Here is a 104948-nt window from a genome sequence, read left to right as displayed (position 1 = left end):
GTGGTGAACTGCCCTTATTTGGGCAGTGTTGGAGCGGGTTGTGGCCAGGCAACTCCAGGTGCTGCTGGATGAAATAGATTCTATGGATCCATTTCAATCATGGGGTTCCTCAGGGTCAATACTGTCCCCCATACTGTTTAACATCTACATGAAACTGCTGGGAGAGGTCATCAGGAGGTTTGGGCTGAGGAGTCAGCAATATGCTGACAACACTCAGCTCTACCCCTCATTTTCCACCAATCCAGGTGAGGTGGTTTCTGTGCTTAACTTGTGTCTAGACCATCAGGTCTAGATGCAGGATAATAAATTGAAACTCAATCCAGACAAGACAGAAGTGCTTTTAGCGGGTACTTTGCCAGAAAAGCTGGAGGGCCATTTCCCTGTCCTGAATGGGGTTACAGTCTCCCTAAGGGACAGGGTCTGCAGCCTGGGGGTGCTCCTGGACCCCAGTCTAACTCTGGAAGCCCGGGTGGACTTGGTGGCCAGGGGCACCTTCAGCTGTGTTAATTGTACCAGCTACAGCCCTACCTGGACGAGCGGAGCCTCACGACAGTTACACACGCACTGGTAAAATCTCACATAGATTGCTGCAATGCACTCTACGTGGGGCTGCCTTTGAAGACAGTCCGAGACTGCAACTGGTCCAGAATCGAGCTGCGTGGCTGGTGAGTTGTGGGGCCACTAGGGGGCACATCAAGCCAATTCTGTTTAGATTACATTGGCTACCAGTTGCTGCCTGGGCCCAATTCAAAGTGCTTGTTTTGACATATAAAGCCCTAAATGGCTTGGGCCCTGGATACCTGAAGGACTGCCTCCTTATATGAACCTACCTGGCAGTTAAGATCTAGCCAGGGGGCCCTTTTGAAAGAGCCATCCCTCAAGGAGGTAAGAGGGATGGTTTGTAGAGAAAGGACCTTCTCAGCAGCTGCCCCCAGACTATGGAACGCCATCCCAATTGAGATTTGTCCGGCACCAATGCAGATGACATTTTGACGCCAGGTCAAAACCTTGCTGTTCCAGAAGGCTTTTAATTGAAATAATATCAACTGTGGGTCCTGATGGCAATTTTTAGTGTATATATTTTAATTGTTTTATCTTTTTTATTGTATTTTAATTGTTGTAAGCCACCCAGAGACTTTTGGGTAGTGTGGGCGGCATATAAGTTAAACAAACAAACAAATAAATTGTACGGTAGTTGGAGCATTCTTTGGCACTGTCCTTCTTTGGGATTGGGATGTAGACTGATCTTTTCCAGTCCTCTGGCCACTGCTGAGTTTTCCAAACTTGCTGGCATATTGAGTGTTGCACCTTAACAGCCTCATCTTTTAAGATTTTAAATAGTTCCACTGGAATGCCATCACCTCCACTGGCCTTGTTGTTAGCCAAGCTTTCTAAGGCCCAAGTGACTTCCTTGCATTTCCTTTTCTTTGGGATGTTTTTTGTTGCTGCCTCCTGTACAATGTTACGAGCCTCTATCCAAAGTTCTTCAGGCACTCTGTCCACCAAATCGAGTTCCTTAAATCTGTTCTTCACTTCCACTGTGTATTCATAAGGGACTTGGTTTAGATTATACCTGATTAGACCCGTGGTTTTTCCTACTTTCTTCAGTTAAAGCTTGAGTTTTGCTATAAGAAGCTGATGATCAGAGCCACAGTCAGCTCCAGGTCTTGTTTTTGCTGAATATATAGAACTTCTCCATCTTTGGCTGCAGAGAACATAATCAATCTGATTTCGGTATTGCCTATCATCTGGTGATGTCTATGTGTAGTAGCCTCTTGTGTTGTAAGAGTGTTTGTGATGACCAGCTTGTTAAAATGATATTAAACTGTTATTAACTGTCTAGTGCAGATACAGTTACAATGGCAAAAGGAGTTACCAAATACAGTAGTGAATTCTGAGTCATAGGACAGTTCCAACCACAACACTAATAAACGCTCTCAGGAAAAGGTCATTGTGACTGTTTCAGCACAGGGCCCCCTTCATGCTCTCCACATTATATGTTATTTCGGTAGCTCTCCTAAAGAATATGCTGCATTTACCAGTTCTGTCTTTTTATATCAGATTAATTTTAGAGAACTCATGACTTGCTGAGGTCTATCCAGTTAATTTAGGGCAGATTGAAAACTATGTTTGCCAGAGTTCAAATCCAATAATTCTAGTACACGGTGACCTTTTGCATTTTGTCCTTGCCTAAATGAATTGCTTCGAGCAGGCATCAGGCTTTGGACGGTCTGTGAGCAAGATGCTATGAGGGAACCCACCTCTCCCTTACCGCTGTCATTGTGGCCCTCTCAATTTCCTTTCCCTTGTAGACCCCAATCCACACAGTGGCCTAGAAACAGCAACAGCAACATGTCATGTCAAGTCGATTCTTGGCAACCCTTTTCAGAATTTTCCGGGTAGAGAATCCCCAGAAGTGCTTTACCATTCCCTTCTTCGGGGGATCCTTTACAGTCTTTGCAGCTTGCCCAAGGCCACTCTGGCTGTGAGCAGGCCCAGAGGAAGGCAAATTTATGCGTATCTAATGCCTCATGAGAAGAGAAGACTCCCTGGAAAAGACGCTGATGTTAGGAAAGTGTGAAGGCAAGAGGAGAAGGGGACGACAGAGGATGAGATGGTTGGACAGTGTCATCGAAGCGACCAACATGAATTTGACCCAACTCCGGGAGGCAGTGGAAGACAGGAGGGCCTGGTGTGCTCTGGTCCATGGGATCACAAAAAGTCAGACACGACTAAACGACTAAACAACAACGCCTCATATTGCTCACCATTGCTCTAATCTTAGAATTCTAGAGTCGGTAGGACAAGCTTCTTTCTCAGGGAAGCTTAGATTGCCTGAGACAGGAAATCACCTACATCGTGGTCTTTTATTTCCACATACAGTGGGGTCTTGACTTGAGAACTTAATCTGTATTGGAAGGCGGTTCTCAAGTCAAAAAGTCTGTAGGTCAAGTCTCCATTGACCTACAGTGCATTGAAAACCGATTAATCCTGTAACAGGCCGTTTTTGTTCCATTTTGGTTTTTTTCTGGTCTGTAAGTCAATTCTCAGGCTGCAAGTCAAACCTTAATTTTGCGGCCAGAGAAGTCTGTAACTCAAAAAGTCTGTAAGTCAAGCTGTCTGTAAGTCAAGGGTCCACTGTAAAGGCTTTTTAAAAAAAAAAAAAATCATACTTTCCCAGACCTTTCTGACTTTACAACTTTTGGTGCTTTTCAGATCTTTAGGACATATTTTGTCATTTCTGGTTTTACTCCAGGTTGGCACCATTCCCCATTTTAGTTTGCTTTCAATTTAACAGCAGGCAAAGTCCTTTAATTCTGGCAGGCCTTTGGCAGTCACAATGGATAGCTGTAAAATGAGGTTTTAATCTGGCCCATTGCTCTCTTTTTCCTCTGTAATGATTCGCTCTCAATTTCCTTTTAACTTTTTAAAAATTAGTCCATTTTATGTTTCTTGCACTAGCTCTTATTTCATTGATTGCCACCTTGATTTCCATTGTTAGGGGGAAATGCGGAATATTAATCTAATAAATATTTAATCACTAAAATAAATTATTGTCTTTTAATTAATTAATTAATTGCTTTATTTGTTTCATGTCTTTCTCCCCAAAAGAGATCCAAACAGGCTCTTCCTACTTCTCACAAGCTTCCCAGATGTGTCTAAGTGTATATATTATATATTATTTGCCACTGAATTACATCCAACTTATGGATATGACTAATAGGATTTTAATAATAACCTAATAGGATTTTCAAGGTATGTGAGATTAAACGATTAATTTTATCAAACTCCAAGAGAAATACACAGAGAGAGAGATTTTGGGAAGGGGTGATTTAAAGCAGGGGTCTCAAAACTTTTCAGCATGGAGGCCACATCATATATGCTTCATCTTTTTGAGGGCTGAAGGAACATGCCCACCTACTTGCCTGCCTGCAGGCCCACCCACCCATCCGCACACAAGGGCTGAAGGTAACGGACCTGAGACGTTCATCAGGCCGGATAAAAAGGCAAAACGGGCCGCATATGACCCACGAACCGTAGTTTGGAGACGCCTGATTTAAAGAAATCTAATAGGCTGAAAAACTCTCACTTCTTCCACACTAGGCAATATGAGCTGTTTTTTTACAGAAATATGTTGGATACAGACATGCCCTGAAATTCCAAAATCTACCTAGCAATGCCTTTTTCATGCATTGATTTAACCAAAATGCCACCAATGGGACTTTTCACAAGCAAGAAGATGGCAATCTACTTGGATTGTTATGTTGGCAAACATTGGGCTGATGGCATACACAGGTTTAAGTGAGGTAATTTTTAGAAAACGAATGTCAGCCTCATCAGTGGTCATTTCAGAAATGCACATCTCCTGCTAGTATTTTTAGTTTTCTTCTTTTCACAGTTATGTACCCACTCCATATATATATATCTTCCTGTGAAAGGGGGAATAATTAGGACTATGTGTTGTTGGTATTAAATATCCTACACTTCAAATATAGATGCTGAGAAACCTCATTATGAGTATGCCACTATGGAGGTCAGAGCAAGGAAGGAATAAAAACAAAATAAGTTAAATTGACAGACAAGATAAACATGGCACCAGCTAGACAGACACAAAAAGAACAGGAATGTGTATGTGTTAGATTGTAGCATTTGTTAGGGGCATTTTTCTTCTTCTCCTATACCATATTCACTGAAGATTTACCTGTTGGCCTTCTCAGCACTATGAAACTTCCTGTCTGGTCTTACGAGCTGCTAGAAATAGAAAGTTCAAGTGTGCACTATTAATCTACATATGTCATGCCCTTGAAGAAAAAGATAGATGTAGGTTCTGTTGAAGTATGTAGCCACCCAGTATGCTACACATGGGCTAATTACCAACACAGTTGGTCACATGATCTCCTTTAAAAGAGAAACCTTCCCTAGGAACAAACATTGGTTTGTTCACTTGTTCTTAAGCTGTAGTGTCAGATCTCTGTCTTGCAATGGTCAGGTTGTGTATTTTGCCAGTCTGCCCCCACTTCCACCTCCCAGGGCTGAGCAAATATACAGTTTGTTGGCCATGCTCCTCACCCCCATAAGAATGTAACTCTGCTCTGCATGTGTGTTTTATTGTATTGTTTCTATTAAGCTTTACATTATGTCATTCTGGCAGCACGGTCTCCCTGGGCCACATGAATGTATTTGCAATAATGAAACCTAACATAAAGAAAAGTAATTGGTTATTGATCAATCCCTAGGATTCAATGGAGAAAGCCTGGAATATATAGTCTTAAAAGCTAAGGAGAACGCCTACCCTCCAGGGGTGGAGAGGAAAGAAATACCTTCCTCCCTTCTCCCTCAAGACTACAAAAAGCAGTGAAGAAAGAATTCTGGGATGCTTGAGGTGCTTTCAGCCACCTTAACAACCCACAGATGGGAAACTTAATTGTTTTTTTATATCCAGAATCCCACAGCCACCATGTTGTCACCAAGCTGGCTATGGGATCCTGGGACTTGCAGAAAAGGAAAAGGTAGGTTTTCCCATCTCTGTAGAAGCCCAATTCATGCTAGCTCAGCATGGAGACGTAATGGCCAATTTATTATGTCATGTACTTTTCTATGTATGTGGCTGTCTTCCACCTTCTTCCGTATGTTCCCTCTCACATGGTTAGTCATAATCTGAAAGTACCTCAGAGTCCCAAACCTCATCAACTTCCCCACCCCTTGCGCATGCTGAAAAGTATTTACTCCGATATTTTCAAACAGAAGCAGTTGACTTCTCCTCAGCCATAACATAATTGGTTTCCACTTCATCCACAGTGCCACTTTGACTGGTTAGTCAGAACACAGGAATCATGGAGATGAGATATCCCAATAACTTCAACCAGACACATAGCTCAGCTATAAGAATGATTGCAAGTATGGGCCAGAAGATAAGTCAAACAAACAAACAAACAAACAAATACCAATTTGCTGCCCTTTCACAACAAACAAAATCTGCCACCCAAGGCAGTTGTCTTAGTTTGTGTCCCCCAAATTTGGAATTTCCGACTGTTTTTGGACTATAACTCCCAGAAGACCAAGCCAGCGTAGGCGATGGTCTTCTAGCCATTGAACATCTGGGACCCATGGCTCTTCTTAACAGTAATTCTAGCCCTGTCTGAAGCTCAAGCGCCAAATCAGGCAGACAAATAGCGAAGGACCAGAAAAAAGTGCAGAGTGGGACAAACTGTTTCAAGGCAACAATACAGGACTGAAAGGGTCAAAAATAGATACAAGGCCAAAAGCAGGCAAGAAACACTATTGGTCCAAGGCAGCGATCACGAAAAGGAAGCAGGGAAATATATAAAGTTCAAAGTGTGTTGTGTTCAAGACAGATTTGCTCAGATAGCTAAACTAGTGTTGGCTGCATGGGCTTTATTGCATGACGTGCTATCTGACTTAGGAAGTCAGCTACGATACTCACACTAGGAGGTCAGGCTTCAATTGTTCTTACATACTAACCAAAACGAAGTTCATCTGTCTCTTCCACACTCTTATAGAAACCTGTGCAAAAATGTACTGGAATAAACTGAAAACAGATGTCACAATAAAATTCTGGAATTACCTATTTACCATTAAATCGAATGCATTTGTGATTCAATGCCCTCCATTTTCTTGACTGTGTTTTACTACATATATCCCCCCAGTTTGGTTTTGAATGTTACCCTAAAACTAATAAAACCACATTTTTGAAAAGTACAACATTGGAAAAACAGTATTTCATAAATATATAGGAAAGACTAAATGAACATTCTTTTCAGAAACATTCCCACAAACAAATATGAATATTGCCTATAAGATATTGTTAACATGTTACTGCTTTTCAAGAACCACACACCAGTTCCCTTGGTCATAGTAGCTCTCCTGCACCGTTATGCCATCGAGCCTTCTACACAGCTGTTCCAGTTCTCCTTCACAAAAGACATGGTAATAACGGTGGAAAACAGGAGGACAATCTTGCACATTTGAAGAGTTGGCTGAAGGGTGATGTACTTTGGCCTGCTTTGTGCTTTTCTTTGTACCATCTTTCAGATGCCAAGGGACCAACAAGTCCTGGGAGTCAAAGGAAGTTCTGTTGGTATGAACAGGCAACTCATTGGGAAAAATTTGATTTGCACTATATTGCCTGCCCTCAAGTTGAGTAACATTCTCACTGCAATGCAGTGAGTCTCGGCAGCCGCTGTCTCCTGTGTCTGTTGCAGTATTGCAGATTATTTCTCCTTCTTTCTCACTGCCAGCTCGTTTTCCTTTCAGATATTTAGACTTCTGTTTGTTGTATTCTTGTTCTAGAGCCCAGACATAAATGAGTGCCCTTCCACCTGGCCTCAGCAGCCGAACTATCTCGGAGAGAGTCATCAGCCTTCTCTCCTAGCCAAAGGAAAAGCAGATGACGTCAACGTGGGAGCAACAGCAATGAGGCCACAAGTGCAAGCAACGTCTTGGTATAGTAAATTATGGATGTGTCCTGGTGATTCATATAAATGAGGGCAGGTTTATTGTTCTTTTATCCACTTGTTTATTAAAATATTTTACCTTGTGTTTTGACTCCATAATACAGCCCCCAAGGCAACTAACAGCCTTAGCTAAAGCAATACAGTATATAACCAAGCAAGGAATCATTTAAAAAAGGAAAGCATTAAAACACAACAAAAGAAAAGCCACCAGGTAATAAATGTGAGCAACTTAATGAAAGGTACATTTAAAACTCAAATAGGTGCTTGTGCATCCCTCATTACAATTCATGACCTGGGCCCTGACTGATGTATACAGAAAAGCCTGTATTGAGTCTACAAAGGTAAGCTTGGACATTTTTCTTTTTCAGGAATACATTTATCGAATTCTCCAACCAGCATGGCCAGTGGAACTTTTCCAAACCCTGCTAATCACAGCACCTCAGAAAGCTGGCCGGATTGCATAGCTAAGTCTCCTTGAAGGACTACATGAGCAGAAGGAGCTGTTTCAAGTGCCAGATCCTCCTGGTCAAAGGGCCAGGGATCAAGTGGTGGGAAAACCTACGCCTGAGAGCCTGGAAAGTGCTGCCAATCAGAGGAGTTGCTACCGGACAGATGGACAAACAGTCCTGAAGTTTCTACATGATAACACTAGCCTAAATACTGCTTTAGTTCAAGCCACAGTTAACACACTTAAATAACTGTGTTGATTTATTGAGTTCCATTGATTCCATGGTCTGTTCTAACCTGGACTAACAACAAACCTTTGCAAACAACTCCAGGTAGAAGTTTTCACTTACCACAGTTGCAAAATGGTGGATGACTGCAATGGAGATACAGGCATCACATGAGCCACTTCGGATCGGCACAGACAATGCATCACCCACAAAGGCCTGAAATCCTTTCTCTCCACAGATGTCCACAAGAGTCTTGCTACGATCGCAGCCAAACTGCAAGAACAAAGGGGGAGAACTGCTACAAATGTGGCATAAACACACCAACCACACCAATTTCGCAGTTACACATGACAGGGAGGAGTTAGATTGCTAAAATATCTTTCCCAGGATTTTCAATTCTGATATGATTTTTGTTCTGCAAGAGGAAAAAAAAATCAAATACTGCAGACATATGCTCACTTCAATATCTGAGAGGGGGGGAATTTAAAAACAAGTCTGCAAGGGAGTTCCCTGTTACTTGTATTTTACAACTGATGAGCTGAAACAATGGCTGGCGTTCTGATGATGATAAACCACACCCTGCTCGCGAAATGGAATTAAGAAATTAGTTCCCTTTCTGCCAAAAATGCTTTTGCTTTTTCATAGCAGTTGTAAGGAGATACTAAGACAGCCCACACTCTGGCTTATCATTTATGTGTGGGGAACTACTGTGTCTTAGCCAACTAATCTCCCTCAGCTCCTCCAGTAAGGTGGACAAGCAAAGCATATCAAGAGGCTGACAGGAAGCCAAAACTTAGAATTATAACTTAGCTTGTCATCCTCTCAAACAGAAGAAATTTGGAGCCACATTTGGAAGACAGAAGCCAGGATTTGGGATTTAGGTGAAATGCTAACCTATAGGACACTGGTGACTTTCTGGTTAGTTCAGCTGAAGGCATTGCCGGCAGAATGCCCCAGTCAGCATGATAGTTGGCTTTGTGACTATAGGGTTCTGGAAGTGGTAATCTGGCAAAGTAAATCCTAATTCTAATCTCTCCTTTAGCTAAAGGTAAAGGTAAAGGTTCCCCATGACATTTAGTCCAGTCTTGTCCGACTCTAGGGCGCGGTGCTCATCTCCGTTTCCAAGCCATAGAGCCAGCGTTTGTCCGAAGACAGTTTCCGTGGTCACGTAGCCAGCACGACTAGACACAGAACACCGTTACCTTCCCACTAAGGTGGTACCTATTTATTTACTCGCATTTCTACATGCTTCCGAACTGCTAGGTTGGCAGGAGCTGGGACAAGCAACAGGAGCTCACTCTGTTGCGTAGATTCGATCTTACGACCGCTGGTCTTCTGACCCTGCAGCACAGAGGCTTCTGCAGTTTAACCCACAGCGCCACCATGTCCCAATCTCTCCTTTACTATACCTCTACTTACTTGTTCCATGTATTGCTTATTCCATTTTATATTCTCCATCATGATTGCTACCGATGTGCCAGATAAGAGGGAAAAACAGGGAAGTAGAAAGAACAAGTTGTGGTTCCCACCCTCTTTCTTCTCCTTTCATCAACTGGACTTGAACTCAAACAGGAGTGCTAGCAGCAATAGTGACATTTACTATTTAAAGATGTACTTAAAACATCTGCACATGCATACACATACATTTCTGTCCCCTAAGACATCTCAAATGACTCACTGTAAAACAAAAATACAAAGACAGCTATGAAGAAAATAAAGAAGTACAAAGAAAAGGAAGTGCAGTCATTGTAAAGCTCAAGAGTGAGGATCCTAAGATTCCTACAGAAAGGAGCATGTTTTGCTAGTATGCAGAAGGAAAGGAGATAACAGGCCAGGTGAGAGCTGCATAAATTGGAGGCAACCAGTGAGAAATTGTTAGGGAGAACTTGAAGAAGAGTTTCAAATGATGACCATAACATATGGGAAGTTTGTTATAGGTTAAGTGATAAAATCAGGTCTCAAGCCCCCGAACATATGCATTTCTAGATGCATGCACAACAGATGGGAAAATACAGTGGTGCCTCGCATAACGTTTTTAATTGGTTCCAAAAAAAAAAAAGTTATGCGAAACATCGTTATGCGAAACACCATTTCCCATAGAGATGCATTGGAAACCGGTTAATCCGTTCCAATAGGCACGGATTGCCGTCCTTAAGCGAAAAAACCCATAGGAAACATCGTTATACGATACAATGTATCCTCCATTGGAATGTATTGTAGCTGACTCAATACGTTTCAATGGCTTTGCGAAGTCAATTTTTGCAAAATTAAGTGTGTCATAAAAGGGTCAAAATGGTTTTAAATGCTTGGATTAGCTTCTGCACCCTCTAAAACGGATGCAAAAGTTAATTTGGCTTTGATCTGACTTTTCGTTAATTAATGGTGAATTTTTTTCCCCCAACTTTTGACAGCTGTCAAAATCTGACAGCTCCATTATTTCCTATGGGGGAAGAAAAAATTCACAAAAAATTAATGAAGACTCAGCAACTGTTCTAAATTCTTGGGTTCGTTAGAGGACCCCCTAAGTTGTGTGCAAACCTGATTTGGCTTTGATCTGAACTTTCGTTAATTTTTTGTAAATTGTTTTCTCCCCCATAGGAAAGCATGGAGCTGTCAGATTTTGACAGGTCCATTGGTTCCTATGGGCCAAAAAACAAAAATTCACAAAAAATTAACGAAACGTCAGATCAAAGCCAAATCAGGTTTGCACATGATTTAAGGGGTCCTCTAACGAATCCAAGCATTTAGAACCGTTTTGGACCCTTCTAAGACACTTTTTAAATTGAAAACAAAAACATCGTTAAGTGAAGCAGGGGACCTAAAACAAAAAACGTTAAGCGAAGCATGGTCCCAAAAACGCTATGCGAAAATCGCCCATAGGGAAAAACGTTATACGAAGCACAATCTGACTCTGAAAAAATAAACGTTAAGCGAAAAAAACGTTAAACGAAGCAAACGTTATGCGAGGCACCACTGTATATAGGACTCCTTGCCCAGCAATGAATCTTGGTCCAAATCTGCAGTCCAGACAGATCCTCGCCTACTCTGGCGTCCTTGCAGCAACTTCATCCACAGAACAGACAAATCTCATGGTCATTGCCATTGTCTTCAAGCCAAATACCATTAAAGATTATTTCTGTACATCTGTACAAAGATTACTTCTGTGCGCCTCTCCATTGCGTTGCCTCGAGGCTGCCTGCCTTCTCACTTCACTTTTGCCCCATGTTGATTGCATTTACTTTCAATTATAAAATAATCAGCCCCCAGTCAGATAACAGGAGCCAAGTTTAAGATGTCTGAATACTTATCGCTGGCACACTGTTTGTGTTTACTGGAAACGGAGAACGCGCTAAACCATGGCACTAAACGCAGGGAGAATGCCAAACAAGTAATTCTGAATAATCAGGCCCTGCAAGAGGCAGAGAATGAATTCGAACTAGAAAAGATTGACGGTTTCTGTGCTCTGCTCAAATAATCAGAGCCTCCTCCTCCTCCCAACAGGATAAAATAAGGGTACAATAGCAATGTAGGCTACCATGGGCTCTGTGTAGTAAGGATGATTATGCAGTTGTTATATATAAGCTCTCTCTATATATATACTTATAGAAGGCTTCCCCAACTGGGCACCCTGTAGACATGCTGGACATTTCCTACCCCTATAGGCAGCACAACCGATGGCCATACTGGTTGGGAATGATGAGAGCTGTAGTCCAGAGGGCTCCTTGTTGGAGAAAACTATGCCACATGCAAACCTTAGACAAGTTACTGGCCCTCCAGGCTGGGGAATTCTGGGAGTTCTCAAACCAAAAATGAACTTTCCGATGTTCTACATTTTAGACAGACTTGCACTGGTAATAGTAATATTTATATATTTTCTTTAAAAAGATAAAGAGGCAGGGCAGCATGCATAGTATTCTACTGACGTATGAAGAATACGATTAGAATAGTTGGAAATTAGGGCAAAATGGTGAACAGCTTGGTCTTCCCCCACCTTTGCTACTGCAATCCAGACTTAGCCTGGCAAGGCCCAGACACATAAGCCAGGGCTCTGTCTCAAAAAATAAAAAATAAAATGGAGCCCCAAAAGAAGAGAATGGGACATCTCTACCTTTGGTTGAAATGCACAATAAATCCTTTCAGTGCTGTTTTATGTAGTTTTGTGACTCTTCCCCCTCCTTTTAAAAAAAAAAACTGGCACAGAATTTTAGTAGCTGCTAGAATGGAAGTTATTGATTTATTAATAAATAAAATGTTTTCCTGCAGATACATAATTTGCTCACCAGCCCAGTTCAGATCACACAGAAACTCACAGTAGGAGCTCTCAGTTCAAGCATCCAGATCCAAGAAAAGCCATAGTGCTGCAGTGCGCCCGTTTTGGCCTTAAGATAACATTAAACCAACTCAAAAAGGCCTTGTGGGTAACCTGGAGGCTCCAACAGGATTGTATTTCCGTATTTGCCGGCATACAAGACCACTGGGCATATAAGACGACCCCCCAACATTTCCACTCAAAATATAGAGTTTGTTATATATTTGCCGTATAAGACTACCCCCTCTTCCGCACACCTTCCACACACCAAATAAAAGGTGCTATTCATTGTCACCACTGTACGGCCGGAGCGCGACCGCAGTGCCTCCGGGCCGCACCTGCATCTCCCTGTGACTGGCACTAATGTGCAAGTGTGCATGTGTGAGCTCTGCGTAGACAAGGGGCGGGCCGGAGCGCCACTGCTTCCCGCCGAACAGAACAGGCCAGTCACATCGAAAAGGCTGGCACCCCTGTCCCGCTGCTGATGCTCACCGCGGCTGCACTGGATACCGCACGATACTGGATGGTATGTAGAATGAGGTGGGCAGGCATCGGGAGGCTACTATGGGCACCAGGCGAGCATTGGAAAGCCACTATGGGCAGCTATGTCTATCCCAACTGAAGTGCACCCGGCGTTTAAGATGACCCCCCCACTTAGGGACATGTTTTTCAGGGCAAAAAAGTAGTCTTATACGCCAGCAAATACAGTATTTCTACCAACTTAGGAAGAGAGTCTGTAGAACAGAGATCTGTATAGGAAACAGAAGCTTGGATCTTATGCTTTTATTTATTTTATTTTATTTTATTTTATTTTATTTTATTTTATTTTATTTATACCCCGCCTATCTGGTCATTGCGACCACTAATGTAAATAGGAGGCAATTTCTGCTGATAGACCTTCCATGTGCAGTCCCTCTCAACACATCCCATATCATCCCCTAATGTCCCACAGCCCTTAGAAACAGACTTAAGAGTTACATGCACAGGATCCTCAAAAAGAAGGGGAAGGAGGTAAATCAAATAGTATGGACAAAACTGAACTTTGGATATCAGTTACAGAGAATAAATGTATACTGTATAACCATCAGGTTCCAGACACTTTTCAATGCCCCCAAATTCAAAATGAAACAAATTGTGTAATTTATTAAAGAAGAAAACCATACTGGGAACAACACACATTTCTAGCTATGGTTCCTTGCTATGAATACAATACTGACAAAAGGAATAGCTTAGCTGACGAATTAGCTGTTGAAAGACAATGAAAACACAATTCAAGACCTCTGAATAGAGGTTGAATAATGCAGTCACATATAGAAAATTAAAAGGATTAAATGTTAAATCTAGAGACAGAATGTAATACAGCCAATAAATTGGCTTCCTTTGTGGCCATCCCAAGTCATGTTGCTACCTGAGCTCAACAGGATTTCTTCCCATATTCTACATACAGAAACTGAATGGACATTTCTTCAATAGAAACAACAGGATATCATCCTTCACCATAGCTGAAAGCAGAAGACTACCTTACTAGCAGCAGGGTTGACCATGTAGCATACAAAGCTCTGTTTTCCTATATTACAGCATCCTTAACATTTGTTACTGAGGTAGCTGATTCATCTATTTAAGGATAGGGCTGGCTATATAATTCACTTATCCTATCTTAACCCAAACGGAAGTTTTTTGTAGCTGGTGGGTGGGTGGATGCAGGGGCATGTATGCATATAGACAAATAGATATAGGCCAATATGGGTAAAACAGACCTGTCAAACAATAAAGATTTCAAATCATCAGACTGCTAGGTTTTAAACAGCGATTGTACAGATGGGTGACCAGCAACTTATGGGTTGAATATGACTTCCAGTGCTGGTTAATCTGAACTCTGATGACCTTATTGTTAATGCTGTTTAGTCAGAGCGGACTTATAGTGATTCTAACAGAGTTTTCAAGGTAAGGGAGGTATATAATGAGTGGATTTACCAGTTCCACACCTCCAGCAAGCTTCCATGGCAGAGCCGGGAAATCAAACCTAGGTCTCTTGAGTCCTAGTCTATAATGCTATTCACTACACTACACCGACAGCCTCACCATTTTAAAAAAAAGTTTGCCCAGTTTCCTTTACAAGGAAAAGAAGAGAAAGAGATACCATACACCAGTGGTCCTCAACCTTGGGCTTCCAGATGTTCTTGGAATTCATCTCCCAGAAATCCTGGCCAGAAGAGGTGGTGGTGTACGCTTCTGGGAGTTGTAGTCCAAGAACATCTGGAGGCCCAAGGTTTGGGACTACTGCCCTACACTTTAATGCTTTGGGTCACGTCTGTCAGAGTTTTGTAATATTTAAATGCACTCGATTGCAACCAACACTATCCCTAAGTGTAAGAATACATAATTGAAAAATTCTGACCACCAAATGGCACTAGCCTCCTCATGGAGCATGACCAGGACGAGGTTGGGGCTTTGGGGGGGGCACGCAGGGGCCACTATCTCGCAGAACACAGCCCTCTCCAAACACATGAGTTGGCCCTTTCTCTTGGTGTACAGTGTAAGGTAAAGGTAAAGGTTCCCCTTGACCATTGTTGTCCAGTCATGTTCGACTCTAGGGGGTGGTGCTCATCCCCGTTTCCAAGCCATAGAGCCAGCATTTTGTCTGAGGACAATCTTCCGTGGTCACATGGCCAGTGCGACTTGGACACGGAACGCTGTTACCTTCCCACCGAGGTGGTCCCTATTTATCTACTTGCATTTGCATGCTTTTGAACCGCTAGGTTGGCGGGAGCTGGGACAAGCGACGGGCACTCACTCCGTCACGTGGATTCGATCTTACAACTGCTTGGTCTTCTGACCCTGCAGCACAGGCTTCTGCGGTTTAGCCCACAGCGCCACCACGTCCCTCCACAGTGCCACCACGTCCCTGTGTGGTGTACAGTGACTTATAACACAAATATGCACAGAACCCTCTTCAGATATCCAGTGAATGCATGAGGCCAGGCCTATAGTCAATGTCTCTTACGAGGTAGCTTTGCCATTCGGCAGAGGGTGGTTTTCATCTCTGGTGGGAGAGGGGCAGTGGCAAGGCTCTGAAGTCACAAATTATGCACCATGTGGCCTGCTGGACACCTTTCAACTAGGCATGAAAGCTAGCCTTCAGGTGTCGCAGAGGGCAATCTACCCTTCAGCTGGCTTTGTTTATTAAACAGAAAGAGTGCTGCTCAGTTCTTAGAACTGGGCAACAAAATGTCTTGAGTTACCTCTGCTGGTCTGTGCTTCCTGACCTTCCGCATGTTCAGCAGAAATTCTGCATAGGGGCATAGAGGTCATGAGTGAGGACAGCAAGTTCAGTTCTGATCTCCTTCTCAACACGCTTTCACTGACTATCTGCAAAGGGCTCCTATTAGAAACAAGAGGCATCTTCAACCTTTTCTTATCCTGAAATTGGATAATCTGGCACGCAGCAGAGTTCCTACCTGAGTGACAAAATAAACCAGATGAAGACTTTGCCATTAAATGTTGTCCATCCCTTTCTTAAATAAAATAAGAAAATTAGAATGATTACAGTTTGATTAAAGTAGGAAAGGGACCATGAAAACGGCCACATACTCATCCCAGTGAACTGGAAACAGGAAAAATCTGGTCATTCACTACACGTCTGACCCAAAAACAAAACAGTGAGGTGGGCATCTCAGGCAGCAGGTGCTAATGAACGGGGGCAGCCGAAAGCTGGGGTTCATATGGCCTTCCCAACATCCCCTAAAGCTTGTTTTTCTTTACCTTCCCTCATATACCCTTTTTCCTGCGGTATCATGTCTTTTAAGATTGTAACCCTGAGAGCACGGAATGTCTTGCCCTTTTAAAAAAATGACATATAAACTGTTCTGAGAGCCATTTTTACTGTTGTATATGAGATAAAGTCAGTCAGTCAATCAGTCAAGCAAGCAGCTAGCTAGCTAGCTAACTGTATACGCAGTTGATAACGTTCCTTCACTGGCTATGTCAAAGTAAAATGTGCAGCTTGGAAAAAGCTACTTCTCAGACTCTAACTTCTAACCGGCATGGTCAGTAACTTTTATATGTTCTGCATATGGTGTAGCCTTTCCCAGCCAGGAGTCCCCCCCAGGCTGTAGCTTCTGTCATTTCACCACAATTTGGTCACTGGCTAAGCTCCTGGTTATGATGAATGGGAGATTCTAAAACTACAGTGGTACTTCGCTTAACGACGTTAATTTGTTCCAGCGAAATCGCTGTAGAGCGAAAACATCGTAAAGAAAAAAAATACCCATTGAAACACATTAAAAACCGGTTAATATGTTCCAATGGGCTAAAAACTCACCGTCCAGCGAAGATCCTCCATACGGTGGCCGTTTTTCTGTATAGTGAGGAATCCATCCCTAAGCACAGCGGGGAGCCATTATGAGCACCCAATGGCCATTTTGAAACCCCGACGATCAGCTGTTTTGATCGTTGTAATGCGAAGAATCGGTTCCCGGAGCAGGGAACCGATCTTTGCAAAGCGAAAAAAACCCATTTAAAACATTGTTTTGCTATCATAAAAACATTGTCGTGAAGCAGATTCGTCGTAATGTGGGGTAATCATTAAGCGGGGCACGACTGTATTGTCCCAAAAGGTAACTTTTTCAAGCTCTGGTAAATTTCAACTACCCATCCAGTCAGCTGCTGGAGCACAGAATGAATCATGGAAAAGGGATCTTATCCTTCACCTTAGGTAGTAACATGTCTTGGGCTAGTAGGCCTTCCTTACCAATTGTTTCTGGTGACATTCTATGATACCACTTTCAAGGGAGAAACTGCCTTGAGGGCACACTCTATATTGCTATATACTAAAAAAACCACACATAAACCTCCCATTCACTTCAATTACATACTCTCTGCTGCATTTATGTACAGTACAAATGGACAGGGAAGCAGGAATTCAGTCCGAAAACAACAATACCAAAATGACCTTGAAAAGGACACCACCATAGTCTGATGAAATGTAATGAGCTGCAGCTAAGCTAACCAAGAGGAATAAAACATATGACAGCCGGGAATACAAGGTCCTAATTTACATCTAAATTATATCAAATGATTGTGAAGTGAGGTTTACTTGTAATATCCAACATATTAAAGTGAATTCACTGCCCAAAACAAGCAAACAAAAAAGGTTAGATTTTGCAATGATATAAACGGGGCTTTGGAACTCCAGTTACTACAAACTCAAATGCAAAGGAGGAAAGATAATGCGCATACCAGTTTCCAATTAAAACTGCCTTTGACGTAAATATGATAGTGGGCCCGGCATGCATAGGGATAGTCATAGACAAAGATAATTACTGCAATGCTACATTTTATCATTGCTAAGCAGGTGCAGTGATTTTTCTGGGATTTTCAGAGAGTACTTTAAATCTGTTCTAATTAACTTATTCCCCCCCCCCACCTTTACATGCTTATGTGACTCAAGATTTAATCTGACATAATTCACTAGAGCAAAGTATTTCAAATGCTACAACACAGTCTTAGAACATTTGAAACAACACAGGCCTATACACAGAGCACAGACAGACTGCCTTTCCTTTACTATCAAGCTGTCACAACCCGGGTTCCCAATGCAATTCTGTGCACACGGTATGTCATTATCAGTATTTAGATTTTTCACTGATTGGGGGTGGCTGATGCAACACACCATGAGCTCAGGAACAATGACTGGAAAGGGGCAAGTCAAAGAATGACAGAGGGCTGTCTCCAATAACAGCCATTATCGTAAAAGGCTAGTGTTGCATTTGGACTTCCAAGGTGCAGGGTCTAGTCCTCATTAAGTCATGCAACTCATGGTATGACATTGGGCCAGTTATTTTCTTAGTCAGGCCCACCTCATAGCATTGATCTGAGGATAAAGTGGAAAATCCTGGTCTCCAGAGTCCTAGTCCATCACTCTGTAAGACTGGGTGCCACCATCCCAAATACCAAGTACAAAATAAAGCTTTGTACACTGCCTTCAACTCACTGGAGGAAAGGTGTTGTGTAATGAAATAAACTAATAAAAATTAAGAGAGATTTTGGCTCAGAATTCCTTAATTATACTACTTTGGCACTAGGCTCTGGATAGTGGTTTCCAGGAGATGAATAAAATATCAAAGTAGATCCCACAAATATGAAGTCTGACAGTTTAGACTCCAAACCATATGGTATCGTATGGTCACAAAGGGAAACTATAGGAATGGCAGAGGTGGCAAGCAAGGAAAAAGATGAAGCCAGTTACTCTTGTGGTCCTTTGCATTCTACAACCATATCTGTATAACCCTCTTCACCTGTGAAAAGGCACCTAAGTGCTGCTACTGACTTTTATTACATTATACACCTTAATGCAGTCAAGGTTCATGTTTTATTATATTACTGTTGTTTTCCTGTTTTTTCAGCACCATCCAGATAACCTTGATTTGGTTATACTCAGTTTAAAGCTAAAATCCCATTGGATATTTAAGCATATGCTTTTTAGCTGTGGCTCCACACTAACTGAAATCACTAGGGAAGTTTTATCAGGCTGCTTGCTGGCTTGGCAATGAAATACTTTAAGTCGGTTTACTGCTCTTATCATTAATACACTGGGCTAAATACTGCTACTGTTAGTTATACTGCTGCTCCATTGTTAATCATATCAGGAGCAGCTTATGCACTGATTAAATAATTTGGGTGATGTCTCCCTGCCCCAGTCATGAACCATCTACAGTACAGTATGTCATACTGTATTGTCATTCTGTGAATAAATGAATATACCCAAATAAATATACAGTAATGGCAGTTATGTATCATATACCGTATTGTTCCGTGTATAAAATGAAACTATTTCCTTAAATAACTTGAGAAAAAATTGAGGGTTGTTTTATACCCAGAAGGCAGCTCTTTACCGCTGCCTTTTGTGAAGGAACAGGGCTTAGCAAAAAGGAAGGGGAATCATTGCTCCCTTCCGTTTTGCTAAGCTCCATGCCTTCTCAAAAGGCAAGGAAAAGCGGCAGTGACTTTGACAGCCACTTGCCTTGCCTTTTGCCAAGGCACAGGGCTTAGCACAAAGGAGCCCTTTGATCCCTGCTTTTTCTAATTTGGGGTTAGAAAGGGGGGTCGTCTTATACACTGGGTCATCTTATAAATGGAAAAATACGGTATTCTGTGTTTTTATTTATTAGAAGTACCTCAAAGTCTAAAAATACATAAGAGAAAGAAATAAAACTTTAAGACAAAACTGCTATCCAAATACTTCCCCACATAATTAAATCCTGACAGAGGTTAATTTTCAATCATTTTCCAGCCAGTAGGGGTCAAATTAAACATTAAGGGGTGAAATTGGCTGCACAATCATTTAACAATGGGGTTCTGTCAGAACTGGATGTCTAATCAATCAATTAATTCGTAAATTAAGTCTGTATTTACCTCCAAATATTACTTAGTTAGATGTCACCAACTTATAGCAACCCTAGTAGAGCTTTCAAGGTAAGTGAGATATCTGAGTGGTTTTACCAGTTCCACTTTCCCAATGAGTTCAATGGCCAAGTGGGGATTTGAACCCTGGTCTCCATCACTACACCACACTGGGTATTACCTCCCAAATACCAAGTACAAAATAAAACAAACAAATGTGCTAGGCAGATTTTTTTTTTCACCACTTCTGGAAGAACTAATTCTAAATGCAAGCTGAGTGTCTCATCTAGCTTGACCCTGAGCCTCACTACAAAAGTGTTCATTTAAAATACATAATGACCAGAAAAGTTACTCTGTGATTATCCTTCTCAAAAGTTACCATCCAGATGAGATATAAGATTTTTTTTTTCAGGTGGGATTACATACAACAAGACAGACAACAATAGAATGGAGACAGGGGAAAAGAAGATAGGCTCTGGTTTAAATCATCTGCATTTTATAACATTGTGGAGAAAGAAATCAAAATGCCCATGGCTTCACCTCATGTGGCACCAGTCCATTAAATTTCTACTACCAAGTAAAAAGTGGAGTTTGAAAGATGCAAGTGATAATAGTTATTAGTGAATACAGAATTTACGAGAGGCTAATTATTTTAAACAAGCTAATGGAGCAACACGGGCCAAGAACTACTGTGGTCATTTAGTTTTACCTCACAATAACTAACTCTACCTGATGGAATTAGATCATTTGAGTCCATTGACTCTTGATTGATACAACCTCTCAGAAAGCTGATGGAGAGAGAACGACATCTAATTTTGAAACCCAGCCACCAAATGAAATTATGTGGCTCCCTAGAGAAACATCTCAGCTATAACTAATAGCATGAGAGTCTTGAGGAAGCAAATTAAATTCAGGCAAATGCATACAAACACAGCAAGAAAGATGACAGCATGCAGCCATGCTGAAAGAAAGAGGGAGAGAGAGATTCCCTTGCTTCACTTGTTCTGACTCAGACCTTTAACATTTCTTTCACGTACTACTTTGTTCTCCCTCACAGGATGGCGGCTCACTCCTGGAGGTGCGGGGGTGTGGTGTCTAAAACGAGAAGTCCATCTCTCACCGCCAAAAAAAGGAGAATCCCCCATAGGCTTCTTATTTTTTTACCTGTTGTCGTCCTCCTCTTTAAAGCCCTTCATCTCCAAGATATTTTTTCTTCCCCATTGCTAATGAAACAACATTGAGAGAGCATTAGAGGCTCCCCACAGCATGGACTGTCTATTCCGTGCCCACCATAGGAAAACCCATCAGTAGCTTCCACTATAAGGAACTGTCTTAAACATCTTTTGGGAAACTGAAGACCATTTGGGCTATTCAGGCTGTTCATTTTAATTATGCAAAGTAAGGTGGTCATATGCCCTCTTTTACGGAGCACAGTCCTCGCCCTGAAGGACGGTATAGCCTAAGTTTGATTTAAAGAGAAAAAATCATAAAGAGGATAGGGAATTTTGAATCTGCCCAGGTTACAAGCTTTACCGGCATGAGTGGAATCTCATGACAGTTACACACGCACTGGTAACATCCTGCATAGATTACTGCAATACGCTCTATGTGGGGCTGCCTTTGAAGACGGTCCAGCGACTGCAACTGGTCCAGAATCGAGCTGCGCGGCTGGTGAGTGGTGCGGCCACCAGGGAACATATCAAGCCGATTCTGTATAAGTTACATTGGCTACCAGTTGCTGCCCGGGCCCAATTCAAAGAGCTTGTTTTGACATATAAAGCCCTAAACAGCTTGGGCCCTGGATACCTTAAGGACCACCTCCTTCCATATGAACCTACCCAGCAGTTAAGATCTAGCCAGGGGGCCCTTTTAATACGTTCCTATGGGCTTTTTAAAATCGCTTAGCGATTAAATCACTTAGCGATGTTTTTTCCGGAACGGATTAACATCGCTAAGTGAGGCACCACTGTATTTGAAAAAAAAATGGGTCAACAGTGGTAGAAAATTGGCCCTGAGGAAGATGATGGGCAGGACCCACTGGCAAAACTCCACTGACAGAACAGTAAAATCCAACGGAACTGGGAAGAACACACAAACTCTTCTCCATACTGCAGCCCCCTATTCACATCCCAAACCGGTCCTGGAGGGCTGAGATACCCATTACAGCAGGGAGGGGGATTATGCAGTGCAGAATGTTGAAGGGTAGAGGAAAGATGTTTTGAATACCCCAGCAATAGAATATGAGATCCAGCCATATAATAGTGTGGAGCGTGAATCATGTAACTTTCAATCTACAATCCCAAATTCTTATCTTCCAAAGGCCTCAAGAGTATCTTGAGAGGGAGTATCATTTAGCCTATTGTTCTGTCTGTTACGTAGGTCTATACTACTGTTCTGCACTCATTGACACTGTTCTTCACTGCAGAAAATGAGTGCCTTTCCAGCAGCAATCTTCGTGCTTGTGTCTGCATGCTGTAAAAATGGTAAAATCTTTCAAAGCGAAAGGTTTATTATTATTGCCATTATAATTGGCAGGCATGTTTATTTCTGTTCTTTCTATTCCATTATAACATTGGTATTAAAATTCTTATCTGGAATTATAATGCATCTGCTTCCAGCAGTTTATTTTTAACCAGAAAAAAAAATCTACTGATTTATAAGCAGTCATGTTTATGCCTGAATGTTGTAGCTTGAGAATAATTATTAGTTCACTGGAGATACTAACTACATTGCAGGCTCTAGCTCCGGAATTAGAATCCGCTAGAGAAAGAAATCCCAAAACCTTAATAAGTTACAGCAATATGGAGAGAGAGCTTTAAAAACAAAAGCTCTGAAATTTTTATTACGCCCTCCAGAGTTAAGTCAGTTCCATATGAAATTAGGAATGACTATGTGGCTTTTCCTTTCCAATGTCTATACAATTTTCAATATTATGACTGATGTAATATTTCACTGTTTGTAGGAGAAAATACTGTAATCAAGATAAGTCACCTGAAGGGCAAAAAAACCCAGTTTTTAATATGGCAAAAACAGTTATTTCAGCAGACAATTGTTGTTGTTTAGTCATTAACTTGTGTCCGAATCTTTGTGACTTCATGGACCAGAGCACGCTCCTCTTGACCTCCCAGAGTTGGGTCAAGTTCATGCTGGTAGCTTTGATGACACTGTCCAACCATCTCATCCTCTGTCGTCCCCTTCTCTTCTTGCTGTCACACTTTCCCAACATCAGGGTCTTTTCCAGGGAGATTTCTCTTCTCATGAGATGGCCAAAGTATTGGAGCCTTAGCTTCAGGATCTGTCCTTCCAGTGAGCACTCAGGCTTGATTTCCTTTAGAATGGATAGGTTTGTTCTCCTTGCAGTCCAAGGGACTCTCAAGAGCCTCCTCCAGCACCACAATTCAAAAGCATCAATTCTTGGGCAGTCGACCTTCTTTATGGTCCAGCTCTCACTTCCAGACATCGCTACTGGAAAAACCATAGCTTTGACTATTCGGACCTTTGTCGGCAAGGTGATGTCTCTGCTTTTTGAGATGCTGTCTAGGTTTGTCATCGCTTTCCTCCCAAGAAGCGGAGGAAAGCAATTTTGTAGCTGCTGTCATCATCTGCAGTGATCATGGAGCCCAGCGGAAGATAAATGTTGCTATATCAGCCAAAAGATTTATAGGTGAAGCCATTCAACCAGTTAAGACAATAAAGATCTGAATTCTGCCAGATGGTTAATCATACATTTCAAGAGTGGATTGGGAAAAACAGAGGGATGTTTCTCTGACAGTGGGCAGTGCAGATCTATGTGTGTTTATGAGACAGTACTGTGTGTTCCATTGTGTTCATCACAGTATATTCTAAAGCCAGCATGCACAAGACAACAGCCTAAATCATTTTCATGGATTCGTCACCAAAGAAAAGAAAGGGCTCAGAAAAGTTGTAGTTTTTTTTAAACTACAACTCCCAGAATCACTTAGCCATCATGGGCATGGGCCATACTGACTAGGGAATTTTAGGAACTATTGTCTCCTCCCCCATCCCTTCTTCACCGAAATGGAACTTTTCCAAGCTCTGAAAAAGATCCCATACTTACTATTAGTGAAACAAGAAACTGCAATAATGAAAACTCTTGCAACTCATTTGTCTCTGAGAAAGATGAAAAGGAGAGAGCAGTACATATTTTGACACTGAAACCTGCCTTTTGACTGAGAAAAGTCTCCATAAACCACCTCCTCCTGTTGCAATCCAGATTATTCAAGGAATATCTGTAGAAAATGTCTGCCTGTGGACAGCCTCTAAATTGCTTTCTTCCCCTTGAATGCCTGTTTCACTAAAGCTGAGACAGAAGTCTGTGATTGCTTGCATTCTAGATGGCTGCATTCAAACAGTGGAAACACTGTAATAGATACTGTTATAGCCTTACTTTTGTGATAAAAGATTTTTATCTTTTATATTTAACCAGAAAGAATATACTCTCCCTCCCTGAAGGCCTTGAAGTCTGTTGTTGGAAAAGGAAAACCTTTTTTTTCCTCTCATAGTTCCTCAGAATACCAAAAAGTCGAAGAAAGAGGAACAGAACCACAGGCTTGCATATGTTCAGAACTGTGTTTCCGTTTTCTGTATAATCTTGCAGTTCCATCATGACTGATGCTAGACAGTGAATCTCACCATAGGTTATGCTGGATAAGGCTGATAGGAATGGACACATGTCCCCCATCTCTAGTATAAAGAAGAGTGGCTGATTCATGTTCCATGTTTCATGGAGTTCTATCTTTCATGGACTGGGTCATGGACCACAATCTAGAAAAAGACAGGTTCCAGAAACCGGAAGCCAGAACTGAAGAGTGATCTGGGAACAAGTGGAAATTAGAAAGTAGGACCAGAAAACCAACCAGGAACTGAAACTAAACAAAAGTCAGGACCAGATGGCAAGTGATACTTAAACTGCAGAAATAGCTACTACAAGATGCATTGATAACCACTAACATAGATGGCTTTAAAAGGAGATGGGATGGATTCAGAGTGGAGAGGGCTATTCATGAGTCAAATTAAATATAGTTATCACCTTCTGTGAAACTAATAGCACGTTTTCTGTCTAGAAATACAATTCCTTCAAGATTCCTTGTCTAATCAATCAGATGTACCCCCCTGTTTATTTCCCAGCGACTAATCACTTTGAACTGCTTGGCCTGCGTGGCAATAAACAATTTTGACTCTCAGATCATGGTCTGTGGGCAGCCCATGAGAACGCTTAAGTTGGCCACCCTTGTTCTGAAAGACATCATTGTATCTTCTTTTGCTCTTTTTCTCTCTCTCTCTCTGCCCTTTCAGCTAGCACTTTTAGCAGCAACTACGAAAATAGTCTAAAGGTAAAGTAAGTCTCCTGGGGTTTTAATCTTCAAGTACTGTCTGAAAAAAATGCTGCTTCACTATCTGTGCCATCATCTTTAGACTTTTCTGGATAAGATTACATACATCTTTCTCCAGGCAGTTATCATTATGTGGCAATAAATCTAGAATGAATCCAGGCGCAGTCAACCAAAGTTATTAGGATTATAATCACTATATTCTATTAAAATGCAGGGTAGTACGTTTTTGTCTGAGGAAGTGGACTTATCCATGAAAGCTCATATTAAAATATAGCAGTTAATCTTTAAGGTCCCACAACATTTTTGTGTTCATTATTTTTTATTTGCCTGAGATGCTAGAACAGACTAACACGACTACCTCTTCTAAAACATTAACAGGATGACTGTTAAAGACCAAATAAACTGGCTAGCTAGGATTGGTCAGCATGACCCCTGGTCTAACTAGGAATGGTCTGAGGCTAGGACAAAGCTTCAGAAACTACCCAGGACTAGTTAGCAGTATGAAGTATATCTCTGTTGGCTAAGTCAGGTGTAAGTCCTGGCAAGCTGGCTTTCTCTTTCTGGGCTGATTAACAGAGCAGAAGCCCTTACTTACTGAATTTCAGGGAATGCTTTCAGCCTTATTCTGTTGTGGGTTTGTTTTGTTTTGTGGGTATTTTTTCTGCTTTAACACAAAGTCTATTGCTGCTACCACCTATCTCCTTTGTGTTATGGATTTGCACTTAGATTTAGAATTACTTCTCCAAATGATTTCTGGTGGCATTATCTTGCTTTCCTTCTTGGAAGTAGCTTTATTTGATTTGTTGAGTTGCCAGGTCCCAAAGTGCTGGTTGAAGTTTCAGGGAATTGCTGCACTTCTCTAGGTCTCCAGGCAGGGATACAGACCATAGGGCAAGTAATGCTGGAGAAGAAGGTTTGATTTTCACGTGTGATAGGTCCAGTCTTCAATATCCCAACCTTGGGCATGGTGTTTGAGTGTTGGTGGCCTCCCAGCTCCCAAAATTCCTAGATGAAACAGATTATCTAGATCCGTTTCAAACTGGCTTCACACCTAGTTATGAGACAGAAACAGCTTTGATCACCTTGGCAGATAATGCCAGGAACTAGACAGGGGAAATTGCCCCTATTAATTCTGCTGGGCATTTCAATGTTGTTTGATCCCATCCAACATGGCGTCCTTGTGCATCACCTCCCTGGGTTGGGACTTCATGGCACTCAATTAAGGTTACTCCAGTCCTTCCTGGAATGTTGGTTTCTGAAAGATGATATTTCCCTCCTTGGCAGAGAACCTGGAAGAATGTTTCACATGCCATGGATTGTGTAGTCAGGGTTGCATGGGGATGTCAGCCCTAGTGGGAATCGCAGCAGTTCTGCAGCTGCTAGTGCATTTTGCTCCCTGGTCTGCTGGGGTTTTCCCACCTGCCTTTGGATTGTTATTTTATGTGGTTAGTTGTGTTCTACTCAGATTCTGAGTCCCTTTATTTCAATTCCCTTGATGACTTTTCAATATGAGCTGGTCAAGAAGCAGTTCTAACCCCTTCCCAAACCTTGCCTGCCCTACTTCTGTGAGATCACTAGGATCAGCTCTCTTGTCTCAGGTTTTGGCCTGGAAATCTTAAGGAATGGAATGTTGGTAACCTATTTTGTTAGCCCTATTTATTAATAGGCCTACTACAAGGGGTTGCAGTTTTGTAAACATCTCGGTGCTACTGCTTGAAAAGCAATTAAGCTGGGTTTTTTTTTCTTTACTTGTTGGGTTGCATATATCTATTTTGGCTAGCAACAATACAAGCCACTTCAAAGTTTTATTTTGAAGAAGCAATGACTGAAATGATAACACACTCCAGAGTAGCCAACATTAGATTCTTTAACTGGACATTGACTGGGTATATTATTGTACTTTGTATGAAATCCTGTTTCTCTTGGATTTAACTGATTATTCTGGTGGCGGCATATACAATCATCATCATCATCATCATCATCATCACCACCACCACCACCACCACCACCTTAGAACTGCAGAACTGGGATCATCAAGTCCATCTCCTGTCAAGGAGGCAGAGTGGGGAATTGAACTCCCAACCTCTGGCTCTGCAGCCAGATGCCTAAACCGCTGAGCTGTCCAGCACTTCATCACAGAATCATAAAATCATGAAATCGGAAGGGGCCTATAAAGCCATTGGGTCCAGCCGCCTGCTCAGTACAGGAATATAAATCAAAGGATACCGGTCAGGTGGCTTCTAAATTTCTCTTGAATGCCTCCAGTGTTGGAGCACTCACCATCTCTCAAAGTAATTGGTTCCATTGCCATACTGCTCTAACAGTTAAGGAGTTCTTCCTGATCTTCAAGAAAAATCTGACTTCCTGTAACTTGAGCCCATTTTTGCATGTCTTGCACTTGGTGATGATCGAGAACATCTAAACATTTATTTTGGGATTATTTATACTGCGTGTGCCTTTCACATGAATTAAACACATTTGATTATTTATGACTTGGTATTCTGTCTGGTTGTCAGGTCCTTGCCCACTGTTTTTGAATTCTTCTTTAAGGATCACCTTCTTCTTAAGCTTATTATGAAAAAAAGAGTGGTGGTTGTAAGGTTGTTTTAAGGCTAAAGTTGGTTGTTGTAAAGTTAAAATTGAAAGACCTATACACTCCAATCTGAGCTCACAAACTGAAGTCTGATTTGAAGAGCATGGACGCCCTGGCAGATGATAAATGGCATCAACTGCAAAGTGAAAGTGGAATCAGAAAAAAAGAGGAGGAAGGCATGCAAAAACCCACCTGAGACTTCTAAAACAAGTCACTGTATTATAATAGGATGTTGCACATGGCCCTCTGGGAACAGGTAGGGCAGCCCTGACTAGCCCACTAATATGATACTCATAGACTTGCATTTGTATTTCAAGTTCCTGAATCATCATCTTTTCTCTCTGGCTCAACAACAATTGTAAAAAAGAAGAGCAAAGGGCAACACTGTCTATTTCCTTAAATTCTCTCTGTAAATCAAGCAAGCAGGTTACAACAAGGATGAGAAAGGCAGCAGAAAAGGAGGAGCAGCAGCTGGTGACAATGAATGTGAAGAAGTAGATTTATTGAAGGAGAGGGACTTTTATTTTGTCCTAGAACCCAGAAAGACCTGGATTGAGCACAGTCACCCACAAACACTATCTTATTTACAGCATGTGATGCCCATCCCAGGTATAAGAGGATTAGAGTGGTACCATATTTTTACTAGGCTTGGATTTCCATCAGCCTCTGGAGCTATAGATGGAAAATATTATGACCAGGATGCAGTAATGTACAACCATTACTCTAATTACACTTGGTAGCTGTCAGAGCAAGGAGAAATGCAAGTAGCAGTGCCTTACTTACCACATACAAGTTTTTGTTGACTCCTAAATACTTTCCATTGCCGCAACCAACATCAGCCACCACAGCCCCACATGGTAAGGTCCTCAGAAACTCCACAACTCGTGGCCATGGACTGTGCCGGGTGTTACTGAAATGCATGGCAATCTCTTCATAGACCTCGTGGACGTACTTTTTCTCTAACTCCAAAGCTTCTCTCTCATTATCAGGGAATGCAGGTGCTGTGTCTTTACGCTGACTGTCACATACAGAAGGATACGCTAGGAAGGCGGGGGGAAAACATAAAGATTTATTAATTTTTACAGAGAACACTGTGTTTTGAACCAGAGGAGTCCTTTTCGATTGACCTCATTTAATAAAGAGGGCACTAAAAGCTTCATATTGAATTGCCTATTTTGAATTTTAATTTTAAATTGCAAGTTTACTTTGTGCATTCATGAAAAACCAGCTCATTTGTCTACTTCCTAATCCACAGGAAGATTTTACAGGTTAAAAAGATAGTCATTATGAGTTAGGCACCTGGCTGTGGAGCCAGAGGTTAAGTGTTTGATTCCCCACTATGCCTTCCAGGAGAAGAGGCAAGCTCCACAGTCTGAGGGCATCCCCAGAAGAAGGGAATTGTTAGCCACTTCTAAGTACTTTATACATAAAAAAACCACTAGAAAGGTTCACCATAACTGGCTTGATGGAACATCATGATTATTATTATTATACAATAGATGAGCAACTCTCCAGGGCCGCAGAGCACACCAGACACCCACTCCGTCAACCCACCAGAGCGAGATCACCTGTAAGTTTGCTCTTATCACTGCAGCTGCCACAAAAAACTCATAATAAGACGGAGATTCCCTTCTACTTAAGGACCCCTGCAATCCCTTCAAAGTTCAAGTTGAATATTATGAGGCAGCCCTTTACCTGGAAGCAGACAAGATTGTTTTACAGGCCTGCTCAGCTTCCTTGAATCTTTGTGTATATCAGTGTTAACTATGATTTAGACCTCCACATATACCAATCCTAAAGATGGCTGTTCCAATGGCTGTTCCAATTATAGTTGCAAGCTCACTTCAAATTGCGGTCTTGGATTCTAGTTTATAAAGGAGTCATCGGTAGATTCAACCAATCCATAGTTAGTACTAAGGCACAAAATCTATCAGGAGAGGGGTTCATGAAAGAAGAGGGATGGTATTCCTATGGTCTGTCCCCAAAATTGCACTAAGTATCTTCACTCTCTCATTGGCAAAGAGATAGAGATACATCTGCACTATTACATGGTGATGCATTCAAAACCAGTACAACTACATTACACAAGTTTAAATGGAGGTGGAGAAAGGACAAAAACCAAATCCCAAGATTGGAGATACTTGGCTTAGTAATAATGCAAGTGTGCAGATCAAAAGCTGAATATGAGCCAACAGTGTGATGTAGCTGCAAAAAAGAAAAAGAAAAAAGGAAAATTCTACTTTAGGATTCATTAACAGGAGTAGAGTCTCCAAATCCCAAGAGGTACTAGTTCCCCTCTATATTCAGGATTGGTTGGGCCTTATCTAGAGTACTGTGTCCAGTTCTTGACACCACATTTTAAAAAGGATGCCAACATACTGGAACAAGTTCAGAGGAGGGCAACAATCATCTGATCAGGGGATTGGAAACCAAGCCCTATGAGGAAAGACTGAAGGAACTGGGCATGTTTAGCCTTGAGAAAAGAAGACTTAGAAGAGATTTGACAGCACTTTAAAAATACTTGAAAGGTAGTCATACAGAGGAAGGGCAGGATCTCTTCTCGATAATTCCAGAGAACAAGATGAGTAATAAAGGGTACAAACTACAGGAAGCCAGATTTAGGCTGAATGTCAGGAAAAAACTCTTAACTATTAGAGCAATACGACAATGGAACCAATTATCTTGGGAGGTGGTGAGACCTCTGATGCTGGAGGCATCCAAGAGAAAATTGGACAACCACCTGTCAGATATCCTTTGATTTGGATTCCTGCCTTGAGCAGGGGGTTGGGCTCAATGGCTTTCTAGGCCCCTTCCAACTCAATGATTCTATGAGTCTAGGATACTTCAGTGCAATAGTAAGCACAGTCTTATGAATTGATTGATTGATTGATTGATTGATTGATTGATTGATTGATTGATTGATTGATTGATTGATTGATTTGAATTATACCCCGCCCATCTGGCCTACACAGAGTTCCTCCCATATGGATGTTGCCTTGTGAATACAAAATGCAGAGGTTTGAGGTTACTTGTTGTAAGCAACAAAATCATCTGTAACTAGTAACATGGTCAATAATAATACGTCAGAAGTGATATAATGAGCAATCATAAAATTACTTCTGGGGATAAAAGCTACTTTCCAAGGGCATTCTAAAGCATTTCTAGAGGCACTTTGACAAAATATTTTCAAGATTTGTGCCATTTTCCTATCACTCGTAAGGAACTATTGTTTCATGTAGGGTTTTTTGTATTTTCAATGCACAATATCAGGGTTGGCTAATATAGGTAGCCGGAGAGCTATTCCCCTGTATTTTTTCAGGTCACTGGTAAAAACAATGGGGATGTTATCTCCCTGCAACATGGTGGACAGATTTTCTGAATAGCAATGATAACAACAAGTATAAAATAAATAAAATAAATGCAGCTATCACAATCTTGGAGGGGTGTCTTGTTTGTTTGTTTGTCTGTCTACATTTTCAAACCCTGAAGGCTCCAGAAATGCTGGGCTTTGCTCCCTGTTGTACAGCTTAATTGGGGTAACCATACCTGCTCAATGTCCCCATGACTTATCTTCCTCTTTCCCATATACCAAAGCAATGAGTAGCACAAGTAGTTTCTTTAGTATATGGAAGGAGGAAGACAAGCCATGGGGTCACTGAATAGGTATAGTTACCACAATTAAGCTGTACAACAGGGAGCAAAGCCCAGCATTTCTGCAGCCTTCAGGGTTTGAAAATATAAACAAACAAACAAACAAGATGCCCCTCCAAGATTGTTACAGTAGCATTTATTTTATTTTATTTTATTAATTTTACTTCTGGGCCTTGGGGTGGGATCTTAAAGAGCCCTTAGTTTGTCAGCTCTCTTTTGCATAAGAACACACAAGTATTGTGAAGAATGCTTGCAGATGACCTATGCTCCACTCCAAAGTCCTACATTAATTCAACCACTCACTCGTTCACTAAGGCAAGCGCTTTTGCTGCAGGAGTCTAGAGAATAAAAGGTCAGGAACATCTTCTGCAAGACATACAAAAGAAGGAGGGATCCATAACCAAGAAAAGTAAAAGGGTTTTTTAAAGGTAGAAAAATATTATTGTATTCTACCCAAATGTCCTAATTCTAGGTAAAACTAGTACAGTATTGCGTAAAATGGAGGAAGGAACTCCTCTGACCCTTCAAATGTTGTTGGACCCCAACTTCCAACAGGCCCTACCAGCATGTAAAGCTAAAGGTAAAGGTTCCCCTTGACAATTTTTGTCCAGTCGTGTCCGACTTTAGGGGGTGGCGCTCATCCCGCTCTTCAAGCCATAGAGCCAGCGTTTGTCCGAAGACAATCTTTCCGTGGTCACATGGCCAGTGTGATTTAGACACGGAACGCTGTTTACTTTCCCACCGAGGTGGTACCTATTTATCTACTCGCATTTGCATGCTTTCGAACCGCTAGGTTGGCGGGAGCTGGGACAAGCAACGGGCGCTCACTCCGTCGCGTGGATTCGATCTTACGACTGCTTGGTCTTCTGACCCTGCAGCACAGGCTTCTGCGGTTTAGCCCACAGCGCCACCACGGCCCACACCCCACCACGGCCCACACCCCACCACGGCCCACACCCCACCACGGCCCACACCCCACCACGGCCCATACCAGTATGGCCAAGGATCAAACATACTGGGATGGGGCCAGTTCACTACCCTCTGGAATTTGGAATGCCACATTTTCCCTAACCTTGATATAAGAACTTCAAGGAGGGCAGCACTTTTATTAGGACCAACGAAAACATGATAAAATAGTAAGGAAACTTCAGGTTTCCCAGGACTCTTAATCAGGCTGTAAGGGGGATGGGAAAACTTGGGTCTCAATATTAAAACTATAGTCTGATTGAATGGGCCAGTTTTCCCATCTGTAAAGTGGGAATATTTAATTAACTTTCCCATGATAGAAAGTGTGATCATTTTTTTAAAAAAGCACAAAGACTGTCTACACGATTGCCATCAAAATACACTTAAATTTCCAAGCACAAGAACCAATACTTACAACAACGGCAAGGGCTTCTCCTCACTTTCCTGAATGTGAAGGAAGTCCTTGTCCCTCTTTTATTTAACGTTAAATTTCCAGTGTCAGCAGTGATGGTTCCAACTTGCTGTCCTTCAGATGCCTGAACAATGTCAAACTTCCTAGGTGTAATGCTTTAAAATAAAACAGAGAACAGAGAGTTTTCTTTGCTTTCATTGCTTCTTCCTTTTCCTTTAAATGTTTCAGTGTCATATTTTTCAGAAATGACACATATATTTGATTAAATTAATCCTGAAAAACCATTGCAATGCTGAAACAACATCCTGAATATTTATGGCTAAGATCTCTAAATACACACAGAGATCAAAAACATGTGCTTTATTCTATATGTGCCATCTTTTGCATCTTCAATATAATCATTTCTTTAATTGGAAAATGCAAAAACAGCCAGTGAGTGATGAAAGGAGACAAAACAGGACAACAAAGAAGAAAACATCTAAGGGAACCATAGCTGGCAAATTAAAATACTGAAACCAACATTCTATACTGCAACATTTTGTTGCAGATTCCTCTTGTATCTGCACAAATCATTACCCTAGGGATCCCTTTCAACTCTAAAATTTGATACTCCAGTCCAAGGGTAACCAACTGACAGAACAAGGGCTTTACTGGACCCTGAAAGAGTTCTAAAAGCAGCTACCACCATACCACTCTGAATATACTCAACCCCAACTTTCTAGCTTGGCCTTTCTCCAGGTGAGTACAATTTAGGTGTAGGTCTTGAAGATGAAACTCCCAGAATAAAAATGATGGGATTTTTCTCTAAAAGAAGAAGAAAAGAATGACACATGCCTAGCAGACAGTAGAACCAGGAAAAACCAAGAGTTTGGTTAAAATGAACTGGATATGAGATAAACAAAATATGTTCTTCAGTGTGTACCACAAACGTTAACACTTTTAATAGGTACATGCAACAGTTCCAGAACTCCTAGTCACTAGAGCTATAATATCTCAAGCAGCTCTTTAAAAGAATTTCTGAAGATGTAACTGCGCACAATTCCACTGAAACAAGATTTCTCAGTGAAGACGGCCAAAACATTGGTCTGGCCCATAACATTTTGATGCCGGAGACCCTCCTAGCCCTGTTTGGTTTCATGATGGAGGGAGCTGCCATCTTCTCCTTTCCACTACAGCTGCTTAGGAGGCATGGGGAAGTCCATGTGGTAACACACGGTTCCATCCATTATCACTCTCCCCAGCATCTGCCACTATTCAACTGCCTCACTGCACCTAACAGTAGGGCCAGTCCTTCCAAAAGGCAAAAAATTCATGACATCGAAAGAAGGCAATAAAGAAAATAAATATAAGAGACAGGAAAAGACAAAGAGGTATTTCCACAAGCATCCATTTACAGTCGTGCCCCGCTTTACGATTACCCCGCATTACGACGAATCTGCTTCACGATGCAAAACAATGGTCTAAATAGGGTTTTTTCACTTTGCAATGATCGGTTCCCTGCTTCGGGAACCGATTCTTCGCAAAACAATGTTTTTTTAACAGCTGATCAGCGGTTTCAAAATGGCCGCCAGGTAATTAAAATGGCTCCCCGCTGTGTTTAGGGACGGATTCCTCACTATACAGGCACCGAAAATGGCGGCCGTATGGAGGATCTTCGCCGGATGGTGAGTTTTTAGCCCATTGGAACGCACTGAAAGGTTTTCAATGCATTTCAATGGGCTTTTTATTTTCGCTTTACGATGTTTTCGCTTAACAGCGATTTTCCTAGAATGGATTATCGCCGTTAAGTGAGGCACTAGTGTACTAATAAGTAAGGTAAAGGAGAGTATAAACTGGAAGAGTCTTCTCAAGAGAAATGTGTCAAAATCCAAATTCTTCTCATGCTGAGCCCTTTCCTCCACTTGAGAATCAACTACTGTACATTAAAACAGAATTTGCCTCTCAGGGAATCAAAAAGAGATTGATCTCCAGCGGACCAGCCCACACGGAAAGCCCAACAGAATTGCTGACTTCAAAGTCCTCAACACTTGGCTCCCAGCAAGACAAGCATTAATTCTGTTATTGACTTCTTGAAAGTTGAGTTCATTCCTGTCTGAATGAACTACAGCAAGGCAAATAACATGATATGTACAGTAAGTTTGAGCAATACAAAGCTAGATACAGTATAGCCTCACCATCTACGCATGATCACAATAATCTAATGATCTAATATGAGGCCTTTATGTCACCCTAATCCAGGGGCAGAGGATCTTTTTCAGCCTGGATTTTGGAAATGATCTTGAAAACTGCATTTCAGTAGTAGGTGTAGCTAAGAACCCAGGGTCAAAACAAAGTGGGCAGAGCCAAACATAATGCTTATCCATTTGGCCATTTTATCACTAAGCATTACAAAAAATGGTTGTTGTGGGTTTTTTTGGGCTCTTTGGCTGTGTTCTGAAGGTTGTTCTTTCTAACGTTTCGCCAGTCTCTGTGGCCAGCATCTACAAAGGACAGCACTCTATCCTCTGAAGATGCCGGCCACAGAGACTGGCGAAATGTTAGGAAGAACAACCTTCAGAACACGGCCAAAGAGCCCGAAAAACCCACAACAACCATTAGATCCCAGCCATGAAAGCCTTCACGAATACATTAAAAAATTCTTCAATTCTATGTATCTGTACTGAGGAGAAAGCCCCAGTACAAGAGCTTTCCAAGCTGCAAAGCATACTTCAGTTTCATGCAGCAGCTTTTTGAGATTTAAACCATCTCTTATTTCTGATCACTCATCAAAATAATAATCGAAGAATCTTACATGCTGGACAGGGAGCATCCATGGGCTGTATTGAGGACCTGGGCAGAGGTTTCCTGCCTCTACACCCCGGCACACAAAGTTTCTATCTGTCTTAGAAACTTCTGTTTCTACCTATTCCTTTATAGTATAACATGCTAGCCACAACTGCGCCATCATGGCTAGCACATTATACTATCATCTATAATCCAAGAGATTATAGGTTAAATTCTTCCCATTTGCCACCAAGATTGTACGGCAATCTGGTCACTACTCTCATCATAACCTGTCTTCACCAGAGCGCATGGTGGGAGAACCATATATACTACCCTCAACTTTTTGGAGGAAAGGTGAGCTACATAAATAAAAGTGCCTTGAACTTCTTCCCAGAGCAATCACATAATACTACTATTTTGTCCTCCAAATACATATTTTCCTAATTAATAAACTTGGAAGTCTTCATATCTATAGAAAACAAACTGGTATGCACAGTTGTGTCCAAATACATATTTTCCTAATTAATAAACTTGGAAGTCTTCATATCTATAGAAAACAAACTGGTATGCACAGTTGTGTCCACCGAAATCCATCCGTCCGTCCGTCCGTCCCTCCCTCCCTCCATCCATGCTTTCTTTCTTTCTTCCTTCCATCCATCCATCCTTTCTTCCTTCCATCTATTCTTCTTTCTCTGTCTTCCTCTGTTGTCACCATTCAAACTATAAGCTCCTTGGAATAGGGGCCTACCTTTTCTTACACAAAGTGCCAGCTACTCAAATGGCACCATTCCTATAAGCAAACAAAAACTGTAAGCTATTCATTCTTACTCTAGCAGCTTATGATTCACAACTGTGCTTCCTTGACAGAAGCTGGGGCCCTTCCAGCTCTGCAGTTCTAAGATGATGGTGATGACGAACAACAAGCAAAATCATCACCAACACACTGTTATTATGTACTTTGCAACACAACTGACTTACGATTTTCAGCACTTACCCATGTGTCCAGAGGTATCTGGACTCTCCAGACATCACTAGTAAACTACGTTGAGGCAGCATAACTGCTAGTGTACGTCCATCTGGATGCTTAAAATCCATAACAATCTGGAGGGGGGGAAAAGCAATCATTATTTCACACACTTAATTACAAGCAATGCAGATTTCCATTTTTAGGCTGCAAAATTTTGCACTTGGTGTGTGTGTGTGTGCGTGCGTGCATGCGTGTGTGTGTGTGTACACAAGACATGTATATAGAAAAACCACATTATCTGTAAAACACAGTGGAGGCAGTGTGATGAATGGGCATTCATGGCTTCCAATGGCACTGGGTCACTAGTGTTTATTGATGATGTGACAGAAGACGGAAGCAGCTGGATTAATTCTGAAGTGTATAGGGATATATCAGCTACATTGATTGGGCGGCACTTCACTTTACAGGTGGGCAATGACCCAAACCACACTTCAAAAGCAACCCAGGTGTTTTTTTAAGGCAAAGCCGTGGAATATTCTGCAATGGCCGAGTCATTCACCTGATCTCAACTTGATCTTGCATGCATTTCACTTCTTGATGACAAAACTTAAGGCAGAAAGACTCATGAACAAGCAAGGACTGAAAATAGCTGCAGTAAAGGCCTGCCAAAGCATCACCAAGGAGGAAACCCAGCTTTTGGTGATGGCCATTGAGTTCCAGGCAGTCATTGCCTGCAAAGATTATCGACAGAATTTTTAAATTGCACATTTTATTTATGATTATGATTAATTTGTCCAAGAATATTTGAGCCCCTGAAGTAAGGGGACTGTGTATAAAAATGGTTGCAATTCCTAAACGTTTCATATGATACTTTTGTTCAATCCCTTGAATTAAAGATGAAAGTCTGTACTTCTGTTGCATTTCAGTTGTTTCATTTCAAAGCATCATATATGACTCTGGTCTCTTAACACCTTTCCTGCTGAGGTTTCCCAGCATCTGCTGCCTAAGTCTGCTGCCTCACTCTGCGTATTGACAGAGTTAACCCTGGTTTTCATTTTGTTAAAGAGGAGGGACAACCCAGGTTTGATGATTCTGAATGTGTGTCTGAGAACCAACACTCACGATGTCCTTCATTCTATTTCCAGTGTCTGCATTTGTAAAAATCATTTTCAGTCTCCACCCCCAAAATAAATGTATATATAAATTAATAAATTGTAAATATTATTTTATATCTCTATAAATTTATATATAAAGGGAATTTTAGAAGTAATTTCGCTGGGATCTTATCCCCTATTTGAAACCACTAGATCAAGCAGAGACGTCCAGGGCGCCACCCTGCCCGACAAGATGGAAACACTTTCAGACTGTGATGTCAGAATATGGTGGACAAAGTGCCTGATCACTGTTATGCCACCAGCACCTACCTTCCTTGACCCCTTGCCCGGCCAGGCTAATCAAAGCAGCCAGGCCTATAACAACTGAATGGGCCACTGCAATAATTAATGGGTCTCTCCAGGACAGCAAGTTTCCTCTTGCCCTCAATGATGGCAAGAGACACTTATTAGGCCCATCAGGAAGCAACCAAGTCTGGTGGCAGTTATAGGCCCGTCGCCAATGTTTCCTTCTTGAGCAAAGGGATAGAGAGGGTGGTGGCTGACAATCTCCAGGTCCTTTTGGATGAAACCAATGCCCTGGATCCAGTCAGGCTTCAGGCCGTGCCACGGCACAGAAACGGCAGTGGTTGCCCTGTTTGATGACCTGCTGAGGGAGTCCGACAGGGACAAAACGTCTCTTTTGGTCCTCCTTGATATCTCAGCTGTCTTCAATACCGTCGACCACGGTATCCTCCTGGGGAGGTTCTCCGAGTTGGAAATAGGTGGTCTGGTGCTTGCTTGGCTCCAATCCTTCTAGGAGGACCATCCTCAAGAGACTACAGCTTGGGGAGAATCGGCCCCATGGAGTCTCAATTGTGGGGTTCAGCAAGGCTCGATTATCTCCCCAATGCTGTTTAATATCTATATGAGGCTGCTAGGTGAGGTCATCAGGGGGTGTGGGGATTATGCTTATGACACCCAGCTCTACATCCTTTTTCCAACAACAGTGGATGCCGTTCTGTCCCTTCAGCGCTGCCTGGAGGTTGTACTGCAATGGAGGCTGAATGCGGACAAGACAGAGGTCCTGAGAGTGGGTGGCCTCGCCATCGGTGGTTTGGGAAGCTCCCTCTCTTTTGGAGGGAAAGAGTGAGGTTTGCCGCTTGGGGGTTCATCTGGATCTAGCGCGTACTATGGAAACCCAGGTGGCGCCAGTGGTCCACTCTGCCTATTTCCATCTCTGGTGGATTGCCCAGCTGCATCCCTATCTTGATGTCGGGGCACTCACCACTCTGGTCCATGCGCTCGTAATCTTGAGATTAGACCATTATAATGTGCTCTACCTTTGAGGTTGAGGCCGAAGCTTCAAATGGTGCAGAATGCAGCGACCAGACTTCTCACTGAGGTGAGAAAATGTCAGCATATTTCCCCTACTCTGGCTGCCTTGTATTGGCTGCCCATTCATTTCTGCATTGATTTCAACATGTTAATGATAACATACAAAGCCGTAAACGGTTTAGGATCTCGATATCTAGCGGAATGCCTTCTCCCACCTAGATCTATCCAGATCACTCGTTCTAGCCAAGAAGGGTGGTTGAGGGCCTAACGCCAAGGGAGGCCCGGAGAGACAGAACAAGAAACCGGGCCTTCTCAGCTTTGGCCCCTCGCCTTTGGAACAGTCTGCCCCCAGAGATCTGTCTGGCTCCCTCACTGGGTGTTTTTAAGAGCAATCTTAAGACCTGGCTTTTTAGGCATCGCTTGATTCTTTTTGGCCACCTTGAACTATATTATTGCTGTTGTTTTATTTTATTTTATTCTTTTTACTTCTACCTATTATTGTTAGCCGCCCAGAGTAGACTTCAGTCTAGATGGGTGGGGTACAAATTTAATAAATAAATAACTAAACTATTTCTATCATTCTTTACAATATAACAACGACGACAACAATAAAATAGATTATGCTGCAATTTTGAAGGATTTCATTCTTGCCCACAACCAAGACCACTTCCTGAAGGAAGGAGGCCAATAACACTTCAATGTTTCTTTGTAAAGCTTTATCCGAACAGAGCATGCCAAGCTGCCACTTCTTTGTCTCAGTCCCTCTTGGGTCCACAGACACAAAGGGAAACAAAGAGGCATATTAAAGCTTAAGGTCTTCTTTTTAATTCGCTAAGGACCTGCAATCAATAATGTTACTTCTGCCTCAGTCAAATCAATCCGTCTCATGACAGCTTTCCTCCACTAGAGCTATTTCCAATTACTATTTTCGTTCTTACTCATTTTCTTTATTCTCAGAGGTGGCAAAGTCAATAAAGATCAAATTTCCAGCTTGCCCATCGTGCATCACTGGGGACTGCAGTCAATAATAAAATAAATAAAAGCTTGGGGTAACTGGAGTAGGCAAAAGGCTGGGGATTTTGATCTCACAGTCCTTTTTAATCTTTCCTCATGAGCATAGGAAGGGGTGGGGGAATTGTACGTCTTTGCACCCAGCCTTTTTCCCCAAAGCGTAAGAGAGACGTATGAAGCTAATAATACTGCTCTGCGGTGCAAACATGACGCTGGAGCCCATGTTCATGATGAGGGACTACGTGATGGAGCTTTCAAAGATGCCTAGACATCAAAGTAGGCAACTGCACTCTTAATGCTGACCCTACGGCGTAAGACACAAGCAAATTAATGCAAAGGAAGGGGGGTTATAAAGAGAAGATGGGTGGAAAGGGGGCATTTCTTAAAGATATCTAAGTTCTGCATGGCTGCTTATTTGGAAATGAAATTACAGTACATTTCGCTGGCCACAAAAGAGACAGTAGGGAAATCATTGTATCAAGTGAGTCACTGTTTAATGGTGCTAATAATTGCTTTAACATCAGCACACAGCAAATAAAGGATACAATGTAATTTCTTTTTTTAAAAAGAGGTATAAAAATTCTGCAAAGTGAAACCTTTAATTGGATCAAATTCCATGGGTTCAAGAGGCTGCTGATGTCTAGGTAACACATAACAATATGTAAATCAAACCGATGGGACTTTGTATACTACTGTTTTATTGTACAAAGGCAAGGTAACACTCAGCTATTTAAATTTTATTTCTGGATCTACGTCAGGTGTAGGGCAGGAGCAGTGGAGGGGAGATAAAACCAGAAATTAGAAATGAGATGCCTTTGCAATCTGAGATTTTGCCTTGTGCGACTGTAAAATGCATTACAGCCATGCCGAGAAAACATATTAATCACAGTGAATGTTCTTTGGTGGTAAAGCATTTGTCTTTTCCAGCATTCATTCTGCTGCTTCTGCTCAGAGAATAAAGCACCTCATTGGCAATGCTAGCTTCTGATGATACATAACTGATGAGCCCTCATCATGTTTTTTGGTACATGGCTTGCCATTTTATCATGCTTTCTCAATTCCCGTCATTCCAGGCTACGCACTGTCCTGATTTCTCTCGCCTATTTGCTTATTTGAAATTGTAATGTATGCCTTCCAGAAGCCACAAAGTTGTTTGTTATAGCAAAGCCTCTGTCAAGAAACTTTGGCTCCTAAAGCAGATTGCACTGTCTCTTGGTCTGTCTCAACAGTGACTCCAAACTACAGTGGTGCCTCGCAAGACGGGCGCTCCATTTAATGACGAATCCACATTACGATCGCAAAATGACATTTTGAATGGGGGAATTTCGCTTCCCGACAATCAAAACAGCTGATCGTCGGGTTTTCAAAATGGCCACCGGGTGCTCAAAATGGCTCCCCGTTGTGTTTAGGAGCCATTTTTTGCTGCACAGGGACCTGAAAATGGCCGCCCCTATGGAGGATCTTCACTGGACGGTGAGTTTTTAGCCGATTGGAATGCATTAACCAGGTTTTAATGTGTTTCAATGGCTTTTTTATTTTCACTTTTGTTCTACAGTGATTTCGCTGGAACGAATTAACGTCGTAATGCACCACTGTATAACGTAATCCCTCCAGGAAAAATCACACAGGTCTTGAGCACCTCCAGTGACTACAATACCAATGATTCAGCTATGCTTCCTATACTGCCTAGTTTATTACATTTCACCAACTCTCTGTGCTAAGTTTTCCCCCCAGAGAGCTCTTAATAGTTTCCATACCACTTCATCAAGTGGACAATAAACTCAATTCTGCTTAGTCCCCATTTTGTTGACATCTATGAGAATTTTGATATTGGAATGTATCTTGAACAGAACAAATTCCTGAGGAAAGCAAGCATGAGAAAGCTCTGACATGACTCAGTCCTTTGAACATATTAGAACACAAAATCTGTCTTGCTCCAATATTCTCTTCCGAATGTCAGCCAGCTCGGTCCCTCTGAGTGCTAAAGGCAGAATAGAAATGTTCTTTTCTTGTTGGCTGTCCTAGCATATGGCATTCAGGGATGATATCTACAAAATTTAATTTACTATGCCTTCATTTGTTACATTTCTATCTCTTATTTTCTCCAGTGAGGTCAGGACAGCATATGTGGCTTTCTTATTCCCTCTTTTAAATCCAGAATAACTCTCTGAGATAGATCAGGCTCAAAAAGTCTGACTAGCCAAAGGGCACACTATATGTTTTATGGCCAATTTTAGGAGACCTGAATCTAGGTTAACTATAACAAATAGCCCGCAGGAAAGTTTCATTTGGCTTTATTGGTCCCTTGGCAACAAAAGACTTAATAGATTTATCTAAAACAGAGATAGGCAATGTATGCTCCTCACCACACCCCTAATTTTTTAGATTTATTTTGGGAGGAAGAAACCCAAAAGGTCCCCTTGCACCCTCTAGGTGGTGTCAGGGGTGACTCTTAAATTTTGAGATCCACATCCCCCTCCACAGCAGACCTAGGGAGCCTGTACTCTTCCCAAAAGTTTAACTTGCTTAAAAAGAGGTGGTTTTTTCAGTCAAACAATCCATGTTTGTGAGGAAAAAAATAGGAGCTGAAGGTAGTGGGAGTGTGTGCAAGGGGTTGGCTCTTGTAACCATCAAACCCCAGAAGACTGTTCACTCCTGCTTTACATCAACCTTTCCTGACGGGGTGCTCGCCCATTGTGTTTGACTGCAACTCACCTCATATCCTGCCAGTAGGGCCACACCTGGAGGGCGTCAAGTCAAAGCAGGTTAAAAAGTAAGTCCCATGGAACTCAATGAAGCTTTACTTCAGAACAGACCTGTATACAAATACACTGTTGTTCTTTCCTCACAAAGAAGATAAATCAGCCCCCTTGGGGAATCTGGCTGTGGAACCAGAGGTTGGGAGTTCAATTCTCTACTGTGCCTCCCTGGCCGGGGCTGGACCTGATGATCCACAGGGTCCTTTCCAGCTCTGCAGTTCTATGATTCTAAGTAAATATATTCTTAGCATAATACTGTTCCCAGCATCTCTTTATCTTTATATTCTGTAAGCCGCCCAGAATAGATTCCCGAATCTAGATGGGTGGAATAAATAAATAAATAAATATCCTGCCTTCTAATACCTTGCTCCGGTCTACAGAGCAGGGTATTAGCCTGCAACACTCTTGAGGCTGACAAAAACTAATCAACAATTTCTGATAATATCCCGGAGGCTTTAATTTTGCCATGTTGAAAAATAATGTAGTTCCGCACAACTACCAAAAGCAAAGCAAGCACTTGCATCCAACTGTATTTATTTAGACAATGTATGATCAGTTTTTACCATCAATATTATCAAGGAATACTGAATTGAGCATTTTTTTAAAAAAAGTAGCATAAAATCACCACACAACAGCCAAAACAAAAAGGATATATCAAAATTAAAGTACCACTCTCATGGCCCTTTCAAATTAATTTTTATGAGCTCCAGAGTGGGTCCCAATTGGTTCTAGGACTTTCTCCCACATGAACATACACAGGGTAGCAGTTTTGTTCTTCGAATGTATATTTGAAGGAGAAAGCCCACAATAGCCAGCACAACCACGATCGCGACATTCCCGCTTTACTCTCTAGATTTCTGTAGCAAAAGGAACCCTAGAACCAAGACATCTTACAAAGAAACACAAAAGGAATGAAAGCCAACAGATGGTTCAACGCTATCAGGTAGGAGACATGGAAATGCAAGCCACACACACATCACACGTTGCTTTTGAAACTTATATTAAAAAACAACCCATTTCAGGAAATTGCTCTGTTTATATATGTATCACTCTACTCTACAGCTGTGTTTTACTCCAAACTGTGAGTCAAAATGTGAAATGTAACACATTTCAAGAACATTCATTTTATTTCCATGCTAATTCTGAAGGCTAAATAAGAAATACATATATCACTTAAGACCAGCCCTACTATTAGGCAGAGTGAGATGGATGTCTCCACATACAGACCCTGCGCAGTATTGGATAGTATTAAAAAGAAATAGTATAAAGTCTTCTAAACTTTAGAAGACAGAATGCTGGGTTGGAGGCTGCCCACCTGCACCCCTCAAACTAACTCGCCACCCTCAGCTGCAGTAGAGAATGCCATCTTTTCACTTGCAAGTAAAAAAATCAAACTACCATTCTGTATGTGGAACAGGGAACTCGTGTTCATTTTGTCCTTTGCCTCAGTAAACAAAATGCCTCAGGCCAGATGTTTGCATCCTCATAAGGTAGACAGTCTCTGCTCACACTCTGACAAAGGTGGGCCATGTAGACCTATCAAATCAACAGCCCCAGTACGAGAGATGATGGAGTCAGACATAAAGTCCACTAAAGTGGGGACTCTCAATTCAAGTACTTGCAGCCTGACCCTTCCTGAGCAACTGATTTCCTCCAGAGTAGGGAGGCAGGGAACCACCCCTTAAGTCAGCCTGTCAGCACCAGCAATGAACTCAGGGGTGTGTGTGTGTGTTCATAGAGACGGATGCTAGACTTTGTGACCCAAGCCTGCTCCATTAAGACCTTTCACATCTTAAGGACTTGGCTTAGGTTAGGAAAGACAATCCGGACTTTAAGACAAAAAAGATTTCAGACAGGTCCTCGTCACTATCAAAAGGAATAAGGTTCTGGGGTGACTAATTGTCAATAAAGAACAACAACCAAAGTGAGCTTTTGAGCCCTACCAGAACTCTTCCTCGGGCAAAAAGAAACACTAAAACTTGGGGAAGGAAGGAAGTCTAAAATAGTGCAAAAAAAAAAAACTGGACTATTTGTTTCTGTCTTGTTCCATATATTTTGGCATCACTCCAACAAAGTGAACAATGGACATCTGAGTGAGGCTTCTGAAGCACGGAGTGCAGAGCCTGTAAAATGGTACTTAAGACACCTCTGTCTCAAGTTGAAACTGAAGAGTTCATATTATCTTGACAGCAGTCTGCATTAAAGAATCTGGCCCTGGTATTTCTGGATTATCAGCTTCCTCCTCTACCCTCAAGTTTTAATTTTGAGTGATCCAATAAACACATTACTGAACTTAGAATGCTGATTCTTTGGATAGATCATATGGTTACTTACTTGCTTCTTTTTGCTATCAAAAGGAAGTACTATAGCTCACTCTCAATAAAACAAGTTGCTCAATTTTGCTTCCCTGTCAGAGTCCATCCAAGATATTTTCCTACCTGAAACAGAGCAGCTAATGGCACTCTTCCCCCGCAAGTCAAGGCACGGTATACAAAGTCAGCTAGGTTATCTTGTCACATAAGGTAGAAAATCCCACAAACATCTCTCTCCATCCATGGTATTATAAAAACAATAATAAAGTGAATAACAATTTGCTGCTTTTTCTTGGCATACAAAACCTAGAGCTTGAAGCTGCTGCCTTATTCTGTGTCATGGCTGGCCTGGCTCTATTCAAGGCCAGGAAAGGACGACTAGAGTCATCCTAACTTTCCTCAGAATTTTGGGGACAAGTACCATTAACTCAGATAAAACAAAAGTCACACACAATCTCCAAATAAACAGTGGAATGAAGCACATGTAATCTACAAAGGTTTAATTGAAATTGTGTTAGTTTTAATGGTGCCACAATACTTTTGTTTTGATTTTCTTGATTTTGTTCTTGCCGAAACAGACTAACATCTACCTCTCTGAAAAAAAATGAAATGAAAGCTGTCCTACAATTGTTTAACCCTAGTCACTGAATACCGGCCCAAAGATAACCTGAGGTATTGTCTCCTCTCATATCAGCCTACATGCTATCTAAGATTTGATAAGTCCCAGCTAACATGGAGATATAACTGATGCTCACAAGATGTAACACCCTGTCAATGGCTACACTAGTGGAACACCTTACACCATGAAAGTGGTGGTTTCATTATGTACCATTCACCAACTGGTAAAGATACGTTTATTGCTAACAGAATTTTGTCTTGTTAATGTATTCTTTAAGGGTTGTTGCATCAATCATTTCTGCCTGTGTATATTTATTTTGTATTTCTACCATTTTGATATTGTTTTATGTACAATACATATACAATAGGACCCCCCATCCCCTTCACGGGATTGCTGCCTTGTCATGGCGAAGGGGCTTGAGTAATTCAGAGAAGCTATGGGCTATGCTGTGCAGGGACACCCAAGATGGACAGGTCATAGTGGAGAGTTCTGACTAAACACGATTCACCCGGAGCAGGAACTGGCAAGCCACTCCAGTATCTTTGTCAAGAAAACTCCATGGACAGAAACAAAAGGCTAAAAGATATAACGCTGGAAGATGAGTCCCTCAGGTCGGAAGGTGTTGAACATGCTACTGAGGAAGAGCAGAGGACAAGTGCAAGTAGCTCCAGAGCTAATGAAGTGGTTGGGCCAAAGCCGAAAGGATGCTCAGCTGCGGACGCGCCTGGAAGTGCAAGGAAAATCCGATGCTGCACAGAAAAATGCTGCATAGGAACCTTGGTAAACTGGATGCAGTCAAACAGGAGATGGCAAGAATAAATATTGATATCCTGGGCATCAGTGAACTGAAATGGATGGGAATGGGCAAATTCAATTCAGACAACTATATCTACTATTGTAGGCAAAATCCCATAGAAGAAATGGAGTGGCCCTTATAGTCAACAAAAGAGTGGGAAAAGCTGTACTGGGATACAATCTCAAAAATGATAGAATGATTTCAATAAGAATCCAAGGCAGACCTTTCAACATCACAGTAATCCAAGTTTATGCAGTGGAAGACAGGAGGGCCTGGCGTGCTGTGGTCCATGGGGTCACAAGGAGTTGGACATGACTTAACAACTAAACAACAATGACAACAGGACTCCCATATCCACAGATCAGTATCTGTAGTTTCATTCATCTGCCATCTGAAAATATTAAAGAAACCAACCAACCACCAACCAACCTAATGCCAAGGGAGGCCTGGAAAGAGAAAAGACGCTGGGCCTTCTCGGCAGTGGCTCTCAGTCTCTGGAACAAGCTCCCCCCCCCCGAGATTCATTTGACCCCCTTGCTGGGTATTTTCAAAAACCAACGCGAGACCTGGTTATATAGACAAGCCTTCCCTTCGGGCACTATGTAACATCCGCTTTTTCTCTATCTTTATCTACTTTGTTCTGTGTAAATGCTGTAAATCGTTATTTGATATTGTTTTTATTCTGCGTTTTGTGAGCCGCCCAGAGGTGGCATATAAGCTCAATAAACAAACAAACAAACCAAATAGAAATACGTGTTTCCATGATGCATTACAAGAACTGGCCACTATAGGGAACCAATGATTATGCTATATAGAGAGTTTGCTATTATCCACAGTTTCCATCATCTGTGGTAAGTCTTAAAATGTAACACTGAAGATATGATGGTCCTACTGTAGTAGATTAAAATTATTGTCAGCTACATTGACAGAAGAATAGGACATAAATTCTTATGAATTAAAACCACAACATTAAAACATGTTGCCGCTCCTCTAAAAATAAAAATCAGGACCAGATTTTGAAAGATCTCTGGAGAAGAAAGTTCACATTGCTGTTTAAATGATGTGAGGCTGCACCAAGTGCTCTCATGCTCAAACTAAATATTAACAGAAATATGTGTTTCCTACAATTAACCTCTTTCCTCCTCCCACAATGGGATTTCCACAGAGATACAGAATCATAAAATCATAAAGTCAGAAGGGGCCTATAAGGCCATCAAGTCCAACCCTGTTCAACGCAAGAATACAAATCAAAGGATATCTGCAAGGTGGTTGTCTAAATTTATCTTGAATGCCTCCAGTGTTGGAGCACTCTCTACCTCTTGAGATACAGTGGCGCCTCGCACGACGAGCACCCCGTTTAATGACAAAACTGCATCACAATGAACTTTTTGCGATTGCAAAAGCAATCGCTTTACAATGGTTTCAATGGGGGAATTTCGCTTTGCGATGATCGGTTCCCTGCTTCGGGAACTGATTCTCGCAAAACAACGATTTTCGACCAGCTGATCGGCGGTTTTAAAATGGCCGCCGAGTTAAAAAAATGGCTCCCCGCTCTTTTCTGGGACGGATTCCTCGCTGCACGGGCAGCGAAAATGGCTGCACTATGGAGGATCTTCGCTGGCCGGTGAGTTTCAAGCCCATAGGAACGCATTAATCAGGTTTTAATGCGCTTCTATGGGCTTTTTAATTTTGCATTACAACATTTTCGTTCTACAGCGATTTCACTGGAACGAATTAACGCTGTAATGTGAGGCACCACTGTAACTGATTCCACTGCTGTACTGCTCTAACTTAAAAAGTTTTCCTCTGAACTTGTTCCGATTTGTCAGCATCCTTCTGCAAGTGCAATGTCCAGAATTGGACGCAATATTCTAGATGAGGTCTAACCAGTACCAAATAGATTGTTCTCTGGTAATCAAGTCTGCAAATTAAGGTTGCATTTATCTTCTAACGATTAAGCATAAACCAATGATGTTTAAATGCGGCAATGTGAAGAAAATAATTTATTGTGACAAACATTTTTCAGTGCCTAATGGACCATCTATCTCCAACTGTGAAACTACATCAGGCTTTTGGTCAATCTTAAGATTGTTTCTGATTTACAAAAAGTTTTATTTCTAGTTTTTAAAATGTTGTTGCCATTTTATTGTACTAACCTAGTAGTGTTTTAACTGCAATCTCACTTTTATGGCCCAGTACCAGAAAGTGTCTTAGAAATACTACTAATTGTGATACACTGAGAGAACAATGAAGTGTGTCATCTCCTTCAAAAAGGGTGCACATTAATGCCATTGAGATGAAAGAACTGATGAACAGAATGGTGGTGAATTGGGGTTTGAAAGCATGAGAAACGGTGCACCAGAAGTGGAGGTGATTTTGGTGGGAAAGGAAGGAATAAAGAGGGAAGAGAGAACGAAGGAAGGGCAGTACCTACCATGGAAGAGTGTTTGGTAACATCAGGGGAAGAAAAAGGAGAGGAAAATTGGATCAAGATTGTCAAGGAAGACCCATGGTCAGGAGAGTGGGTAACCTTGAAGGTACCCAGAGAAGAAGCCCCAAGGGAGGAAACCCAAAGAGAGTGGAGAGAAAAGCCAATGATTAAAAACCTCTTATTGGGGAGAAACAGCAGAGGAGGGGCAAGGAGAAAAGAAAGGAAGAGGTTTGCAAGGAGGGTTAATAATAGAGACAACAAACAATGCCTGATTTCCCCTGGGAATATTCCTGGGAGGATGCTTCCACCAAGAATCCAGAGGGATCCAGAGACCACCAAGTATGGGAACCCAACATGGGATGGGTCTTCCACCAGTGAACCTATCTGTAGGTTTAAATATGTCTGTTTCCCTGTGTGGCGTCCACCCTCATGCCCCTTTGCTTGACCTTCAAGCCTCAGAGCACACGAAGGCAAACACTCTCTTCTTTTACACTTGCTGCCACCAGGTGATCTCTAAATCACCATTTACTTCAGAAAGATTCAGGTCCACACTTCAAGTTCTTTTAAATAAAACTTTGGTTTATTGATTACAGAGATCCATAAATATCTTCAGTAGCTAATCACATCTAAATTTCCCAAACTACACACTCTACTACTCTGTCTGGCTTTTCTCTCCTGCCTGACTCTTACATTTCTCTAACTAACTCTATCTGACTCTTGACTCTCTGACTCCGCCTCTTATAGCATCTCTCTCGGCTCCGCCTCACAGCAATATGAATATTCATAAACCATTACATAATACAACAAGAACCATAGATCTAATAAATGGAGAATGCTACACCCTGTAATGGAGAATTTGTTGCTACCTGTTGTGAGCTTGTTGAAAGACGTAATGTTTCTGGCTCCAATATTGTTACAAAAGACATGTGGCACCCAGAAAAAGAGAATTTAAGTTCTACTTTTATTAAAGTTGAAAGAGAGCCTGTGTTTGTTACTGAAAAGAAACCTGTTGATATTAAAATAGATTCCACATGCAATGATGTGAAGAAGAAGGACCAATTTGGGGAGGGAGAAGACTGCTTGAATCTCACACTAATAAAAATAAAACTATTGCATTTTTTAAATTGCACATTGCTGGGAAAGCTGGACAGAAAAGGGACTTATAAAGATTTCTAAGAAAAATAAAATTGATAGACATACTCAAGTATATTCAAGTCACTGCAAATCAGCATTCAAGTTCAGCAAAGTCTTTATGTTAACACAACACCTGCATACCTTTCATATCAAAGGACACTTTTACAGAGGAGACGCTGCAATAGTTGCTAGATCCTGCCCACGTCTGCATGTAGAGAGATCTACCCTGGTGTAGTAGTTAAATCGTTGGGCTATGATCAGGAATGGTGGTTCCCGATCTTGAGTCCCCAGGTGTTCCTGGACTAAAACGTGACCACTACCTGTGCTGGCCAATATTTCTGTTGTAGCCTAATTCCCTTGGGTTACCCAAAGTTGGGAACCACTGATCTGGGAGATGACATTTCCTGTCTCCACTCAGTCATGATGCTCAGTGGGGGATCTTGGGTCTACCATACTCCGTCAGCCTGACCTACTATCACAAGGTTGCTGCAATGAGGATAAATATGGAACGATATACACCACATAAAGGTCACTGGAGGAATATATAAATACAAATATATATGCAATCCATAAATAACTAACAAATAAACATGAACTCAAAATATGTTTTCTTTGATCAGGCAAATTATTAAACAGGCTAAAAGTAAAAGCAATGACTACAACAAGGAATAAGAGAACATTTTAGTTAAGTTATACGTTCAACAAACTACAGCACTGAAACACACAGACAGAAGTGGTGGTTTAACAGTTCTACAATTATTAAGTATTCTCCAATAAAATCTCCCCTCAGGACTCAAAGGACACTGTTGCATGTAGGATAATTTATCCTGGCATAGTAATAAGTAGATTAAATTCCACAGATACAGTTTTCATGTTATCAGACTCTGTTATCAAACTTTGTTTTATATCCTGGAGAGACAATACCACAATATTGCAGCAGTGGCCAATTTACGCTTCTTTTACCTCATGAAAGACCAATTGTGCCTCCTCCTGGTTTCCCTATATCTGCATGCAGAAAACTTTGCAATGAAATTCGCCACAGTCTTAAAATAGATCCTTGTAACAAAAGGGGAATGACGTCACTCACTAGATGAAATTAGACCTCTTTATTGAATCCTTGAACAGAAGTATTAGTGAAATGAAACATCTACTTTTTAATGCTTCTCCATTCAAGCATGGCCACTGTTAATTTCTGGCAGGCATCAGCAGGTTCATTTCATGCTCTGTATACTGATCTCGCACAAATAGCTGAGAATTTTTTTAAAAAAATAATCAGCACTGATAAACCTTTTTTTAGGAAATTAAAATTAATCTTCTCAAAAGAAAATGAATTCTAGTGCACTTGCTGCAGTGGATCACAAAATCTATAGGTAGAAGCAGGTTTAGAGGATGAATTCTGAGAATGAAAGGAAAGAAGAAGAGGTAAAAAATGCTGATCTAAATAATTAAGTGTAGTAGATACTGGAATCCTTTATCCTGTAAAGAATACTGCAGAGAAACTGTTGGAAATGTATTTAAAATGTCAAATAAAAGAAAGAAGGTGTGAGAAAACATGAAAGGCACTTGAAAGAAATGACTGGACAAGTATCTGCTACAGGCAAGGCAGCCATCACTCTAACTCTGAGGGATAAAACAAGGCCCCAAGATAACTCTGTCAAGTACACACCTAGAATGAAGGGGGAAAGAATACATATGGTTGCTAGGCAACTTTTGACATTCTCCTCTATTCTAGGAAAAAACAATGGCTGCCTAGCAACCGCATACGCATTCTCCTACCCCAGAATAGGCCTCAGTCAAAAGAACCTACAGTCCTTTTGTAAATCTGTGGCAATAGAAAGCAGTGGCAGAAGATGTATGAGGGTACTGACAAGTTATGTGGTGCCAAGTCAGAATCAACTTATAACAACCTTAATAGGGCTTTCAAGGTAAGTTACATATTTTAGGAGCAATTGGTTGTACCAGGTTGTACCAGTTCCACTGCCCCAGCCAAGTGGGGATTTGAACCCTGTTCTCCAGAGTCCTAGTCTGTCACTCTATCCACTACAACACACTGAGAATCCTTTACCATGTACATTAACATAATCGGGAGGGCTACTTCTACTCCCCCTTTATCTACCTTTAAACCTTTGTCTGATTGTGCTAGTTTCAGAATTGCATTTAGAGACTCAGATTTTAAATATCTTTAACTAACAGTATTTAGTGGTTGCTATTTTACTGTTTATTATTTTAAACTATTTTAATTTATTTTAATTGTATTTGTTCTATACCACTTTGGGATATCATTAGATACGGGAAGCAATAGAGAAAATTGATTAAAAAATAATCAGCTCATTTTCAACTGCAGTGGGTGGGGATTGCCCTAAAAGCTCAGGTGATATCTGGAACATTACATACATCTTGAACTTCAACTCCCATCCAACTCAGAAAGCAATGGCCATTGGGAGTTGTGACTGAAAACATCTGGAGGGTATCAGGCAGAGAAGGTTGGGACTGGATGTGTTAAGGCAGTGGTTCCCAACCTTGGGTAATCCAGGTGTTCTTGGACTGCAATCCCCAGAAAGCCCAGCCAGCACAGCTGGTAGTGAAGGGTTCTGGGATTTGCAGTCCAAGAACATCTGGGTGACCCAAGGCTGGGCCCCAGTGTGTTAAGGGGAAAAAGGTATTTTAAAGGGTATTATACAAGTACCTTGCAAACGAAGATGAAATGTGCTCTGATTCTGTATGAGAACAAATATACAATTTGCTGAAGTTTTCACTTTATTGGTTACGAGTTGTCACAGCTTGGAAAAGTTACTTTTTGGAATTATAATACAGTAGTCCCAAACTGTTGGTCACTGTGGCCAATCGTCATGCTAGCTGAAGGAGCCTTGATCTGTAGTCTCAAAAAGAAACTCTTCCATGCTGTGCCAACAGCAATACTAGGAAAGCATATCTCTGTATTCTTTAGGTGGGACAGGAGATGCAAAATCAGTGTTTAAAGTCAGAACAAACACAAAACAAAAATATTGTGACTGACACATTTATTTCAGCATGAACTTCCATGGATTTCTCATAATGAAATAAATTTGCTAAGTCCCCAGGATGGCACAATATTTGGTTGTGTCCAAACAAAGACAGAACAGCTCTCTGAAAGGACTTAAAGTCAAAGATTCCCAAAGCTTTGACTGGTAATGCCCCAAAATGCAACAGCTTTCAGACATGCCAATTTTATCACTCAAGATTCTCCACCCCACTACCCCAAATCATCTGCCCAAATATAGGATCGCCCTGCCCATGACAAACTTGAGTCTGCGACTACATAATTTGTGGCATAGCCAAAGACTTCTCATCAACTGCTAGACAACTCAGTGGTTTTAGTATCTGGCTGTGGAGCCAGAAGTTGGGAGTTCGATTCCGCACTGTGCCTCCTTGACAGGGGCTGGGCTCAATGATCCATAGAATCTCCTTCAACTCTGCGCTTCTAAGATTATTATTAAGAAAAATGAAGATACGGCAAGGACAACCCAGAGGAAGTTATGCTATTTAAGTTTCACTAAAAGAATATGGATTTCAAATGGGATTTCAACTCACTTGCATTTCTCAGAGCTTACAGAGCTGCACTGCCCTTCCCTCACCCTTTGATGACAAGCAAAGACAAAGTATTGAGATGCCAGTTTTCAGTCCTGTTTTCCTTGCAGGTCTCCTGTGCCCTTAAAATGTCATAACAAACAAAAATCTAGCAAGGGAAGCTTTTAGGTATGTTATGATTGCACAGTGGGAAAAGGTTGACTTGACAAATACCTTTGTTTGTTAAAGCCACAGAAATTCTGTCTGAAAATAAGGTGATAAGAACCGCAGACTTCAGTGAAAGAAAAATACATATAAATATACAGAACAATACATTTATTGCAAGAAGCATGGATATACCGAGCACTAAGCAAAGCTTCAGAAGATTGCTAAAAGGACTAAAACTTCTTGACTCTTCTGTCTAGTATGAAATTGAAAAACCAACTTTGCCAAGCTCTGGAACATGATCATGGATGCTGTTAGCAACATAAGTCTTTCATGGCAGGAGTGCTCCAATTCCTTTTTTGATTTTGCAAAAGTTGGAGATGAGTTGAAGCAACTACTCTTACAAAGCTTGGAAGCAATGTTTATGTCTCTAGAGACACCACATGGAGGTCTTGAATATAACAGTCATACCTAGCCATATGTCTTAAATCAATGTTGTTTTCCGTACCCAATTCACATTTGGCATTTTCCAGACACAGAAATTATCTCCCTCAATGTAACAGCATGTATGACTACGGAAGTAACACAGCACAAATATTTGTGTCCTCAAGGACAGCTGAATCAGGAGGCCAGATCTTGCAAGATCTACTTTGCACTTTTACTGTTTCCTTGATATTTTGCCCAAGAGTCTAATACAAAAGACATACACTTAGAACTAAAGAATGACGAACCCAGGTATTTATTTATAACACCCAGATTAGGTGTTTGGGGTACATAAGCTGAATACAGCTCATAATATTTCTATGCAAATGTCTACTCCTGGCTATCCCAAGTATCAGGTCAGATAAACTGATCCCTGAACATATTCCTAAAACTCCTACAAAACGTCATAGACCTCCAGGGAAAATTCAGGAGCCTATGTTGATTGCAGCTAACATTTCAAAAGGGGTAATCCCAGTGTGACCCAGACAAATATTTTTTTACCTTGTACAATTCTTTTTTCTGACTATACTTCTGATTTATTTTCCCCATGCAAGAAAGATAAACTGAATGTCCTAAAAGTCTACTTTTCTTCCTTTTATTGAATAGCCATTATGCAAACTGTATGGAAGATATAAATGTGTTATACTGCTGTTCATTGAATATCCAAAAAATTCAACTATAAAAGCAAAGTGTGCTGCTTACATACCATAGTGCTTAAAGCACTCCCTGGGAAGCTTGCAATTTAATTATGCAGGCTACACATTGCTCCCCAAGTGAAGTGGGTATTTAATCAGAAGAATGGAAGGTTGAGTCAACTACGAGCTGGCTACCTGACCCAGTAGAATCAAACTCAAGTCACAAGAAGATTCTTCACTGCAGTACTGCTGTTTAACCACTACGCCACAAGGGTCCTATGAAAACTCAATACAATGTTATAGGAGTGTGACTATAAAAACCTAACTAACTAAATGAGAAATATAAGCAATGACCTTAGCAAAAACTTTAAAATGTTCTAATAAAAGTTAAAATGGTACTTCAAAACGAAATATGACTGTATCTAAAGTGTTACAAAAGACTTCATAAAAGTGTTACAAAGCCCTATTTTCTAAGTTATAAAAGTTTAATTTTCAATTAAGTCATATCTATGAAAAGCATATTAAAAACGATGTAATTAAAAGACTAGACTAGAGTATAAGCCATTATAAAATCACATCAGATATATGAAAAAATATTATTCTCCTCCCCAGAAGTGTTTTCTCAGCTCTAATGGTGTCCTCCTGGCATCTTTTGCTTGTTGCCCTGGCTATCGTTTTTGGCCATTATATATACCCTTATCATCTATCAGTTATAAACAATCTTTTCTGCAAAGCTTGGAGGTCTAAAAGCTTAGACATCCAAGAATAATTTTTCAGTATGAAACTGTATTATTCCTGCACTTTTTGTAATCCCAAGAGTTTTGTAACTTGAAATCTGGCAAGTTGCCATGACGCTGATAAAGTTATGGTTATGACTAAAATTTTTGAGAGCTTGGAAGAATAAAGACTGATGGCATAAAAGATCTAGATCCCCCCTAAAATCTGGAAAACCAGAACATAACTTTAATGAGAGAAAATTATAGAACCAACATGTTTTTTAAATGTTTGGTTATCATTTTGAAATATTCTTCAGCTGGCAGGATTGTTATGACACTGTGAACTTGCTCAACTAGAGCTAGCTAATTGTTTTTAAATGACTGTGATAAGCTATTGTTCAAGCCTCAATTTTAAAAGTACTTTCATTTTAGGGCTGATTTTTCCATACCCTGCCTTTATTATTTTAACACTCTATACATACAAAATTTCACATACTGACACAAGCTTTGTTCGCTTCAGTAGTATAATTTAGAATGTGTGATGTATCTCAGTTTGTTGGTACAAGCTGTTAAACAACTGGGTGACAGATGCTTGTGCTGTTTACTACTAATTAACCAGCTCAGTAAATCCATATCTTCTCTCTTCCTTAATCAACAGTAGAGTGGGAGGTTTCTGCCCAAGAGCAACCTGACTTTAAAGCAACAACAGTTCTTTAGAGCTGATCACTTCTATAGAATGTCTTTCAAAGAAGCAGGAGGTACACAAGTAACTTCTGTACAAAAAAGGAAAGCAATAAAAATTATTTGTATTTTACTTGATGTATTAGCTCAGTACAGGAGTACCTTCTTCGTCTGTAAAGTTATTTATGAAGGAAAGGCCTTTTGCTGCCTGAAGGGAAAAAAACACACCATGAAACCACTCCCCCCATACTATTCCATGAACAGAAGCCAACTGAAATCACAGTCTCTTACTCCAGCAATGGCAAAGGTGTGGCGGACACCTTAGGAAACTTAGTACAGCTTGTGCTTTTTCTTCCAACAAATGAAAATAGATAGCTGGAAAAGAATTTATGGGAAGACGCCACTGATACTGCTCCCCACCAACATTTGCTGCCTGAATTAATATACATGTTTTCACTAATGGTAATGGAGGGCCTTTACCTTAAATGAAAGCTCACTGAGTCTAGTACTCACAGTCTTGGCCCTTACAGGGTGGTACATTGATGTCACTATGCCTGAACAGCCTTTCATGTGAACTGGCTTTCCAATCCTAAGAAGTGTCACAGAGAGATTTTCAGACAGACCGAGGTTTCTTGATGGCCAAGGTAATCTGGAAAGGCTTTAGTAAATGCAGATTCCAGCCCCTATAAATACATGCATACATAAACTGAGATAAAGCTGAGGTTTTTAAAATGCTGTGTTCTTCCTCTAGTTTTTTTTTAATGGCTCCCTAATCACTTACAACCCTGGCTACCATGTACTACCTTTGTATAACAAGCTTCTTGAGAAACATTAAGCAGCTCTTGACTTTTCTATTTGTAACAAGAGGATAATAGTGCTTGTCTACATTACAGTAATGTGATAACCGCAATAAACTTGCAAAGTGCTCGTTTGCCTTTATTGCAAGAGGCCAGACTAGAAATTATGAAGTGCAGACAAACCACATCAGACTGCTAAAACAGAATTTCGGACATTATGTATATGAATCAGGAACTGGAATCCTGAATCCTCATACAGTACTCAGAGGCCCAGGCCACCTAGCTAGCCATTCAGAACAAAGACTTGGTCCTGGGGTCTTCCATCTCCCCATCTTTCTCCAGAAGGCCTTCCAGGTTCAGTCTCGTTGTACTCATAGAATCATAGAATACTTGAGTTCGAAGGGGCCTATAAGGCCATCAAGTTCAATCCCCTGCTCACTATAAGAATCCAAATCAAAACAGATCTGACAGACGGTTGTCCAATTTTCTCTTGAATGCCTCCAACTCACCAGCTGCTGAGGTAAATGGTTCCACTGTCATACTGCTCTAACAGTTAAGAAGTTTTTTCCTATTATTCAGCCAAAATCTTGCTTCCTGTAGCTTGAGCCCATTATTACAAGTCCTACAATCTGGGATGGCTGAGAACAGATCCTGCCCTTCCTCTGTATGACTACCTTTGAAGAATTTGAAAAGTACTATCATATCTCCCCTCAGTCTTCTTTTCTCAAGGCTAAACATGCCCAGTTCCTTCATTCTTTCCTCACAGAATAGTGAAGTTGGAAGGGGCCTATAAGGCTATGAAGTCCAACCCTCTGCTCAGTGCAAAAATACAAATCAAAGGCTATTTGCCAGTCGGTTGTCTAAGTTTCTCCTCAATACCTCCAGGGTTGGAGCACTCATCACCTCTTGAGGTAACTAGTTCCACCATAGGGCTTGGTTTCCAGTCCCATGATCATCCTTGATGCCCTCCTCTGAACTTGCTTCAGTTTGTCTGCATCCTTCTTCAAGTGTGGTGTCCAGAACTGGACACAATATTCTAGATGAGGCCTAACCAGTGCTCTTTAGTACTTTCTGATTTACTTTCACCAACAGCATATTCAGTGTCTAGGGGTACTGAAACAGCATTGGGTATTTAAGAGACAAAGCCTCTGGTTGTATGGAGCCAAGGCATCAAGGGTCATGGAAGCTAATTTCTTATTTAAAACAGAAAGATAGGTAGCCAAATATATTCCTTCTCTTGTCTATCTTAGCTCAATATTTAAATTGAATATACATAGATTTCCTTCCCTCTTTGAGATAACACTTCACTCTCTCCTCTGTTACCTAAAATGTACAACAGAGTGGCATATATGGAGATACGAAATTCTGAATTTTTTTCCTATTACTTTATTCCTGTATAGACTTCCTAAATGACAAGAAGTAAGAATTTTTGTTCGGTTGTTTTTTCTAATTTAGTATTAATTTTCAAAGTGATGAGTACTCCTCAGTAGTCAGAGTCTCAGGACCAGACCACTGTCAACACGAGCCAACTAATGGTACTAGAAGTAACATATGGACATTCCTGTCTCGCTTCCAGTTTCACATGGAACTAACTGCACAGAATGCATAGCAAGTTATTTTCAAAACATAACCCATTAATAAGATTGGTGAATTTTTTTATATATGAAACACCTCTTAGAGCAATTCCGAGAAGAGCAAGTTCTTGCTGTTCTAGAAACCAAAACTGGTCACTAAAATGTCTGGCTACCCTGCAGTGGCTCTTCTACTTCATTAAATAAATTACTTTGCTCCTCTGTCAAACCATTTACAGAAATTTTTAATTTGCAAAGTTCTTTACAATTACACTAATAATCTATACTGGATGGTTACATTTAGGACAGAGCCATTACAGGGAGATCAGCAATAAGTATACAGTGGTGCCTTGACTTATGAACGCCTTGACCTATGAACATTTTGACTTATGAACAGCTCCGGTCGCAAAATTGTGCTTTGACTTGCGAACGGAGCTTGGACCTAAGAACAAAAAAAGGCAGGGGGAAAGGGCAGGAAATTCAAACCATTGGAGGCGAAGAGGCTGCTTCTTTGTAGCTCTTTCGCACCAATGGTTCAGGAAAGGGATGCGGCGGAAGCGGGGGTGGCCCAGCATCGGAAGGCTTGAGCTAGGCCAGGAGGCCATTTGAATTTCCCAGGCTCCTGCCTCCCAGCTGCTATCGTACATTACTGCTTTTCTTAGCTCCTGATCGTTGAGAGGACTCAGAGCTAAGCTAGACAAGATGGAATGGCATTTTTCAAAGTAGGCCTTTAACATTTTGCCCCCACACCCACCTCCGGTCCCCTGGGAGGCAGAGCCCAGCCAGGAAGCGAGCAGCGCAGATGGACCCCGTGCAGGGAGGTAGGAGCCCGGCCGGGAAGCCATTTGAATTTCCCGGGCTCCTGCCTCCCAGTGCGGGGTCTGTCCATGCTGCTTGCTTCCCGTCCGGGCTCCAGGAAGCAGAGCCCAGCTGGGAAGCGAGCAGTGTGGATGGACCCCATGCCGGGAGGCAGGAGCCCGGGAAATTCAAATGGTCTCCTGGCTGGACTCCTACCTCCTGGCATGGGGTCCATCCCCGCTGCTCGCTTCCTGGCCAGGATCTGGGAGCAAGAGCCTGGCTGGGAGGCAAGGACCCATCCCAGCTGGGCAGTGGCGGCGGAGCCCGGGCCAGGCAGCTGCAGAGGTAAAGTCCTTTTCCTTTTAAAGACCAAGCAGTTGTAAGATCGAATCCATGCGACGGAGTGAGCGCCTGTCGCTTGTCCCAGCTCCCGCCAACCTAGCGGTTCGAAAGCATGCAAATGCAAGTAGATAAATAGGGACCACCTCGGTGGGAAGGTAACAGCGTTCCGTGTCTAAGTCGCACTGGCCATGTGACCACGGAAGATTGTCTTCAGACAAACGCTGGCTCTATGGCTTGGAAACGGGCATGAGCACCGCCCCCTAGAGTCGGACACAACCGGACAAAAATTGTCAAGGGGAAACTTTACCTTTACCTCTTGGTGGATTTTGTAGGGTAGGTTTGGACTGGGGGGGGGTTGTTACTTTCTGTGCTGAGTTGTTTTGTTTTTGGTTTTTTTGTAGTCCCTGCATGGGACTTGCTTTGTTTACTGAAATGCTGGAATGGATTAATCTCGTTCCCATGCATTTCAATGGGAAATGGTGCTTTGACCTACGAACATTTTGACTTACGAACGTCATTCCGATACGGATTAAGTTCATAAGTCAAGGCACCACTGTACTGCTATAGGCAAAAGCTACTGGAGCAATAACTCACCAATGAGGGGACTACTAGCTTATAAATCCACACAGAATTAGTATTTTATTTCAAAACAGCATCAAAAATATGGACAATTTATATCTCACAGGTGTGTTCTAAGCAAAAAAACGTGATCTTTGGCAGCATCTCAGAAACCATCTAATCTATTTTCCCTTTACTACTAGACAGATAACTTGATTACAATGGGATTTAGTGGATCCGACATTGTTCAAGTTAGCAGCTGGTACAATGGTCTTTGTCATTTCCCCAAAGGTAATGGCACCATGGTAAATTTAGAAACATTGACACTTATTATGGCATGTAGGACTGGCCTATTGAGCTCAGTCTTTGAACCCTAAAGCAAAATTTAAAAAATTGAAACAGCTGGACTGCTCTGCATAAACAAATGAAGAGTGCACCTTTTGTAAAGTTAATGATTCTTAATTGCCCATTAAAGACCAAGCCATCCTAAGATACTTTATTACCACAGGGATAAATAGCAGAAAATCTATTTCTCTCCCAAACATTGTGAGGACTGCAGCTAACCTGATGGAACAGGAAGAGCTGAGAACCTGGCCTCTATCCAGCTGCATTCACCACAGCCTATTTCCTATTTATCTTGCTGATCTTAAATCTCTAAACCAGTTCTGCAAGCTTTGATCAGTTCAGCAGGTCATTCTTCCACCCCTACAGATTGAGAAATAAATACCTTCAAGCTTGACAGTGTATTCTGGGTTGCAGAAGATCTCCAACCAGCCTCTTGAGATTTTCAAGCAAACCACACCACCTCCTCTAAAGCAAGCCAGCTCTGGAACTTCCCTAAAGGGAACCACTGTTGCTGATATCATAGAAAATTGGGACTCCTTTCCTTATTTTCCTACCCCTGCTCCTCCTTCCTCCACCTCTCTAGAGAAAAGGCAGGAGTGAAACTGGGAATCTGATGTCAGCAGTACAGGCACCACTCCTGATGTTATCTGGCCCAGGCTGGGCTCCAGACAAATGGAGAGGGACAAGTACTCTTCCCATTTACCTGAGAAAAGAATTGGGAGCACAAGAAAGGGGAAAATAAATAAATAAAAAGCCAGACTTGGTGGACTCAGGAGAAAACAGAAGAACTCTTTGTAGCAGAAAGCGTTATTCCATACTAAATTTACATTCAAAAAGCAGAAAGGACAGCCCTTATTTAATGTACAAGCCTATCAAAATGTACAGTGGTGCCTGGCTCGATGTTAATCCGTTCCAGCGAAATCGCTATAGAGCGAAATCGTCAAGCAGGGGAAAAAAACCACTGAAACGCATTGAAAACCACTCAATGCGTTCCAATGGGATAAATACCTAATTGTCCATAGGGCAGCCATTTTCCGGTGCCTCTCTTGTGAAAAATCCATCCTAAAAACAGCGGGTGGCCATTTTGAGAGCCGCCGATCAGGTGTTTTCAGACCATAGTTAAGCAAAAAAATCGGTTCCTGAAGCAGGGAACCGATCATCGTTAAGCGAATTTTACCCATTAAAACATCATTTTGCAATCACAAAAGCAATCGCAAAAACCTCATCATCAAGCAGATTCGTCGTTTAATAAGGCAATCGTTAAGCGAGGCAGCACTGTACAAAGGAAGATCCCTTCAAGAATTACATACAGGAGTTTCAAATGAACATTGTCAATCAACTTCAGGATCACATGGCCCTTAAAATTAAGGCCATGATTTCAGGATATAAATTGGAGGGAGAGAATATGCAGATGGAAGCCTAGCCCACCAGAGCAGCGGAAGGATCAGAGAGAGAGACTTTAGAATTAAGATCAAAGGAGGCTAAAATAATGGGCCTGCATGAGAGGGAGGGTCAGGTGGATGAGTTGGGGATTTATGTTAATAAGAAGATTACTCAAAAATGTATACTTGCTTGATAGAAGAGAACTTAAAGAAAGAAAATGTGAAGGCAGTGAGGTTCGAAGCGGTACAAAATTCTGGCTATAATTTGGACATATATGATCGGATTCGAAGGTGGAACGATAATTACAGTTGGATTAAATCAGTAAATTTGAAAGAATTTTTTAAAAAGAGGTTCTATAGACGGCACTATAAAACTGACAAAAAGGGTGTTAAGAGATTAATTTAGGCTAAAATATTGTCAGCAGTTCTGGATTCTCTTCTGTTCAGGTGGTTGATGAGTATATATAAGTTTTAACTTAGAAATGTCCATGTTGAATATAAAAGAAATTGTTGACTGAAAGATATATATAGAGAGAGTGTAAACATATGTGTACTATAATATACCGTATTTTTGCTCCATAAGGCGTACCTGACCTTAAGACACACCTAATTTTTAGATGAGGAGCACAGGGAAAATATATTCTGAACAAAACAGTGTAATAAAATATTTAATAAACTATAACAGAATAACATTTGAACCATGTAAAGTGAACAGCAGTCAACAGTGGCATTAATATAGACCATTATCAGCCAGTGATAAGACCTATACCACTCTACCTATATTTTACATTTCCTTTCATCCACCTCCTCCCCATGCTTATAGAAATGTCTCAATGACAGATGAGATTGTTGTGCAACTCTGCCCAGCTACAGTTCAAGCCTATATTAAGTTAGAAATGGTTTGTCTCATTTGGCACTGCATTGAGAGGTCCCTTTTAGTTGTGTGGAGGACAAATAGTGGAATTAAACTATTTAACAACTGGCTTTCCTTATTTACTTTAGGTTATGCAAAAGAACAGCAACACAAAGCTTAACCTGATCCCATTCACCAGCAGTAGCACATGCTCAGCATAAGACCAAATCTCCATTTTCTGACATAATTGAACGTTTATAGCATGCAAGGCACAACAGGTTAGGCCACACAAAGCCATGAACAATGTTTGTGATGAGCCAAAAAAACTGAATACAAACTATAGTAGCTGAAATCAGGAAGCAGGTACTGTAATCCAGTTAGAAGTCACGAGGCACAGTTAGTTTCCTTGCTGCAACACCCTTTGGAAATACATTCTCTATTAAATGCCCAGAACTAGATGAAAAGCTTGCAAGTTGAATCCAAATTTCCCATAGAAATGCATTGAAAATTAATTAATGCATTTTTATGGGGGGGGGGGGGAAAGGGTCAGAAACTTTAAAAAACTTAAAAGAAAGTCACTTACCAGGTACTGTAGATTGAGCCTTGCACTTCACAGTGCCTGGGTAGACCCCAGAACAGCCAAAAAAGAGCCCCAAACAGCTAAAAGCCAGCAGGCAGCCGGCAGCCATTTTGTGCTCTTCTCCACTCCTGCTCCTTTCCCCTCCCCTCTCCCCACCTAACAGCTGATTGGCGCTGGCCTGAACACTTCCTAGGCAGCTTTTAAAGCAAGTATGCACGTTTCTACACAATCAGGTTTCAACTCAAACGGAGCACCTTTACACCCAAGCACTAACCCCAAACAAACAGCTTATAAACTACATTTTACATTTTAAAACGACAATACCAGGCAGTCCCAGGTCTCTCTCCCAGCATTCTAACTGCTTGGACTAGCAAGGAAGCAGACAAGCAGCCTCTTCACTAACTGAAAGTTTGAATTTCCCCACTTTCCCTGCCTTCCCCTCATATTAGGTATGCTAATATCGGTGCACTGGAGGATTGTGCAAGGAACATCCAGCCCCTGATGGGGGTCCTGTGAGGCACCCCAAAACAATGAGTAGCTCTCTTGGCCTCTTTCGGGACTGGGGCTGTGCAACCCTGTTCTGATCAGGAGGTGCAGCCGGGGGGGTCACCATGCCTTTGGGGGACAGGCCATAGAAAGGGGCAGGATGTTCAGAGGCCATTCCAACTCATACCTGGCAGGGGAGATACCATGATCATCAAAGTGGTTTTCCCAGGATGAGGCTCATCTATTGTACTTTGGATGTGCTGACCCCTGTGATTTCCCCAAATATGGGAAAATCAGCTGCCTAAGTGGGGGACTGTGTTTGTGGTTTCCCCTGGTTTTTCTAGAATTACTCTTTCCCCTTTTGTCCTTGGCTGTTTTCACTGTCTGCTGCCATAGGCCTGTTGGCCTTGCTGATTTTCCAGGTGGGCTCCAGGAAGCAAATCCTGAAAAGCCAGCACTGCAGAATGGTGAGGTCCAAACAGCAAGCAGTCTCTGGTGACAGTTCAGAGGCCTCCCAGCATGGCAATGGGAGGCTTCTGGGTGGTGGTGGTGGTTGAACCCCTTTTTTACTGTATTCGTTCCATAAGATGCACATACTTTCTCCCCCACTATTTGGGGGGAGTGCGTCTTATGGAGCAAAAAATACAGTAGTTATGTAGTTAAGATTATATATTAAGATTAATTCAGGTTAAAATATGCTTAGCAACTTTGCCTCTCCTTTGTATAAGTGGTAGATAAGTATATATAACTTATAAACTAGAAATGTCCATGTTAAATACAATAACAGAAATTGCTGACAGAAAACTAAACATATACAGTGGTGCCTCGCATAGCGAGGTTAATCCGTTCCCTGTACGGAACAGGGAAATCCATTGGAACGCATTATACATCGTTTAATGCGTTCCAAATGGGCAAAAAAAATCACTGTTCAGCAATGTTTCCAGGGTCTGGCAGCCATTTTCACACCCTCGGTAAGCAAGGGCAGGGCTCGAAAACGCTGCGCGCGGCCATTTTGGGGCTTCCGGCGGCCATTTTGGAACCGCCAATCAGCTGTTCCCCCGACATCGCAGTGCGAAGATCGGTAAGCAAAACACTTACCGATCTTCGCAATGCGAGTTTTGCCCATAGGGGCCATCGGTATGCGATCGCATTTGCGATCGCAAATACCTCATCGCTATGCGATTTCGTCATTCTGCGGTGTGCTCGTTAAGCGAGGCACCACTGTATATATTATAACATAGTTATGTAGTTAAGATTATACATTAGACAGTGTATTACGGTAATCACAGTTTAGGCTTGTGCTGAATTTAATACTAGATGTTTTGATCTGAAATACATACATACATACATACATACATACATACATACATACATACATACATACATACATACATACATACATACATACATACATACATACATACATACATACATACATACATACATACATGTATATACACAGAGTGGAGAATATATTATGGTTTAAAGATTTTAGTATGGTAATATGGTTATGTAGTCAAGATTATGAATTAGATATGATTATATGGAAAACACCTCCCTGTGTGTATGTTTGGTATGTCTTGTATGTTTGTCTGAGATATAATAAAAAATAAAAAAATGGTATGGGGGCTGGAAGACTGTAAGCCAGACTGAGTCCAGGATCCAGAGGGTCCCTTTCCCTAATTTAAAGCAATCTGCTTTACAAAGCCTAGCGGTCATGTGTGAACTGTACAGTCTCAGAAAAGCATAGGTTTTCTCTCTGATCTACTTCCGATTTTCTTTCCTCATCACCAGTGTCAGTCTTGCTCACTGACAGCAGAAGATAAAAAAGCATTTTTAAATGAAAAGCAAGAAAAGGTTTCCAGCTCAAGATGGACAAGGATGGATGAGACAAACCAGCACCAGCACCCCACATACACACACTTTAATGCCAGTGCATTTTAAAAAATAAAAGAGCTGGGGGGGTGGACTTTCTTATTGACAAAGACTTCTATGGTACAGCTCCCTGCAGAAATTCCACTGGTAGCAGAGCTACTTTGAAGAGATTCTAAACTTGGATTACAAATTCAGCAGGCGGACGTAGGAAGGCTCCAGGGTGAACAGAAGGCAAGCTCCTTCTTCCTTCCTCTTGGAACCATATTTTCAAGACTAGCAGCTTATCTGAAACGAGCTGTCAGCAAATGTTACAAGTGCTCAGAACACAGAAACGCAAATACATGCAGTAGGAAAATTAGTCTTTGGGACTGCTACTCCCAGAATCCCTCAGGAGCCTAAAAAGGAAATGTTTCTAAGCTTTATTTGTACTATCTTGAAACCCAAAGACAGGGACCACCTTCCCACTCCAAACAAGCTAAGATAACACTCTACTATAACAGCTTCAGCCTAATTCAGCCATAGCCTGTAAAAAGTCTCATGTAAATATAATGCTAAACCAAACACCAAATGATACTGTTTAGGTGGTTTAGACTGCATGTCCCATCATCCTCAATCGGCATAAACAAGGGTTGGCGATTGTGGGCACTGTAATCCAAAACATATGGAGAGCACCATGTCACCTACTCCAATGCTAAACATCATGTAAAAGGTATACTTTGGCCTTTCCAGTGCAGTTCCAAGGGCAACAAAAATACTTGCTTCTTGCTTTAAACTATTTTTTTCATTAACGTCTGAATAAGGAATTGTGTTTAGTTTCATCTATGGTTTATTGAAAATAGCCATGATCGGAAATCACTGCTTGATCTTGAGATATTTCAATAAAACATATTTCAAGCTTAACACACTCTGGACACAACAGAGAACTGCAGTTAGTTTCATACAGGAACTGAATCCTTCTAACCCTTCAGTCAATCTAGAAGAGGAGACAAGAGGTGCTCATGTCCAAAACTCCAACAGACCCACTCCAGTTGCAATTAATTATAATTTAGCATTGGTCTAGAGGGGCGGGGTAAAAATCAAATAAATAAATAAATAAAATAAATAAATGCATTCATACTAGGTTGCTGTTATATCTCTAGTATTCCTATTTGCCAAGTAGGGAAAGTGTATCTGGTGTTTCCACAAGCCAGTGAAAGCCCTAGTTTCATTTTTCTGCTTCCGTACGTCTAACCTCTCATCTGTATCTGTGAACAGTTCTTCACCTATCTATCTTGATCCAACATCCTTTCTCGACTGCTTGTAGGAAATGTTTATACTTCAAAAGAAAATAGAAATGGCTCAAGGCATTGTGAGAGTCTATTCATCTTATAGTTGGTTTTCTTTTCCTGCTATCTTCAACTTTTCCTAGCATTACTGTCTTTTTCAGAGAATCTTGCCTTCTTGTGATGTGCCCAAACTATGACTATCTCAGTTTTATCATTTTTGCCTCCAGAGACAGTTCAGGCTTGAGTATACTCCAGAAAAATTAACTTATAAAGTTACAGTATACTCCAGAAAAATTAAACTATAAAGTCTTCAACTTCTCTGTCTTTTTCAACTAAGATGCACCATGAATTGGTAGTATGGTCTCTGCAGTCAGCAGTAATCAGATGCAAATATGATATATTCTAGTATCTCCTGGAAGCTGAACTCATTCAGACTCTGAAAAGACTGAGAATAAAATAAAATGTTCATTACCTCAGCTCCTAAGCTTAGAGAAATTATTTCATCCTCAAAAGCAGAATGTGTATCAATGTGAGGTGGGATTCCTATAACATAAAATAAAATGATAATTAAGTCAAGAACAATAACTGGGATGTGCTTTTCATGTTCAATTCACCATTAGTCCTATTTTTTCTCAATTCATATGCCAAGGATCTTCTTTACATGACTTCTAACCAAAACTACATATGTGGAATGAAGGTATGGGAAACCCATTCCAGATGAACAAATTTTGCAGCTGTTTGGAATGGTTTTGGACAGGTTCACCTTTGCCTATGCTGTTCACCTTTGCCTATGCTGACGAAGACTGATGGGAGAAGAAGTTGAGCAAAAAACCAAATCATACTGCTCATATATTGCCACATAACACTTAAAGCACTCTCTAACCAGTCTACAATTTAATTATGCAGGCTACATAATCCCCCCAACCCAGCAAGCTGAGTATTCAATTTACTGACCTCAGAAGGATGGAAGGCCGAGTGAACCTTGAGCTGGGTATCTGGGATTGAACTTGGGTTGTGAGCAGAGTTTTGGCTGCAGTACTGCAGTTTTAACCATCGCACCATGAGGTACAAGCAACACTTGAACAACTTTGTTTTGCTCACCCCTGGTTTAGGATGTGCCTCAGACCTTATGCCAGGCAGTTTTGCCACCTAAAACCACAGCTCTCTGACCCCTTTCCTATTTCCCCATGATTTCTTGCATGTCTGTGCTCATACAGTTATACCCACTGGCTCAGTCCTCTCAGTCCAAACCCTTAAATATTTGGGGCACCAAGGCTCCTCAAAGTACTTGGTTACTTTCTGGTTATAATTTTAAAAAATACTCAGCTAACCTGCTCTTAAACATAATTAAATAGTTACTTTTAGTTACTTTTTCAGAAACACATCAATGCTACAAATCACTGGCTTGTGGTAAAAAAAACCCCAATGTTTTCTTCCACCCAGCTTTCAACATCTCAACGCCGACTACAGAACATGAGGCCATAGCACAAGCCAGCCCTTCAATCCTGGGACATTCATAAGCTTACATAAGCTTTGGCACAGCATGATTTCTGTGCGCAAAAAGGCTCCAGATTCAATCTTTGGCATCTCCAGGAAAGGCTGAAAAGACTACAGCCTGAAATCTCAGAGACCTGCCACAGTCAGTGTCAACAGTACCAACTTAGATACACCTAAAAGTTGACTCTACATAGGGCAGAAAATTTTACATTTGGTTGGTTTCCCAACCAAATGTAAAATTTTCCTTTCCAACTAGGTATCAGTTGGATACGAATAGACCTGGTCCACCTGGAATCGCCACCTCTTCTCTAAATCTCATTACATCTTCATATAAAATGACTTTTTTCTTAACTTGGCTTTTTATTGATAGACCCACTTGGCTTTGGACTCTTTAGGATCAGAGGGTGAAGTTAACATAGCACAGGAATGTAAGTACATACCTTGTCCAGGTTCATATTGATTTATAGTCAACTGATCAGGACTGTCTTTAATGTATCCCATGTTCAGGCATTTCTCAAGAAACGTGTTGCAGATATCTGGGAGACCTGACATTAAGAAGCAAAATATGTACGTAAGTGAAATTCTAATGACTTCCCCCCCCCCGCTCAAAATTGCTCTATCATAGAGAATACAACAAAGCAACAAGAAAGCTGCAAAGTTTAATAGCAACATCCTCAAAACAGAGTAACATACAAGGGACACCCAAATCACAATGGGTCACCTTACAACCCCTGCTTTTACGGCCATTCCAGTGTTAACTAGGGCTAACCAACTTTCAATTACTGCAGACCCAGGAGAAAAGCCAGCCTGTGTTGCCCTGGGCAAACTGCACAGTTCCAGAGCGGTCCTAGAAGAAGGGAATGGAAAACCACTTCTGGGTATTCTTCAACTGGAAAATCCTGAAAAGAGTCACCAAAGTCAGAATTGACTTGATGGCACATGATTATTAGATGATCCTCTTTTGAAATCCATAAGACCTCCTTCTCTGTAAGCATGATTCAGTTTTCACGTTAAGATAAACAAAAGCTCTGCAGTGCAATCTCTTTTTCAGTTATACTTGGAAGTAAGTTCCACTGACTTCATTGGGACTTATTCCCAAATGAGCATGAGCAGACCACCTTAGAGACTGTCTGTTCCATGCCACCGTTGCATAAATGCTTTGGGAATGACTAATGAGATACGGGGCATTCTGTTTAGAGGCTCACCTCCAGGTAATGGCCTGTCTCGATCAATGTTGTTGTTATCATACCGGAACTCATATCCAAAATGTTTTACCCTCCTGTGTTTTAAAGACTTCTGAGCTGTGAAAGAGAAAAGAAGCAAAAATAAAACATCTTAAAAACAGTTACAAACATATTAGCACAATATGCTTTGTCAACTGGTACACCATCAAAGTTAAACTGACAGACACTATGAATCTAGAAGTTCCTGATTTGAATTCTACCTCTGCCTTGAAATCACTAAGTTGAATTTAAGCAGAGTGCTTCAGTTCCCATATCTATTATACAGTACAATCCCTAATGCATCTCACTTACATTGACCAGCTATTAATTACTATGAGTCTTCTCCAGGTCGGTCTGTCTGTCTGTTTAAAATATTTATATGCCACCTTTCTCCTACAGGACCCAAGGTGGATTATAGTAATTTTTAAAAGTTAAATAATAAATTATTAAAAGTATTAAACAGATAAATTAATTAAAAGCTCAAATAAAACAGCAAAATAAAAGAATCCCTTTAAAATCCCTCACGGTGGGCCATCATGGGTCTGACAAACAACTAATTGTCTATACACCTGTTCTGATCCACAGCTAGAACAAAGAACTTTATTAGGCTCCTAGTTTAAGGATTCCCTAGATGAGTTTGACTGGCTATACAGTATACAAAACTGTATATGACTTGTCAGCATTAGCATCACTGAGATCACTTGCCTTTTCAGTTCATGATGTTAACCCTGGTACTAAGATAGCCTGGAAGTTACAGTATAGGTAACTATCAATTTATGTAGGATAATCGGAAGGCTGAATCTGCTATCCTGCCATTATCAAAGAGCACAGAGACTTAAAATATATAGACAGACAGATAACCTGCAAAGAATTAATGAAGGACAACTCTGCAGTTATACAAAACAGGAGGCCAAATAGGATGCTTTGGGGAATAACGGTAAACACTGACTTACTATATGGCAAGGGTGGGCAACATGTGGCTCTCTAATCTGTTACTGGACTACAGTTCCCATGAGATCTAGCCCATGATGCGGAACTGAAGTCCAATAACATTGGAAGATCCATAACTCCCCTATCCTCACTGTATCAGTTACTTACTGTTTGGGAGGGCCTCATCCTCTGCCCAGTCAATGCTTTCCAAAAGTTGTCTTTCTTCTTCAGGTGAAATCAGCTCTTCAATTATGCTCAGACCAGGAGGCAAGGCTGGAGGAGTCATGTCTTCCCAAGGAACTAAGAGTAGAAAAACACCAAGATCTGCCCATGAAAATGACATACAGTGGGACCTCGACTTACGAACGTCCCTACCTATGAACTTTTTGACTTATGAATGGCTCCGTTCGCAAAAATTGGCATCGGCTTGCGAATGGAGCCTTGACCTACAAACGAAAAAAGGCAGGGGGAAAGGGTGGGAAATTTTAATAATAAGATGATGTGATCATATCACTTGTCTCAGAATAAAGGGATGATTTTCTTTCCGGGAATAAAGAAAAATGGTGGAATGCACTCGCCCCCATCATCGGATAAGAGGGGTGAAGGGGAAGAAGCCAGTCAGAATGCAGGAAATATATGGGTGTCAATGAAACAAAAAGTGATTGCAGTTTGGGGGAAAGGACTCCCACCTCCACACATACACAGATGCTTTTCAGTTTACTTTTTCTCAGGTAATTTTTATTTTTGCAGATTTTGATTGTTGTGGGACCTTTGGGCCTTAGTTTGCCTTAATTCTGAGAGAAGCTCCAGATTTTAACAATGGGTTAGACAATTCCTTCTTGAATATTCTATACATCCTTTTCTTTTGTGATTTTTTTTTGACAAAGAGCTGCATTTTTCTGAGCTAAATTTCCGGCTACTGTCCCATCTGAATTTTTCTGGATTAATTTTCCTGCACACATTCTCCAAAGACTTCAGGAACCTCTTCTTTGGAATAAATAAATATAGGTCTTTCCTTCTCAATATTCAGACCAGCAAAGACTAAACAATTGGGAATATAGTGAGCTTTAAATAGAAGGCTGATGGAAGATTAGGGGCAAATGTGTTTTATAAAGAGCTAACTGTGGCTAATTTTGCACAACACTAAATTCATCTGATACTTTAATCCAGATTGTTCTGCATACATTTTTCACTTCATCATTGTATTATATTGTGCTAGATGTTCATTGATTTTCCTCTGACATATTTAATATTGTGCCTTCATTTCATGGATCTTTTTTCTTGAGGGATACAAGAACTGATGCTTTGATTAGTAGCTATTTGCTGCTGTGACTTATGCTGTTGCACTTATGCAAGCATACATACGCAACAGGATTCCAGTCAACATGTTCATACTATAGAAAATGCTCAAACAAAAGTATCAAGAACATTCTGCTTGTGCCCGAGGACTAAGCATTCACCTGAATAGAATGATCTGCCAAAACATTTTCTGGAGATGCATTACTGAATGAAGTGATAAAGCCAAAAGCAACGTTTGACTGAATCTATAATCATATCTGGTCATACACCATAGAGCTTGTTCCCAATGGACTGTATAGCACAAAACCTTTCACTTTAGGACAAGAGAATCTTGCTGCTTTTCAGATTTAAATGCCTTACTGCTCTGTCAAAGCAAAGGTCACTGTTTTCCCCAGTCATTTCAGGTGAGATGTCCACCACATGCACTTGACTCATTCCAGGACTCTTGAGATTCATCAGCTGTTTGAGTTGACAGCCAATAAATATAGCAAAGAAGGAAGACTATGCCCAAATCCAAAGAACTGTGATATCTGTAAGCACAGGATAGATTTAAATCTGCCAGAGCCAGTCCTGCCATTAAGCATAATGAGGTGGTCACTTCAGAAAGCAAACTGTTAGTTACTTGATTTATTATGACTAGGTTTCACCTGCCAAAAAAAGGGAGAAATACTTCTGGAATTTTCTGCTTTAGATATCAAATTAACTTCTGCCCTGGGTGCTGTTCTGACTTGGCAAGACACTATGCTTTCACTTGGTAAGTGAGAACTACAATTTAATTTTCTTCCTCTAATGGCAAACTAACCTAGGCTGGCCCAGCTTTCTTTCAAACAGCTTCCCTTTTGTGAGCAGAGGGGAGTTTCAGAAAACATTTGTGACACATTATTATATCAAATTGTCTAGGGACCTAGCACGAGAACTGCTACATGAACCAAAAACCTTCCTGAAACCCTTAGGACAGTGGTTCCCAACCTCAGATCCCCTGATGTTCTTGGACTAAAACTCCCAGAAGCCTTCACCACTAGCTGTACTAGCCAGGATTTCATGCAGTTGCAGTCCAAGAACATCTGGGGATCCATGGCTAGGAACCACTGCCTTAGCCAGTGCATTTGATGTTATATTCATAGAATTCTATTTTCCTGGCCCAATAGATAACCAATCTTGCAAGCAAGTTCTCAAAGGATTTAGTCCAGAAGATGTGATTGTTTTTCACTGGCATCAAGCCTAACACATACATCCATATGTTAGGTGTTTGTGACATGTGAAAGACTCAAATGTTTTTTAAGAAAAGTTTTTCCTCTTATCACCAGAAAACAAACAAATTATCTCTTGGCCCTATTAAGCCTGATTGGCCCTATCAATTGCTTAGATGCTTAATGGAGGGGACAGGACATAGACTGCGTCTAGTACCTCCTTTCCACTTCATTCCATCCAAGAGGCAATGTTGTTGTTGTTTAGTCGCTAAGTCGTGTCCAACTCTTCGTGACCCCATGAACCAGAGCACGCCAGGCCCTCCTGTCTTCCACTGCCTCCCAGAGTTGGGTCAAATTCATGTTGATAGCTTCAGTGACACTGTCCAACCAAGAGGCAAAGGACACTACAAAAGTTGATAGTGCAGAGTATGCTTTTATGAGTGAGCACAGGAAAGTGGCAGGAAATGGTCTGAACAGCACTAGCAAACATTCCTTCTCTGGAGTACAACTCCCAGAATCCCCCAGTCCATGATAATACTGACTGGGCCACAGGGGGAGTACAGTGGTGCCTCGCTTGACACTTACCCCACATGATGTCGAAATCGCTTTACGATGAGTTTTTTCCAATCGCTATTGCGATCGCAAAACGATGGTTTTAATGGGGTTTTTCTGCTTGGCGTTGGTTAGGAGCCTGCTTCACGAACCATCTGTTCGCTTAATTTTTCCCATCTTATAGAATCATCTAATTAATTAATTGTTATAAATTTTTTAGAACTTGTTATCATTTGTTGTAAGCCGCCTAGAGTGGTCGAAATGACTAGATAGGGGGGTATAAATACAATAAATAAATAAATAAATAAATAAATTAACGACGATTTTTCCGGCTCCGCAAAATGGCTTCCCTTCATAAAATGGCTTCCCTCCCTTCGCAAAATGGCTATTTTCCGGAGGGAAGCTTCACATTACAGAGAATTAGAACAGCTGATCTGTGGTTCTCTATGGGTGATCTTCGCTGGACGATGAGGTATTTCCCCCATTGGAACACATTGACCGGTTTTCAATGCATTTCAATGGTTTTTTTTTTTGCTTGACGACGATTTTGCTTAACAGCGATTTTCCTGGAATGGATTATTGTCGTCAAGTAGTTTCTTTTTTAGACTACAGCTTCTAGAATTTCTACATTTCGTGGGTGTGAACTATATACGAATACCCCAGCACAGTTGGAGTTAACAAGGGTCCAGCCCTCTGGGGCCAGACTGTCCACTCAGGCATCTGCCGCCAATACCTTGCAATACCTTCTGCTCCTTGCAGAAGGAGGGAAGACGAGTGTCCCTGCAAGGCTGACGAGTGGCTAGCCAACCAGGCGCTCCAGAGCGATTGGAAGGAAGAGTGGCGGCGGCGGTGGCAGACATGCGAATAGACAGTCCAGTTCCAGGGGACAGTCCCCTGTTAACTCGAGCTGTGTGCAGGTACTGTATTCGTATACGAATATGAATACCCCCATCTCTGGTCTGAATGATACAAGCAAGCATATATACTATGTTGGCTGGCTAGCTCAGTAAGTTAAATATCTGTTTGCAGAGCCAGTAATTGAAAATTCGATTCCTCCCCGTGCCTCCCTGGAGAACAGCCAGCTTGTGTAGCCTTGGACAAGCTGCCCAATCCCAGGATATACCCAGAAGAAATGAATGGTAAACCACTTCTGAGTACTTTATACTTAGTATAACCTAGGAAGAATCACACAGAATTGACTTGAGAGCACATAAATACTATCATTACATACTGCAAGCAAGGGCCAGCCATAATGTTAGACAGAAGGCGGCAACCGCTGTCAGGAAACAGATACTTGCAGGTTCGATATAAAACTGGCAGTTTTTCAACTGTTTCTTCTGAAATCTCAACGGAATAACTGTTAAAGGTCAAAGTGACATACGCCACACAATGAATTCTGGGCTCTTTAAACTACTCTGCTTTGTCCCAAATGGAAGATAGCATTAAGGGGTGATTCAACTATTGCTCCAGCAGTAGGGGAGGGGATGTAACCATGCCATTAGCCTCAGGCAGAATAGTATCTTGGTCTGGCTTCAATGAAACCAGCCAGGAAAATAACTAATGTAGTTGGCCAGGCTTCGCCTGTTTGCCTAGTTATAATAATAAAATAACAGCAATACCTTGTTCCACAAAGTTGAAATAGAGAACAACACTTTGGAGGGAGTCCTCCACTTTGATCTCATTCCCATTAAGGGAGTTGTAGGCTCGCGTGGCATCTTCCAGCGTTCCATATTTCACAAATGAATAGGGTTTATTTGGTGGCATTGAAAGGACTTCCACCAGCCCGCATTTTTCCACCACACAGAGCAGCTGGCATCGACTTACGCCGTTACCCAGACCTCCGTTGGCAATGACCAGGCTCTAATTATGGACAAAGAGAGAACAAGAAGAGGAGGGGGAAAGGGGGCAAAAAGACACAGACATGAGTAATCAACATTAATTTGTTCATCTGAAAACAGCATTCCATAAACACAGCAGAGCAATAAAGAGAAAAATGAGGCTATTATCTGAGAGGAGTCATTTCTATTTGAAAATCTGAATGCAGTGCTTGGACTTTAAAAGAGCATGGAGCATTGCTCGAAAAAGGGAGTGTTAACTTTTGTCTGCATCATCTACTCAAGCACAAGAAGGACTGAATCAGAAGGACAGAAGGGATATTAGAGGTTTTCTAGTCCAACCCCTACCAATGCAGGATCTCTGAAGAAGGACATAATTGCACCAGGATCGACAACCTGTGGCACTTCAGAAGTTGCTGAACTACACCTGCCACCATCTCTAATGATTATCTATGATGGCTTGGGGTGATGGGAATCTCAATTTAAAGACATTGGAGGACCACAACATGTTCAATAACAGCACCCCTGACAGACAGCCATCCACTTTCTGCTTAATTACTACCAAGAAAAAAAGCCCACCATCTCCTGAGGCAGTTCGTTCCACTGTCAAATAGTTCTTACTGTTACGAAGTTTCTTTTAATGTTTGGCCATAATCTGCTTCCCTGCAACTTCCACAGCTTATGCATGACACCCCTACAGATGCATGAATCCACCATGGGCAGCTGCATATTACACCAAAAATGTGATTCCGTGGTCACGTGGCCAGCGTGACTAGACATGGAATGCTGTTACCTTCCCACCAAGGTGGCACCTATTTATCTACTTGCATTTTACATGCTTTTGAACTGCTAGGTTCATTACACTTCTTCATGGATTGCTGCCTTGTCGTGGTGAAGGGGCTTGAGTAACTCAGAGAAACTATGGGCTATGCCGTGCAGGGACACCCAAGACGGACAGGACATAGTGGAGAGTTCCGACTAAACGCAATCCACCTGGAGTAGGAAATGGCAAGCCACTCCAGTATCTTTGCCAAGAACGCCCCATGATCAGAAACAAAAGGCTAAAAGATATGACACTGGAAGATGGGCCCCTCAGGTCGGAAGGCGTCCAACATGCTACTGAGGAAGAGCGGAGGACAAGTACAAGTAGCTCCAGAGCTAATGAAGTGGTTGGGCCAAAGCCGAAAGGACGCTCAGCTGTGGACGTGCCTGGAAGTGAAAGGAAAATCCAATGCTGCAAAGAAAAATACTGCATAGGAACCTGGAATGTAAGATCTATGAACATTGGGAAGCTGGAGGTGGTCAAACAGGAGATGGCAAGAATAAACATCGACATTCTGGGCATCAGTGAACTAAAATGGACAGGAATGGGCGAATTCAGCTCAGATGATTATCATATCTACTATTGTGGACAAGAATCCCGTAGAAGGAATGGAGTAGCCCTCATAGTCAACAAAAGAGTGGGAAAAGCTGTAATGGGATACAATCTCAAAAATGATAGAATGATGTCAATACGAATCCAAGGCAGACCATTCAACATCACAATAATCCAAGTTTATGCACCAACCAGCATTGCTGAGGAGACTGAAATTGAACAATTCTATGAAGATTTACAACACCTTCTAGAACTGACACCAAAGAAAGATGTTCTTCTCACTCTAGGGGACTGGAATGCTAAAGTAGGGAGCCAAGAGATAAAAGGAACAACAGGGAAGTTTGGCCTTGGAGTTCAGAACGAAGCAGGACAAAGGCTAATAGAGTTTTGTCAAGAGAATAAGCTGGTCATCACAAACACTCTTTTCCAACAACACAAGAGGCGACTCTATACATGGAAATCACCAGATGGGCAATATCGAAATCAGATTGATTATATTCTCTGCAGCCAAAGATGGAGAAGCTCTATACAGTCAGCAAAAACAAGACCTGGAGCTGACTGCGGTTCTGATCATCAGCTTCTCATAGCAAAATTCAAGCTTAGACTGAAGAGATTAGGAAAAACCACTGGGCCACTCAGGTATAATCTAAACCAAATCCCTTATGAATACACAGTGGAAGTAAAGAACAGATTTAAGGAACTAGATTTTGTGGACAGAGTGCCTGAAGAACTTTGGATAGAGGCTCGTAACATTGTCCAGGAGGCAGCAACGAAAACCATCCCAAAGAAAAGGAAATGCAAGAAAGCAAAGTGGCTGTCCAACGAGGCCTTAGAAATAGCAGAGAGGAGAAGGGAAGCAAAATGCAAGGGAGATAGGGAAAGTTACAGAAACTTGAATTCAGACTTCCAAAGAATAGCAAGGAGAGACAAGAGGGCCTTCTTAAATGAACAATGCAAAGAAATAGAGGAAGATAACAGAAAAGGAAAGACCAGAGATCTGTTCAGGAAAATTGGACATATTAGAGGAACATTTTGCGCAAAGATGAACATGATAAAAGACAAAAATGGGAGGGACCTAACAGAAGCAGAAGACGTCAAGAAGAGGTGGCAAGAATACACAGAGGAATTATATCAGAAAGATGTGGATATCCCGGACAACCCAGACAATGTCGTTGCTGACCTTGAGCCAGACATCCTGGACAGCGAAGTCAAGTGGGCCTTAGAAAGCCTGGCTAACAACAAGGCCAGTGGAGGTGATGGCATTCCAGTTGAACTATTTAAAATCTTGAAAGATGATGCTGTTAAGGTGCTACATTCAATATGCCAGCAAGTTTGGAAAACTCAACAGTGGCCAGAGGATTGGAAAAGATCAGTCTACATCCCAATCCCAAAGAAAGGCAGTGCCAAAGAATGCTCCAACTACCGTACAATTGCACTCATTTCGCACGCTAGCAAGGTTATGCTCAAAATCCTCCAAGGTAGGCTTCAGCAGTATCTGGACCGAGAACTCCCAGAAGTACAAGCTGGATTCCGAAGAGGCAGAGGAACTCGAGACCAAATTGCTAACTTGCGCTGGATTATGGAGAAAGCCAGAGAGTTCCAGAAAAATATCTACTTCTGCTTCATTGACTATGCGAAAGCCTTTGACTGTGTGGACCACAGCAAACTATGGCAAGTTCTTAAAGAAATGGGAGTGCCTGACCACTTTATCTGTCTCCTGAGAAACCTATATGTGGGACAGGAAGCAACAGTTAGAACTGGTCATGGAACAACTGAGTGGTTCAAAATTGGGAAAGGAGTACGGCAAGGCTGTATATTGTCCCCCAGCTTATTTAACTTATATGCAGAGTACATCATGCGGAAGGCTGGACTGGAAGAAACCCAAGCCGGAATTAAGATTGCCGGAAGAAATATCAACAACCTCCGATATGCAGATGATACCACTCTGATGGCAGAAAGTGAGGAGGAATTAAAGAACCTTGTAATGAGAGTGAAAGAGGAGAGTGCAAAAAACGGTCTGAAACTCAACATCAAAAAAACTAAGATCATGGCCACTGGTCCCATCACCTCCTGGGAAATAGAAGGGGAAGATATGGAGACAGTGTCAAATTTTATCTTCCTGGGCTCCATGATCACTGCAGATGGAGACAGCAGCCCTGAAATTAAAAGACGCCTTCTTCTTGGGAGGAAAGCGATGACAAATCTTGACAGCATCTTGAAAAGCAGAGACATCACCTTGCCAACAAAAGTCCGAATAGTCAAAGCTATGGTTTTTCCTGTCGTGATATATGGAAGTGAGAGCTGGACCATAAAGAAAGCAGACCGCCGAAGAATTGATGCCTTGAATTGTGGTGCTGGAGGAGGCTCTTGAGAATCCCCTGGACTGCAAGGAGAACAAACCTATCAGTTCTAAAGGAAATCAACCCTGAGTGCTCACTGGAAGGACAGATCCTGAAGCTGAGGCTCCAGTACTTTGGCCATCTCATGAGAAGAAAAGAGTTCTTGGAAAAAACCTTGATGTTAGGAAGGTGTGACGGCAAGAGGAGAAGGGGACGACCGAGGATGAGATGGCTGGACAGTGTCTGCGAAGCAACCAACATGAACCTGACACAACTCCGGGAGGCAGTAGAAGACAGGAGGGCCTGGCGTGCTCTGGTCCATGGGGTCACGAAGAGTCGAACACGACTAAACGACTAAACACAGGTTCATTACAGATGGGACCAAATTATCCCTCCCCCGGACCAGCTGGTCCACTTACCTTTTGTCACGCACCACTGGGGACCTTCTGCTCCAACAGCACACCGATCCAGGCAGGAGCTCAGTTGGCCCAACTCCACCAGCAGCCGACCACTCTGACAAGGAGGTGGGACAAGGATCTTCCCTGCACAGCTCACAAGTGGTCAGCTGCTGGGGGAGGCAGGGACAGGCCAGCTGAGCTCCTGCCTAGGTTGGCACACTGCTGGAGTAGTACACAATGAAAGGTGAGTGGACCACCTGGTCCAGAGGGAAGGATGATATTCAGATGAAGGGACACAAATTGATTTAGGTCCCATCTCTATTCTCCATTATATGGCTTATGATGTGGGAGGGAACATCCTGGGAAGGGCCTGGCTGGCTGGCCACCTTAAACCTTGATCAGGAGCAGTCCACCAAACTGCAGCATTTTGATGCAAATTCTGCTTGTTGTCTTTATTATGTATTTCACCTTCTCATTTCCTTGCCTATGTGAAGAGACAGACAAACTGCAGTGACTACTCAAAATGGATAAGAGGAGGCCTGTGCAAAGTCCTCTACTACTCAGGATGACAGCAGAGATGAAAAAGAGGGTCAAAGAGTAATTTAATTGTGTCTTCTGTTGCACCAGGGGAAACAGCTTATGAGCTTACATACATAATGGGGTACAAAGGGGAGCAGTGTCTCTGGCACTGAAGTCTTCATTGGAGGCAAAATGGAAAGAGGGTATCAGATTGTCTCCCTAAGCTGAGTGATCTCTTCACATAGACAAGGAAATGAGAGGGTGAAACACATAATCTCCCTAAGCTGCCCATTGCCAATGCATCCACAAGTACACCAACCAGAGATCACCCAATTCAAAACAATGGGATAACTACTTGTATGGTTAAAAAGGAAACAGATTGGGCTTTTCTAATTTTAAGAGCTGGTTGCAAAGTTCCTAAGTTCTCCTTCTTTCTCCCCCCACACTTTTGCTTTCCAACTACATCATAAATGTGCAAGCTGAGATTGTCTTAGCTGTCACTTAGTTGTTTTATCATAGGACAACGATCCTAAAAGGATTTTTCAGCTGAAGAGTGGTGTTACAAATACTTAAATAAATATAAATAAATTGGGGGGGAGGCAGAAAATGAAAGCGATGGGTAGTAGATTAAGGAAAAGGTGAAAGAGTACAGATAGAACTGCTCCACTCCTATGAAATATTTTCCAGGTCCCAATTTAAATGGAACTGCCTTTCAGTCTTTAAAGAAAGGAGGCCACGACACAAAGAAAGCTTCATTTCCATGAAGAAAATTTCATTCAAGTGAAAATCCTTTCATCGCCAGAAGAGTACTACCCCTACCAACAAAGCATCAAGGTGCATGGTGAGATATTAAGGTTTGCAACAAGTCAGAGATTGGAGGGATGGGGGAAACATAAGCCCAAAACTGTCCAGTGCGGACTGAGCACAATTATTGACCACGGAATGCTGAATGACATTTGCAAAAGAGAACATCGAAAACTAAGAGCAAAGGTAGAAGTGGAAAAGAATGGAATAGCCTGGAAAAGGTCTAGCCTGGCTAGTGCCTTACATAAGAGCACGTCATGCTGAAACATTTTGTTGCAGGTTTCATTTTTCTTATGATCACATGCCAGGAAGTGAAGATGGAATCCTCTATTCGCCGGGTGTGTCTCTCACTGAACTCAGTGGATCTATCGCTAGCTACACCTGCTGATGAATCACGATGTACAATTTATACTTGCCATGCAGCTGGTAAAAACTACAACACTAGTCACCTTGGTAGGGTAGGATACACACTCAATACCCTCATGCTTCCACAGGGTGTGTCTCGCTTTCATTTGTTTTTGCCGCAACTTCTTTTCTGCTTTACTGAGCTTCTGGTTTCGTTGCTCGACGCCATCCAGTTCCATATTGGAAACGTTGACTACAAAGCTGTAATTGAAATAAAGTGCAAGGTCCAAAACTCCTTTAAGAAAACAGAAAAAAGACAGTAAATATAAATTAAGATTTATTGGCTTAAAACCCAATTATATGCCAGAATCCTATTGGTGTTCACATAAACATTGTGTATCTTATCATATGTCTATAGGACAAAGTGTCTATAGAAGCTTTCGAGATAGAGAACTTTTAATCATCTTTTAAACATTTTGGAATACAACTGCCATCATTCCTTAAAGGTGAATGCTGATGGGAATTGTAACTAGAACCAGAATTTAGGAATGTCACCTTTGTGCTACATCTCCCAGAATGCCCAGCTATTGGCCATATTGGTGGAGGCATTGCAGCCCAAAAGTGATTTTCCATACTCTGGTCAGACCTTTGACATAAGAGCAAGCAGTCCTTTCCATAGGCAATCCACTGAGCAGGGAGGAAAAGGAGAAGAAAGAAAACAAGAAAGGGGTGTCATAAAAAGAAAGAGAAAGGAGGCCAGAAGGGATTGAGAGAGAAGGCATGAAACAAAGTGAAAGATAAAGGACAAAGGACTGTATCCATTCACTTTTTCTTCTTCTGTTTTTCCTCTGAAGATGCCGGTCACAGAGACTGGCGAAATGTTAGGAGGAAAAACCTTAAGAACACGGCCAAACAGCCCAGAAAACCACAACAACCATCAGATCCCGGCTGTAAAAGCCTTCAAGAATACATTTGTTTGTTTGAAAAGTGAGTTTTTTAAGACACCTGCTAGGATCTTGTTTATTTTAACTCAGTTATGAATGCAAATTATTTTGAATCGTTTTTGCATGCATACTTACCTGTGTGGGAGTAAATTGTGTCTGTGGGGTTTGTCAAGTGTTGGAATGGATGCCAGAATCATAGGTTTCTGGGTTGCAGGACCTTACAGTCCAATCTGTTGTTGTTGTTTTAATCTTTTAACACTGATCTAGCACTATTCCAGTTTGGAAAAAAAATTATAAATAGAACAAATATTGAAACATTAAAGGGGACCTTGAAAAATCACCCTATACCCAGTATTTTGCCTGCCTGCTCTTTCTCTCTCCCTCCCAGGAAGTAGAACAGCTGGGGCAGCTGGTTCTCAGCCAAGGAAGGTGGGAGGGTGGAAGGGGGAACCACATAGTTCAATGTGTTATATTTTTTAAATCAGTAACAGTGATCTAATGCTACTCAGTTGGGGGGAGGGAATTAAAATCACACCACAGCAGAAGAACATGGTTTTTGTCTCTGCTACACATGTTACCACAACGTGGGGAATAAGTTGGTGGCAGTGGCAGCAAGTAGCTGTGAGATGTAGCCAGCGTGAGAATGGGCATGCGCAGGGTAAAAACATAAAAAGTGGTTCCAGGACAATGTGCCAGCAACCAGAGCATCTCCTTGCAGCTATGGCAGTGAAGGATTTCATCTTAGTATTTTGGAGCAAGCATTTCACTCTGGGAATGCATAACTTCAGGAAGCTGGATCCCCTGCACCAATTTTTAAATGAGTTTTAAAAGCCCATGAAGCCCCCTCAGATGATACACCACGCATCTCACACTCGGATTAACAGTTGCTCCCAAGAGGATGCACAAACAAGCCCAAAAACCCTGTGACTACCACGTGACTTTAAACCAATTTCCAGAACCCTGATTCAGCTCCCAACTTATTTCAATAGCGTAAATGTGTCGTAAATTTCACCACCAGCTTCCTGAGCTGCAGATTTGGAGCTAGTTCTGTGCATAGCTTTGCATAGCTTCCCAAATGGCCAAAAAGAACTTCTGAGCAGTAGACCAGACCTCAGTTGCAGGCAATAGCTTTTCAGACTTTATGGTCTTTTATCTCTGATCACTAATGAAGGTAAAACCTCAGGAAGCTTGTGGGGTGGATGATGAATACACCTTCCCTCTCTCAATGTTCTACATCCAGCTCAGAAGCTAAAATTTCACCAACACTCTGACAGAGCATAAATGGTTACTGGCCCCAACCTCCTTCAAGAAAAGATTGAAAAAACCTTAGATTATTTTCCAAAGAAATTCAACCTGGGCTACAATCCTATGAATGTTTTCTTGGACTCAACACTCTTATTTGAGAAAAAATATATGGGTTTGGGCTATGCAACTTGAGTAGATGACATTTCTTACCGTACTGAGTAACCTGAAAAGAATGTATTCTATTGGCCAGTAGATGGTGCACTATACCTATTTATAACGTTCCTGCCACTGCTTTTTACAGTACAGTATTTCTGTTTCCAGAATTATGTGTGCTTAGCTGTGCTATCATCTCCAACCGCTGGGTGTTTTTTCTTCTTTTTTAAAGCAGGGACTTCCTGAAAATCTCAGAATAGCTAGCTAATGAAGATATACTCCAGTGGACTTCCTCAGCCTAGTGGACTAATATGCTGGACTATACATCCCATTATCCACACCAGTCAGGCTGGCTGGTGATGATAGGAATTACATCCAACACCACTGGAGGATGCTAGAATGGGGAAAATTGAGCTAACCCTGTCATTAAAAATAAACAGCTCTACTACTTCACCTGTGGCAGTTACTCAAGCAACACCTGGTAAATTTCTCTTTATTAGGTTCTTTTACAGAGTTGTGTTAGTTTTGTCATTTTTAAAATCAGAACTGGGAGAGGTAGAAAGAAGGGCAAGCATAGTAGAGTGGAAGAGCAATTACACAGCATGTAGTTAGCCAGTTTCAGCATTTCCATTTTCACCACAAATTATTTTACATATAAATATACTGGAAAAATATGGTTGTAAGACCAACCACTGCATCATCTTCCACACATGATGATGCCAGGCAGGAAGGCTGAAGAAGACCCCAGCAGAAGACCCCAGAGAACCACCTCGCAATCAGAACTAAGAGTACAACAGCCAAGTCAGTGGCCTTGAATGACATATGAACAGCCTCTTCTCATCAAAGAGAAACCAGCAGCACTGGCCACAAAAGATACTTCAAAATGCTTACTGGGCAATTAATACAAAAGCAAGTGTACAGAAATGTGGGCAAACATTCAAGATTACTGATCTTTTCCTCAGGCATGGTTTTACAAAAAGATGTCAGATGCTGCGATAGACAATAAGAAGAAGGTGAAGGACCACATCCCCAAGTGTGCAGAGTAGAGGGGCTAATTTACATGTCAAACTTATGTTTTTATCTTTTAATTTAGAATGTTGTAAAACTGATGTGATAGTGTACAGTAAAGGTCGCTTTTAGATGCAAACTAAGTTTAATTTCAAATATTTTTACATGGGGGGGAATGTACCTTGTAGTGGCTAAAAGGCTTCAGATAAATACAGTGGATCCCTCAAAACATGGTAAAATTTACTGTCATGGGGAGCACAGGGCAGGCTTTCTGAGGAGAAAATTTTCAAACTTTTAAAAAATGTTTAAAATTGAGGGGGGGAGGTCAGGCATATGGGAGCAGCACACAAAAATGGACCTGGAGGCTGCATGGGTCACAGGTTTCCCACCAACGACTACAGACTAATGCAAGTTCGTCGTCGTTCAGTCGTGTCGGACTCTTTGTGACCCCATGGACCAGAGCACGCCAGGCCCTCCTATCTTCCACTGCCTCCTGGAATTGTGTCAAATTCATGTTTGTTGCTTTGATGACACTGCAATGCAAATTACTCCTCAGCATAATTTCTAGAAGAGGGAGCTCCTGGCATGTTTGGCAAGCTTCTTATACAGGGATTTTCAAAACACCTATACAGTATAATGATTTTTTTTTCCTATTCTGCCACTTTGGGACCAGCTGCCTTTGACTTCCTCACAGCTGCCACCTAGCCTTATTGGTAGGTTCAATCATACAACAAACACAAAAGTATTCGGTGTGAGTCTTCATGCCACTTCTTCAGGCACATGGAGCACAATGTCTGGCCACAGGTTTATATATACTGTACAGTATATGGTGGTTGGGAGTAAGCGTAGGGAAGGAACTGTGAATATGGGATCAGATGGGATAATTCCATATTGACACCACCTAACAAGGCAAAAATGGGATTATTGAGGTAGTGACAATTTGAAGTGTTGATAACACTAACATTCTAATATCCACAACTTTATTGTTACATGCTATCAAATTACCTCTCACTTCTGACGACCCTATGAATAAGTGATCCCCAACACGTCCTGTCCTCAACAGCCCTGCTCAGCTCTTATAAATGCAAGCCTTAAAGAACCAATCCATTTCATATTTGGTCTTCCTCTTTTCCTGCTGCCTTCAACCTTTACCAACATTATTGTCTTCCAGGGAGTCTTGCCTTCTTGTGATGTACCCAAAGACAGACAGTCTTGACTTTTCTGCCTCCAGAGATAGGTTCATGGTTGATTCCCTCTAGAATTCACTTGTTTGACTTTCTGCCAGTCCAGGGTATCACAATAGGAGAGCGCAAATGATTTGAGATCTTAGTACTCCAGTTACAGGACGAGTCTTCCACAAGAGTGGGTTTTGTTGAGCGCATAGTCTTACCGAAAATAACTATGGTTAGACATAAGACCGAGAAAGTGGCATTAAATGTACAAGAGCTCTAGTTTCTGGAAGTGGAGATTGGCTGGTAGCTGTAGGTGGCAACTAATGCTGGTCTTGTCATTCTCCTTTTTTTTTCTTTTTTCTTTTTTTTTTGTCTTCTGCAGATTGTTTCTTTGTTAGTTTGTTCAATTTCTGGGAACCGGTTTTGCCCTGTCAATTTGGGATATATATTTTTTTCCAACTCACTGAGTACCTGCTGCAAAGCCATGAGATTTGAGCTCTGCTTTATGGATCTAAGGAGACCCCTGAGGTCAGAGACTGTGTGGGTATAATTTTATCGTCCCACAGCTCCCTATGGACTAATGCAAGATCCTCAGAACACAGATTTCTGCTTCCAAAAACAGGATTAACGTAAACCTTGCAAGTCCCACGTGTTCATTCCTGTGGAGCATAAGCAAACTCAGTCCTGGTGGAAAAAAAGCAGGGAAGACCCCGGATAAAATCCTGATTGCTCACCCATGCGTTTCGACAGTGACATTTGCTCAGCTATTGCACCCTACAAAGAAGAAGTAGCCTCGCTTACCTTACAGGAGGCGGCCATTCTACAGGGAAAGTCGCTGAAACTGCAATTCCCGTGAACCTCCTCGCCTACAACTCCCATCATGCCTCCATAAACTGAGAGTTAACCCCTTAACAACCCCGTTGGGGGAGACTCGCGTAATAGAAACTTTTCAAGCAGTTTTTTAGTGTCTAGGGGTAATTCATTCATTTTCGCAGTGTCCAAATGTACAGTAACGAACACTGGTATTGTTTTCGCGGAGTCCTGGGCGAAACGATTAAGAGTACGCCGTTTTAATGGAAAACTTTCCTCCTCGGTTTGTATGGAAATATCTGTACAAACTGAAAAGATTATTCCGAATTCCAGCATGTTTCCTCCAAAACAAACTTCTGTATGACGCTGGAGCCTTACCTTAGAAATTCTTAAAAGAGTCGACCGAATGCATAACAAATAAAATTCGGGTGGTTATTTTTTTAAAAAAATCCGATTAAATTCTACCTCTTGGGTTTATGCTTGCAGTTGCTGTTGTTAATTACCTAGGGATGTAGCGCAGAGTTACACGTCCTCTCAGTTCCTTACTCCCTTGAGTTTCAATCTTGTAACGACTTATCCCTCTGAACTCAGTGGGACTTGCTTCTGACATGTACAGGATTGGGCTATAATGAGCATGCCTTTTAAGTGCTTCAGTCGCTCCCGTTAAAATCTATGTCGGTAAAATCAGTGGGGGGAAAAGCAAAATACTGTGGGATTTTAAAGACTAACAAATATATTTCATTGTGAGCATTTGTGGATCAAAATCCACTTTGGGCACAGACAATGCAAACATGTCCTCTTGTATGTATACATATTTCGATGTATATTTGTATGTATAGATATAGGAAGGCATATTATTTACATTCCTTATGTCTGAAGAAGATAAAGAAGACAAAAGAGTCATAGGAAGATGACAATAATGCTGGAGAAGTTGAAGGCAGCAGGGAAAGAGGAAGACTTCATATGACATAGACTTAAGGAAGGAAGCCACAGCTTTTAGTCTAAAAGATCTGAACAGGGCTGTTGTGTGTGTGTGTTTAGTCGTTTAGTCGTGTCCGACCTTCCTTGATGTTAGGAAGGTGTGATGGCAAGAGGAGAAGGGGACGACCGAGGATGAGATGGCTGGACAGTGTCTGCGAAGCAACCAACATGAACCTGACACAACTCCGGGAGGCAGTAGAAGATAGGAGGGCCTGGCGTGCTCTGGTCCATGGGGTCACGAAGAGTCGAACAGGGCTGTTACTGATACCTTTTTGTTTCATAGGTTTGCTGTAAGTCAGAGGCAACTTGATGCAGGGCTGCTTTAAGACCTTTAAAGGTAAAGGTAAAGGTTCCCCTTGACAATTTTTTTTGTCCAGTCATGTTCGACTCATCCCCGTTTCCAAGCCATAGAGCCAGCGTTTGTCCGAAGACAATCTTCCGTGGTCACATGGCCAGTGCGACTTAGACACGGAACGCTGTTACCTTCCCTCCGAGGTGGTCCCTGTTACATACAGCACTGATGTTACCTGTCTGTCATAGGTTTGGAGGGAAAGTTCCATCCTATGGGGAGTGGAAGGCGGGACATCAGGAGGAGGGGCTGTACTGTATAAATATGTGATGCGTGTGTGGAGAAGCTAAGTGACGAAGCAGCAGCTGGGAAGAAGAAGCTGTTGTGGGAGTCTGTGTGTCAGACAGGGTACTACTGTGTGTCAGAGTACCAACCTGATAGGTTCAGGTGTCTGTGGGTTAGCCAGAACTGATAGGTTCAGGGTCTGTGCTTTAAGTTAAGGTTCTGGGTGAACCAAACTGTATGTATGTCTGAGTGAATCTAAGCCACGTTACTTTATTTATTCACCTGATTGTTTTATTTACCCTGTTTGTATTTAAAATAAACCTTATTCTTTTTATTGTTTGAAAATCCATCCCTGGTCTGTGTGACTTCTTAAAGGGAATGGTTGGTGGCAGCTTAGTGTAACTGTGTGACCTATCCCAGTAGGTCTGGGTTTGTCACATTGATTGGTGTCCAGCGTGTGGGATACGACTGGTCCAGTTGTCCAGCGGTCCAGCAAAGCCTTGGCAAGTGTGCCCAGAGCAAGGGGGGTCTAGTCAGGGACAGTCTGAGGCGCGTAGGTAATCTTCTAGGTGTACCTCACGGGGAGGTGCGCTAGTGGAAGAACGTGCCAACTGGGGAGACTTAGATTAAGGTGCTCTGAGGCAGCCTAGTTTTGGCGGGAAAAAGCTGAGGCAAAACTGCGTAGCAACAGCGAGCTAGCTTGCCAGCTGAGAGGCCCAGCAGAGGGGGGTAGGCTCTGACTCGATACTGTTGCAAGTCTAGTGCTGAAGAACAGCAGCAATCTCTAGGGAGAGCTGGTTCTGAGGCAAGAAGGAAAAAAGTGGTCGTTTTATTTTGAGGCTTGACTTTTAAAGCAGCCTGTTCTGAGGGGGGATTATGCCCTTGACTCGAAGCCAGATGGCCGAAATGAGTGAAGTGAAAGACCCCCAGATTGACCAAGGTTCTGAGGATGAATTTGGCTCAGTGCAAGGTGACAGCACAGGAGAGCAAGACCCAGAACTCAGAAAAATACTCATAGCCCAACAGCATGAACTGAGGGTGAGGGAAATGGAGGAAAGATTAGAGAGAGAAAGAAGGCAATTTGAAGTAGAGAGATTGGAAAGAGAGGAAAGATTAGAGAGAGAGAAAATTGCTCTGGAAAAAGAAAGGATGGCGTATGAGTTAAGAAAATTGGAAATGATGAACCAGAACAATAATAATAATAGGGATTCTGAGGGAGGCCAACTGTCTAAGGCTGACCTGAAGAAATTCCCTGTGTACCACAAGGGAGATTGTCCTGAGGTGTTCTTTTCCTTAGTGGAAAGAGCGTTTGTGGACTTCTCAGTGAGAGAAACTGAGAAGATGACCATCATGCGATCTTTAATCAGTGGTAGCCTGGCTGAGGTCTATGCCGAGATGCCTGAGGAACTGATGAAAGATTTTGCAGAGTTTAAAAAACTGGTGTTTGCCAGACATGGGATAAATGCAGAGCAGCTGAGACAAAGATTCAGGTCCCTCACGAAAAAACCAGAACAGATTTTTACCCAAGTGGGGGCCCAATTGGTGAGGCTGCTTGAGAAATGGCTATCTCAGGAGGGAACAGAGACCTATGAGCAGCTTAAAGATTTGATAGCACTGGAACAGTTCTATTCAGTCCTGCATGGGGAATTGAAATTCCAGGTGAGGGAAAGGAAACCAAAATCTGTGGCACAAGCCGCAGAGATCGCAGATTTTATTTCCCAAATAAGAAAGCCCTTGGGTGAGGGGAAATCTGTAGGTAAACCCAAAGAAACCTACAGCAAGTACTCTCAGGGACCAGGGAAAAACCAGCAAGGGGGAGGGGCCCATGGTGAAGGGAAGCCCTCAGACATGAAACCAAGACCTCAGATTTTGGAGGGAAAACCAAAACAAGATGAGAGAGAATCAAAATACACCAGAAAATGTTATTTCTGTCAGGGAAAGGGTCATCTAATCTCAGAGTGTCAGAAATTAAAGCAGCTAAAAGGAATGGTGCCTCAGGAGTCTAGTGGAACCAAGCCAAAAGCTGTGTTCTGTGTCCAGAAAGAGCAAGGCTCAGTGTCACTGAGGGAGCCGGTTGCCATGGCTACTCAGTCTGGAACAGCTACCTCTGCTGATCAGGCTGAGGAAAATGGTCCTCTTGTGGAGGTAAAGCGCTGCTTGCTGATAAAAACAGATTCTCAGTTGTTTGAGACAGCAGGAGTGGACGTAGGAATACTTGACCGTCAGTATAGGGGGCTGCGGGACACGTGTTCCCAGGTAACCCTGTGCCATCCAGATATCATCCCTAGGGAGTTTATAATCCCAAATGAGAGCATGAAGGTGGCAGGGATTGAGGGGCAGGTAATCTCTCTGCCAGTAGCAGAGGTACCTGTCAACTTTCAAGGCTGGAGGGGAGATTGGCGGCTAGCGATTTCATCGACTCTGCCAGCAGCCGTGCTCGTGGGAAATGACCTGGCTGAACATGTGAAACGGGTGCTAGTGATTACACGCTCACAAGCCACCACAGGGACAGTTCAGGGGGGTAATGATGAGCCAGAGACGGAAGCAGAGGGGAGTTCAGAAGCTGTGGTGGAAACCTTAACCACAGACAGCAGATTTGGACTGGAGCAAAAGGCAGACGCCACTCTCCAAAAGTGTTTTGAACAGGTGACTGACGCCCAGCTAACACCTGAAACCCCAGTGAGATTTCTGGAGAAAAAGGGGATTTTATATAGAGAAACCCTGAGGAATATCTCAAAAGGGGGAGATGGGATCAGAAGTCAGCTGGTGGTACCTGAAAAGTATCGCCCCATGATCTTACAAAGGGGTCACTCTGACATGGTTGCTGCACACTTAGGGGTGAAAGGGCCCCTTGATTTGATCAAACAAAATTGGGAGCAGATCACCCAGGATGACCCACAAGACGTTGTGACATACATAGACACCTTGATGAATGACCTAAGGAGAAATCTAGAGCTGGCAGCAGAAAACCTGCAAGCTCAGAAGGTCAGACAGAAAACATGGTATGACCACAAAGCTAGAGAGAGGCACTTTGACCCAGGGGAGGAAGTGCTTTGGCTTAGGCCCTGCAGAGAGAACAAGCTGCAGCTCAAATGGGCAGGACCATATAGGGTCATCTCCAAGATGTCAGACCTGAACTACCTAATAGAGCAGGAGGAGAACCAAGCAAGGAGGGTGGTTCATGTGAATGCCCTAAAACCCTACTACAGAGGGGAACAGAGGGTTTTATTCGCAATAAAAGCAGCTGAGAGTGAGGAAGCTGAATTACCCTTCTGGGAGGGTAGAGGGGAAGTAAAATACAACCCAGAGGAGGTAAAGATCAGTCCTGCACTCACCCAAGACCAGCAGCAAGAACTAAAAATGCTGCTTAGTAAATATCAACAGGTGTTTTCCAACAAGCCGGGGATAGTGAAGGGAGTGATGCATCGGATCCACACAGGGGATGCACCCCCGCAGGCAGTATCCCCATACCGAGTAACGGGACCCTATAGGGACAAGGTGCGGAAGGAGCTGGACGAGATGCTTAGGGAGAACATAATCGTCCCCTCTTCTAGCCCTTGGTCCTCTCCGATAGTCCTTGTGGACAAGCCTGATGGGAGCATTAGGTTTTGTGTCGATTACAGGAAATTAAACCGTGTAACCACTCCTGATGCCTACCCAATGCCCAGGCTAGACAACCTGATTGAAACCATAGGGGGTTGTCGGTTCATCTCATCATTGGACCTGGTAAAGGGATATTGGCAATTAAGAATTGATCCCAGGGATCAAGAAAAGACTGCCTTTTGCAGCCCTTTTGGTCTCTATGAGTTTCGAGTCCTGAGTTTTGGTCTCAGAAATGCACCAGCCACATTCCAAAGGCTGATGGACCAGACCTTGGCAGGGCTCAGTGACTTTACCGTGGCCTACATTGACGACATAGGGATCTTCAGTAACACCTGGGAAGATCACCTGATACACCTGGAGTTAGTGCTGCAGAGGTTAAGTGCAGCAGGGCTAACAGTAAAGGCCAGCAAGTGTCAGCTGGGTAGCCCAGAAATAAAATACTTGGGTCACATGGTAGGGGGAGGAATGATAAAACCCCTGGAGGCCAAAATAGAAGCTGTTCGTGATTGGCCTAGACCCAACACCAAGAAAAAGGTCAAATCATTTCTTGGGTTGGTGGGCTACTACAGAAAGTTCATCCCGAGGTTTAGCGAGATTGCGGCTCCGCTGACCGATCTGACGAGGAAGAGGGCTGATGACCGCATCCCGTGGACCAGCGACTGTGAGGCGGCGTTCCAGAGGTTGAAGGAGGCGTTAATCAACTATCCAGTCCTGCGGGCTCCAGACTTCGACCGGGAGTTCATCATCTACACCGATGCGTCTAACAGCGGGGTAGGAGCAGTTCTGTGCCAGGAGGATGAGAATGGTGACCAGCATCCAGTGTCCTACCTGAGTAGGAAACTTCAAAAAGGTGAGAGACATTTGGCAACCGTGGAGAAGGAGTGTTTGGCCATAGTCTACGCGATCCAGAAGGCCAAGCCTTACATCTGGGGAAGACATTTTGTTCTGTGCACTGACCATTCACCACTGCAATGGCTAAAGACAATGAAAACCCACAATAGCAAACTTATGAGGTGGGCTTTAAACCTACAGGACTATGACTTTGAAGTGAAGGTGGTCAGAGGGTCAGTGAACTGTGTTGCTGACGCCTTATCAAGAAGACCTGAAGAATGAAGACGGCGAAAGAACATGGACTATGTGTATATAATGATGACAAAAAGTAAAATGTACCTGTTTTTGAATTGGTTTGTATGAATAAAGGTAAATTGATGTAATGTATATGGTAAATGTTTATATGCCTATTTGCTATGGTTAACTTAGAATGTAAGTATAAGTAAGTATGGTATGGTATGTATAACTGTTTTGTGTATTTTATTCAGGTTGTTTTTTGGTGAAAAGCACCTTAGCTTTCCCCCTACAAAACAACTTATAAAGAGGGGAGGTGTTACATACAGCACTGATGTTACCTGTCTGTCATAGGTTTGGAGGGAAAGTTCCATCCTATGGGGAGTGGAAGGCGGGACATCAGGAGGAGGGGCTGTACTGTATAAATATGTGATGCGTGTGTGGAGAAGCTAAGTGACGAAGCAGCAGCTGGGAAGAAGAAGCTGTTGTGGGAGTCTGTGTGTCAGACAGGGTACTACTGTGTGTCAGAGTACCAACCTGATAGGTTCAGGTGTCTGTGGGTTAGCCAGAACTGATAGGTTCAGGGTCTGTGCTTTAAGTTAAGGTTCTGGGTGAACCAAACTGTATGTATGTCTGAGTGAATCTAAGCCACGTTACTTTATTTATTCACCTGATTGTTTTATTTACCCTGTTTGTATTTAAAATAAACCTTATTCTTTTTATTGTTTGAAAATCCATCCCTGGTCTGTGTGACTTCTTAAAGGGAATGGTTGGTGGCAGCTTAGTGTAACTGTGTGACCTATCCCAGTAGGTCTGGGTTTGTCACAGTCCCTATTTATCTACTCGCATTTGCATGCTTTCCAACCGCTAGGTTGGCGGGAGCTGGGACAAGCGATGGGAGCTCACTCCGTCGCGTGGATTCGATCTTATGACTGCTGGTCCTCTGACCCTGCAGCACAGGCTTCTGCGGTTTAGCCCGCAGCGCCACCACGTCCCACTATTAAGACCTTTAGAGGCCCTAAACACTGAAAAGATGAGGGTGCCCCCTACAAATATACCAGGTCCCATGGTTTGAAAAAAATGTATAACATGAACCTTACATGAATGAAAACATGGTAATTTAATTGTATAGCATATGGCAAAAAGAACTACATATTGTATCCAAATTCATACATAGAATCAAATTATAGGTACCGGTTTCCTGCGAAATCTTGCTTTTTTGCACTTTAATGAAGACAGATTTTGTCCAAATCTATACACTGAAAAGCTCAAGCAAGAGCTTAAAATCTCTTTGGGGATGTTTTTAACAGTGGCAGTTATTTCTTTGGCTTGCACATATCACGCAGAGGCCATGGGTCTAAAAGATCAGCAGTTCTTTTTATCCTCACCGCCACCCAACCTCCCAAAATACAGAAGTTTTTAAAAAAACTGATGATTATCATTTCACTCAAAACATGAGTTTTCTCACTTGGCAGTTTTTACTGTTTCATACCCAATTACTTCAGGTAGGGAAGTGCTTTTCTTGAGGGAGAGAGAAAGCAGAGATGGATGGATGGATGGATGGATGGATGGATGGATGGATGGATGGATGGATGGATGGATGGATGGATGGATGGATGGATGGATGGATGGATGGATGGATGGATGGATGGATGGATGGATGGATGGATGGATGGATGTGGTTTGAGGGTGCACCATTTGCACTATAGTCCATGGTGAATCTGGCACTGAAAAAAAAATGTGGTCCCCGGTTCCCTTCTTGATTCTAAGCATGAGCTTATTTTGCCTAATGGTTAATGCAGGGCTGACTTGATGAGACATAACAATATGTGTATTATGTATTTGTGTCCTGTACACATTCTACTGTTTATTTTATATTTTATTGTAGTTTATATTTTATTATTGTTCTGTGCTGCTTGAAATTTTCCGTTTTAAGCAATCTATAAATATATAAACACATCTGTGGCATGTGGGAGCGAAGCGAGAAATAGGTGTGGAGCCAGAGTCAAAAGTGAATGCACCCCCTGTCTCTTTTTCATCTCTCCATCCTTCTGCTGCCTCCTTTTTCTCTCTTACTCCTTTTTCATCTTTATTAAATTAAGTGCAGAGCACACACAATGAAGGAGGGCACACTGGCTGTACCCATCAGTGACTGTCTAAAGAAGGGATTGCTGTGTTTTATGTAGACTCTCCATGTGAGCCAGAAGCCTGTTTTTACTACTCTCTGGCTTGTACGGGGAGCTTTCACTGACACAGCCGTCTCTCCCTCTTCAGTTATAGTTTAGAAGAAGTAGCCATGTTGGTCTGTGCAAGCGTATCAGGCAAAAAAATAAAAATAAAAAAGACAAAAATTTTGTGGCATCTTAGAGACCAATGTTATATTTTCATGTGACCTTTCGTGGACAAGTCTACTTCTTCAGACATACGAGGCAAAATACAAAATTCACACAGTAAAACATTCAGGCCCAGCCTGAAAGGAAAGAAAGTTTGATAAATATGCATTGACCTACATTCAAATTAGGTTTTTGCTTCCAGTTCTCTGCAGCAAAACTCCAGAGAGCTCTTCCTTTCTAGCAAGACACCTTGAGAGGACTAGTGCAGCATATTAAGTTGATTCTACCTATATGGACTTCACATATTTTCATACCGTGTTTCCCCAAAAATAAGACAGGGTCTTATATTAATTTTTGCTCCAAAAAACACAGTAGGGCTTATTTTCAGGGGATGTTTTATTTTTTCCATGTACAACAATCTACATTTACTGTATTCAAATAGAGTCATGACATCTTCTGGTTGCTGCACAGTGGTGGAGGGCGGGGTTTCACTTAACTAGGTCTTATTTTGGAGGTAGGGCTTATAATACGAGCATCCTGAAGATTCATACTACGTCTTATTTTCAGGTTAGGTCTTATTTTCGGGGAAACAGAGTATAATGAACGGTGGTTGATTTTTAAGAAGTTGTCTACTACTGAAGAAGTGGTGGCGTATAAAAATATATCAGATTAGGCATCCTTCAGTCTCGAGAGACTATGGTAACTTGCTCTGTATGGAGGACTTGGAACAGCGTCTAGTGTGGCTGAGAAGGCCAAGTGACAATCCCTTCCACAATGAAGACAAATACAATTTGTCCCGTCCAGCTCCCTGCTTTCGGGACTGCCTCTTGGCCTGCTGCTTCAAATTGGGAGAGGCTGTGATGCAACGCCTGCCTCCAGGCTGAACTCTCATTCCCATCTGTTGAGGTCCATTCCCAAGGCCTTCAGATCCCGCTTGCAGATATCCTTGTATCGCAGCTGTGATCTCCCTCTGGGGTGATTTCCCTGCACTAATTCTCCATAGAGGAGATCTTTTGGAATCGGACCATCAGTCATTCTCACGTCATGTCCAAGCCAACGTAGACATCACTGTTTCAGTAACGTATACATACTAAAAATTCCAGCTCGTTCTAGGACTACTCTATTTGGAACTTTGTCCTGCCAGGTGATACCAAAAATGTGTCAGAGACAATGAATATGGAACATGTTCAGCTTCCTCTCCTGCCGTGCACAAAAGGTCCAGGACTCACTGCAGTACAGGAGTGTGCTCAGGACACAGACTCTATAGACCTGGATCTTGGTGTATGCCGACAGCTTCTTATTGAGCCATACTCTCTTTGTGAGTCTAGAGAACATGGTAGCTGCTTTGCCAATGTGTTTATCCAGCCTGACATCTAGGGAGAGGGTGTCAGAGATCGTTGAACCAAGATGTAAATAATTAAATGAAGAAGCAAAGAAGGAATTGTGTACTTTTTCCTGTGCTAATAACTAATTTTAACAATTTTATCCCAGGCAAAACAATGTGTTCTCATTCTTGAGACTCCAGATTTTGCTCCGTTGTTATGAGGACTAGAAGTCTGTAAAATGCCGTGGATCCCACGTTGCACAGATGGATTCCACAGTTCATTTGGGTATGGCTATAACAGGCTGCAGAACTATGATGGGACAAAATCATCATCATCTTAGAACTACAGAGCTGAAAGGGGCCCTACGGATTACTGAGTCCAGCCCCAGTCAAGGAGGCACAGTGGGGAATTGAACTCCCAACCTCTGGCTTTGCACCATCCTCAACTCACTCTGCCATGACACATGAGCACAAGCCCTCATGAAAAAGGAGGGCGATGTGGTACACCTCACAAAGGAAAGCTTATGGGTTTTTTAAATGAAAGTAAATAAGGTGAGGAAGTGTTGTTAACAGTAGAGCCATCTCTAGATTTTTGCACCTTTTAAATGTTGGTGCCTTGAGGCAAACCCCCAGTTGCTCCATCTTCCTTAGTGTCCTGACTAGAAACATTTTTCTTTAAATTGCAATTCCAAGGATCCCCAGCTAGCTTGGCTACTGGGCAGCTACACCCGTGGAACCCCCTCCACATAAATTAGAACTCTATTTGAGGAGGATATGGTGGCGCTGCGGGCTAAACCGCAGAAATCTGTGCTGCAGGGTCAGAAGATCAGCAGTCGTAAGATCGAATCCACGTGACGGAGTGAGCTCCCGTCACTTGTCCCAGCTCCTTGCCAACCTAGCAGTTCGAAAGCATACAAATGAGAGTAGATAAATAGGTACCACCTCGGTGGGAAGGTAAAACAGCGCTCCCTAGTCACGCTGGCCACATGGCAACAGAAACTGTCTTCGGACAAGCGCTGGCTCTATGGCTTGAAAAACGGGATGAGCACCGCCCCCTAGAGTCGGACACGGCTGGACTGAAAAAGTCAAGGGGAACCTTTACCTTTAAAGGGGGACAAGTCTGCAGCTTTAAAGATTGCAGGGAAATTCATTGGAGTGCCTAAAAGAACTGGGAGGGGGTCTTTCTCACACACACATTCCTTCCAAACTTGTTTGGAAGGCCTCGGAAACCTCCAGAGCAGGTTTTCCATGCTACAGGGAACTGCAGGAAGAAAATCCAGGCACTACTGCTAGCACAACATCATATACAGCCATGCAAAATGCATTGCAGCATGGGCTGTCATGGGCTAAAGGGACAGTTGATTAAATGCATGGATGCTGCCATCTCTAGTTGGCAGAATACATGCATACACGATAGTCAAAAGGATGTGGAGGAAAAGTTTTTCTATGGTGAATATAGAAACAGTGGGAGACAATGAGAATACACTTTGGCTGAAATACAGTGGTAAGTGAGAACTAGAATAGGCTCTTTCAATCAATGGGGATTTTGAGAGTCAGTACCTATGTAAGTTTCATTTATTCAATGGGCCTACTCAATTTTTGAATCACTGTTGGATTTCAGCCAATATCCTTCTATAGCTAGTATCCTGTTGTGTTCTACAATCATTTAAGCTTCTCCCAGACTCTGAAAGGCTCTCTCATCATGACGCTGGTAGTGAGATTGGTTATTGATCGTACAAGAGGGGTGATTTGCAAGAGCAAGGGAAGCTTACACAGTTGTCATTATACTCTGAACAGGGCACTGGACTGTGTTTATTCTACAACTGGAAAAGCTCTTGTTGTCTCTTCTAAACAGTGGAACCCCCTTTCTCCAGATTTCTCCTAATTTGTTGCAAACTAGCATGGGGGCTTCCTGGGATTTATGGCCGAACTAAACTAACAGAACCATTTCCAAGAAAAATCAGTTATCTCCAGGAAATGCCAGAAATCCTTTAGTAAATATACAAGAGGTCTCTTTGCTTACTGGAATTTCTGGAAGTTGAAGTCCAAAACTTCTGAAGTACCAATGGTGAAGGGTCACTACTATCACCATTACACCATGTTAATTCTTTCAAAGAAGCAGCCTTTATGTACAATATTCTGTGCCACTGTAATATTTCTTCTGTTGCTTCCAGGAATTGAGTAATTATTCAGGTTCCCATATCACAATAGGTTCTGCTTCTAGGTTACAGTACAACAAAGACAAGTAGAGTGATAAACACCACTGTTTCCACTAGAATTATTGACCTATGCAGCCATTTACTTGCTCCGTTATGCATGCATCATGATGGAGCAACAGATTGTTCTGCCTGGGGAGACTCAACTGCTCCAGACAGGGAAGCCAGATTGTTCTATGATGGGCATTTGAAGGATATATTAAGTACTGTACACTACATCTATAAAAAAATTATTACAGGTGTTGTCAGACTCATTGCTGTTTTAAATAAATAGATTCCACAATGGGGTAGAGTACTCAGTGATTATATCCAATTGTAAATTATGCTAGAACTAACCAACATGAGTGGTCTGAAGCCAGGAATGATAATGAAATTGCCAATTTTTGCATACATGACACCAAATGACTAATGATGTCAAATCACAAACAGACTGTGAAATATTCTAGAATGATCTGGAAAAGTATCTGGTGACTGACGTACAGATGAGATTCATTGTACGTGGCATGTGATCACAGGATGAAGCAAATATATCTTTCTTTTTGATATGTACACGAATAGGGTCAAAATTGGCTGTAACTACACAAGGAAGAGATTTTTTGGGCTCATAACTGGAAACGTAACTGAATATATTAGCTCAGCATGATGAAGCAGTAAAGGGGGATTATTAATGTTAGGAACTTTTCGAAAGATAGAGTACAAACCAGCAGGTACTGTATTATGTAAATTTATGGTACCTCCAAATTTAGGACATTGTACAATGCAGTCAACCTGGGGGGGGGGGGGAAACCAACTGACATGTTCAACAGTTTAACTTAGCTTTGCTTTAAGGAAAGCATTACATGGAGGTTCTTAAATTTTCTGTGTGCCTCATGATGGATTAGAGAAAAAGAAGCTTTTCTCAAAATAACATCCCCAGATAGTACACATGTTTCTTCTACTGTTATCTACGATTAATGATCTACCTCACAGGTTTGTTGTGAGGAAAAAAGAAGAAGGTGAAGGAGGTGAGACATGTACCACTGAGCTATTGAGCCAATTAATCATGTGTCGCTAAGTAAATGAAGGAAGTGTAAAATATCAATGCAGTGAAAACAAATTAGGAAATGAGCATTACTAGCTAGCTGTGAGATGGATGCTTCTCCTCCTGAACTGCTTATATTATAGAATCATAGAATAATTGTGTCGGAAAGGCCCTATAAGACCATCGAGTAGAACCCCCTGCTCAATGCAGGCATACAAATTAAAGCAGATTGACAGATGGCTATCCAATTGTCTATTGCAGTGGTCAGAGAACAGGGGTAAATTACCCCAAATGGGGTAAAAATGAAAATCCTGGGGGTAATGAGGACAGTTGTGGCAGGCATTTTATCCCCAGGAATTTTATTTCTGAGATGCTGTGTGTAGGCAGGCGTTCCATCGTGGGGAGAGGTGGCCCTGTGGCGCCCGCATCCCCTCGCCAAGGATGCACTTTCCTAGTGGCGTGGCAGCTCCAGACTGGCTGCCCAGGCGGTGGCCACAGGTCCCAGGTGAGTGCAGAGGTGGGGGCATCGGCCGCGGGCAGCAAGAGCCAAAGGGGGTAATGTTGACGTATACAAATTTTTGGGGGGAGTAAAAGGTTAAAAAGTTCCCTGACCCCTGGTCTATTGAATGCCTCTGGCATTGGATCACTGATAATTGGTTCCATTGCCGTCCTTTAACAGTCAAGACGTTTTTCCTGATATTCAACCAAAATCAGGCTTCCTGTAACTTGAGCCCATTATTACATGTCCTGCACTCTGAGATTATGAAGAACAGACCCTGATCTTCCTCTGTATGACTACCTTTCAAGTATTTGAAAAGTGCTATCATATCTCCCCTTGGTCTTCTTTTCTTAAGGATAAGCATACCCAGTTCTTTGAGTCTTTCTTCATAGAGCTCACTTTCCAGTCCCCTGATCATCCTTGATGCCCTCCTCTGAACTTGCTCCAGTTTGTTGGCATCCTTCTTCGAGTATGGTGTCCAGAACTGGACACAGTACTCAAGATAAGGCCTAACCAATGCTGAATACTATAGAAGGGAACCTCATGGGATTTGGAGACTATACTTATATTAATACAGTGGTGCCTCGCACAGCGAGGTTAATCCATTCCGGATTAACTCTCGCTGTGTGAAAACATCGCTGAACGGGGCAGAAAAGCCCATTTGCTTAATGCGTTCCAATCGGCTGATTTACTCACCGTTCAGCGATGTTTTGCAATGGCCGGCAGCCATTTTCGCGCCCTCCCCTCGCTTAACGAGGGCGCGAAAACGCTGCACGTGGCCATTTTGGTGCTTCTGGCGGCCATTTTGTAGCTGCCGAACAGCTGACAGCTGATTGTTCTGCGATTTTCGCCCTATGCAGGCATCGATGTGCAATCGCATTTGCAATCGCAAAACCGGCCTCGTAGAGCGAATTTATCGCTCTACGGTGCACTCCTTGTGCGAGGCACCACTGTACATCCTAAAAAGGCATTTGACTTTTTTGCAGCCACGTCATACTGTTGGCTTATATTCAACTTATGATCCACAACAACTCCAAGATTCTTCTCACTTATAATATTACTAAACCAAGTATCCCCCCCCCATCTCGCAACTGTGCATTTGGTTTCTTTTTCCCTAGGTGTAGAACTTTGCACTTATCCATGTTAAATTTCACTGTGTTGTTTTCAGCCCAGTATCAAGATCTTTTTGAATTTTGTTCCTATCTTCCAAGCTATTCCAACCAATTATTCCTAACTTCACAACTATTCCAACCAATTTTGTGTCATCTGCAAATCTGATAAGTACAGTATTCCCTGCACTCTCTCATTCAAGTCATTAATAAAAATGTTGAAGTGTACCAGACCCAGGATTGAGCCTTGTGGTACACCACTTGTTACCTTCTCTATATGGCCCCCCAAATCTGGTCTGAAGATCGGGGACTCTTTCTTGCACAGCTGTAGGGAGCAGGAGAGGAAGGGAAGTTCTGAAGCACACTCTAGGAAAGCTAGATTTAATCTACAGAATATAGATAATGTTTTGTTTTTTGTTTTGTTTTTATTTTATTTTTATTTATATCCCGCCTATCTGGTCGGTTAAGACCAATCTGTTTTGTTTTGTAGATGCTGGTACACCATCAGGGCATTGTCTCATCTTCAGAGAGAATTATTTTAGATGTTAGTGTCTGTGGTTTTGTTTTGTTTTTGCAGATACTACAAAAGTCTCTGCTTTTCATACTTCAGATCAATTCTGAAGCAGATGAGGCAAAGGTTTTGCTGAAATTCTCTGGTTTAAATTAGTATCACATAATTCTCTTTTTCATCCGGTTGCTAGAGCAGGCTGGCAAAACCCAGTTCTGTCACAAAATATTACGATTTGCTAGGCTGCTGAAAATCTATGAAACTTTAATTGATGATTCTCATACTAGCTGTACCAAAGAAGTAATTTTATTTCACAGTTCCTGTCCCCGTAGAGCACAGTCCCATATTTTTTCAAGCTGATGAGGAACTGGAGGAGACAGACACCAGAGAAGATTTCTTGAACTAACACAGTGACTTTCTAAGAATGCCGACCCTATCATTAGGTACCTTAAGGAAGTTGTGTTAAGCAACAAATTCTAAATAAATTAAATATTATTTGTTAATGGGTTGATTAATACAAAATGTTAGTTGTCGTTTTGTCCCATTATGTCATCCCCGACTTATTGTAGTACTGTATTTTTCTGATGGAGAGACAGCACTTGTGGGAATTTTTGCCTCAGGTTCTCAGATAACTTGACCATGTGTGTGTGTTTAGTCGTTTAGTCGTGTCCGACTCTTCGTGACCCCATGGACCAGAGCACGCCAGGCCCTCCTATCTTCCACTGCCTCCCGGAGTTGTGTCAAATTCATGTTGGTTGCTTCGCAGACACTGTCCAGCCATCTCATCCTCGGTCGTCCCCTTCTCCTCTTGCCATCACACCTTCCTAACATCAAGGTTTTTTCCAAGGAGTCTTCTCTTCTCATCAGATGGCCAAAGTACTGGAGTCTCAGCTTCAGGATCTGTCCTTCCAGTGAGCACTCAGGGTTGATTTCCTTTAGAATTGATAGGTTTGTTCTCCTTGCAGTCCAGGGGATTCTCAAGAGCCTCCTCCAGCACCACAATTCAAAGGCATCAATTCTTCGGCGGTCAGCTTTCTTTATGGTCCAGCTCTCACTTCCATACATCACAACAGGATAAACCATAGCTTTGACTATTCGGACTTTTGTTGGCAATGTGATGTCTCTGCTTTTTAAGAAGCTGTCAAGATTTGTCATCGCTTTCCTCCATGCTACGGCAATATATGCTGTGACTCTGGGAGGCAAGAGAATGCTGTTTGCTGCAAATTGTCTTGTGCTGCCCCTGAAATCTAAGTCTGTCGTTGAGAATTCCTTGTTATACCTCCTCATTTTGGAAGCTAAACAGGTGAGGCCTGGTTAGTACTTGAATGGGAAGCCACCAGTCAATATCAGGGATCTCCAGCTAATTACTGGGAAAAGGCCCACCTCAAATCCTGCTGCCACCAACGTTGCCACTACTAAGCCAGATGGGCCACTGGGATGATTCTATAGAAGGCACGTTCTTATGTTTTTTGAGTAGTTATCAGAAGTTCTTCAAAAGAAAGACTGTGAGATTATCAGGTCCTGTTTGCTCAAAGGCAGCTTTTTCTGCCACTGTTGTCCTAACTCTAGAATGTTCAACCCATGGAAACTGAGGGCAACGGGAATTCCTGGGGTGTGCATGGGCTCCATGGCAGAAAAACTGGCAGAGAATGGGTGCCCTACTAGCACAATGCTCTTACAGCATACTGGCTGGATAGCCCAAGGAATCGTAGTAGAAAAAATAAATAAAAAGGTTATTTTCCATGCTTTGGGAAAGGACACAAGGAGTATTACCATGTTGCTTCTACTAGGCCTCTCCATGTTGAGCATGGTCACCTGAACGGACTGACGCTGGGATGTGTTACGGCACCTCTTGTCATTTGCAGGGGGCCAATCTCAGAAGGAGAGTATGAGGAACTTCATTCCACCATGTGGTCTTTGACTTAAAGGACTCTTCTGGGTTTCATCATCTCCTGCCTGCTCTTTAACATCTACACAAAGCTACTGGGAAAAGCCATTCAGAGTTTTCAGCTATAGTGCCACCAATATGTGGATGGCATCGCAGCTCTGCTTTCTTTTTGCTCAATCTGTAAATCCCAGAGCAGCTGTAGAACATGTGGGCAGGTGTCTAGTAATGGATGAGGATGAATAAATATAAAATGAAGGGGCTCTTAGCAGTAGCGCTGGCTGACCTGATGAGAAACTGGCTTTGGATAACTTTGCACTCCCACTGAAGGACCATATTTGCAACTGAATGATATGCTTTGGCTAAGCTCATCTACAAAAGGGCAGGTAGCATCTCTTACCAGGTGTGTGTGTGTGTGTGTGTGTGTGTGTATGCGTGCACGCGCACGCACATACACACACGTTTGGAATGCCAGCTGCAATTGTATCTAAAGTGGTAATCTTAGCTTTGACATGGGCAACATTCAAGATTGGTTGGTATAATGGGCCCATATTTGAGTAGGTTTCAGAAGGTTCAGTTGACATGAAACATGGCCACACAGATGGACTGGGAACAGAACATGTGACACCAATTTCACACCTATCATACTGGACACTGATATATTTATTTATTTAAAATATTTTTTACCCTGCCTTTCTCCTAAAAAAGGACACAATGTGGCTTACATCATTAAAAATTCAATATTAAAAGCTAAAAACTGTAAATTATTCAAATATTTTTAAAATAAATTTATTAAAATGTTGGATAAAAACATTACTAAAACAGATTTAAAGGCAATAAAAATACAAACCGTTCTGTTTTAAAACTTCTCTTAGACAGCCAGTCACTAAGGAAAAGCTTGCCTGAGAAAATGTTGAGAATTTTGATTACAACGTGTATTCTCATAACATCAGCAGAGTAAGGAGATATTGGTTAGCAGAGATACTTATGACACGATGACACTGAGAGAGTAAAACCAACAACTTAGTCTATTTACACATATACATAGAGTATAGACA

At 42.0% G+C, this 104948-nt stretch overlaps 1 protein-coding gene and 1 pseudogene across 5 annotated transcripts; one reads left to right on the top strand and one right to left on the bottom strand.

Moving 5' to 3' along the window:
- Positions 1-6721: 6721 nt before the first annotated feature.
- On the bottom strand, positions 6722-87397 carry ALKBH8 (alkB homolog 8, tRNA methyltransferase). Of its 5 annotated transcripts, none has more exons than XM_020803168.3 (12): positions 87276-87397; positions 81545-81701; positions 75445-75685; positions 70953-71084; positions 69837-69932; positions 69072-69176; positions 67607-67677; positions 36593-36699; positions 32839-32990; positions 28590-28846; positions 8273-8422; positions 6722-7389 (listed from the first exon to the last, which is right to left on the bottom strand). In XM_020803168.3, exons 1-12 carry the CDS (start codon positions 87380-87382, stop codon positions 6835-6837), a joined length of 2130 nt encoding a protein of 709 aa, XP_020658827.3. In that variant the 5' UTR covers positions 87383-87397; the 3' UTR covers positions 6722-6834. The 5 variants fall into 5 exon arrangements, with proteins under 5 accessions (XP_020658827.3, XP_020658823.3, XP_020658824.3 ...); XM_020803164.3 differs by having other exon boundaries at positions 81545-81735; positions 87276-87296; XM_020803165.3 differs by lacking the exon at positions 87276-87397 and adding an exon at positions 87151-87168 and having other exon boundaries at positions 81545-81735.
- On the top strand, positions 64174-64328 carry LOC140706119 (U1 spliceosomal RNA; annotated as a pseudogene).
- Positions 87398-104948: the final 17551 nt, after the last annotated feature.

Source organism: Pogona vitticeps, chromosome 3, assembly GCF_051106095.1.
Source record: "Pogona vitticeps strain Pit_001003342236 chromosome 3, PviZW2.1, whole genome shotgun sequence".
Taxonomy (NCBI): Eukaryota; Metazoa; Chordata; class Lepidosauria; order Squamata; family Agamidae; genus Pogona; species Pogona vitticeps.
This window is presented reverse-complemented; position numbering and strand designations above follow the sequence as displayed.

What these genes read in the sequence shown, in the direction of transcription:
- ALKBH8 (XM_020803168.3), bottom strand. Translation starts at nt 87,382, where the DNA reads ATGTCAGAAGCAAGTCCCACTGAGTTCAGAGGGATAAGTCGTTACAAG. An exon ending in TCAATATGAACCTGGACAAG is followed by an intron (nt 67,678 to 69,071) that starts GTATGTACTTAC and finishes TTTATGTTATAG; the next exon opens with GAATCCCACCTCACATTGAT. An exon ending in AGATACCTCTGGACACATGG is followed by an intron (nt 32,991 to 36,592) that starts GTAAGTGCTGAA and finishes TTTATTTTAAAG; the next exon opens with CATTACACCTAGGAAGTTTG.